Source organism: Trichosurus vulpecula, chromosome 6 (genome assembly GCF_011100635.1).
Source record: "Trichosurus vulpecula isolate mTriVul1 chromosome 6, mTriVul1.pri, whole genome shotgun sequence".
Classification (NCBI taxonomy): Eukaryota; Metazoa; Chordata; class Mammalia; order Diprotodontia; family Phalangeridae; genus Trichosurus; species Trichosurus vulpecula.
Genome location: NC_050578.1, coordinates 81,047,909 through 81,192,087, shown reverse-complemented (window position 1 = coordinate 81,192,087; position 144,179 = coordinate 81,047,909). Strand labels below are relative to the sequence as shown.

The 144,179-nt window shown below is 39.1% G+C and overlaps 2 protein-coding genes across 3 annotated transcripts; both read right to left on the bottom strand.

The window, feature by feature from the left end:
- Positions 1 to 8,242: 8,242 nt before the first annotated feature.
- LOC118853875 (cytochrome c oxidase assembly protein COX18, mitochondrial) lies at positions 8,243 to 21,106 on the bottom strand. 2 transcript variants are annotated; one of them, XM_036764111.1, is made up of 6 exons: positions 20,668 to 21,106; positions 17,533 to 17,633; positions 16,798 to 16,961; positions 13,375 to 13,499; positions 10,377 to 10,484; positions 8,243 to 8,848 (listed from the first exon to the last, which is right to left on the bottom strand). In XM_036764111.1, the coding sequence occupies exons 1-6, from the start codon at positions 21,016 to 21,018 to the stop codon at positions 8,675 to 8,677; spliced, it is 1,023 nt and encodes a 340-aa protein (XP_036620006.1). In that variant the 5' UTR covers positions 21,019 to 21,106; the 3' UTR covers positions 8,243 to 8,674. The 2 variants fall into 2 exon arrangements, with proteins under 2 accessions (XP_036620006.1, XP_036620007.1); XM_036764112.1 differs by having other exon boundaries at positions 17,533 to 17,637; positions 20,668 to 20,750.
- A 6,655-nt stretch (positions 21,107 to 27,761) lies between these two features.
- On the bottom strand, positions 27,762 to 139,723 carry ANKRD17 (ankyrin repeat domain 17). The gene is made up of 34 exons (XM_036764975.1): positions 139,670 to 139,723; positions 106,975 to 107,128; positions 105,984 to 106,140; positions 102,770 to 102,917; positions 102,423 to 102,570; positions 100,767 to 101,000; positions 97,822 to 97,916; positions 88,440 to 88,677; positions 86,996 to 87,187; positions 86,504 to 86,613; positions 82,580 to 82,667; positions 80,074 to 80,201; positions 79,194 to 79,337; positions 78,546 to 78,648; positions 75,855 to 76,613; positions 70,413 to 70,561; positions 68,743 to 68,854; positions 68,453 to 68,598; positions 59,011 to 59,153; positions 56,814 to 57,027; positions 56,344 to 56,519; positions 55,056 to 55,218; positions 52,145 to 52,240; positions 47,851 to 47,967; positions 45,009 to 45,180; positions 43,186 to 43,633; positions 42,070 to 42,225; positions 40,192 to 40,341; positions 34,164 to 35,815; positions 32,224 to 32,421; positions 30,661 to 30,909; positions 29,695 to 29,873; positions 29,144 to 29,308; positions 27,762 to 28,390 (listed from the first exon to the last, which is right to left on the bottom strand). The coding sequence occupies exons 1-34, from the start codon at positions 139,721 to 139,723 to the stop codon at positions 28,331 to 28,333; spliced, it is 7,497 nt and encodes a 2,498-aa protein (XP_036620870.1). The 3' UTR covers positions 27,762 to 28,330.
- Positions 139,724 to 144,179: the final 4,456 nt, after the last annotated feature.

Genomic DNA, 144,179 nt, shown 5'->3' with positions numbered 1-144,179 from the left:
ATTGAGAGCCATTGGAATTTGTTGAGGGAATGCCATGTTCATATCTGTATTTTAGGAAGATCATGTTGGGAGATAAGTGAAAAATAGACTGGAATCAGGAGACTTGAGACAAATTATAATAGTCCATGTATGAAATGATGAAGACCTATACCAAGGTGAGGCCGACAGAGGAGAGAAGGTAGAATATAGGAGAGATTATATGAAAATAAAACCAATATGACTTGGCAACCTACTGGATGTAGGGGATAAGGAGAAAATGAAGATGACACTGAGTCTGTAATCCTGGATGACGGAGAAGATGGTGGTATCCTTGGTAGTAACAGAAGTTCAGAAGAGGGTTTATAGGGGAAAATGAGTTCGGTTTTGGATAGATACCCATGGTACGTCAGTCTGAGATGTCCAGTAGGTGGTTGGAAATGGGCATCTGGAAGTTAGGAGAGAGGTTAGGGTTGGATACTTAACAATAATAACAATAATAGCATTTATATACCACTTTGTGCCTCACAAAGCACTTTACAAATACTATTTCATTTGAGCCTCACAATCTTGGGCGCTAGGTGCTTATTATTCTCCCCATTTTACAGATAAGGGGACTGAGACAAACAGAGGTGATTTGCTCAGGGTCACACAGCTAGTGTCAAAGGCGAGACATAAACTGAGGTCTTCCTGACTCCAGATCCTCACTTTATCCAGATCTCACTCACCCCCACAACCTAGCTGAAAATCATCAGCAGAGATAAAAATGGAAGCCATGGGAGCTAATAAGATCACCAAGTGAAAAAGTAAAGAAGGAGAAGAGGGTCGAGGACAGAGCCTGGTGGGACACCCACCATCAGCAAGTGTGACTTGGACTGAGAGTCAAAAAAGGAGATTGAGGAGTGGCCATATAGGTAGAAGGAGGGCCAGGATATAGTTTCACAGAAACCTAGAAAGAAAAGAGTATCAAGAATAGGGCAATGGACAACGTCAATAGCTGCAGAGAGATCAAGGAGGGGCAGGATTTAGAAAAGGCCATAAGATTTGGCAATTAAGAGATCACCAGTGACTTTGGAGAGAACTTTGAGATTCACCTCTAAGGATGGAAGAAAGAGTGGAGAAGGGAGTGGGAAGAAAGCAAGCAGGAGCATTGATTGTAGGCAGCCTTGCCAAGGAGTTTAGCCATAGAAGGGATGAGAAATGTGGGATGACAGCTAGCAAGGCCAGACGATGCAAGTGAGGGCTTTTTGAGGATGGAGGAGATGGCTGCATGTTTGTGAGCAGTAAGGAAGCAATCGGATCAGAAAAAAAATGGAGTTAAATGAGAAAGTTGGGACGATGGAGGGGACAATGGGCTGGACAAGGTGGGATGGAAGGGGGTCATTTGTGCCTGTAGAGGGCTGACCTCCACAAAGAGCAGGGGGAGACAGGTGAAGGAGGAGATGGTGACAGAAGGCATCTGAAAGATGTGAGGTGAGGAAGGGTGGAGGAGGAGCCTCAGACTTTAAACCAATTCCTACATATCCAAAAGGGTGTCATCGTTTTCTGATCGTCCTCTCACCTGCAAAGATACTTTGGTCTGTGTTCATGCACAGATGTTACAGTGAACTAACATAGCCTAAGCTATGGCTTTCCTCTTTTCCTCTGAGCAGACCACAATAGGCCAATGGATATAAATTATGGGGAAGCTAGGTGGCACAGTGGATAAAGGACTGGGGTTGGAATCAGGAAGATTCATCTTCCTGCGCTCCAACCCAGCTTCGGACACTTACTAGCTGTATGACCCTGGGCAAGTCCCTTTGACACTGTTTGCCAAAGTTCTTCATCTGTAAAATAAGCTGGAGAAGGAAATGACGAACTGCTTCAGTATCTTTGCCAAGAAAACCCCAAATGGGGTCACAAAGGATTGCAACATATGATCATAAATTTAGAGTTAAAAGTGTGTGGGTTGGATAATTGTGAAGACTTCACAGGGTATGTCTAATGGAGAGGTTTTGGGATTTGGCCTTGTAATTTTGGGAAGGCAAATGCCCTTCCCCCTCTCTCTCAGACATTAGAAGATAATGAACTTCCTGCAAGCTATTTGTTCTCTGCTCCAGGAAGGGTCTCTCCTTCCCCCATCCCATTTCTCCTCCTAGACTTTCAGACGCCACCCTGGCAGTTGAGTTCTGATAGGGAAAAACCTGAACGAACCGGATCAATCTTGGTCCTCTGTGTAGTTTTCGCTCCTAGATTGTAAGCCCACCCACCCCAGCCAATGGTGAGAAGGGATAGAGGTGGGTGGGAATCTTCTTCATTGAGAGTATAAATTAAGGCAGGTTCCCTTTCACCTTGCCTCCTCCCTTATGGAGGTGTGCCCAAGTCTTGCAAGGTTTGTATAATAAAATTTACTTTGTTTCTCTTAAAGATGTCTCTCCTATTATTTTAAAAGTTCTGTCCCATACAAAAGGATCTTAGAGCTCATCTACTACAAACCTCTATTTTTACATTCAAGGAAACTGAGGCCTACAAAGAGGAAATTATTTGTCTAGGGTCATACACTCAGTAAGCGGAAGTGTCGGGTCTCAAACCAAGATTTCTTAGCTATAAATCCAATGCTTCTTCGACTAGTCTGTGAATTAGCACTATCTTGTAGTCTCCATTTTCCTCTTTTTACTGTATTTATATAAATTCTCCAGACATGTCTGTATACAAGGCTGGAGATTTTATGTTGCTGTTTTAAGGTCTCATATTTGTTCCTCACTATAACATCTATTCTATTAAATAGTTAGGTAGTAGAGGTTTTATAATTCCTATTTGACAGAGACTGAAAAGTAAAGCTCAGAGGCTAATTAGCTTTTATATGATTATAAGGTAAGTGGGGGGAGGGAAAAGAGGGAATTTGTACCCCTTCCCCCAAGGGACTTACAGGTTTGATCACTTTTAAAGTTCCTAACACCCCTTTACATTTCCCTAGGTTATTGAAGTAAATCCAAGGAATGCCGAGATAATTAATTAGCAAACCTGTTCTCCCTGTTCTACTAGCTTATAAAAGCTTGTATGATAAAATGGCACAGGAAGCAGAGCCAAGAGAACTCAGGGCCTGCATTCCCTGTGGAATTCAGGTTATAATTGGGGAAACAAGCAGCAAGACTGTTGACTGCTTTATTCCTATTTCTCGTGATTTACCTTCTATTCTCTTTTAAAACGATGTCCTTTTTGTATTGCTAATGGATGAAGTGCTGGGCCTGGAATCCGGGAGACTTGAGTATAAATCTCACTTCTTACACTTAATCTGTGGCCATGGACAAGTGACAACCTTTTTGAAACTGCTTCCTCATCTGTGAAATCTTGGAATAATAATACCTGCTTCATAAGGGTGTTGAGTCTTAAATGGGATAATGTGTACAACGTGCTTTGCAAAATCCAAAGCACAATATGTGCTTTACATATACAATTTATAATTATTATAATTATTAATATTGTCTCATGGGGCCCCAAGGGACTAGGTCCCATGGCTGATAAAAAGTGAACCCAAACAGGTTTGACTTCCAGACGGAAATGCCAAGAGTAGTTTACAAAAACTGTCAACATGGCATAGTAGTCGTTTTTTGCGAACTTCTCCAACCTGAAAAACTTTTAAAAAATTATTATCCAACAAAAACAGAAAAGCTAAAACAGAATCCATAAGACAAGAAGACAGAAATACTGCAAAATCTCAGCAAAAAGTTCACAAAACACATCAGAGCCCTTAGAGCTCCCACTCAGTATTCCCACCCCACAGCTGCCTCTACATCTTGGGCAAGAACAGCATGGATCTAGAAGACTGTGACCGAAGAAGGTCATTATCAGTGAGCTGGACACTTACTGATGAATCCTTCAGCATGGCAAGACATGAAACAACTAATGGAGAACCTGCCAAAAGGCAGGCATGTCCTTTGAGAGTCAAGCTACCTCCAAATCAAAATGGGTCTTTGTAAGAAGCCATCCACTGTGCAGAAGCTTCCTCGAACCCTTAAGATGACTCTGCCCTGAGGTGATTGGTGAGTGAATCCTTGCTAGGATTACCATTTCTTGAGGAGTCCCAGACATGCTGCCCACTTCACTCCTAGCTCAAAGTACTCTCCGGATTGCTGCACCTCTCCACCAGCTGCTTGGCCCTCACATGGGTACCTTTCCTCCTCCCTCTGATTTCCAGCTTCCCTGAATATGTTATCTTCCTCTATTAGAATGTAAGCTCCTTCAGAATAGGGGCCATCTCGTTTTATGTTTATATCCCCAACACTTAGCACAGTGACTAACACTTAAGAAATTCTAATTTCATATTATACATATTTATATACACACAAAAATACATACATGTATGTCTATATATTAATATACAGATATGTGTATATACATACATAATACACACAGAAGTCCACTAACACCTGAATATAGTAGACAAATATGTGTATACACACACATATATACTCCTACACAAGCCTATATTATCATCTATTTAATATTTATAAAGCATTTGAAAGTGCCTGGCACATAGTAGGTGCTTAATACCTATTCTCTCCATTCCCTTTGTCCTATATTGTGTGTGTGCGCGCGCGTGCGTGTGTGTGTGGAGAGAGGAGAGAGAGGAGGGTGGGGAGAGGGGGAGAGGAGGAGAGGAAGAGAGAGAGTGCACACATGTGGTAAAGTCGCTTTCTGATTTTGCCTTTGTGTGGAACGAATGAAGACCTCTCATAAAAGAGGACAAATTAAATAAATAGAAATGAGTAGGATAGTGAGTTCCATTTCTCTACTTAGATATTTTCCTTTCTGTAAAGCCATTTCTCTACTTAGATGTTTTCTCCTCCATAAGCTAAGCTAGTGACCATAAGGCACCCGAGGTTAAGAACAGGACACAGGATGCTCGCATCCTGCGTATTTACCTAATGGCGAGAGGCCTGAAAGAAAGAAGGGTTGAGGTGAATAAGTCAGCAACCATAAAATCCTCTGAAAGTAAGGATAGGACACAGGATGCTCATCCCCTGTGTATTGACCCCAGGATACGGGACCCTCAGCTCAGCAGAAAAATGGATGAAAAGCCGGAAAGCCAGGTGCAATGTAGATGTGCAAGACCAGTTAGGTACGAATGATGAGAGACAAGGTGTAAGGGTGCCGGGGATATCCGTCACAGATGTAAGGGTGATGGGAAAGGCTAGTTTGCCACAGATGTGAAGATGAAGTAACCAACAACTGGCTTCTGCCTGTCACAGATAACCAAACCATTTGTTCATTGTTATTGTCATTAAGATAGATTTATCACTTCAGATTGATTGGAGAATGGGATAAGAATGGTGGGAAGGTCATGTCTGTCACCTGCTTGTCAAAAATAACCATACTGTTCGTTCCTTGCCATTGTCCCTGGGATAGATTTATCGCATCCAGATTGTACCCTCAAAGCTTACATCTGCAAGCTGAGAGGAAGGAGGTTGGGAGGGGGAATTACGGTTAGGGACTTATATAAACACCCCAATTTTCTGTGTCCAGCGCGCTCTGACACTGAGAGAACCCCGGTGCTCCTGGTGTCCGAGTTGCCCTTTCCCGCGGGATCGTAATAAATTTTCCTTTCTACTTTCACCTTGAGATGCCTGTTTTTAATTCTTGGATTTGTCAAATCCATCACAAACACCTTTTTCACATTGTAGGTGGCAATATTTGCAGAGAAGGACCAGGAATTCACCGAGTCATCAGCAGAAACAATGATCTTCCTAGGTTTGGAATACCTCCGTATATCTTTCTCTGTCCACTCATTTCCATGGACAAGTCGAAAAAATTCAGAAGTAAAAACTAGGGGACCCCTTAACTTCAGGGCTGTTTTGTAGGTTAATGGGAAAATGACCACTGTCTGGAGTATGATTTGGCCTAATGAAGTTAAGTAACATAATGGTTAATCACCATAAGCTAAAATCAGATATCTAACAAAAGGCAGCTAGCAACACCCCCAAACCCACCCCCACCTCCCATGCAAGGATGGATTTGCAGGAAAACAGAAAAGGCTAAGCCTGAGGGTAATAGCTTGCTAGTATTGCTATGCTATTTGTTCTAAAAGCCTTAGAAATTGGGCCTGGGAAGCCCCTACTCATGCTCAAGGAATACAAAATGAATGTACCTTCCACTAGTTCTAGAGTAAGCATTACGCTTTTTCTAAAAGAACTAGTTGAAATTACTAACGGTATTACAGTCAAGGATTTCATATATATGCCTAGAATGCCTGCAAGTATCTAGCAGAGCAATGGTGGACCCGTTCCTGTGGAGCAGTATCTATCAAAGGCCTTCAGAGCAGCATTAGGAAAAACAGTATCCGAGAGCACAAACTGGAGTAGCATCTGGAAGCATCCAAGATTTTGTTTAGGTCTGTGTCCTTTGATTGTGTTTAAATTGATTTTTTATTGTTTTGATGTATACAAGATGTGTTTACAATTTCCAATTTTTTATACATAATTTCTTTGTCTTAGCATATAATCTATTATTGTAAACATGCCATATGGTACTAGAAAATGTGCATATTCCTGAACGTTTCCACTAAGAAGAAACCATCACTTTTAGCCCCAAAATTTTCAAGTTTGTTCAGTTCAATATTTCCCCATTTATTTGTTCCTTCATCTAGATTTGTGAACGTTAAATTCTCCTACTACAGCCGTATTACTTTGTCACTTTATAAGTCAACTTTTTCTCTCTGAATTTAAATGTTCTATCAATTTTTGCTTATAGGTCTAATATTGATATTGGCTGTCTAGGGTTCAAGTATAATTTCCTTGGTTATCTCTATGGATGTAAATTTTTCTTTTTGCTTTGATTGCACAACTGTAATTCTTGTTTTTATATTCATCTGATGCATAGTAAATTGTGTTCCTGCCTCTCATTTTGATTCTGCATGTCTTTGCTTTTTAGACGAGTTTCTTGTAACAGACTGTGGGGTTGTACTTTAACCATTCTGCCACTCTCACTTCACTGAATCATTTAATCCATATACACTTAGTTACGTAAAAATTAACACTTAAATTTGTTTTCTTCCATTTTATTTCCTTAGTATTTTTTTTGAGAATTTTGTTGTTCTGTCGTATCTTCCTAATGCCATTTGGGGTTTTCTTGGCAAAGATACTGGAGTAGTTTGCCATTTCCTTCTCCAGCTCATTTTAAAGGTGAGGAAAATGAGGCAAATAGGGTTGAGTGACCTGCCCAGGGTCACACAGCTAGTGTCTGAAGCCACATTTGAATTCAGGTCTTCTTGACCTTTCTTCCATGGAGCTTACAAACCACTGGGAAGGGCCCAGGCAAAGTGCTATGAAATACCTGAGGTAATTCCTTTTATAGCAGGGAAAGGGAGTAAGAAAATGGGGGCAAACATTCTGAGAAGGGGCAACCATGTCAGGAATTGAAGAGCCAGATGGGAGGTAAGGAGTAAAGGCAAGGGGAATGTCAGAGCATGGGTTTAGATTTTATTTTGTGGACAATGGAGAGTCATGTTTTTTGTTTTTAAATGAGAGCAGTATCAGGTGCTGGGTTGGAAAGATAAATTGGGAAGCGATATGAAAAAACTGGGGATGGACTGGATTGGAAACAGGAAGGTTAGTGTAGAGCAATAAAACATCTCTCTCATCTTGTCTCTGTTAATTTAGCTGAGAATTTCTTTTGAGGCAAATTTTACCCTTCTGGACTTTTCTAGATCCCCTCCCCCCCAAACCTCTAATGTACTAGGGCAGAGGTGTCAAGCTCGGAGGAACCAGTTTAAAACAGAACTGGAATGTTAATAAAAATAAAATACAACATAATGTAAATTGGTGATTTTCAAAGTCAATATGCAGCCCTCAGGAATGCCTATTTGAATTTGATACCACTACACTCACATAAAAAGGCTATTACTATTCTATTTCTCCCTAGCCCCAACCTATGATGTCATGGGATGCAAAGCATATGGTACCAGTGGACTGATGTGAATACTAACTTCAAGCCTACCACTACAAGGTAAGCCATTTAACCTCTGGGCCTACTTGATCACTTATAGAATGGTGGTCAGAACTAGGGGGAGATAATTCTCTCAATTCTCTTGCTTGCTAACATTTTCTCAATTATTTACTCTTCTTGAAAACACCCAAGTTCTTCAGCCTTTCCTTAAAGGTGTAGAACCTCCAATAAAACTTGCTCCCCTCCTTTGCATCTTAGCAGAAGTCCAGATTTACTGAAGAATGAAGAAGATAACACCAACTGAATCATTTCAGGGAACACTCAAAGAGACATGATTCCATGGTGCTTTCTTACAATTTTTACATCTATTTTATTCACCCTAAATTAGTCTCTCTGCAATATCACCAGTTACTATTTCAATAGATGCTTTTCTTTCATAGAAGTCAGTTCTTCCATTTAGATGTGTAGGATTTACTGATACTTCCCTTTTGCAATTCAGGGTTTTAATTGTTTCCTGAAATCCCAGCAAATTCCACCCACTCATCCTTCAAATATAAAACAAATTTTCTTTCCACAATCCAACCACCAAAGCTTACTTGGCTAGATCTTCACTTGTCTAAAACACAAATGTCATATATTGCAGCAGCATTTTCAACCCTAGCTAACGGCACTGTAAATCACATAAGAGGGTGTCACATGAAGAACCGTCTCCAAGATCTTAACCTTCCATTTTTAAGTGACACGAGTGTCAAATTTCCAGTCACTGTGGAAGAGATCATTTTCTTAAAAAGAATTTGGCATAAAATGCAGCGAAGAGGTCCTTATAAGGAGTGTCTGACTGTGATCTTGTCTGCGGTATGCGGCAGAGCTGGCGAAATCCTGGGGAGCGCAACAGCAGGTTCTGCAAGAGGCCCAAGAAGCTGGAGAAGAACCAGTACAGTGCTAATGACTGGAAACAGAAAAACAGACAGGAACATCAGTGCCAAGGAAGCCCAGGAGAGCAAGGACAGGCACTGCCGCTCCTTTTTGGAGGATTGCTCGGCCAGCTACAAGGCCTTTCTCTAACGGCTGCAGAGCTGATGGTGCATTTAGCATCCGCCTCACAAATGCCTACATCCATCGAGTTGGATGACTGCTCAGCTGGGTGTGTGTATATTCCATCCGTCACCATACTTGTCCCTTCTACGGTATTCTCTGCAGGGAACCAGGACAAGGCCCCTTTCCTGCCCACGCCACCCCATCCATTCAGGAAGCTACATGGAGCAGCCACACACTGTCGTCCTGCACTGAGCCTTCACAGGCATTTCTTACTCTTTTCTGCACCTCTTCTCCAGGTGTTATTGGAGCTCCCTGGGAGGAGGGACTCTGGTTTCTCTCTATTTGTACTCCTAGTGCTTAGCACAGAGTAAAGGCTTAATAATGGCTTTTCATTCATTTATTTTGTCTGCTCTCTAATCTTGTATGAGGAATCACCACAATACAATGACACATGGAAATCAAGTATTTTTTACTGCAAAGAATTATTAAAAAATGACCACAGAACATTCTTTAAGTATGTTAGCCATCAATATCACCCAATTTATATTTTGACCAAATGTACAAACTAATCGATTAATCAGAAAGCCTTTACTGAATTCCTAATATCTGCTCAGCATTCTCCTGGGTACAGGGAGAGATACGGAAGTATCTGGTTCTTGTCAAAGAGCTTACCACCCAGTTGGAGAGACAAGATCAAAACTCAGGAAGAAATAGCAAATACTAGAACCATACAATGCACTATATATGCATTATATTAGTACTATATGGTGCACTATATATGCACTATGTTAGAACTATACAGTTCACTGTATACGCACTATGTTAGAACTATATGAGGCACTATATATGCATTTTGTTAGAACTATACAGTGTACTATATATGTACTATATGGTGAAATACTAAATTGCATTATGGCTTTATCATTGAAAGGTGGTGGTGCATCGTGTTTACAAAGATTTGGCCTCAGAGTCAGGAAGGTGGATTCTAGTCCCACCCTGGACAAGAGCACTGCCTGGGGCACTCACAGGGAACACTGGATTCAAGAGATGATGACCTGGCTCAGCAGACAGTTTTCTCACCAGGATCACCTTATACAGAGGAAATCACAATCCCCAAATTCTGTGGTTTAGATTCCAACTGATTTGGGACTTTGAACTAATCAAACTGAGTGTAATTGTGATGGGCAATCCAACAAACATTTATTAAGAAACTACCATGTGTAAGGTTTCACGTTAATTGCTGGGGATGGACACAAAGGGGGAGAAGTAGAGGTCCGTAGCAAATGAGGCAAAAAGCCACACAGACCGGCCAAGGAAGAAGTGACAAAAAGGTCAGACTTTACACAAAAGGTCAGACTTGGGTTGGGCCTTGTGGGAATTAATGAACACTATTTCACAGGAACATACAGTGAGTGCTCTTACCTTTCTAGATTACTTACTGAGGGTACAGATGCAGCAATGGGAATCATTAGCACAGAAACTCCACGAATAAAATGCGTGACATACTTTTGAAAACGGGACTTTTTAAGCTTTTGTGATGCAAAAATCTGAAGGGGAAGAAAACATACAGAGGAATAAAATGACAATCAAATTAGATAAATTTTGAGTAAAAACTGAACTTTGCACCTCTTAGGAAAGGTCAATAAATTTTTAAAGCTTGAACTCAATCCTTGGAGAAATCTTTCTGTCATTACAGAAAACACAGTCAATCAGATATCCCTCTACTTAAAAAAAAATTATTAAACAGCCATCTGTAATCTCTAAACACTATGCCACCTAAAAAGAAGCTCATGATTTTTAGAGAATGAAAAGGGCCTCTACCCCGCTGCAGGATCTTTGAGGACACAGAGTGGGGAGTTGGTAACAAATGTTTATGTAATCAAAAGATAAAATTATTTGCATGTATTTGCTTCAGTGACCCCCTAACCCTTCTCCTGCTCAGTCTTTTGCCCACCCATCTGTGCTTTCATCCATCCTCTTAAATAACGGCCGGTGCTCAGTAAAAGCCCATAACTGTCACTGCAGGCAAACAGCCCGTCCCGTGGCTGTGTCTGTCTCTGTTGAAAAGATGTAAGGGGGACAGGGATGTGCCTGAGTGGAAAAGCATACAGTAGTTATCTGTGAGTAGGGGCTGAGAGGCCAGGGAGGAACCAGGCCGGGGAAGCCCCGGAGGGATTTAATCTGTGGGAATGCTAACCTGTGAAGATCCTCCTTCCAGTCTGAAAGGAACCCTCTGGGAGGGTAATCTCTATCCATTTCTATCTAGTATTTGGAACTGCATAAACATTTAAGAGATTTAACATCGTTTCATTTAGTTGAAATAATGAATACAGGTTTAATTATTTTTATTCTCGAGTTGCTTTTCATTCAAATGTTATAACTGAGTGTTACCTGTTCCCTAAATGTACAAATATACACGTTACATATGTGGGTAAACACTTCACAGTCTGATTGTTATGTGTGTGCAGAAAAATGACAATTTGTCTGTTTAATCCATCTTTGTTAGGGTTGCAGTAATGGAACTGGCCTTCTAAAAAGAGGCTAAAGACGGAAAAGGGTCTCAACATCCACTAAAGCATCCAGTTTTCATTACCTGAAGATAAGAGCTGAAAATTTCTTATGCATAGATGTTTATGTAATTGGAAAAATATTTGCTTGTAGCATTTCACTTTCCTTTCTCCTGCCTAAAACAGATCTATATATGAAGATACAGATACAGATATATATTTTCCCCAAAACTGTTCTATAACACAATGCCAACCAAAAATGTGCACTTTTATATACACACACACATACACACACACAGATACACGCACATCTTTATCAGTGCAGCGTATGAATAAACAGCCTGAAGGTCCACAAACATGCTCAGATCTTTCCAATCATTTTTTTTTTAAAGATCTTTCTATCTTAAAACAAAAGTGTTCCCTGACCTTTTGGCTGTCTCAACTTCCTTACAACCCCCTGCCACCCTCCTCAATCCCTGAAATATGGTTTCTGCCTCCCTTATTCTACTAAAACCACTTTTTCTGAGGTCACCTGTAGAAGAATCCCTAAAGCCAGCAGCCACTTTTACTTCTCTGGGACTAAAGCTGTTGGCCACCGGCTCATCCCAATGTAGAAGTTTCTCTTCCTGGGATTCTCACAACCTTTGCAATGGGTCTACTATCTCTCACACTCTTACGTCCTTTTTCCTTTCCTAACTCTTTGATGTGGGTGTTTCTCTAGGTCTGCCCTTTACCTTCTCTCTTCACACTCTCTGCCTTTCAAATTTCAATTAACTCCAATGGCTTCAATTACTATCCCATGCACAGGTCCAGTCCAGAACTCTCTTGAGTGCCGACCTCTGGTCTCCAACAGCACACAGGACACATGGGATGAGAGACCTAGACCTAGGAGGGATCTTGAGGCCTCCTCGTCCAACCCCCTCACTTTCTAGGTGCAGAAACTAAAGCCCAAGGTTATATAAGTAATAATCATCAGAGGCAGGATTTGAACCCAAACTCTGGGACTCTAGAGCCAATACTCCACAATGTCACTCATACCCGCCTAGATGCCCAACCACTGCCTCAAACTGAGCTTGTGATCATCGGACCACAGACCTGAGTGCTTTCCACATCCAACCCCCTCATTTTACAGAAACGTTACAGGAAAGCAGAGGCAGAGTGAGGGGCCCTGACTAGCTCTGGTCACACAGGTAAAATCTGCACCTGCGTCTTCTTCCTGATTCAAGTTTCAATCCCCGACCCCAAGTCACTGTGTTTCGCTCTACACCCGTCCCCCACATCTGGCTGCATTGTCACAGCATCTTCCTGGGAGGACATCATTTCCCATTTTCAGTCTCCTGCTATTTTCTCTAGGATGTCATTGCCCTTCCACACAATCTACTTTACAGACAAACTAGCCTACTAGGCAGCCCTCAATCTGGTATTGGCTCTCTTTCCTTCACCTCCTCTTCTGCCTGGAACCCAGGTGAAGGTGCCTCTTCTCATCACTCGGTATTTATCTATCTGGAGGCATGCTGTATCCCCCTTTCCCTAGTACAAGGAAGGGCTTTGACGGCCAGCCCTATTTCATGCTGTCTCTGTATCCCCAGTGCTTATGTACCCTTCAGACAAGGAATTCAAAGCACCCTCCAAACTCTAAAGGACCACAGAAGTGTGAGCTATTGGTATTATCATGCATGTTATGAACATTCCTTTGACTGCTTAGTGACCTACTGACACACTCCATGTACATTAATAATTGTCTGCCATCATAACTTTAAATGGCCATGTTATCTGTAAACCAAGACTTCAAAGAAGCCTGTTATTTGGTCTAACAACTGCACACAAAACACACTTATAACACAAAGTTTTCAAGGACCGCTTTTCTAATGTTCAATTTGTACTCAATGTACATTTAACAAAAGTAAATCCCTCAATTTAAACAGTTTACCTCCACTATTAACAGATTGAGGATCCCAAGTGAGATTGGTAGAATCCATGTGGAATCAAACACGGTGAGGTCAGGAAACCACAGGACTCCACCTGTGGAAAACTGTTCCTGAATAGAAAAGTCTCCTGAAAAAGACATGTTATATTTTTACAAACTAAGAGATTGTAATTCTCATGGAAAGTAGAAATAGAAAACATATGAACTGAGGAGACTAATGACCACATGATTCCCTTAAAAAGGCTTGCAGATCTTTTTCCACTTGATATTCATTCTTCAACATTTAACAGGTCTTACAAACACTTAAAATAGGGTACATATTTAAAAGGATGTATCTGAGGAAGGGAGCACAAAAAACTGGAAGACATATTTATACTCTTAGAGGTTTTATTTCGGACTAAGATTATTATAACTCACAAGTTTTTTCTTCTTCTTTTACATTTTTTTTGCCTAATTTTTTCCCTAGGTTGTGGGACTATATGAACTTAAAGAGCTATTTTTTCTTACACTACTTTTTTCCCTCCTTGTATGTTAAAGATAGAAAGTAGAAATTTTTCTGGCCTGGTATAATTTTAATAAAAAAGATTTTTCCACTTAGGAATCAAAATTAAACAACTGATATATTAATCCTACAATGACTCAAACTACAAAAGAATCACAGAGTTGGAAGAGAGCTCAGAGGCTACTTAGTCCAAAATTTACTTAAACAGGACCCAACAATGATCAAAGGGGGCTTAGCCTGGAAATGAGAGCCAGAGTGATTTGAGTTTAAGGCATGGTCCTTAGGAATGAAATCTAGCCTTAAATCCCAAAATACGTAAAGCCCAAGAGCTCTTGGGAGGTTTTGGGGATTAAAAATTACACTTCTTGGCTCAGAGTAAATGTAAATAGCAATTATTTCTGTTTTGGCCAGGAACCCTAAGTTTTTCCTTTTGGATTGATTTTTTTCTCGACTAGGTTACAAAGGCCACTCTCTGCCTCATTTCTTACCTAGCCTTCATCACTGAACGGGCATTGCCTCAAACTGAGATCTAGGAAAGACCTTAGCTTGAAAAGGCCAAGTTCTCCCACTGCATCCGGGGCCACCTCCAGTCACCCTGATCTATATCTTGTCACTGGACCCAGATGGCTCCGGAGGAGAGAGAGGCTGATGCCTTTGCACAGCCCTACCTCACTTACATCCTATTAACCTGCAAGTCATGGCATCACTTGCCTGATGCCATGGTCCTCTTCCAGAACAAAGGACAAATGACATTCTGCATCCCTGACAAGTGGCCATCCATTCACTATGAGGCCACGTAGTATGTAAGAAACCCACTGCCCCTTGAAACAGTCCATTCTACTTGGGGAAGGTGTTGATTATACTTTCTCTAGCCTTTGGCCATTGCTACTTGTTCTGGCCTGAGTCCACACAGAGTAAGACTAGTTTTTCTTTCCCATGACAGCTCTTCAAATACTTGGAGTCATTTTTAAAGTTCAGTATCATACCCATATGGCCATCTTCATGCATACATCCCCTCGGCGTGTATACTCCAGTTTGTAAATTTTCTTCAGGAAACGTGCCACAGAATTAAGCATAACTCCAAATCTATTCTGCCCTGATCAGATCACAATGGAACTATGATGTCCCTTGTTCTGGACACAATTCTTCTTTCAAAGAAGCCTAGAAAATCATCCTTTCTTTGGCTGCCCCATCACTGCTGCCTCTTACTGGACTTGGAGTACCCTAAAACCTGCAGGTATTTTTCAGGTGGACTGCAATCTGGCCAAACTATGTACTAGGCAAAGTGCTTTACAAATATTCTGTTGCTGGATCCCAAGAGCAACCTTGTTAGCTACTCTTGTTATTCTTATTTTAGAGTGGAGGAAACCAAGGTAGACAGAAGTAAAGAGCCGTCCTCAGAGTCACATAGCTGGCAAATGTCTGAGGCCAGATTGAAACTCAGATCCTCCTGACTCCAGGCCCGCAGCTGTGTCCACCCTGTTACCTTAATGCCAAGTTCTAGGTGCCTGCAGGTAATATCAGGTGGAGGGTGAGATGAAATAAATGACTGAGGAAACAAAGAATCAAGCTTCTGAACCTATCAATTTATGAAGCAATGCACAGCAATGCAAAGCCACTGCCAAAACAAATCAGGACTAGGAGCCTTCCTCAACTTTGGAACTGGACCCCAAATAGAGAGGGAGACAGATTTTCATACATTAAAAACAAGTAATCAAATGGGACTAATTAACTAAATCAATTAACCAGGATACAAAATTACATAATCTGATTTCTAATTGGAGGAAAGATTAGAGACTTTTCAAGCTGGGAAAAAGAGAAGGAACAGGTATAATTCCCCGAATTCACAAGAAGAGATGTCCCACTCCCCCTGAGTATCTGCAAACAATCAAGGGAACATGAAAACAGTAACAGATTGGTCAGTATGAGGCCATTTTTCAAATAAGACACATGGGTTGCTTGAGATGTACACTATAAGAAAACTCCTTGCAACAATCTTCATGTGTGATGGGGTTTCTGGTCAGTACAACCTTGGCCTTAGTTAAGAGTCTCTAAACAGCAAGCAGAGGTGGTCCAGCTTCCCATCCATGCAGAGCTAGGTTCAAAAATGCAATAAGGTTTTCTCCCAATTCCCATAATTGAGTGACATTTTCTCACAAGACAGAAGTTGGACTAGACCCATAACTGAATTAAAAGGGGAGCAAGCTTGGTCCAGAAGTGAGTCACAAAATGGAGTCAGCGTAGTCATTCAGTTTCCACAATTAACCACCTGCTGACCTTCTCCCCTCAATTCCCTATGCAGAGGAAGGGGCCTGGTCCTGATATGTTAGGCACTCACTATGCACTGCTTAATAAATCGAAATGCTCAGAGGCTCACACCTTTGCTTCCCCAGGCATTTCATTTCTTACCTGCCACAATCACTTGTTACCTTGTATATTCCTAGGAACAAGAAGTGTTTTTCAGGCTTGCTAAATCTCTGAAGCTGTCACCACTTAGATAACATGCTTCGGGAAGAAAGCAGACCTTTGTTTATGCCATTTCAACAGGGGGATATTCTCCAGGATGGAGTCACGATCATATCCTTTATTAAATAAACCCTCCCCAGCTACTATGGCTCCTGAGATGCACATCACCATTCCTTGAATCACAAGAAAGAACTGTCTTTTGGCTTTATCTAGATATCTTTATACCACTGCTCCCCTCTAGCCACTGTAAAAACAGAAAAGCCCTGCTTACATGCTTTAGAAATTGAAAAGTATCTTATGTTACCAAAGGGATATGAGAATTAATATTAATTTATTATATTAATATTTATAAATCATACAATAAACAATAAAATTAAATAAAAACAAGAAAATAAATTTTTGGTAAAATCAAAGAGGAAAAAGTACTTTGAGGGAAACCATGTTTTTTAAATGATCACCTTCTGAATCCGATATCCCTAGACTGAAGTTCCGTAGGGCAACAGACATAAAGACCCACATTGGTATTTGAATCCATACCAGCAGAGTGGCTTTGAATGGATGACAATTATCCCGAACATACAGCTCTGAAACAATCCTTCTCATGTTGTTTAGGTAAACAAGCCTGAGTAAAGGAGAGAGAAGAGGAAGAAAAAGTCCCCCTCCCCACCAAAAAGTTATTTAAAATTAATTTTTAAAAAAATTTCTGTAATGAACAACACGGCAAGTTAGCATCTCATATCCAGAGCATAAACTAAGTTGATGCTATATAGTTTTCTAGTCTTCTTTTACCATAAGCTTCATCAGGGCCATCCAAACAAATGTTGACTAAGAAATTTCATTTTTAAATCTTTAATAATCCATTTAATTTACATCAAAGTTTATTAGCAGCCTGTTATAATCGATGTGAATAACGTTGCTGTTAAAATTCTTACTTCATTGCATGTGATTTAAATTATACTGAATTATAGATTATTTATAAATGAAAAGACACACTAATGAAGCTATTATTCTTCAAAATAACACTAAAATATGTGAAAGGCTGAACATTTTCCTGGCAAAAATGTGGAATGTCTAATGATAATTGCTAACATCATTCATACACTGTGTTCAAAATTTGTCTTTTATAGTCAGCATTTAGTTATTAAATTATATTAAATTAACATTTAGTGTCTCCCATGTGCAAATTATCTTACCTAGTTTGTCTTTTTGACCATCCCAACTGTTTTGCTCGAAGTGCAACATCACAATTAAGATTCTTGGCAATTATTTTTATTTCTGGTTGCAAATTTTCCACCTAGCTAAAAACAAAGGAGAATTTGTTATATACATTTTAAATTTTTATCTATAGTCACTTCTGCTTCTTTCTCCCTATATCCTGTTCTTATTTTCAAAAAAGTAAAACATAGTACATGCATAACCTTAGGCTCTGTTTCAACAATCCAGCTAGCAGCTGTTGTGGGGGTGAAAGACCAACAGAAGCCCAACAACAAGAACGCTACCAGCATGATGCAAAAATACAGGTTCTTTTGATCTGCTTAACTAAGGAAAGCTACATTAAGGGGTTGACAAGCTTACTTTAATTCAGCATACAAATATCATTCACTTAGTTCAGGGGAAAAGACCAGCACACTGAACTTCAGAGCAAATTACAAACAAGTTACAAACATCGACAGACAGACCAAATACAACTCATAGTTACCAACATCTAGGTTCAGCCTGGGAGCTCAGAACAAGGGCTGGCCCAGAGTCGGCGCCAAAGCTCCAACAAAGAGAAAGCCAACCCCTGGTTTTATATCTTTTTCAGCGTCAGCGGTGAGTCACACATGAGACTCACCCACATGACCTAAAATCATCACAAAGAGGGACTTAAACCCACGTGGTCTAAGAGCCTCTGATGTCCCAAACCTATCACTCAAACTCATGTGTAAACTAGGCCCTCCCTTAGTTAGCCCCACCTGGGGCCCCACTTTGGTTAACAAGTCACACCCACATAGGTTTTACACCTAATAGAGGTTTGGGCCTGGGGCTTAGCACCTAGTAAGGCTCAATGAAATACACTGAATTACTTAGAGGAAACAAAAGCCAACTAAGTGCTAAGAGCCCATTTTGCTTACCAACACAGGCCCCAGTTCCAGAAGGATGAATCTACTGAGATGATAAAAAAATCCAGACAACCAGACATAAAGAATAATAATTAATGAACTGATCTCAACACAGAGATTTCTATCAGAACATGGCAGGGTTCTGTCCTTGGCCTAATTCTGTAGACTGTTTTTAACAATGCTTTTTTTTTCTATTATGCCATCACTAAACATGAAGAGAACTGTACTATATGAAACCATGAACTTTCACCATGTTTTTAAAATCTGTATTAACTGCAACATGAGAGTACCCAAACTGTTCTGCTTATTATCTGTGTCCTCTTCCTAACTCTGGTCCGCAATCTTTGTATTTTTTCATGCTTGGTTGATGTTCTTCATTTGGAGGGCATTACTATTACCACCTACCTACACTCAAAATAAAATGAATGGGGGGAGCATTCATCACCCCCCACCCTGAAACAAATAAAAGCCCTACCTGCCCTGTAACAAACAAGTATTGCCCAACAAAACAAATTCACATATTGACCATGTCTGAAAATACTCCTACTATGTACTTGCCGGTTATCTCTTTGCCAAGAGGTGGGAAAACAATGCCTAACAATAACAGAGCTTTAGGCTTTGCAATTGTAACCATCTGAAAAAGGTTTATCCTCAGTCTGCTGGGGTCATAATTAGTTAACGGCATGGATAGAATTGTAAATTCTTTCCAGGTTATTGTCTTTTACATTTCTGTAGGGGCTGTCTGAAGGGCTCCTTGGTTCTGCTCACTTTCGGGCCTCAGTTCACATAATTCTTCTTGGGATTCCCTGACACCATCCCCCTTCAGAATTTCTTGCAGCACTAGCGTCTTTTATAATTTCTTCAGACACCGCTTTCAGGCTGGCGTGCAGCCACTCCCCATGCAGACCCTGATGTTTTACACAACTGGTCCCTTTCCGCTTTCTCTGGTCTTTTGAAAGTCTCTGCTTAGGAGAGGCGCTGCCAGCTCAGAAGGTGGCACAGTTTCTGCTTTCTGGACACGGTCCAGACGGCTTTCCAGGCTGGTCAGACAGCTGCGCAGCTCCACCACACGAATGCACCAGCTCTGCCCCTTCTCTTCCGACAATCGCTGTTTGCTGTTCCCGTAGTCTTCCCCGATCTAAGATGCACGAGGCGGGATCTCGGAGCCGCTTGAAGTTGCATGTGATTTGGGGCTCTGTCTAATATAGTTGTTGACGGCTGGACTTTCTTCCTTTGGAAACTAGGAGCACCGGAGCCCACAGGGAGCTGCTACGAAGCAGGAGCCATCAGACAATCTGACACTGGCTAAAAGGCTTGGGAGGTGAGCCCGTGAAACAGGCGGGGTAAGGAACACGCAGAGAGGAACGAGGACCCCCCCTCCACGTGACCACAGCTGCGCGCAAAGCCTGCAGAAATGGCCCGCGGCCATCCTCCGAAGTGACGTACCTGCACTTGCTCACAGTTACAGCACGAAACAAATGAGCGGAAAGTGGGAAAGAGGACAATTCAGGCGCAGGGGCAGGGGAGGCTCTGACTACACAAGGGAGGGGGAGGACCGCGAGAGAGAAAACCCACAATCGTGATGACATACGATTAAAAAGGTTTGGAACAAAGAAGTCCAATGCAACTAATACTGAACGGAAACAAGCGAGGGAAATCTCTGCAGCGAGCTTTTCTGATTATCTCATTTCCAAGAAATGAGAAACGGATTATAATCGATGAGAACAAGAGCCATTTTCCAGCTGATCAAAGATCTGAGCAGACCAGCTGTGAAGGGGTGAGACCCATGCTGCCAAATCACTGCTAGAGAAATTTCCAACTGAAGCCAAAGGGGCAACAAAGGAAAAGGAGGAGTATTGGGGACTTTGGCAAAGCAGGTTCACTTAGGCTGGCCCACCCGCTCTAGAAAGCAAGGGGGAACCACGCCCCTGAAGTGACTAGCTTGCGCTTGCCCTGGAACACACGCCTGTGTATGCGCGCGTCTACACAAGTCTAAGTGGACTGATACATGTGCATCCCTACTTGTGCAGAGCTCCAGTGCTTAGCCGGGACAGGGGGCGGGGCTCCAGCCTGCACACTAAGGCAGAAGCCGCAGGGGGCGGGGCACAAGTTGCGCACGAGGGCGGGCTTCGAGGGCGTGGCTAGAGCATCCGGTAAGGGGGCTCCTAGGGGGCGGAGTTTTCTGACTCCTCTCCCGCCCTCACCTGCCCGCGCATGCGCGCTCACCTTGGCCAGGATGTAGTGCTGATAAGCTGCTAGGGGCAGTGTGATAGCGCTCCTCAAGGCCGTGGTGGTGACGATAATGCTGGCCCACCACGGCAGCCCCGTGGCGTCCTGCGTTCCCAACAGCACCCCCTCCGCCCAGTGTGCCGGGGCTGACGAAGCCAGGCTCTCGTGCCAGCCCCCGGCCCCGGCCCCGGCCGACCCCGCGGCGACGCCGTAGGCACAGGCGGCCACAGGCAGGAGGGCGTTGGGGCTGCACGGCGAGGGCTCGCCTCGCCCTGGCGGACAGCGCCTGCTCCCCAGGAGGGCGGGCAGAAGCCGCCTCCGCAGCTGCTGCCGGGCACTACACAGCATGTTGGCCAGCAAGCAAAACCGTGCTTTCTTCCCAGCGGAAGGCGTCCTCCCTACTTCGTCCGGGGGCAGAGAGCAAGCGAGGAATTCCGGGCAGGCCGCCGCGAGGCGGAAGTCCCGCCCTCCGCTTACACGCGGGGGTCAGGTAGCGGCGTCACGCGTGCGCGGCGTAGGGGAAGGGGCCGGATTGGCCCAGACCCGGAATAGCCGAGCTTGCGGGTGGACACGTGGGGTGAAGTGGCTCCCTTCTCGGTTTTGGGAAGCTTCGGTTTCGACTGCGTGCGCAGGCTTCTGCAGTGGATGGGGGAGGGGAAAGGCTCTAAGTTTGGACGCTCTGAGCGTGGTGGAGAGTCCCCGGCCGGCGTCCCCGGGAATGCGGCCTTTATTCATTTATGAGGCGCTGGCTCTTGGCCCGAGGCTGGGGCGCAACTCTGCTGGTGGGGACTCGCCTTTAAAAAATAAAGAGCTTGTTTTGATCGTGCCTTCCGTCTCCTCGTTTTCACCTCCCTTTGTCCTGGACGCCCACGTCCTGCTGGAAGGGCCAAACCTGGGGTTGTACGTGCTTCCGACTCCGACTGCGTCAGCATCTCGGGGGTCCCCGGAAGCTGCGTCTGCTAAGCCGCCCGGTAGAGCAGCCTCGTGCCTCCTCCCGGCCCCCGAGGCCTCTGCGTTCCAGTGCCTGCCCTCCCTGCGGACGATCCCCGTTTTTCCTTGTTTGTGCGTCTCCCCCATTAGACAGTGGGTGCCCCAAGAGCTCTTTCTGCCTTGCTTTGAATCCCCAGCGCTTATCGCCTTCCGTCACGTACACAGTACGCGCCTAATAAGTGTTTCTGCACGCATGGATTTGGAAAGGGACCCCAACTGGCCCGGACCCAAAAGGACTGAGCACAGGGGGTGGGGCTGGGGGCGAACTCAACCCCACCGTGGATTTTTTCAACATTTATTTAAAATTCGGTTTCCAAAGGTGCGTAGGGGCGTTTTGTGGCAGATGGGGGGGGGGGGGCGTTCCTCGCTGGGTGATGACAGCAGCGTGGGGGCTGTGGACTGTGGTCCACCCGGACGGGCTTTCCTCCCTAATTCTGATTTGCGTTATAATAAAATGATGGTAGACACACCGGAAGCAGAGTGTCATTTTGAACGTCTTAAGACACAGTAGGTGCTTCATAAGTTTATTTTGTGGAATTCTTGGGATCACTTCGTTTCCTGCCAAACAATAAGCTCCTCAGTATGCTTTAGGTCTGCAGCAGTACAGCTGAAGGAATTTCTGGTTGACTGTGGGTCTAAAATGCCACAAAAAATGGTTCTGGACATAAAGCAAAGAATCTTTTCTCCTGGTCGTGGTAAGGACCCTTCGAAGGACTTCATTTGGATTTAAAACCACAGCCCCAGACATTAGCAGTCATTGCAATATATTTTCTAGAAGAAAACATTAATTTCTTTATGCTGTGTACAATTTTACATTTTCAAATTTGTTATACTGCTACTGAAAACTATACAAGCTCAATATTAGAATTTATCTTGTCATAGGTAAGTCAAAAATAGTAACTGGTATGAAATAAGAGTAAACGGACAGTAATTTTTAGAGCTGTACTGTCTACTATTATTTCCCCCTGCCATGATCAGGCTGCAATTTAAGATCCAAAATCACTGTACGAATGAGTCAATGGTGGTGGTCGTGATTGCTGAGAATCTACTGGTTATTACAGTTATTCTGATGTAGGCAAATTATGGAGCAGGGTTACAGGTGCAGATTATCTGCATTTGGCTATAGCTATAAACAAAAAGACCATCCACTTAGAGATAGGCTTCTGTCCAGCCTACTACACAACGAAACTATGTCAGCAATATTTTGAGTACAGGACAAGAACATAATATATATAAAAAAGAAAAAGTGGTATTCCAACTCATTTAAATGTTTGTAATTGAACCTAGAGGAAGGATTATAGTGGATAGGGAGCTGACCTCCAGATCAAGAGGACCTGGGTTCAAGTGTTGCCTCTGCCACACACCAGCTGTATGATCCCTGAGTCACTTAATATTTCCATACCCCAGGCCAAGCCTTTTTAAATTGTGGAAAGTCAGGTTCATCTTTACAGGTAGAGGGAATTTCTCAGTGGAGTTCCCTACACTTTTGAAATCACACGGCTAGTAAAAAAAAAAAAATTAACCACAGTCTTTTATTGATGTTGTATGTTACCACCTCCTATAAGTTTAACTGATGTTAACAGTTATAACAATGAGAATGCCAAAAGCCGTGAAGCAATCAACCTAACAATACATTCAGAAAAAATGGATGAAGAATCCTATCACCCAGAATATCGCATGAAAGTATCTGTCTTGGGCCAGAACAGCAAATGGCCAATTAGCTGGACCCAAAACTGAAGAGAAGGGAGAAGACAAGGTAGGTTGCATTTGGGAAACTGCATGTACTTGGCTTGTAACAATGATGAGCTGCTGCCTGAAACAAAACCCTCTTTTAATATTCTCTTCATGATGCCAGATGGCTGGAATCATGGACCACCACAATTTTCAAAGACAACTCAAAGGTGAAACACAGTGGACTTCAGTAGGCTGCAGAGATTATTACCAGAGATACTTTGCATTTATAAACTGAGTGAAAGATACCACACAGGAAATGGGAGTAGTAGAGATGAACAGCCCAAGTGCTGCATGGGTGCCCCTAGGACACTTAGATACCTGGATGATTCCCTCAACACAGATCCTCTATGGAAGACTCATGAATACATGGGCAAGAAGTGTAGAAGATGGGAAGGAGTTGTGATCTGCACTGGAGGATGGGGTGTTTTCTGCCTTCATACAATTCTCCCTTGCTGTGTCTCACCCCTAGAATTTTATTTTTCCTCTCCATTGCCTCCTGCCTTCAAGTCCCAGCAAAAAAGTCTCACCTGCAAGGAATCATTCCTCATCTTCCTTAATGTCAGCATTTCCCATTTGAGATTATCTCCATTAATTCTGTACATATCGTTTGCTTATGATAATGTATATGCTGTATGCTCCCTTACACAACAGCTCCTTGAAGGCAGTTTTTTCCTTTTTTTCTCCATTGTGCCAAACAGTGCTGGGCATGAGGCGGTCACTCACCACTTATTTCCTGGCACAAAAAGTCATCAATCAAGGTTGGGCCAATGGGTCAAATTTCTGCTTACTGAATCCAATAATCATCACAATGCTCAATTTTTATTATTGCTCCTAGACTGGCAGGTAAATTTTATTTATTCAATTTAATCCAGAAAATGGATAGGTATTTGCTGTGTGCAAGGCACACAGTTCATTTGCTTTGAAATGTGATGATCCAAAAATGGTTCAGTAGGTTAAGTCCCCTAAACAAATTTTCACAGGTAATTTCTCTAATTACTTCTTGGAGTAAACATGGTAAGTCATAAGAGGCATGCCATATTGTGCTCATCTTCTTTCTTATTTAAATAAAAAACATGGCTATGTTGACCTATTTTGTGCACTGTTCTTTAGGGATATACTGAGACTTAAGAGAATCTCCTTTGATAAATGATCCAGCTTTCTTAGATGTCCAAATAATCCCCCAATACTAAATTCACCGAATAGGCAAATAAGTTTAATTCTGTAAGAGCAAATTTAACCGACTATTTCTTAATACTGAATCCCTTTGACAAACTGATTTCTATTCATTTCCTTATACAAAAACTATGTTAAGTTATGGATAAAGCTCCTTAGGTTGCTGATGCCAAAAGGTGTTATAAACAAATGGAAATAGAGTAAAATTCCATTTTAAGTCAGATATTTCATAGATTCAATCATTCCCTGAATGCTTTCTTGAACTGAATATTATTTTAACCCTATGCTCAATTTGCCTCTAGGTACACTTACAATAGGAACAAAAACCATTTACCTTTTTAGTCCAGCTATAGGATTTATAGGAGTCTAAACAGCATAGACTATTTTATTATCTCAGCTGTTTAGCAGTCCCTGGCATCATAAGAAGTGCTTAGGGAAGGCTTTATTTGCACAATAACATCTACTTTCTTTCCAAAAAAAAAAAAAGTATTAAGGAGTCTATGATGAATAAAATGTATGTTAACAGAAAGCACTTGGCATAGCTGGAAAATTTTCCCATGAACCTCAGGCCATCAGCACACAGTTGAGTGGGCTTCAGTTTTCTCAGATGGATAATGGTGGGTTTGGACTAGATATTTGCCGAAGTTCTTTTTACTGCTAAAATTCTGTAAATACTGGTGATCTATCCCTATTGTTTTTGGAGATGGTCAACAGAAAATACCTACATTGTGTCCAGACTTTTCAAATTAAAGCTTAACAAAAAAGCTTATGGCAGTTTTGGGAGAACTTGTATTTTGAGAAAACAAAATTATAAGCTCCTAAAAGTAATAAAAGTTTTAAGTTTGGAATAAGAAAGGATTTTATGTTATGGTTTCCTTATATCACTCAAGATAAAATCTTTCTGAGGCTCTTGGCATTTGAATCCAATGTCCATTAACAATTTAATCCAGTGCAAACAATAAACTCAACTGGCTTTTGGCTTAATAAACTTATTTTTCCCTTTTCCTAAAAGTAGCCATGTTACTTAGCTCTGTGTGAATGAACCAATGGAATTTTGCATTTCCACATAAGAGTTAATTTCATGGCAAAACTAGGACAGAAAACAATTTTTGTGTAGAACAAAACTGAATTTAATTAGTGAGTTTTTCTAAGGAAAAAAATGTCCATGAAATAGATTATAGTAATTTAGGAACCAAAAAAAATTCAGCTCATTATATAAACTTTAACAATGCAAAACAAGGAAAATGCTTATTTAGATTAAGCACCAAAATCCAGTTTCTTGGATAGCTGATATTTAAAAAAAAAAAACATGAGAAGCTACTTATTTGAAAAGATAAATAAATAAAATTTGCTAAGTGGTTGGTATAAACAGATTACGTATTACTGAGATATTGACTATGTAGTTTAAGTTGTGAACTAACTCAAGGACAATGCATGAGTTAAGTCACTCCTTAAAGGATTATGGGAGAAATAAATCACGTAATAGTCTGCATATACACATACCAATTCTTGAAGCTCTCTTTAAAAAGGGGAACAAAAAAGACCTACATGGTCTCAAAAGGTTATGTTCCTTCTTTTATTTGTCAAATAAAAGGCATTACATTTAAAATATAAAAAATGTACCTGAAAAATGTTCCTAGTACAGACTAAAAATCATGGTATAATATTTAACAAGCCTGATCGACAAACTAAACATGGGGCATTCCAACTTACATCCCCCTTGTAAGAAGTTCTGACTTCAAGTTAAAAAAAAAATACAGATTTTTTTTTTTTGGTAAGAAATCACACATTCTCAGTAAGTCAGTTTTGTTGGACCCCAAAGTACAATTTCTGTAATAAATAAATATTGGGTTGTATCTATATCTTAGGATTATTTAACATAGAAAATAATCCTAGTTATAGTACAGGAAAGGCCATTAAGCGTAAAATTGTTAAGATAGTGGCAAAGGACACAAGAAACACTTCAAAATTGGCATTCGTTCCCCACTCACATTAAAGTGCTAAAATTTAAGTTAATTAATAGCTGTAGGGCATTTTGATTCATTTCTTCCTTAAATTTTTGATGTTATAATCACAAGACAGCTGGAAAAAAAATATGTGCTTTAAGGCAATAACTGAAATGCAGAAAAAGAGAAATTATTATTCATAAACTACTGGACACATTATAATAATTAAACGAATGAATGCTCCCATTTATAAAATCATCTTTCCCCCCGACTCCCTTCTTGCTCTGGCTACCACAGTAGATAAATCACTTTATTAACAGCAAGGAACTACATTAATTCATTTAAATTAGGATGATGTGTCAGATTTGGTTAGTCATTTTGTTCACCAGAGTGTAATTAATGGACAAATTGAGATATATATTATTTAACTTTGTTCCTCCCCATTTTGCCGTATTACTTTTCAGCAATAGAGACTGACAATGTACAACTTGAGTCCTTATTAGGTACAAGACTACACCTTGCTGTGTCAAATGGATGGAATTTAAACAGTATATAGTACATGTTTTAAACTAGAATCTGAGGATTTGTGTGCAACATTAGTTGGCTAAACCTCAAGTTCACAATGCCCTTTATACTTAGCATGAGCTGGCAGGTCCTACTGTCACAGAGTGTGCACTGGCAATCAGAACAAAGCATCTTTAATAGTGTTTAACACTTTCCACAAAATTGAAATTTTTAGGATAAACTTAGGATAGATGAGACTGAAAGTTAACTAAAATAAGCAGTGCATTAAACTATTTCTTACTACAAAACTTTCCATTATGATCTACCAAGTAAGAAAAACTTCCTTGGTAGTCTGTAGTGTCTTTTTCCACTCAGAAAATGTAAAACATTTTAAAATTGGAAGGAGCTAAATGTGATCTTTGAGGTAAGCCACTTTGTGGTACCAACTACAAGGATAGAAATCACTGCAGGAATGATTGACTAAAATCACACCAAGGGATCTTACTAGGACTGGTGGAGTCTAGGAGCATGGAGGAGGTTGTGGCAGAAGATTTAAGAAACATGGAAACTTTTGTAAGGTAAAAGTAATGAACTATTCTCTAGCCTGTGCCTTGCTACAAACCTCTCCCATTCCCAAAATAAAACAAGTTTAGCTTTTTTGGAAGCTCATGTGGGGAAACACGAACTGATAATGCCCATTCTCCCATTCTTTTATACTGTACTTAAATTACACAAGTAGAAATGTTATGCTTATTAATAGTTTAATGTATGAAGGAAACATCCAGATTTCTGAATATGAAGGTACATATCTCACATTAATTTAAGTCTACATAAAGTAGAGCCTCTATACTGACATATTGAAATTTACTTTCTGCTTAGCCATTTCTGTTATGTAAACAATTGTACATTTATTTGCCATTCTAAAACTTCAGGATCAAGTTTACATAATTTTGCTAAATTTCCGTGTTTGCTCAGAAGCAGTTTACAGTACTAAAACCAACCAGCCAAAGAACAGCTTCAACAGAAAGTTATGTCCAGGGGCAGGGCAGGGACAGGACTGGGGTGAAGGGAGAGAAGGAAAGAAAAAAAGAAAAGAAGAAAGAATGCTAACTAAGATGAAATGTAGGGTGGTGGGGAATGGGCGGTCACAAATGTTCACAGAAAAAAGGTCAGTTAGTAAGATCTTCTGCAAAAAGCCTACACACTTCAGTCAAGCACATCAGTAGAATGATTTGGGAACATAAAAATTATTTCGGCCACTTGTGATTTCCTCTGAATGAAAAGGAATCTGCAGGCTAACAAGTTGATCCCAATCAGCCAAGCTGGTTCATATGTACGCTGTTCAGATGAGGTGCCCAAGTTCCAGTCCACACCTGAGGGATTAAAGTATGTAACACGGAATTAGAAAATGCTAAAGTATTAAGTATTCTGAGCACCTTAGGAAACATCAACCTTGCCCCCACCCCCCAGTTCACCCCCTGCCACCATTCTACTGTCATTTTCAGCTGTTACTTCTCTACTTAATAACCTCCAGTGGTTCCCTATTGCCTTTAAGAAAACAAACTCCTGTCTGGTCCTTTACAACCCAACATCGATCAATCGATTTTCTTGGGCTCCTTGGATGTGGGATAACTATCTCACTCGGTGATGCTGCCAAAGGGGCCCCCTCTGTGCCTCATCCATAACCCTCCAGCTTCTAGCTCCAACCTTTGCACTGGCCACCCAAGGCTGGAATGTTCCTTCTCCTCATACACGTCACAAAATCTCTCTCTTGCTTCAAAATACAGCTTGTGCATTACCATCTCCATGAAGCCTTTCTTCATCCCCTCCAACTGCTAGTGGCTTTCCCCTACCGGGGACCTACACATGTTTTACAGAAAGAGCACACAATTCTCTTGTGCATATTGTGACCTAATACATATTTATTTTTATTCAATGGGGATACACATATTGTGACCTAATACATATTTATTTTTATTCAATGGGGATACATTGCTTTTAATGTACCAGACACTTTCCTCTTTCCCTATCTTCCTATCAAGTCCTACTTGCATACATGAAGATGTTGTCAAGAATATTCACATGGTTAATTAAGTTTGTTTCCTATTTTATCTTATCAACCTTACCGTTTGAGGGCCATTATTTTCTGTAGAGTTTGAAACCATCTTTATCAGTGAGTTCCAAGAGGGGTCAGCAGCATGAGGACCATTAAATATGGGCCCTCCAGCACTATCTGGGATAGGTGCTACTGGAGGGATCATTGCATTCCCATAGACAGAAAAGGGCATACCCTTGGGGGGGAAAAAAGGGAAAGCAAATTTAGACATGTTCATGGCCATAACAAATACTCAAGAGTCATGTTCAAATTGTGATATCAATTTGTTCTTCTCAATTTTATAAGTAAACTGGGTACTACGAATTTCACAGTCACATACTTTATCACCTCAGCACCAGATATATGTGACCATCACAAACTGTCACAATAAACTCAGAAGTTTATATATTACTTAGTAATATGAAGTGTCATGTCACCCAAAAGAATAAATTTTTTTTTTAGGCAATTGATATGGAAAAAAATTGTCCAATATGCATCACATAGAATCACTGTTAGAAGTGCTAAAAGGTTAAATTTAACAATTAAAAATTAAGTGGCTGCTCCCTCTTAAATGAAAATTACCCCAACTTTAGGAAAGTCCATGTATCCTGCAGGAACATGCTGATGGAATGTACCAGAAGGAGTTACAATTCCTGTACTATCTCGCTCCATTGCTTGATGCTGTGAAAACACTCCTGGATCAGACATTGGCCTATGAATCATATGGTTTCCCATTCCACTATGACACCAGTCTACTTTGTCTGAGAAAAAAAACAGAGAGCCAAAAAATAAATATTCTCATAACAATATAAAAAGAATCTCAATAAAAAGCTCAAATGTCTGATTTAAAAAACAAACTATGTGACACATTTAGTTTCATGATTTGCCACAGCCCAAGAAGTCATAACTCCCTTCTGGTGTTGAACACCTGAACTCTATGGAGAAGCAGCTTGAGGAAGAGATGTAGTCCACAGCTGAGACCGCCGCCAAACTTTCCAGTTTTGTAGAACACTCCAGTAGCAAAGCCTCAAGAGCCCCATGACATCATGAGGCAGGTGGGGTTTATTTAAATAATGAAAAATTTCTACGCAGCCCTTTTTCAATATTAAATTTTGACTTATCATGGTAAGAGCAGGACCCAGGTTTCATGTATGTGCATGTTCTAGGTAGCCATAGACAAGTAGTATGTATTAAATACATGTTGATCAGCAGTAGAAACAAGAGATAGCGAAAGCTTGCCTAAAAATCAAGAAGGCTTATATGTTAGTTAATATATGGAGGAAACTATTCATGTGCCTTCAGGATCTAATGGAATGAACATTTGGAATTCCTTAGTAGAACATGTTCTCTTTAGACATAGCTATTTAAACTACCATGTCAATTACAATGCTTAGAACAATTCTTTAAGTAGTGTCAAATAAGTAATAAAGTCAGAAAAAAAGTATATGATTTGTAAAAAACAGATTTTAGGAAAGGTAAAATACTACATGATTATACTCATGCAGAGACATTTCATTTCACAAAGCTAAGACAGACAAAGCCTCCTACCTTGATTGCCACCTATCCCTTCAAAGGACCAGATGCCACTATGGCCTACTGGGGTGGCCAAGTTACTCCCAATAACAGATGGAGTGGAAGTTCCAGTTTGTCTAATACGGGCAGAGCGCTCTGTCCCAATTGGAACAGGAACTTTTCTGTCCTGACAGACACTGCTGGCCTTCTCTGCCCCCAAAGATACTGCTGATGGGGCAGGAGATGGTGCTCTTACTCCAGAGGATACAGACTGAGCAGGAGAATCTGCAGAAAAGTTATTGAAAAAAATGAGGTGTTCTTTTCTCCTACTCATTTTAAAGCCATAAATTATACATGATAATACAAATAATGTTACAATGGACATAACCAATTGCTAATATTTACATGAAGTTTTCAAGTTTTTCTTCCTATTTTATAGCTGAGTAATTAGAGGCAAAGAGAGGAAAGCAGGGACTCCATACTAAGTGGCAAGGCCAAGGCAAGCTCAAGTCTTTCTTGTGACTATGAAGTCGAGTTTTCTTTTGTGTAATTTATTATGACACCATTAAATATCTGAAATTTTTTACACCTAAATGTCACTATCTAAAATACAGTTCAAATCTCCATGTCACTCTTTATGAGTATGAAAAAAAAAGAATAAGGACACACTCAAACACAGTACAGAACATGATAAAACTCAATGAATACTTTCATATTAGGAGGAAACTAAAATACCAACAAGCTAGGACTGACTCAGTGACAGGACCTGGACAGCCAGTAATTTTACTGCTACATGGAACACTCTTGGCCAATGAAGACAAGGCACCTTCAGAGAGAGGAGAGGAAGTGAGGCCTCAGGAGAATATGACAGAGGTGCAAGCCCCAAGTCCAGGACGCTGGGTTTCTGAAGATGGCCCTCTATCCTTCACACTGCCCTTCAAGATTTACTTATTGTATAGAAATTTAACAAGCTCAGTTTCTGGCACAGTTACTTTCTCTATCACAAAACAGCTGATTATACATACTAAAAGAATACTAGATTATACATCCTATAAGTAGTTTGGTTTTCTTAGAGAATTCAGATTACAAAAGTAATAAGTATGTCAGTTCTTAAACAGGAAAAATTATGATTGGCTAACTAGAAGTCCAACTGGTTGTTCTTGGAAATACACCCCAAATTGCAGTTATAACGAAAATAAATTATACAAGTAAAACAACTACACTGCAAAAAAAAAGAATCAACCAAAAATCTCAAATGAAAAGTGCCATAGTGGCATTTGGGGCTATAAAATACCCCAAGTTGTTTTTAGCATTTTTAACAAGTAGGGGACATTTTTTAGAATTTCTTCTAATTCCACAGTATTTCAGTACATACAACAAAGTAGTATTCTTGAAAATACTGCTGGCTTTATAGGGCTTTAGAAATAATATCTTAAAAATCTAGATTAAACTAATACTGGATGAAATTATGGCACCATTATAATACAAACATAATTAGACTTAAGAGACGTCCAAAGGAAACGTTTTCACAATTTCCTTTCTTATGGAATCCTATTGCTTTCGACTTCTCATCTATCTTCTAACGCACAAATAACTCACCATTTGATGCTGATGAACATGGAGTCAACAAACTAAGTGGGGAAAAATGTTGTCTGTTAAAGTTAGCAGCTGTAGGTGGTCCTCCAAGGGGTGCCCCAGGTGCATACATTTGCCCTCCAGAAAGGTTTGAGGCAAAGTTACTCAAATGCGTAGAGGAAGGTGTTACAGAAGCATAAGGGGAGTCTATATTGACAATACCTAAAGAAGACAATTACAAAATACCAAATCATTCTTGGATAACGTGTGCAGTTATGATTAGACAATCCTAAAGCTAAAAAGACTACAAAACAAATTGAGATGATGACTCCAGATCATTTAACAATTCCTTATTTTCTTTAACCTATCTTTGTCTCTTTTCCATTTATAGGGAAAAGGAAACAATCATTAATTTTCAAGAAAAAAAATTCTATACTTTATTTCGGTTGTACTGGATGTAAAATAAAATAGTTCAGTGTTCTAAAATATTTTTAAGATCACATTCTCCTGACTACCTCCTCTTCCCCCCCCAAAAGAGAAAAGAATTAATTTAGTTTTCTAAAATTAAATGGCCAAGTTACTTCCACAGGGCAATACATAAAAATTGAAGGCAGAAGTTAAGACTATCAGGTAAAATCAAGCAAAGGTTTCAGAGGAACAAAACAAATTGCAAAAATCAGATGAAAATGTCAAAATAACCATCTTGAAAGTGAAATCACTACAGATGCTTCCAAAGTACTAAAAATTAAAACACTGAATTTTTAGATAACTTTGGATTTTATTAGATTTTCCCTTATGTTTTCCTTCACCTTTTGGCCTGCATTTACAGTATAAATGTAATCTCTATTTATTATGATAGTCTACCACTGATACTTTACATGCAGCTTTGTGGGAACACCTTCCTACTATAACTGTTGTCTCTTCTCACAATCCTCCCCTTCCCTCAACATATAAAGAAGCACAGTTCTCTTTCAAGACTTGCTCCTTCCACCAAATTTCAATCTATTATCTTTAAATTACTGTCCCAATTGTTCACCCTTTTTTATTAAAGCTGAACTCATAAAGTTGCAGAAAATTATAGTTATTTTAAAACTGAATTAAAAAAAATTCCTATTATCATATGGGCAAAAGATAATTTTTTAAAAATCTAGCTATCATGTCAGAATTTACTAATAACAACATCTGAACTTAAGATTTACCAGCTACATTTTCACATCTTTTAAAAGATATTTTCATTCACTTCATAAGTAAAAATATGTGTCCTCACTCAATGCATTTTGCTTAAGCTTTGAAGAAAACTACTCTCCCTCTCCAAAGTCCCACCACTGTGCTAAGTGGGGAGAAAGGCAAAGAAAATTTCATCCAAAATGCATACATGCATTGGTGCTCAATGTCATCCACACGATCAGCTTTGGTTGCTTCCAGCACCCATGTTCAAGAGTAATGCCTGACAACCAGATAGATCCTCTACGTCCCACCAGTTATTGGAACACAGTTTTTGAGAACAAAAATCCATCAATCAGGAATAAATTAGTTTTTGTGAGAAGCAAACTATAATGGAAAAAACCTTCGTTAATTCTTTTGAATGAAAATAAAAGCAGCATTTGGAGCCATTAACTTATTAACCGCCACTAACAATTTTCTCCTTTGTTTGAAGAAAGGGTGGATAAAAGCCTGGCAAAGAAAATCAACTGACATGTACATTAGGAGAAATTGTAGCTGGAGCATTAAGAAATGCAAGAGAGCTCTAAACAATGACCAAAAAATATATGACTGCCAAAGACATATAAAGGGGGTAAAATGCCACAGCAACATACAACATACACTAATTCCAATGAATATAAAACCTCAATCCAAAAAGTTGTAAGCAACTATGAAATCAAAGGTTTCCCAAGAGCTAAGGAACATTACCAACATAAAGCAAGAGCAGCTGTCACATCATGGGAATGCCACACCAAACTCACCTGAGGGACTTGGAGCAGGCCTTTGCAATGGTGGTCGGAAGCCTGGTGCTTTGGAAGTGTCAGACTGATGTAAGGGATCTGAATTTGGCAAATAGGAAGATTTTCCTGATAGCATGGATTCCGGTGTTGACTGAGATGAAACCACAGAACCTCCCCAGAAGGCATGGGCAGAAGTGGGACTGTTTTCAAACAATGTGCTAAAGGGCCCAAATGGTAAGGGTGCACTAAAATTGGGGGCCATGGATTTATTTGCTGGATGTGCTGAATTCTGAGAAGCACTTTGTGTACTTAAGGTCGAAGGTAGCTGGACAGAAGAGGGGACACTGTGGGGTCTCTTAATATGATTGACACTGAGGACTGCAACAGATGAATTCTGCAATGGTACTGGATTTTTGTGAGTTGGAGCTGTGGCATGAGGTGGAGGCCTGATGGCAGGCAGTTCCATCTTGGGAGCAGGCTGTGAAGACCCCATCTGTGCCTGAGGAATGGGGTAGGTCCCTGGGGCAGTCGGTGGCAATACCACTGGGGCAGAACTCGTCGTTACTAATGGGGGTGCAGTCATTCTCACTTCGGGTGGAGGAACCTGAGACGGCGGTGGCGGTGGTGGCAGAGGCGGTCGTGGTTCTGGAGCAGCAGCCCCAGGAGGCGGCTGTGGAACAGAATGCCCAGCAGAACTCCCCACAGAACTAGCGCCATTTGGTTGTCGACTGCCAGTCGCTTCTACCACTGGTGGACTGCCAGCTTCCTGGTCACAGGAAGGGATCCCTTTGTTTGGAGAGGATGCTACACAATCAGAAGGGCTACTCCTAGAAATGCCTCCCGGCTGAGCCGGGGGTGACGGGGAGGACGGGGAGGACAGGGGGTAGTGTTCTTTGGCAGTAGGTAGAGGACAGGTGGCGTTGGTGGGTGCGGTGCTGCTGTTGCTGGCTGTGGTTGTGACTGTGGTTGTGGTGGCATTGGAGGTCTTCACCACGGTGACAAAGAGCTGCCTTCTGACTGAAGGTGAGCTTGGGCTGCCATTTGTGGAGGTGCCGGGCCCCGTCGACGTGGGTGCACTGGTGGTCACTGCGGCAGCAGACGTGAAAGAACCTGCGGGGTTCACCTGAGAACCGCTGCTGTGCTGCTGACTGCTGTGGCGAGGCACCGCGTGAGGCTTGGGCGAGTTAGGAGCTCGGGCTGGGCTCAGAGGCCTGACAGGAAAGGGACCCCAAGTGGACTGCGCTGGTGGGAAAGTCCCTCCAAAGTGGGTCATGGGCAGCCTAGGTGGGCGGATTTGCTGGAAAGTCTGAGCTGCAAGCAGGGCGTGTGCAAACTGGGGTGGGGGGTAGGCAATGGGCAGCGAGACAGGGAAGCCCGGTCTCACATTGCTGACAGGGTTCTTAATGGTTTTGTGAGCGGAGGCAGAGGAGAGCGCGGGCACGGCCAGGGCAGGTGCGGTCTGCGAGGCGGATGACAGGGCCACTGTGGTCATTTTAATGCCCATCAAGGAGCTGTTAGCAGCAGTCGTGGCAGGGGCCGAAGACCCAGTTTTGGAATTCACAGAGGAGCTTTTCAAACGATTCTTTGGAATAAGCTCATCAATTTCTTTGTCTGGATCCTTGATCAGAGCATTGATCAACTGTGTTGCTTGCCTTGTTGATTCTGTGCCACCCCTATTACAAGGAAGTAGAGAGGCAAAATTAGGTCCCATGTTTCTGATTAGCTTCATCTCTACAGATAGAAAGTGAAGGGTCTAACACTGTTCTATCAAGCCACCAAAAAGTAACCAACAAAAAGGTAATTCTATCACTGAAATGTTCTACAAATAAACGAATCTGTAGTGGTGTGGTGTGCAGTATTACTACAGAATTATCAATGGATAGTATTCTGCAAAGTTCAGTTTTTAAGTGGGATTAGTCTTGGAATGTATCTTCCCATGGAAACATTTTTATAAATACTGGGTAGATTCCCAATGAGGGCTACACAGTCCATTAAGGCTGCTGGAATAGGAGGAAAGACAAAAAAACCTGAAAACAAGCATGTAACAATGCATTAACAACAACAAAAACTACAATGAAAGTGAATGAAATTGTTTCCCACCCTAATCCATACACTACTTATTACTTGTTAACCATGACCAGAAATATTTTTGGTTCACAAATAGAAGGAAAAGAGAACGGTGGTTTTGCAAGAGACTGTCCAGGGATTAACTGGACAGGAGTTTGCTAAGAGAATGGGGAAGACTGATGTCCACCTGAGAAAAACAGGCTGAAGTAACATTAACTGTGAGCACTAGAGAAGAACTAACAGAAATAGGCTTAGACAGTTCCCTACAATGCTGGTCGAATCTGGTGAAGTCCACAGTGAGGAAGGATGATAAAACCAGGAGGGGGGCAGTATGTCCCTACACAAATAGCTTTAACCAAGTCAAGTTTTTCTATGACTCAGGAAGTGACTCGTGCTCAACCTGATTACATAAGCACAATCATTTGCTTGAAAGAAATAATTCTTCTTTACATTAAGTGACCAGATCAATCATCTCTTAATGTTGATGACTATTTGCTGGGTTTCAAATCTGAAAAGTTTCCACTTGCTACATATCTGAGGCCTCTACAAAGGAGCTTAGAAGGTATATTTCTGGTTTGGGTTTAACTCAAGCATGGGAAAGGTGGCGGGGAGAATGATAGGAACCCTTCTGAAGGTATCCAGCAGAAAGTAGGTTCTCCTCATTTCAAATCCCACTGACACCTAATTCAAATGAAAAAGTGAACCTTCTCCTTGACATAGCAAACCCTTCTACGTGCATCTTAGATTCCTGCCCTTCCCATCTGGTCTGGCAGATTCACCCCAACCTTCTCTGATCTTCAGTTTCTCTTTCCCTGCTGCCCAGGTCTCCTTATTCAAGAAAGCCTCTGCGGCCCTACCACTCCTGCTCACTACTGTCCTCTATTCTCCTCAATCTGTTCTAAACTCTCTGATATCATTCAGTTGAAACTTTTCTCTCTAAAAGCACCAATGATCTCTTAGTGGCCAAATCTAATGGCCCTTTTCTCCCCCAATCATAATTACTCTTGATCAATCTGCACCAAGTACCACTGTTGAGCAACTTCTCACTTTGGACACCGTCCTCTGGGTTTTCAGGATACTGCTCTATCTGGGATCTCCTTTTACCTATCTTAACGGATCATTCTCATGCTCCTTTGTTAGCACTTTATCCATGTAAATAAATGCAGGTGTTACCTCAACCTTGTTCTCTTTTTTCTCAATACCATCTCGCTTGATATCATAGTTCCTAAGCATTCAATTATCTTTACAAAAATGATCCCTGACACCCACACACAACCCTCCCTGGTCTATCTTCATGAGCAACTGTCCCTTGGACATTTCAAACTGTATATCCTGCAGGCATCTCAAATTCAACCAGTCAAAAAAGAATGTATTATGTTTCCCCCCCAAACACACCACTTTTCTGAATTTCTCTGTCACTACTAAGGACACCGACATACTTCCAGCTACCTACACTCCCAACTTCAGTGTTATCCTTGATACCTCATTCTCATTGACCCTACATATCCAATCAGTTGCTAAACTTTGTCCTTTCAACCTTCATAGTATGCACCCCCTTCTTTCTACTCACTACCACAGGGTAAACTCTTTCCATCTCTCCCATGGCCTACTGAAATAGCATTTTATTTCAACTATCTCCCTCAGGTCTCTCCCCACACTGAACCACCCTTCACACAGCTTACAAAGTGATTTTTCTGCCTCTTAGGATCTTTGGCATCCCTCAAGGCTATGCAAAAAATATCACCTTTATGAAGGAAGCCTTTTTCCCAATAGTCCCAGAAAATAGAGACTTTATGAGGTTACCTTCTAATAATTCTGCATATACCATGTTATCTCCTTTCCTAAGTGAATGTAAATTCCAGTAGGGCAGGGAGCATGATTCTGCTTTACTTTGCATTCTCGTGCTTAAAAAAGTGCCCAGCACATAGTAGGAACTTAATCAAGGCTTGTTAATCAATGGATTGAATTCAGAAGTTTTGCAGCACTACAGAAAAAATTCTATTAATCAAGAGGATACATCAATGATGAATCTATTCACTGAGACAGAGATGGGAACTGGCTAAGAGGTCTGCTCTAAATTGGATGATGCAGAATGAATATATAAAAACATTAAATACCAATGAAAGCATGTGGTAATAAAATTGGTAAGAATCAAAGAAATGTAAATTAAAACAACTCTGAGGTATGACCTTTTACTTATCAAATTAGCAAAATGTTTAAAAGATGTGCTTATATACTTTGACACAGCAATTCTACCACTAGGTTTATATCCTAAGCAGATCACTGCAGAAAAATGTATATTATAAATGAAATAAATTATAAATGAAATAAATTATTTATGTACAAATGTAAAAATAACCTGAAAAAAGTATGTTTTCCTCTACATTTTGAATGAAATATTTGGATAAGAGAAAAAGAGAACATTCTTAAAGGTGTATTTTTTATTTTTAGGTGGGTTTGTTGTTTCGTTGTTGTTTTACAGGGTGGGGTAGTAACAGTGGTAGGAGGGGAGAAGCAGGTATGGAAAAGTGCAGAAGGTATAGACTAGCCTGTTTCAAGCAAAAGCATAATGTCTTTGAAACAGAATAGAATTGGAGAACCAAAAGGAATCCATAATTTTACAGATAAGGAAGAGAGGCTGTGACCTTCCAAAGGCCCCACTTCTGGTTGTGGCATAGCTAATGTTGGTTATCCTCTAATCTGGTGATCTCTTCACCAAACCATTTTGCCCTGTTTGGCACTTAGTGGTGTTGGAAAAGTCACCGACTCCTTGGGTCACAGCTTCCTTCCTCAGCTGCAAAATTAGGGATTGGGCATAAAGAAACTTTACAACCCCTTTCTAGGCCTACAATTTCAATATTCTACTTCAGAGACACAACCCCTTCTGAATATTTCATCTGTTTCTGCCTTGGCTGAGTGGACTGCAGTTCACCCTCCCCAGGCAGCCTGAATGCCTTCTTCCTTATGTCTACTTAAATCTACCTTTTCTTTTTCAGATTGGATGGCTGGTGTTCAATAAATGCCTACCAAACTGAAAAAAATTCAAAACATCTTAGCAAACATTTCTTTCAAAAGGGAACATATGATTGTCAAAATAATGTGGAAGCATCTAAAAGTTTTAAGTAAATGCTTCCTGGCATTCACTTGTTTCCCAGAATATGATTCCCACTTTAAAGGACACACAGGCAGGGTTAAACATTTTCTCATGTTAAACTTTTGAATTACTGAATATGATTAAATCTCATAGCATAAAAATGTTCAGATCCGAATGACAGGAAACTCTTGGCAAAAAGAATTTCAAATACTAACATCTGAGGAAGTCTTCCCTAAAAGACTCAAGACTATTCTAGGCCATGGGCTCTAAACTGTTTTGTGTCGTGGAACCTCTGGACATTGTCTGGTGAATCCTATGGACTCCTTCTCAGAATCATGTTTTTAAATATATAACATAAAATAAAGAGAAGCCTATTTGGAAAGGAAGACAATGATATTCAAATAGAGATACTAAAATAAAAATACCAGTTTATGGTCTCCAGATTAAGAATACCCTATCTAGACAATTCTATCATCACAAAGTTAGGAAAGGTAAAGGACAAATAATTTCTACCTTTTAACACAATTATACAACATCCTCTAATTCTGAAGAAATGGGTGATGCCTTTCATAATTCTCTAAAATACTTTTCAGTGGCAAAGTAGAACTTGGGGGCATTTTATCCTAAATTTTAATTTTAGTGACAAGACTTCTTTCTAAGTATATATGAAGCATTTCTTCAGCCTCCACCAGAAAAATAAAATGATGAAAAAAATGTTAAATCCTAAAGGAAAAAGAATTTTTTGCAAAATTAAGAGATTAATCAGAATGAATAAGGAGAGACTGCTAATAAATTTCAAGTTCAACTAGAAATACAAATAATCCTGACATTAAATTACAATACTATAAAAGAGGGAGGGAAAAAGAACAAAAGAAAAGTCTATTTTGCCTTATTGTTATTATCCGGTCCCCTGTCTTGTCTTTCTGTTTATCGATATCTATATGTGCTCCAGTGAACTCCCGAATAGCATTGATATTACAGCCGCCCCTTCCAATCACTCTGGAAATAACTGTTGATGGAACGGAAACTTTCTTTGATCTATTTTCAAAAAAAGAGAGAGAAAGAAAAATTGCTTGTTAAATAATAGTAAAATATTGAAAAAAATTACTAAATATTTCTATGCTATTGCTAAACAGAATTGAATGTTATTCCTTATATGGCTAAATTTTAAGCCATTTCATCTTCAATCCCTTATCTTCCAATACATGAATGGAGAAAAGATAACCAAGTGAGTATCAGGGAGAGATGAACATCTCCTGTCCCGAATACCTTTTCTTATTGTCACATTTCTTTCCTCTTCCTGTGGGCATTTGTTTTGGGTTAAAATTCGTCTTCCTTTATTCTATAACACCTGAAAGTGTTATAGTGTGTTCTGTAAATCCACACAACCTATAGACATAAAAGTATAATAGAACTTCATCTGTTTCCATTAACTGGCAATAGAGAGAAATCTGAGTTGATGACAACCTTGAATTAAGCGTTAAGAAAGATTCATCATGTTCTCATATTGAAGGAGAGGCGTGTGTGCGTGTGCGCGTGCACATGTATACATGTATATATGTGAATATGTATATATGTGTGTTATATACATGGAGAGAAACTGAGAGACTTTTAATACACAATATTCATTTGAAATAGATATTTACACAAACTTACTCATGAAGTCTTTAACATTTTTATTTTCTTACTGAGATTAAATATGGGCATTGTAACATTAATTAAGCTACAAATTGCTTAGCAACCATTTCTTCATAAATATTCTGAGTGTTAAACTGTCTACAGAATTATGTTTTCATTGTTTTTAGGCACAGGCCTTGTTTTCTTTCCAGGGATTATTTCTCAACACTAGGTATATAATTGTAATAAAAAGAGAGACTCAAGTGAAACACTTGTTTTGGTTTTAATTACAACTGGAAGATCCTTTGATATTCTCATTCTAAGTTAATGGCTTCAGAAAGAAGCAAATTTCAAACTGCTATGAACTTGAACATTATGAATTAAATGAAAAGAAAACCGAAGCTTAGGATCTGGGGCTTATTAATTATCTAGTTTTTGGCATAGTTTTTTGTTGTTCTTGTTTTTTGTTCATCCGTTGTTTCAAGTTCCTATAATATTTTTCGAAATGTGACGTGGTTACAGAAAGCTCAAAGATATACAGGGAGCCAAAACGAATGGGAATATACAAGGATGTATACTAGGAAATTAAAAAGTTAGACCAATCATTTCAATACTTTTTGGATCACTGACATTTTATTATCATTTGATTTTGGGGAAAATGTTCTCCACTCCACTCTGACATATACTTAATTTTGATTTCAAATTTGGAGGGAGAAAATTTTCTAAAAGTCCTTGACAGAAATGGAGATATCATTTGGATGTCACAAAATCTGAATACTATAACACAAAAATAAAACTAGAATATCAAGGAAGAACGTTTTACCTGGAAAGACATGATGAAAAGATGCAGTGTGAGGTGAGCAAAACCGAGAGAACAATTTAAACAACAATACTGAAAAGACCAACACTTTGAGAAACTTAGGACCTCTGGTCAACACACTGGTTACCTACATTTCCAGAGGACTCATGATGAAACATGCTATCCTGCCCTCCAGATAGCAGTAACGGACAGACTGAAGCATATGGCTAATATGGGAATTTATTATTTTTTTCAATAATAGAGGAGCAGTTTGAGATAGGAGGAAGGGAGAGAATTCAGAGCTGAAAATAAAATAAAAATGAATTTTAAGAAAAGAACATTTTACTGACCTTCTCACAACTTCCTTCCAGCCGTCTTCCCTCTTTTGCCCACGTTTAGGACTAGCTACTGTCAACTTTCCATTTGGTGAAGAAAGTGGAGAAGGAGCAGATTTTGTGCAGGTGGACAACGAATTCCCAGATACCTCACTGATAGTTTCAGACAGTCTTAAAGAGGAAAGGGGAAAAAAATCTATTAAATGTATTTAAAGGCTGAAAAAATCTAAACAAAACGTAGAGTCAAAGTGCTGGAGAAGTAACTTTATCTACCATCCCACATGTTTTATCAATGAGGTGAAAAAGCAGCAAGTGTGTAGCACTTACTACAAATGGAAGGGCTAATAAGCTCTAATATTCATTTGTCAGTGTACTATCTGAAAATATGCCAATGATGACTTTCCACTTTCCTAGGAAAGCAGTAATTTCAAATTTATCTAAAATACTTGAAATGTGTCGATTGTAATAGCACAGAAGTCTACATCTTTAACTTTAAAAAAGCACATAATGACAAAATTATCTTCATTTAACCAAAACATCAAGTTTTCTAACTTCTAGATGGTCTAATTTCAAAATAGGTCAAAAATCATAAAACTAGAGCTGGAAAGGAGCTTTTTTACAGATGAGCAACCTGGGCCCCTGGGCAATGAAAACAAGGCTGAACCACAAGAGTGGCTCCGCCAAAGTGGAAGTGACTGGTGGTTCAGCCTTGTTTCCATTGCAGCCAGAAGGAAATGGAAAGACCACAGAGCACAAAATAAAGAAAAGGACAATAAAAAGAACACTTGACCAGAAGTCAGAAAAGCTGGGTTCAAGACTTTGCTATATCATTTACAAGATGTGTGATCTCGGGCCAGTCAAATAATACGAATCTTAGTCTACTTATAAAATGGTGATAGAACTATTGTTCTATTTACTTTGAAGGGTTTTTTTTTTTGAGCCAAACCTTTGTATATTATAAATTTTTATATAAATGTGAGCTACTATTATCTATTGACTTATCAACTCTACTTGAAAAAAAGTCACTTAGGAAAGAAAAAATACCCAAACAACATTTAACAAGTTCAGCATTAAGAGGTAACTCAATCAGACTTACGAGCAGGGTTAAATAGAAATTTAAATGGAACTGACTTGACAGAAGTCTTGGCAGAAACAGCTTTCCTCTCCTCCTTGGGAAAGGTGACAAGCACGGAAGGCTGCTTCTTACTGCTCGGAGCAGGCGGTGGGGCAGTCGAGGACTGACTGTCACTCTTGCGGCTGCTGTTGCTGTTGCTACTTTCGTCACTGCAGCTGGAAATCCTCATGTTGTCGCTGTCACCACTTTCACTTGTACTACTACTCTTTGACTCTCCATTCACTTTTTCTGGTTGGTTATATGAGATAGGCAGCTGGTCATCAAATATAATCTGAACATTTTCTGGAGTGATTTTATTTTTTCTGTTTTTCCTTTTTGAACTGGTTGTGGTCATGGTATTGTTTCTTTTACCATGGGAACCTGCCAAAGTCGTCCAGGTTGCAGATATACCTATGGTAGTGGTGGTTGTGGCACTGGGAGGCTCCATTGGAACTTCAGGCTCATCTGGTGGGATGGAAAAGATCATCCAAATTACAAGGGAAGTAGATCAAATACGAATAGATCATAAGGCTTAAACAACATGTGAAACTGTGACCTACTGTTCCTACAAGAAACTGTTAAAGAACTTCAAACTAAAAAATAAACATAATTATAATAACGCTACAGTTTCTGCATTTATAGACAAAGAAAATGTTCCTTACATGCTGATTATATTTACTGTTTCTAGTACAAAAAAGACAAAACTAATCTTTCAATGACTGATTTCTGAGATAATAATTCCTATTTTCTAAATGTTTCTAAATTTTTAAATGTTCACAATATCATAAACTAAGAGCTGGAAGGGGCCTTATTTTATAGATAAGAAAACTGAGACCCAGAAAGCAGAGCTTACTAGTCTAAGATGACCCAAGTAGTAAAGGGGAACAACGGGGGATTCAATCCTCAGTCCTGTGACTGGGTTCAGTTATATTTCCGCTGCATCACAAGACTGTTCTAACAGTCTTCCCTAACCTTGTCCCTAAGAAATGGTGAACAAAGGTTAAATGTAAAACACTACATGGTACTGGCGACTGTTCAGGAGTCAGCAAGGAAATGCTCATTTCATTCTTCCTCCCAACTCCCCAAATACCATTAACTCTTCTCTCCTTATCTGTTTCACACATAATTTCCCAGGGCTAGAATAAATGCATGCAAAGGGAAAGGGAGAAGGGAAAACAGGTTAGATTGAATGGGGAGAAAGGCAAGTTAAGTGCCACCAGCTTAAGAGGAGACAATAAGGCAGAATTAACTTCTTGATCCTTCTTCCTCTAGGACAGGGCTGTGCAAAATGGCTTGCAGCCCACCTACAAGCATAGAAATTTACATAAATGCTTTAGTAAAGGAAGCCAAGCTACTGCAGAGCTCTCACTAAAATGGCAAATCAAAATATATTGTCTATTGTTTCAATTAAAACCTAAGGTTGGACAGCCCTGCCCTAGAATAAACAGATTCTAAATGTAAATGCTGCATTCCATTATATTAAAAGGCATCCTCCTTTTCATTCTAAGAAAAGAAGAAATGTTACTGGGCTTAAATTACTGTTAACATTGTTACCCTGTAACTGGGTCAAAGTTATTTATTTAAAGGAAATGAAAACAAACAAGAATTAAGTGTGCAGGTTAGTAGTGGTAGAGGATATAGGTACTCACACGATTATTAATCTGTGACATCAACTTAAGGGTAAGAATATAATTAAAAGTAAATATTAAAAAATGTCTAAAAGCTTTCGTACAGTTCCAATGATACAAAGGAATGAATGAAATATGACTTTTGATAGAAATGTATTGCATAGATAAGGAAATGAAGAAAGGATACTTTACTATGTGTATTTCAAGAATACCTTCAACTTTAAGCTTTTCTTTCTCTTGAGCAGCTTGTAGTTCAAAGTTTTCTTTATTTTTTGCTTCAATTTCTTCTAGTTTCCTTCTTTGTTCTTCTTTTTTCTTTCTTCTCTTTTCCTTTCTCTTTTCTCTTTTGGCAGCCAGAGCCAACCTCCTACTTTCTTCCCTTAACTATTGAGGGGAATAAAAAAAAAAATTTAACTGAATTCTAAGAAAAAAATTCTCATTTCATACTAGAAATTGTAACTTGTGAACTCAAAGTGTAAAATTCTGAAACAAATTTGATTCTTTTAAAAATCCAAAACATTACTTTCTTTGTGGGTAAGCCCACACTGAAATCATCCAAAATTACAAGAGAATGTATCTGAACTTGAAAGACACTCAGGAAACATTCAGTTAAGTAATCAATGTACTGAGGGAAGAGAAGTAGGCCTCTGAGAACCCTTAGCTAGTAAATTCAATGGTTTTCTATTATTAAATAATATCATCTGTTAATGTCTCATCTCTTGATCTATAACTTCTTTTACAACTTCTAGCTCCAAATTTTCAACTATCAACAAGATATTTATACTTATATATCAGAGAATCACAGAATTTCAGAGCTGGAAAGGACCCTAAGGTACATCTTATGTGACCCCCAATCTACAAAAGAATCCCATCTATCATTCAAGTGTGCCAAAATAAAATTTATGATCTTCACTACCCAGATGATAGATTATTGTTCCACTCCTTCCCAGTTTTTAAAAGAAATTATCATTCTCCAACTCAACTAGCGTCAAAACTTTCAAGTTCTCTTTGAAGCCTCCTTCTCCTCCAAATTCTATTATTTCCTCTTTCACAATTTCAGACTTAGAATCCTCTATTTCAACAATCCCAAACCACAACTCATTTCCTCCTCCAATCCATCTTACATGCTTCATCTACATTCATCATGTTTGCCTTCTCCTCAAGACTCCACAAAACCTCTACACTGCCTTTCCAAACAAATCCAAGGACCTGTCCTCAAATGTAAAACTTTCATAATCTTGTTCTACTTTATTCATCTACCACTGATTCCCATGACTTGACTATACATACGTTCTATCCTTAACAACACAAGACAAAATATTTACGAGGTTTTGCCTTTTTCCAAACAACAACATTTTCTAGAACATGGGTTCACATATATCCTAAGCCAACCAAGGTCCCCAGCAAACAATTAGAAAGCTAGTCTTCCGTATCTGAAGATGTGTCATTTTTGGTTGAAAATAGCTGCCCTTCCCCAAAGGGTTTCTGGGGAAAGGGAAGCACCAAGAAAGAGTCATTTGCAAAATTGGCTCATAGAGCAACATCAAAATTAGAGGATGATGCCATCTGTATATTCTCCACCTGGTGAGAACATGCAGGAAAAGGAAAATAATTAACAACCTCTTGGAGCAGGCACACTCCAAGACATCAAAAAATTGTCTTCCCATGCATTCCAGAAATTTAAGATGTGTTTGTGTTAACAAGTTCCTTCTTGAGGGAAAAAATACTTCGAGAAGGAGAAGACTTTCTGCAATTTTTGATGTATGTCACCCTTAAATGAGACATCACAATTAGCTGATATCCTTTGGTGAAGGGGAGTTATAGTTTAAGAACAATATGCAAGAAAGGCTTTGGCTAGGGAAGAAGAGCATCAAGGAGACAGGAAAGGAGGATCAAGAAGGAGACAGGAAAGAACTATGCCTTGGCCTCGGTGGTGTTTGGTGTACAACTACAATATACTAGTGCTTTATAATGGCAGCATGTTGCCAATTGCCATATTTGTTCTAGAAAATTCCAGACCCTCAGGACCAACCCAATTCTCTAGCACAGCTGCTCCAATTCATTCACCATTCATCACCCTCTAATCTTGCTCTTGGTTTGACCTTCCTAGGAAAGAGGGAGGAGCTATGCAATAGCTGTCTGACCTAAGAGAAAGAGGTCATACTTTTTCTTCCTGTGACTCTCCAAGCCTTTCCTGTAACTGAAACCTCTGAATTGATGTGTCTATGCAATTCCTGTCTGTAGTCACAGGCTGATGGAACAATGGCATGTCTCCAAATAACACATAGCATAATATAGAATGCTGTGTCATAAAATGGCTTTAGAATTCATCTTGGTTCTCCCTGGAATCATAATAGATTGCTTATGCTGAGGGTGAAACCATGCTTACCCCTGGCACCAGTGGGGAATGAAATTCCACTGTATTCAATAAAGAATAGGTTCTTAAATGATCAGACACAGAGTTGTAGAAGGACATTTCATCTGTAAGAAGAAATCACTCTATCTGGACTTTAAAAATAGCACTGGTACAATCAAGGACAGTCTCTCTGTAGGCCCATAATATTTGGAGGCAACATCAAATAACTTTACCACAACTATGTTAATAATTAGATTAGAACTGACAAGAATACATAATCACAGTAGACACAGATTTAATTTAGAAGCTGTATTGCTTATATCACCCTCTATGATGACTATGTTAATTATGTCTTGCCTTAAGACATTTTTTTATTCTTATGATCCATTTTTCCATATCTGTTTTGTGTACATGTGTATACATACGGTCAGTCACAGTTACATGTGTGTGTCATCTCCCCTTATTGAAAGCTAAGTGCCTCAAGACAAGATATTATTTATGGAATTTTTCTGTCCTCTCCCCAGGGCCTGGCACTTAGTAGTCACTAAATAAATGCTGGCTGAACGACTGAGTATGTACAGCATCCTCTGATTTTTGGGACTGTTTTGCATCTAAATGGTAAATTAACACTTACATGACTCCAGAAAATTAGCTAATCCTAATGAACAGCCTTGACTGCTATTAAAGTAGGTGATTACCTTTTCCAAGTCTAATTCCTCCAAAAGGATGCTTGCATTTTTGTTTGCTTCAGCAGCCTGTCTATCTTTGGCTTGTACTATTGACTCCATACACAGGTGGCACTTTTTCAGCATCTCCTAAAACGAAAAAGGAAATAAATTTTCAATCTAAAAGAGAACTGCTATGTGACGAAATTAATGGCATAAATCCCTAAAATATAGTTTTCATCCTATACTGGAAAGAAGACTTAGCCTCAGAGTCAGGAAGACGAGCTCCAGGCCCACAACACCCATGGACTGGCCTTGTGACCCTGGCCGAGTCTCTTCCCTTTTCCCTGTCTCAGGCAACTCCAAGACTGTCAGTGCAGAGATGGAGCCGACATGCACTTCCACTGATGAAACCACAGGTCCAGTCAGTCTTTCTCACTTAGACGCCACCTTCCCAAATCACAAGAAACCGGGAAGCTGACAGTTTGAATGTTGGCTTAAATAAGCAACACATACGCGCGCGCGCGCACACACACACACACACACACACACACACACACACACACACACAGCTCTAGCTGTCAAAGAAATAAGGTGTTTCATGAAGACTCCTCTGAAAGAGCCATTTAATTGACCTGGGGTACTGGAGATGTTTCAAAGAAAAATGAATTGCTTATAATTTCAGCTATAACACCCTACTCATGAAGGCAGATGAAACAGCTAAGGGCTCTGTTCAATTTGATACAAATCAATAAACATTTATTAAGCACTAACTATGTGCCAGGCATTGTGCTAAGCAGTAAGGATATGAAGAAAATGCAAAGGACAGTGCCTGCCCATCAGGAGTTCCCAGTCATAATGGAGGAGACAGCATGCAAACAAGATACAGAAAGGATAAATTGAGGGTGATCTCAGAGGGAAGTTAATAAGGCCAAAGGCCTAGAAAAGGCTTTCTTGCAGAAGGTGCAGCTTTTGCTGAGACTTGAACGAAGCCAGGAAAGCCAGGAGACAGAGATGAGGAGAGCCAGTGAAATGTTTTCTGGAAGGAACAGAAAAGAAGTCAGTCTCACAGGACCACAAAATACAGAGAAGTGTAAGAAGACTGTAAAGATAGGAAGGGCCTTGAAAGTCAGATGATTTTATATTTGATCCTGGAGGTAACAGGGAACCACTGGAGTTAAGGGAATGGAGGCGTGATATGGTCTGGCCTGTGCTTTAGGAACACTACTAACAGGTAAATGAAGGACAGATTGGAGTGGGGACTAACTTGAGAGAGGGAAACAGGCTCTTGTAATCTTAGAGGCATGTGGTGATAGGGTCTCTGTATCAGGCCACTTGCAGTGTTAGAGGAGACATGTTACTAAGGTAAAAATTACAGAACTTGACAACTGACTGGACATGGAGGTTGAGAGTGATTTTAGTTAACAGATGCAGGAGAAGAGCCTTCACAAAGCACATGCATGGAACGGATGCATTCAGGGTTAATATAATAAAATGCATCTCTCAAAAACCCAAAGCTACCATTGTTTGAAATGGGAAAACAGAAACTTTCCCAAATAAATACGAGACTAAACATGCTCTTTTCCCACTATTATTTGATATAACTGTGGAAATGCCAACAAAAAGCAGAAGAAAATAATTAAAAAGCAAGCTATTATGTACCCCAAAGAGGCCAATGATAAGAAGGAAGCTTCATATACATCAAAACATTTAAAGCATCACTTTTTGTGACAGCAAAGAACTGAAAACAAAGTAGATGCCCAGAAATTGGGTACATAGCTAAATAAACTACAGTGTGCATGTGAGAGAGAGAGAGAGAGAGAGGGAGAGAGAGAGAGAGAGAGAGAGATGGAATATTATCACACTGTAAGAAACAATGCATGTGATAAATACAGAAAAGGCTGGCACATTCTAGTGGAGGAATCCCACATATAAATAGGTAAAATATAATATAATTGGAGGAAGAGGAGAAAAAAGCAGAAGAATAAGGCAAGACTTACCCAGGGGAGGTATGCCTGAGATAAGTCCTGAAAAATGCTAACGATTCAGAGGCCAAGATGAGAAAGGACTGTATAACAGGGACAGGTTTGTCTTGCCCATGCCAAGGCCAAGAAGAGATGAACACTGAGTTTGGGGAATTAGGAAGCAGGCCATATGAAGGAAAAAGATAGGTCATGAAAGGCTTGAAATTCTAAGCTGAGCAGTTTTGATTTTCTCCTAGAGGATAAAGGGAGCCACTGAAAATTATTGAAAAACAGATAGATACCAACAAAGTGGTGCTTTAACAGAACGAATTCAGGAAGGAAGAGCCTGACAATGACAACTTAAAAAGCTCTTGAAAAAGTCCAAGTGATAAAGAAGATGATGAAGGCCACTCTGTGGCAATGGCAGGGGAGACAAAAAGGATTGGGAGAGATTCAGTAGAAGCAGAGTTGTTTTGCATGCATTCATCAGTGGTCAGATCCTTCAACTTCTTTGTGCTTTACACTGCCCTTTGAAAGACCAGAAGTTCTGATTCTTCACAGATGATAGTATTCTATGACTCACTGCCATGTAAGAACAAGAATGAAAACAGGAAAAAAGCCTGGACCTAGGATTTCATAGATTTATCAGTGTAGTTGAGCAATTTCTCTGCCCCTTACTCTTAAACAATGGTCTAAGGAAATAGAAGTCTCGTGTAGCATCTCAGAGCACATCTATGTCAGTAGTAGGACACTGGACCCAGTTCTTCCTGGGTTTGAGGTTATCTACTACACAACAGCACTGAACAAAGTGAACAAATAAGTGAATCCAGGACATTTCCCAAACACAGCCCAGCATAGCTTCTGCTTCTAATCAGATTTTAAGCCCAGTTTACCATGTGCTCAAAAGATTATCTATTTATGGGCAAGCCTATGGCTCATCTGACTGCAAATTCCATCTGAATGATAGTTCTTGTCTAGCCACTTGTTTTTGTCCTATGCAGGTAACAAGGTTTACCTCTTTTTGAGCAGCTATGGATCTCACTGAGAAGTTTTATTGTTATACTAGAACTCAAAAGCTTTTGCTTGACATGAATGATTGGAGGTTGACTAAGCAAACTTTCTCTGCCATTGTATCTATTAAGCAATCTAATATGATCTTGGAACATATTAGAACTCTAGAAGACCCAAGTTTGACTCTCACCCGATAGGCACATGAGCTGCACAATCTGGGGCAAATCACTTAGCCTCCCTGTGCCTTAGTTTCCTCTTCTGTGACACAGGGATAATAAAGCACCTACCTCACAGGTTGTCTATGGTGATCATCAAGGAAGTTAACATATGTAAAGTGCTTTGAAAACCTTAAAGCACTATAGAAATGCTGTTATATGCACAAGAAACACCTTGTTGGAGGAGACCTTTTAAGGCTGAGCTGTGCTCTAGAAGGTCAAAGCTTTTCTTCATAGCTAAGAATCAGGAAGCACACAGTAGGACTTTTCCCTGTGTGCTCAGCCACAAACCTTTATCATCTTGATGGCTGTAAAGATCCAGTCTGTTGGAAGATACCATTTGGGAAAGCCTCCTGCTACTTCCTTTCCAGATTTTTGCCAAGTATACACCTTTTATTTGTATAAATAATCCTAAAAAATTTTGTAGAGATGAGAAAGTAGCATGCTAATAAGGCTATGATTTTCTGCCAACATTTAGGTCTTTCCCTCTCTCATGTGTTATGAAAACAGTTCATTCCCCTCCTCTTCAAATCATGCTGCCTCTAGCTCAGGTTTGTTCTCCATCTGTGTGGGGCAGGCCCAGGACCTCTTCTCATCTTTTTTATACTCATGTCATTTTTACTACCTATGCAGCACATCAGAGACTGTGATGTCAGGATCTAAAGTGCAGTTCCACTGACACTGATGGACAAAAGAGTTTATTGCAGATTATCAACCAGAATAAGATCTTTCCTCTTTTTCTTTAATAGTCAGTCCAGTTACATCTTTAAATGCTTTGCAGAAGATGAAACTTTTTTGTGAGGGAATTATGCTTAAAAGAATAAACTTCAGCCATTTAGAAAGTTCAGCCAGTTTGGAACACCTCACTGGCTGATGATGGCAGATAAATTAACTATTACTGTAATACTGAATTGTGATGTTCACATGAAAAAATGATTACCAGTAACATTAGGGTAATTGATATGTACAAAGATATAGCTATATGAAAATATCCTATATTTAGGAGTTTGACAAATAGAGATCATCTATTTAGCACTGTCATGTTTACAAAGTATCTAAAAAGATCTGTGAATCTCAGAGAACTATTTTAGCCACATGGTACCGGCAGCATACAGCTGATGCAGAAGAGTAACTTACCTTATCTGTGATGGTTGCTATATATCTCATGCACTCAGAATCGGAGGGAAACTGATTAACTTCTTTCACCAAGTAACGCACCACTTTCACATGACCCTGAAAATAAATTTCAATTTTACTTGGGGAATGTTACAGAAATATCATTTAAAATGCAGTCAGATATTCTGCCTTAACTGAAGTAGTTTATCACTCACATGCAGGTAAAATTGATGATCTGGTTACAAAGAATTCCATAACGAAGAATTCCTCAGGAAATGAGCTTTTTCTCAGATACTTGTCAGTGTTTTGCTCCATAAAGAAATAACATGGCTGACTGATATTTAGATTATTAGTAAAGAGAAGAGTATTCAGGAATTTTTTTCTCTAGCATCAGGCAACCTTATATCCACCTACATCTCAACAACTATAGGTAAATACAATAAAAAATCCAAAGCTCTAGAGACAACAAATTCTTTAACAGGTGAAAAAGGATTAGAAAAGTAGGAATGATTTAAGAATCAAAGACCTTTTCAGTTCTAATTCAGATAAGTCTTGATAATGTTTCTATTTTTTTTAAAGTCCTGAATACTACAAATGTGTTCCAACCATCAAAAACTTATAAATAGCTTTGTTCACCATACCAGGATACTGTGAGGGATAGTAATGATCTTGAAATGCCTAAATAATGTACGAATACTCTGAAACTGATGAGTGTTCCTTACTATTTATCACATGAATTTCATGTTCCAGATGCTGGTGTTCAAGGAGGTCTACAATCTGGTGCCAAACTAATTTGACTATTTTACAGCATAAATTCTACGCATTAGCCAACCTCAACTACATAATAATACGCCACACACAAATAACCTTCAGTACCTCAAAATTCTTGTTCCCACATTTCACTCTGTCTGTAATTTCTTCCCCCTTACATTTTCATCAATTAATATCCTACCCATTACAAAAAGTTCAGCTAAAATGCCAATGCTCCATGACGCTTTCCCTGGCGATCACGAGTGGCACTAATCAATTCCACTTTTAGAATACACAGATCTCACCACTAATAGGGCATTCATACATAATACTTCCTAGATGGTTTTATTATCTCCTAATTTTTGTACAATTTTGTTTCTTGAACAGCATTTTAAAAGAAACTATAATAGGCACTAGGAGGAAACACTCAATTCCTACTTTCAAAGTCTATTGAGCATCTAAGACAAATCAATGTGACACGTGTAGATAATACCACAAGACAGCACAAGACCAGAGGTCAAAATGCACAATAAATACTTGAAGAATTCAAGGAGACCTACATGGACTGGAATGAGAGAAGGCAAGATTGGAGGTAGGAAGAAAAGCTTGACCCTAAAGGATGGTTAAGATTTAGGAGAGGGGAAGAACACTATGGAAAGGTGGAGATAATGAGCACAAAATGTTTGGGGAAACAGAAAAAAAAATAAAGCTTAGACAAAAGATTTGTATTTAGGAGTACTGAGCGAAAACTAAGTGAAAAGGGGGAAAGGGTCAGAGCTGATAAGTAATAGAAGGCAAAGAAATTGCATAATAAAAGAAGTGTGGTATTTAAGAAAAATTAGAGACATGCAGGCTAGATTTTTAGAAGCAAGATTACTAGAAGAAAGGAGACCAGTTAAGTCAATGTGAAGGGAAGAAGCATCCAATTGAGGGTGGGAACAGCAGGGTAAGTAGAAAAGGGAAGAGGAAGGAGTCAGTGAGGGACATGGAAAGTGAGTAGAGATGGAAGATCAGCACCAATGGTTTAACAATTTATTTTCTATTTAAAATATTTCATTACTACAAAAAAAATTTGCTGTGTATAAAATAGAATTTTACTTGTAAATATTCAGGAATATTATTTTCTCCCTCCAATTACAAACATATACATTATTTAAGATTTCAGTTGTGGCAGGCAGTGCAGTATTTAGAATTCTAACAGAAAGGGCTTTAGATTCCTGGGTCTGCTATTTAAGGAGGTGATCATGAGTGAGGCTCTTCTTCATCTATAAAATGAGGATGATGATGACCATATAATTTTATCATTTTGAGGAAAACATGTTATAAACTGTCAAGAGCTACATAAATGTGAGTCATTATTTCAATGTGATACTGTCACTACAAACCATAGATTATTTGCAAGAAGTGTTATGGTAAGCATTCTACAGAGCAAGGGAAATTGCTACCACAGGATCACAGACTTTAAGATGAAGGAAACACAGGAGGCCATTTAATTCAATACTTTTATTTCAAGCATGAAAAAATTAATTCCCCAAAAGGTGGAATATCTTGCCCAAATTCAGAAAGGCAGTAAGTAGCTGATCTGCAATTCAAACCCTAACCAACCTTAAGAAACCTCTTGTTCCACATCCCACGCTATTCTTCCCATAAAACTTCATTTCTAACATTAGATATAACTTCCAATGACTGACTAGAATCTATTCCGTTTGTAGATGTCTAAAAGGGCTAGCTATACATTTCACCTCTTCTTTTCTCTGTTAATATTTGAATTCTCTGGCAAAGAAATGAGATAATGCTAATAATTAAGATAACAGAGATAATTAAACCTACATTACCCTCTAACCTGCAAACTCATGTTGGCTCATTGAAAACTCTTGATGGACAGAGTCAGTGATGCCAGAAAGTTTGGGGATAGGGGGGTCCTCTCTCCTTGCTACTGGAAATGTGAGCTCCCTCCTGCAACACCACATGTTGTGGTCCTACTTCTGGTGCTCTCATGATTCAAATCCAGGTCCTCCATGAGTAAGAAATGAATGATTCTCATTTTATCTGAGAGACTGTCTCAGAATTTGTTTACTTATTATCAACTGCTAAATCATAAAAGTCTTTTAACGTGTAAATAGTACTTTAAGAAGAATCAACTGTTTCCACCCCAAAGAAAGCTACAAGACTTGCATATTACCTTTCTAAATGCTGCCATAAGGGGAGTTATCTTTCGATTATCAGCTGCATCCACATCTGCCCCTGCTTGTACCAGTAACTGGACAACATCAAGATGCCCACCATTGGCAGCTAGCCACAAGGGAGTATTCCCCTTCTTATTACGAACATCAATATGAGCTCCCCTAGAAAAATAAATATATTATATATTAAGTGAAAATAAAATAATTTCTATGAAATTAAAAAATTAGTAGTCACTGAAAATATTACTGCAAGAAAGACATATTTTAAATCTATCCAGGAAAAGAAATACACTCTTCTAAATGTCATTTTGTTTTTAATCAAGTCTTAAGAAAAAAAATCCAAAGATATAGAAATCTCAGGAGTTAAAGTCCTAACTTTTCTATATAATCCCCACAAAGACTTAAGGAAATGATATATAGAAAATTATGCTTGAGTGAAAATTAGGAATATTTTACTATTTTACTATCTAATATTGTACAAACATGCTAGATACTCAGGTGAAAAAAAAAGGTGACTTTAGTCTTCAAATTTCAATTTACACATAGGAATTTTTAACTGTACTTGAGTCTCGCCATAGGTGAAAAACATGAAATTAGTGACTATTTGTTACTGAATTCTACTCCATAGGAAGGACAATATCCAATGTTTGACCAAAAATAGGGTAAAAACCTAAATGCAATTTCACGTCTGACCTTTAGGAGACATAATACACAGAATTAAATTCCAGATACAATCTCATGAATCTACTAATGAGCACTTCCTAAGCACCCACTATGAACCAGGCATTCTAAAAATAGAATATTGTCTCCAAGATGACTGAGGCCAATGACCCATTTCTGACACTTTTAACAGTACCATCACCTCTGCTGTAGGCTCAACTTAACATTCAATGACAAAACAGGATCACCAATGAGATCTTACATTTTAGCTGATCCAAAAGAATTAAACTGATGATTACTGAAATACAGCTACAGGACAGGAGAGACATGAAGATAAGCACTGCATTTGAGGAATCAGTTTTTGTCTAGTGATCTAATGGGAGTGGGCATCATCTACAACAGTCCTGAAGAGACACATTTATCAAATAGTTAAAAAATAGAAACTACAGAGGATGTACCAATGCTACTACACAACAACATCAAAAAACAATGACAGAAAAAAGGACTAACTTGATTCATGCCCAATGTGCTGCTAACGACCCGTATTTCAGGTACTCTTGTGCTCATACAAACAAGTAACACCACCAGTGGTTTCATTCTCGAATCTGAAGACCAGTCCTACCTTACCTGCTAATGAGCAGTTCACAGAACTTGTAATGCCCTTTATCTGCTGCTATGGTTAAAGCTGTATCTCTTGAGGAGGGCACCGGAGGAGCATTAACATCAGCACCTTTATCTAGAAGGACTCTGCCTACCTCCGCATAGCCACCAGAAGCAGCTTCCATTAGTGGTGTTAGGCCCGTCTAGAAATAAAGGAAAATTGGAACATGTAAAGGCATAACTTATTTTAGAAATAACCACAAACAAGGTAGTAAATATTGTCTGACTGGCTCCATTATTACATTATTTCCTATTAAAGTCAGTTATCAAAACAGGCACAGAACTCTGACATTTGGCAAATATTTTTGGATAAGAACTGAAAAAAAATAAAAATGAAAATACCAATTTTAGCCACAAAGTACAGCATTGTCATGTGAGGTATAAAAATGAATCGTCTAAAGACAACTCTAAAAAACCACATGCACTATTTTTCTCACCTTTGCTCTATGTTCAACATTGGCTTTTCTGTCAAGGAGAAGACTGACCACTTCAGTTCTTCCTTGGAAGCATGCTAAGGTAAGGGCTGTATTACGGTTAGTCTCTATTTGAGCATTAATGTCAGAACCCATGTCCAAAAGAAGTTTAACAGCAGCTGTATGGCCATTCATTGCTGCCAACATCAAAGGAGAAATGCCCAATTTGCTACCAGTTCTGAAATGGGAAAAATACATATTTTAAACACAAGACTGGACCAAATATGTTAATATTTCTTATTTATGCAATATTTGCTTATTAACATAAAGAGGTTAGGCTAGCTAGACTCTTAAAGAGTGTCACTCAATCTGTGAACAAATTTATTAAAGTACCAACTGTGTGTATGACGCTGTGTGCTGGGGAAACCAAGAAAGGCAAAAGACAATCCCTGATTTCAGGAAGCCATAGTCTAATCAAGGAGACAAGCATACAAACAACATGGAGAAACAAAAGAGTAGGTCTAGAGGCTACATCAAAGCATGGAGGATCTATTTTGGATCTAGAATTCTTTGGTGTCCGACTTCTTTTGGCTATATGAATACAGATAGTCACTGAGGCATTTATTAAGCATCTATCACGTGCTAAGCACTGCTTTCAGAGCCATGATCTAATTGAAGTGACAACATGCAAACAACCACGTACAACAAGGATAGATACAGGATAAGCTGGAGAAAACCAAAAGAAGAATAGGATCAAGAAATGCTTCTTGGGGAAGGGATGACTTTAGGTGTCACCTGAAGGAAGCTAGGAAAGGAAGACAACAAAGATGAGGAAGGAGAGAATTCCAGGCATGGGGGAAAGCTAGAGGAAATGCTGAGTCAGGGGATGGACTGAGTATCTTCTGTGAGAATTATCAAAGCTGACAAGTGTCACTGGATTATGGATTATTGGGAGAGGTAAGAGAGAAAGGTGTAAAAAGATTGGAAAGACAGGCAGAAGGGGCCAGGTCTGAAGGCATTTGAATGTCAAACAGAAGATTTTAGGTTTCCTCCAGGAGGCGATGGGGAACCACTGGAGGTGACTGAGCATGTAGGTGGCACAGTCAGACCTACACTTTGGAAGAGCACTTTGAGAGCCAAGTGGAAGATGAGTTGGTAGGGGGAAGAGAAGTGAAGCTCAGAGACTACCCAGAACCCTCTCTGCCTGAGGTGATGAGGGCCTGCACCAGGGTAATCACAGTGTCAAAGGACAGAACAGGGCATATTCAACAGATGTCACAAAGGTAAAAATCAACAGGACATGGCAACGGACTGGAAATGAAGGGTAAAAGAGAGAGGAATTGGGATGACACCTTGCTTCTGAACTTGGGCAACTGACTGGGAGGGTAAGGGAATCCACAAATACAGTAGGAAAAGGTAGAAGGACAGGGGTGGAGGGTGGAAATGTGTTCTATGTTGATGACCTAACCAGTTCAAGATGTCCAAGAGGCAGCTGGAGATATGAGAATAGAGGTCAGCAAACTGGTCAGACTTGGATAAATAGATTTCAGAACTCTCAGAAAAAAGGGGAAAAGGTAGAATGGCATAGAGGCCAACGGGGCTAGGCTGAGTTTGTACAAGGCTTCAAAAGCTAACAAGAGTTTATATAACGTATTAGAGAGGCCAAAGGGAGCTACTGGAGTTTGCTGAGTAGGGTCAAGACATGGACAGACACATTTTTAGTCCATCAACTTGGCAACTATGTGGAGGAAGGACTGTAGTGGGGAGAGGCTTGAGACAGGGAGCCCAGTAGTCTAGGAAAGAGGTGAGAAGTCAGCGACTTAAATTTACTTTGGAGGGACCAAGTGTTGAGGCAGAATCTAAATCCAACTTTTCAATTTCTTGAGCGTACATTTTCTTGATTTTAACATGACAAAAAAAATTACTCTGCTTTATTTCTATCAAAATTTAACATTTCATCCCCATAAAACCATGGATGGCCAGTACTATTATTGTTAGTTCCATTTTATAAACAAGGAAACTAGAGACAGAGAGCTCCTTAAGGGTCTGAGGACAGATTCAAACTCAAGTCTTCCCGGCTCCAGTTTAGGCAGCATTCTGACCACTAGGCCACAGAACTGCTTTCTTGTATACTTTCTGTTCCAAACTTGGTAAGTTCTGGGAATTAAGTACTTTGAAAAGATGTCACAGGAATAAGGAAAAAAAAAAGAATAAAGCTTACCGGGAATTAATCTCTGCTCCTGCATTTAATAATATTTTGATGATGTTCACGTAACCCCCAGAAGCAGCTAGGCTCAGAGGCGTGTAGTCAGAAACATTCCTGTGTTCTTTATTTGCCCCTCGAGCTAAAAGCAGCTCTACCACCTAGAATCACAAGAAAAATGTTTTTTTTTCTTTTTAATACATTTTGATATGTTCATTTCTGTTCTAAATAGAGCATAAACAGACATAAAATAGTTGTGACACTTAATACCTTAGAATTATATGAATGCAATGGAATATTACTGGGCTCCCAAAATGAAATGAAGAATTGAGAGAGACATGGAAAGAATGCCATTAATGAATATGAAGAGAAGAAAGCAGAACCAAAAAAGCAATACACATAATGACTAAAAAACAATTTTAAAAAATAGCACATTAAAAAGCTACAAATTTCAGGTTAATATATATAATAACCGATTTGGGTTCCAGTTGACTGAGGTTAACACACTTAAGAAATGGTAAACTAGGAACGGAGCCAAGATAGCCAAGTACAGGCCTGGACCCGGCTGAAATCTTCCTACATTCCCTCCCCCAAAACAAGTTTAAAATAACACCTAAAATCTAATTTTGAACTGGTAGGGCCAACAAAAGGAAGAGGGAGATATTTTTCCAGCCTAAGACAATTTAGGAGGTCCACAGGAAAGGTCCAAAACACAGGGTGGGTATAGACCTGGAGAGCAGCAGGAGCACCAGTGCTGGACTTTGGAGACAGCAGCAGCAACAGCAACAGCAGCAACAGCTTCGGGAGCTCTCTGCCCAAAGACAGTAAGGGGATCATAAAACTGGTCAGAAAGAAATTAGTGGACCCTCTGCTGGCACTGAGTAAGACTGGCAATGAGTATGGCTTGCACTGATCAGTTCCAGGATGGAGAGAAACACCTGTAAGTAGTCACAAGGGACTGCTAACACCTGCAACTGCAGGGGAGCAGGAGTCCTTCCTGGGTAAGGACCAGGGCTCAGATCAGGAGAGCAGTGACCACATCTCTTCAGGACCACATTACCTCGGAAGCGCCAAAAACTTGCAGATGCCCAGAAGTAGCTCTGAAAACAGCAGCAAAAAAAAGCCTAAAGCTTAGCACAGTGCCTCCCCACCCCCAGGTGAGCAGAGCCCGACTTCAGTAAGTTAAGTAATGAGGCTAGAACAATGAGCAAACAAAAAAGGACTTGACCATTAAAATCTGCTCCTGTGGCAGAGACATAAGGTCAGAAGAAGATAATAATATGAAAACAACTGCAAACAAATCTTCATAGAAAAATGCTAATTGGACTCAAGCTGAACAAGAATTTCCGGAAGAGTAGGAAAAAATGGGAAAAGAAATGAGAGGGATACTGGCTTCCACGTAAAAGGAACACAGGGTTTAGAATATGATATTCCAGAGGGCAAAGGAGCTAGGATCACAACCAAGAATAACCTACCCAGCAAAACTAATTATAAATATTTCAGACAGAAAAATGGACACTTAATGAAATAGAGAACTTCCAAGCATTCCTCATGAAATACAAGAAATGAATAGAAAATCTGACATTCAAACAGAAGACTCAAGAGAAACATAGAAAGGTAAACATGGAAGAGTAAACATAAGGGACTCAAAAGAGTTAAACTGTTTACATTCTGATATGCAAAGATGATACGCAAAACTCTTAAGAATTTTGTTGTTAGTAGGGCAGTTAGAGGGGCATAACTGTGAGGAGGGGTAAGAAGGATGCAGTAGAAGGGGGTGAGGAAAGGCAGAACAGGAAAGATTTTCTTATGCAAAGGAGGCATGAATGGAAGAGCTTTTACAATGGAGGTAAAAATGGAAGATTGAGGGGGTGTCAGGCAATGCTTGAATGCCACTCTCACTGGAATTGGTTCAAAGAGGGAAGAACACACACATGCACATATAGAAATCCATCTTACTCAATAGGGAGATAGGAAGAGAAGTGGATAAGAAAAGGGAGTGAGGGGGAATCAGGCTGGCATAAAGATGAGCGTGTATTGGGGGAGGCAGTGGTCAGAAGAAAGACTTCTGAGAAGGAAGAGAGAGAGGGAAATGGTAGAAAGAAACAAGATAATGGGATAGAGAGAAATATAGTTAGTGACCATTAGGATGAGCTAACCATAGAAGAGAAGTGGATAGCAGAATGGACTGGAAACTAGAATCTAGCAATACATCATATTCAAGAGGCACACTTGAAACAGAAAGACAAACTTAGAGCTGAAATGAAGGGCTGGGACAGAGTCTATTATGCTTCAGCTGAAGTGAAGAGGGCACGGGTGGACATCATGATCTCAGACAAAGCAAAAATACACCTAATTCAAAGAAATAACCAGAAAAACTACATTGTGCTAAAAATTTTTACAAGTTTCTCTAATAAAGGCCTCATTTCTCAAATATATAGAAAGCTGACTCAAATCTATAAAAGTAAGAGCCATTTCTCAAGTGATAGTCAAAGGATATGAAGAGGCACTTTTCAGAAGAAGAACTCAATGCCATCTATAATCATATGAAAAAATGTTCTAGATCCCTAATGAAGGAAAATTAAAACAACTCTGAATTATCACCTCACACCTATCAGAAATAACAAATGCTAGAGTGAAAAGGGGAAAATAGTTGATGAACTGGTCCAACAATTCTGGGGAAAAATCTGGAACTATGCCCAAAGGGCTATAAAACTGTGCACACCCTTTGACCCAGTAATACCACTACTAGGTCAGTACCCCAAAGACATCAAAGAAAAAGTAAAAGGACCTTTATGGACAAAATATTTATAAGCAGATTTTTCTGTGGTAGCAAAGAAGTGGAAATCAAGGTGGATGCTCATCAATGGGGGAATGGCAGGACAAGTTTGTACCATGTGACTGTGATTGTGATATGATTGTGCTGTAAGAAATGTATGAGCAATGGTTTCAGAAAAAAACATGCCAAGACCTATAATAACTGATGCAAAGGGAAGTAAGAAGAACCAAAAGATGATGGTGCACAATAACAGCAATGTTGTAATGATGATCAATTGTGAAAGCTGTGAAAGAAAAATTTTATCAATATAGCAATCCAAGATAATTCCAAAGGAATCATGACGAAAAATGCTATCTCCAGAGAAAGAACTGATGAAATCTAAGTACAAATTGAAGTATAATTTTCTCATTTTATTCTTTATTTTTGCTTCCTTTTTGTCCACTGTCAGAGATGGAACTAATGAATTCTGAATGCAACTAAAGTATAATTTTCTTATTTTTATTTTTTTTTGGCAATATAGCGAATATGAAAATGCTTTGCTTGATTTCACACATAAACTGTTTGCTTTCTCAGGGGGTGCCAGGGGTAGGATGGAGGGAGAAAATCTGGAACTCAAAATTTAAAAAGAAAAGAATATTAGAAGTAAATAAATAATTTTTAACAATTTTAAATAAAAATGGTAAACTAAAATAGTGTATGGTTACATACAGTCCACCACAACTGCTATATATTACATGGTTTCATCTAATTTTTTTTTAATCAGAAAGTGCTCTGGGGACTATTATTTGTAAATAATTGATATGTTGAAATAATTCATCATACAATTGTTTTTTCTTTCTTTTGGGGAGGAGGGAGTAGGGGTGGATTACTGACAATGAACCTGAAATCCTATCTGTCTCTTCTATCACCACCCAGATCACGTCAGGCTGCCATTAATTCAGTTTAGCCACTATGTCCATAAAATCCTCCTCAAAAATTATCTTGACCTTGCATTATTTAAAAAAAAACAAAAAAAAAAACAACACCTTACATGTGTACCCATTGGGTTCTCCAAAGGACTGTAACCCTGAGGACAAGGACTATTTCTCATTTGTTTGTGAACTTCCAGTGTGCTTAACTATCTATCTGCCCCTTGCTTACATTTTTTTGCAACATCACATTAAAATCTATGTTCTGAGATAAATTTCTTAAGAATCCACAAAAATTTCTTTAGGAAAAAGGAAAACAAAAATAAAACCTTTTATTTGTAATCAGAATCTTTTCTAGTTGTATCTTAAGAATTTCATTCATGAGAACTTTAGGTGCCTCTTGGACTGACATCCCTTGCATTGCCTCCTTCCCTTCTGACAGAAAGGAAAACCAAAAAAATGATAAGCTGCTCTGCTTTTTGCAAAGAAATTCTAACAAGTGACTAAATACCTTGTCTCTCATCACTACCTGATTATGCCTTTGTGCTAGGCTGTATTCTGCTTTTTATACTTCTTTCCTGGCCTCAGAGAAGACTTCAATGTCATACTGATGGTCTCTCAAATACCTTATTGCCCAGGTCCTCAATGTACTCATTTCCCACATCTCATTCCTCTACATCCATTTCCACATTAATAAACCATCAAATTCCTTTACCTCCTCCTCATCTGTTGTTATTCCATGTTTCACTCTGCTCCTGACAAACTCTAACCCTGTTCTTTATCCTGTGACCTGTAATGCATTCCCAGGTCATTCCTTCTACACTGGCCACACTCGCCATCACTTGCCTATCTTGGTGAACCAGCTGAACTCTACAATACTCTCTTCTCTTGAGTCCTTTACTCAATTCCACTGCTCATCTTGCCCTGCCAAGCTCAATCTTGGATTACTTCCACCAACTGCTGCCCTCATTCCTATTCATGTGTTGCTGAATGAAGACAAAGAAAAATCAGAAGTGTGCTGAATGAGTCCTCTACAAATGTATTACATACTCTCATCTGGACGCTGAAGGTAGCAAGACAATCTTTTTACACTTGACTAATCAAACTACAATCTCACTTAACACAACCACATTTGGAAACTTTCATACATCCTCAAACTTCCACAGGCTCCCTTAATGCTTAGAACCCTGTGGGCAGAAGGAAGGAAGGGAGGGAGGGAGGGAGGGAAAACAGGAAAGATGGCAAGGAGGATGGGAAGGAGGAAGGAAAGAAGGCCATTTGCCAAGAATCCCCTCTTCCTCATCTTATATCACTCAAAGGCTTTGGGCAATTATTTCCTCCTTCATCCCTGTCCCACACAAAAAGGTGGCCTGTTTCCCTGCAGGGAGGAATCCCTTTCCAGCCCATCTTCTTTAGAAGATTTCTCCAACTGTCATCTCAATTCTCTATCTGCTTCCTTACTTCCTATAAATATGCTCATGTTGCCCCATCCTCAAAAAACCTTCAGTTGAAATCAGTCTATTCCTCCTTCTGTGGATAAACTCCTTAAGAAGACTGTCTACAAGGTGCCTAGACTTCCTTTCCTCTCACTCTCTTCTCAATTCTCTGCGCCCTGATTTTAAACTTCACCTTTCAACTGATACTGCTCTCTCCAAAGTTACATGTGGTATCTTCATTGCCACATCTAATGGCCTTTCCTCAATACTTAACTTTTGACACTGATCATCCCCCTCTTCTCTTTGATACTCTCTTCTCTCTAGGTTTTCAGGTCACTGCTGGTTACCCTCCGCCATGACTGATCAGTGCTGCTAAATCCTGCAAAGATACCACCACAAAAAGCAGACCCTCAACAGTTCATGCCTGGACCACTGCAAGAGCCAATTGGTCTCCCTGCCTCAAGTCTCTCCACCCTATCCATCCTCCACTTAGCGGTAAAAGTGATCTTCCTAAAGATGCATGTCATCCTCCCTTTTTTAAATAAATACTAATAGTTCCCTAATGCCCCCAGGATCAAATATAAAGTCCTCTGTTGAGATTTAAAAGCCCTCACAACCTGGCCCATTACTATGTCTTCTTTACTACCTATCCCACATACTGCACTATACAGTGACACTGGCCTCTTTGCTGTTCCTCACCAAATGCATCCATTGCCTGACTCTGGACATTTGTAATAGCACTATCCCAGGCCTGGAATGTTCTCCCTTCCTTCTTCCTACAAATTCCAAGCTACCTTTCTTGGTTCCCCTTAACCCAATGCGTTCTCTATCCCATGACCTTTGAGCTCTCCTGCACATACCTTTTTTGTACATGGTTGTTTACATGTTTTCACCTTCTATTAGATTATGAACTTGTTATAGGCAAGGACTATTTTTTGCCCTTTTTTGCATCCCAGGACTTAGGACATAAAGTAAACTCTTAAAAATGCTTGTTAACTTCCTTTCTGTCCAAGTGGTTCTGTAGTATTCTGTAATGACAACGTTGACACTATTGTAGTTTCCTTTCATCTTTACCAAAATGGCTCCTGGTCTCCCTTACAACACTACTACCTAGTCACAGCCCACCACACCTTCATGCCCTTATATATCCTATTCCTTTGGAATAAGGACTACCTTCCTATTCCCACCCTGTCTCAAGGATAAATGCATGGCCTTGAAATCAGGATTTCTGCTTTACCTTACTTATTGCCCACATGGGGCAATCTTATATTCATGGACAGATAGCGGAGTCTATAGACAACAGTGCCGACTCTGTTCTTGGACCTTTGGATGTCTCTACTGCTATCCTTTATATTTCATCGCTATTCTCAATGGTATCGGTATCCAGTTTCAAAAACGTATGTATGTCTTTCGTCCCCTTCCTCTTCTATTTAAAGCCCTTTTGATTATATCATCAAAACTCAAGAAAAACATCTTTTATGGGCTGCTTTTAATTCAACCTCTGACACACCCTGGCTGTGCCAACAAGGTTCAATCCCTTAACCCCGGTGCTAATGAACCTTGCAGAGAAGGCAACCCCTGTATGTGGGGCAAGTTCTCTATACCAATGCACTCCCTGGTCTCTTGACAATCCATCCTTTCAAAAATAACCACCATCATACTCCTTTCCTACACCATGATTCAATAGTCTGTAGGCCAATCTCAAAGGCGGCAGCAATTATGTATCTCTGGTACTCTGAGTGTCTGAAGTGTCTCAACACCATACTTCCTTATCCTTAACAATGCCTTCTAGATGTTGGCCACAATTACCTTTTGTAACCAATGAATTCTCCTCAAGAAACAGTACTCATCACACTGGAGTAGGCTTGGGAGTTTCAGGTTTTAAATGACTACATAATTAAGCATTTAAAATTAATTTAAAGGTGATAGTGCATTTGAGTAGTTCTGTCTCATTTCAGTGGGATGCTCTTTTCCAAAAACAAAGAGCATGCTTAGACAGACAGACAGACAGACAGACAGACAGACAGACACACACACACACACACACACACACACACACACACACACACCCTACACACCCCCTCTGCTTGTAAGGACTCAAGAATAAAAAAGGGGAAAAGATAAACATTTTAACTGACTAAAATATCAAGAACTTAAGGTTACCCATTTATCTACACAACACATTTACATGAATGGCTATAATTTTGAATAGTCTCTTTCAAAATGTAAGTTTTTTTTCTACTGACTCTTTTATAAAGACTAAGGTCTCCAAAACTGCTTTTAAAGGAAGGAAATTAACTCTAATTACCGTTTGCTTTAATACTTAAAAATGGCTATTTCCCACAATAAACGTCATTGCAATAAAGACAAAAAGTTGTAAATTTTAGTAAGACATATAGTTAATTTTGCACACAACATTATGCTGTGGGGTTCATCTACAACAATGTTTATAATTTCACTGCCTATTTCTTCAGGTGCATCAGAAGAGATTCATTATACTAATAACTTTATTTTAAGATATAATAACTGAATTACAAATCATTATTTTTATTAGCAACTGCCAAAATACTAAATCACTTCCTGCAATGTAGTAATAAAGCACCTTCCTTTGACTGAATTCTAAGGGTTTTACATACAGGATGCCTTAAAGGATGTAATAAGAAGGAGCTCAACAGCAGGAAAACAGTCAACTTTTTTTTCCTCTCCACAGAGAAACTTTAGTAATTGCATCTTGGAAACATCTAGACACAGGCAGCACTTCACTATGCTGTTTCTAATGTTAGAATAAGCATGTAAAAGACAAGCTAGAGAAGCATATGAAGCAAATCCTGATCAGATCTTACTAGGTTTTATTTCTTCTTCTAAGGTATTAAAATATTTTTAAAATGCTGGTCATTTTTCCCTTTTAGTTGCAGTTCTGATCATGTAAGAAGATCTGTATAGACTATTCAAACTAACAAAAGAAATGGATAATTAACACAACTCAATTTCAGAAAGTGCATGAAGACAAGCCATAACTGAAAGAACAAAAAGGCTCATCCAACTGGGATTTGTCTAGCAATTTCTGTCAAAGGGAATTTCATGGGATCCCAGGATCCCAGATCAAGATCCCCCAATGGACATCAAGGCCACCATGGAAGTGTCAGAGGTGGGATTTGAATCTAAATCCTCAGGCTCCAGGGTCATTGTGTTTTCCATGGTACTAGGCTCAAAGTGAATCAACGGCATCAGAGAGGGATGTCCTCTTAGGATGCAGTAAAAGAAACAGGGCATGCCAAAGGGTCCTTTCTCAACAGCGGATGTATCTGGTGGTGCATCTCACATAGTGGGATCAGTTTTGAAGTGGAAGTGAAAGTAACTGTTAATCTGGAACCGCTCAACATAGTGGTAATCATTCACTTGGAAAGGCCTGAAGAAGGACACACTTTTCACTTCTAAGACTGCATGGCTGTGTTGTGCCTGTTGGTTATAAACCAAGAGAAACATAGCAGGCTGGGTGGGATAGCTACCAAGCAGCTGGACTAGCAGTAATGGTAAGATATGCTCCTGGGCCAATATGGCCTTTGTGCTGCTCCTCCAGCTCAGGACTCAATTACCCACTTTGCTCCTTTTGCACAGACACTGTCCTCATTCCCCTTTCACCTTGGTTTCTAATCATCCCTAACTTGCTTCAAAAGTCAGTTCCTTTTACAGCTCCAACTGAATTTTCCTAACTTTTAGTATGCATTTATGTGTTTGTATGTTATATCTTTAGAAAGCCTAGGTAAGAGTCCCTTGAATTTGGTCCTTCACTTTCCTCAACTATAAAATGGGGATATGATTATTATATTACTTATGATATAGGTTTGTTGTGGAAAAGAAACTTTGTAAACTAGTGCTTACAACAAAATACAAAAAAATATTATACATGGAAATAATTTATATTCTTAATTCTTTTAGTCTGCCTTTTCCCAGAGCTTACTTGAAATATCCCGAAAAAACTCACAAAAATAAGTGGGAGAGAACTCACAGAAAGAGGAAAAGACTTATAAAAAAACCAATGCTCAGGTAAACTAGAGTGACAAAAGAAAACCAGCTCTTCTAATTCCTATTCTGATGGAGCAACGGTACATGAGGCAGCTAGGCCTTCCTATTTTCCTGAAGATGGGGCTTCATAATCATGGATAGCACTCTGATGAAGTTTTTGTTTTGTTTTGTTTTGTTTTGCCTGGCTAACATGGTAGAAACATTCTGTCCACTTCAAACTCTGTTAAGATGGACAAAACTTTCAAAGTTCTACAAAGTACACTCCTCCAAAAAAATTGGAAGGGAAAAAATTCAGGAGAATGAAGCCTTACCTCCTGCCTTCCACCAGAACAAGCCAATGATAATGGTGTGTCCTTGGTTCTCTCAGACTGGGCTTCAATGTCTGCACCATTGTCCAGCAATATTTCAACAACACCAACATGTCCAGCTGTAGCAGCTAAGATGAGCGGAGTAAAGCCTGGAAAACATTTACTGTCAGAACATTGTAGGCAGAATTAAACCCATATTTGATATTCCTAGGCACTAAGATTTTAAGGTATATGAGACACTGAGTACTCTTCCTTATTAAACACAATCTCCAAACAACAAAAATAGTTCCTACCTTTTTTGTCCCGGTGTTCAATACTAGCTCCTCTCTCAAGCAGTGTCTGTACCAGTTCCTCATGCCCACCAGCACAAGCCAGTGTAAGTGCTGTATCATGATTGCTTTCAGTCTGTTTAAAAAAATTAAAAGAAAATTGTTTGGGGGGGGTCCACATTTGTCATAAAAAGAACTTTTAGGTTTTTGTCTGTCTTTTGGTTTAGTTTCTAAATTAGAAACATACATATTTATACTCACTCTTTTGTCTTCTCAGATCTTGGATTAGGATCACAGGCTTAGAACTGAAAGGGGCCTTTAGAAATCACCTCATATAACCCCTAATTTTACAGTTGAGGAAACTGAGGCTTTGAATTTAGGTCTTCTAATTCTACTCCATGCTCTTTCCACTGAAACCCACTGTTTCCCACCAATACTAAATAAACATTTATAGGTTTCATTTAAATGGTCAAAAAGCTAAGTGGCTTTCGTGAAATTCCATAGCTAGCTGTTGAAGCAAACTTGAAGAAAAAAAGATTGCCACTAAGAATTATGCATGTGTGTATGTGTATGCCAAAAATACTATGTTCACCAAAAAGTCTAAAACGATATAATAATGTGGGAACTTGACAGATGGAACAAAAGGGAATTCTCAATACAATTTATTAAAGTACTTTTGTACATAAAACTGCTAAATTTTAGCTTCTACTCCTCACAGTAGAGGATGGGCACACAATGAACAAACCTATTCCAGCATAGATCTATACAAATCCATCATCCAGTAGCTACTGAAAGCCAAGAAGTTTTCCTTTTCTTTATATCCCCAGCACCTAGCACAGTACCTGGCCTTTACTGTTAAAATGAACTGTAATCAAAATAATCTAAAATAGCCAAACCCCTCAAATCAAAGAGCAACAAAAATAACAAAGTAGGGTTAGAGACAAATAATTTACAGAAAGACAAAGAGATGCTTGGACTGGAGATAATTATGGAGGAGATCCAGAGAAAGAAAAAGAAATGCCAACATAAATGAGAGATGAGAGTAAATCACAACAAATGGCTGGAACTTAAGTAGCTGTGGACATTAGAAGCCAATCCACAACCTCACGCACAAACGAGAGCAGAGAATAAAGGAGAAACTGAAGCACAGAAACATCACCATAGCCCAAGGACACTAAGTGCAAGGACATGTTTAGTTCAATAAAACTCTCAAACACCTAAGATACTACTTGAACCAAGCTAAGAAAGCAGCAAGTTGTGGCTTATAGAAAGGTAGGTATGCATGTACGTATGTATGTAGGCATGTGTAGTCCTGCAGAATGACAGAAGCAGTTTTACAGCACGAGGACTCCAAACTTCCTCCACATAACAAAGAGGAGAAATGCAGGGACACTATGATAATGCTGAAAATAATACATCAAGATCTGTAAAAAGCTTGGAAAGAGTTATAGGACTGGATATATCATCATCTGTGACTTGTGAAAATATATTAACAACAACAGTGCCATAAACATTTAGGCTTTTTGCTAGCTTTAATTAATTTCTAAGTGTACAGTAAGAATTATCTAACCTGTGATATGCTTACAAAAAAGAACAACACTGAATTTTTCTAAATTAACTAATGAAAGGTAAGGACTATTTTAACATCATTTAGTTGATTCTGTTGATTCCCGCTATGACTTGGAGTGCCTCACCTGTGCATCAATATCAATGGCAGGGTAGATAGGCAGCATGGCCGAAGGAGAGATGATCGGGCTTGGAGTTGGCGTCTGAGGTTGGGAAATAGAAGCTGAGATACTGTGGGTAGGAGTGTTGGACATTGCAGATGCTCTTCCACTCACTGCTGTTGAACAAAATAACATCACTTAGTAATGGTAAATGTTGTCATTACATTGTAGGTAAAAATTAGCAGAAAACCTAGACTAATTTTAAGAAAAATTTACATGTATATTCAGTTCTCATTTATTATTTCCTAGACTCTGGGAAGCAACTTAAAATTATGAAGTGTCCATCTATGGAATTGCCTCTTGTCTTACACTACCTAAAGCAGACCCAGGACTGACTTAGCCTAGCATTTGGTGACATGAAAAGTATAGCAGAGTATATGAACTTGGTTAAAAATTCAAACTGTCTGAATTCCTCTGAAACTGAAATTGTGACACATGAAGACAGAAATGTCTTATTATCAAAGAACGGCAAAGTCTTTCATTATGTCTTTTTAGTGTTTTCAAGTCAAACTGCGAAGAGTAAAAAAGCAAAACATTTGGATTCTGTTAATATTTCCATTGTAGGACTACCAATATTTTGCCAGAATAAATTCTGCTCAGGAGAAGTCCTCTATAGTCAAGCGATCTTTAAGCCATTGATTCCCTCATAAAATGAGATCTTCCCCTTAGATAAAGACTGGTAATGGGGATAGTTCACATTATGGTATTCAGTATCTGTTTATAATCTAAGAGAAATATTGGTCTTTGAGACAGGTTTGTGGTTTCTCATATGAGAGATAATTTAGAACATTTTCCTATAATTTCAGAAATTCCGATGATGTATAAGATGACTAATACAGAAAATAATTATATAGCTAACAAATTTGAATTATACCCAGTATATTTTGGTTCTGATATATCCATGCCCCTTTCTTCATATCCTACTTGGGAAATTCAGTACTTAGCTAGGAACATTCCAAGGGAGGTACAGAGCAGACTCTGGATGATCGTGGACTATTACTCTCATCAATTCACTATTGGACCTGGTGTGTGAAGATCAGTTCCAGATCTTCCCTCCCTTCATATGCCCCACCTCCTCCAATTAAAAATTCCACTATATTAAAGTATGGCAACTAACTTTCACTGCTAAAAAGCATTAAGGATGATCCTCAGAAAAGTAACAATCACCTGCATTCCAAGAGACAATATTATTTCAATGAGAATTACCACTGGTTCTCCTACTTCAAAACTAGCTTTATGACTAATAAAAGGAATTAGGTAAAAAGTCAAATTCATTTTTAAGACTACCAAGATATCTGGTGCTCAACATATACAAATTGTACACCATAATGTTGATATTTTAAACATTTTTATTTTTCTGAATAAAATGAGGAATTCAACATCACCACCACCATTAAAAATAACATGACCACAGATGATAAAACTATAGGATTTTAAATTTGAAAAGTACTTTAGAAATCATCTTGTCTAACCTTATTTTTAACAGACGAAACAACTTAAGCCCACTAAAGGGGCTACAACTTTGGCCAAACTCACAATGCTAATTAGTAGAAGAGCAAGAACTAAAACCTAAGTTCAAAATGAACTTTATAAGTAAACACACTTTAATTTGTCATTTTATTTTAAAAATCCGTGACTATATAATGTTTAATGAATAGCCAATTTATTTCTTCTAACAAAAATTAAAATATTTCCTTTAAAAATGGATCTGAAACCAAAGGGAAAAATTTTTGACCCTGTCAAGTACCAAGAATAAAAACTGATCTCATTAAAAGATCTTGTTTACATAAAAATCTCAGCCTGTTCAAATACCTAGGACCATATAAGTACCAATACACATTATGTAAATATACAGTTTTAAGCCTACTTAAAGGACGATGGAAAAATTATCTGAAAAAGAATAAACAGATTCTCAGGGATCCAAATGAGCTGACATGGGAACATGGAGAGAAAAAATTTCATGTCCACTTTGACATTTTTATTTCTAGGTCGGAAAAATGTGATCATCTAATATTAAAAAAAAACATGGTAAATAAGATTTAGACTAATAATGCACTTTCCCAAACAAGTTTCAAAACAAAAAGCATGCCTCCACACTAATAAAGTATTTAGTACTACTTCTAGCAATGAACAATGATGGAATACAATAAGCAACTCAAATAGATCAAATACAATTTTATTCAGTGATATAAGCATCCTAAGAAAGGTAAGTGAATAATTCAACATCTAAATTTCAATTTTTTAAAGGAAACTACTAAAAAAAATCAGTTATTTTTATATTTTTGCTAAATAAAGCTTTTGCATTATTTAAGTAGGAGCAGGAGATCTCTGACCTGTAGGCCAAGTCTCTAAAACTAATGCTGCCTGGTCTATTTTATGAAATGAGGCTTCTAAATTGAGTGTCCATTGGCCACCTTCATCCCCCACAGTTAACAGCAACAAGTACAACCAAGGCAGGCTACAGGAGAAGGGTAGCATGCGCGCGCAAGTGCACACACACACACACACACACACATCCATCCATGGTCTGTGCCACACAGGCAGAACTGTAAAGGACTTGGATAAAATAAATAGTAGGTGGACTATGCAAAGATAAATTTCATCAATAGGGGAGACAAACAGGTAGAATGGAGGGTGGAAGGAGAGATGAGTTAGAAGGTGTTGTGGGGATGCCAGGTATTAACAATCATAAGTTGGATGGGAGGTTTTGGCTAGCGAGGAATTAGCAGTGGGATGGAACCTCCCCAGCCAGAAGTAGGGGCTAAGTGTAGAGATGCATCTGATGGTGAAGGACAGAGGACAGGCAGGAACCTTTTATTCAAACTCTTACTAAAAAAGTACCAAGTTAAAAGTGTACATGAGGCTGGAAAAATCTTATTCTGTCTTTACATAGCTTTCCTTCCATTCCTATGCTTCATTCCCTTTTTTTTAAGTGGACACAGTGAGAAATTTGAGTGTACTTGTTATGCGACTAACTTAGGGGAGAATATTATATGGCCAGTTTTAAAATTCAAAGGCAGATAAAATGCTCTCTCTCACACAGAAAAAACCCAAAACTTGTAAAGTTCATCTTAAGTTCCTTTCCAAATTTATGTCTCTCATTTATTTTTATTTTTGGAGTAAATAAGTGGCCTTGTATAGAAAGAGTCATCCCAATTTTACTGTAAAGGCTCTCTGTTTCTGCTATGATTCTGTCCAGAATTTAAAATGCACAAATGCCAGGCCATTTGTTTGCATCTGTAAACTTAATGGGCAACTTATGATTATGTGAAAAAAAATCAAATCTAATTTTTTAAATCATCCATAGTTCTAGCTAATCTACAGCTCTGTCCTTCATTAACCTGGGTAAGTGAAAGCTAATTACAATTACTTTGGACAGGTCTCTTTAGGCTCTAATACAAATCACACCAAAAGTAACAGGGGAGAGTTATGTGGATAAAGGGCCACTTAGCCTTTTTTGTTTTTTTGAGTATAATTAGCATCCCTTAGATGAACTTTTAAAGAATCTGAATTATAATTTTAAAAACTAAATTCCATGATAAAATGACATATATCTATATATATACTTTTTAAAAATAGAACTCCCCTCTTGTCCAGGTTGAAAGAACAGGAGTGCTTTGTGGCCTGAAGCCACTCTTTAAGCAATCTGGTGGTCCCCCTGGTCCTGGGGGCTCCCCATGTTAACGTAGAGCTCCATGGAGCTCATGACATCAGTCAGACAGCAAAGCTCACGTTCCCAGCACTGGGGACAACAGGTGTGCACCACCACATCTGGTTAAATTCCCCGTTCAGTTTAACTTTAAAAATGGTGGGACATCACTCCAATTTCTAATACACATTAATATGTGAGTGTAGCTACAAGTTACTATGTCATTCTCATGACTACATAATACTTCTTTTTTATAACATTATAGAATATAGGTTTATTGCAACCTATAATAAGCAAAAGAATTAAAAGATTTATACTCTATACATTACCAATTGAACTGAGGGGGTGAAATACCAAAGTAACTTAAGATTATGTCACTTTTTGAATTTTTTGTCCAAAACTACCAACATAGTCAAACTACTTGGTATTTTAAATCCTGACATTCATAATTCAGAGTGACTCTGGAGGTAATACAGGTATATACTGACATTGAATCATATTCCTTTTTTTTTTTAAATTGGACAGGAAACAAATCCTTACTAGAGATCATATTTTAAGAATAATTTATTCTGTGGACTCTGACTAAAAAGCTGTGTGTATATTTCTGCTATAAATTTATAAGCCTAGTTAAATGATGTTTTATTAACAATAAATTATTTTGGCAAGACATGTCGGTTTAGCCATACAAGCTTGTATACATTTTACCTTAAGGAAAAAAAAAACATGTGAAAGTGTTTCTAAAAACTATTCAATTATTTTCTCCCTTAAATGGTGTTTTATTTTTATAATTATTCCTAAAAAGCTTAATTATTCTTCTAAGAAGGATAGAACTTGACTTCTTTATGTCCCCACTACTCAAGAATACAATTTTCCTTCCTGATATTGAATTTTTTGGAAATTTAAGTCTTCAGCAGCAAGCTAGCAAAGGTATCGTGCTTTAAGGTTTGCAAAGTGCTTTACGCATGTTAACTCATTTAAAACTTAGGAGAATTGACACAAGCCTCTGAAAATGTTTTATTTACAAATGTTATGTATTCCAGGAGTGACTAAAATACAAGAGTATACTTTAAAATGTCACTATGAAAAACAGCAAAAGTCCATTATTGATGCTGTAGGGACACAAATGTCTGTGTTGTGGTGAGAGAGGTACACTATAATTATATACTCAGGGTGTGTGTGTGCGTGTGTGTGTGTGTACACACACACGCACACACACGCACACACAGGATGTGTATATACTTTGAAATATAGCAAGGTAAAAGGTTTTTCTTTTCTGAATCCTAGAACTCTACACCACAATATTCCTGCTCACAAATAAGTTAAGTCTACATAGCACTCAACCAGTTGGGAAGGTATACTTGGAATATCTTAAAGATTTCCTAGTTTGTTGATGCAAATGGAAATGTAAAAGACAACACCTTGTCTCTCTAATAATTAAGAAAAGAGCACTTAAAACAACAATCAAAAAAACAAAAACAAAAACCCCCGGCTGCCCACCCAGTCAAGCAAACAAGCAGGAGTCCTTTGTATTCCAAGGTACGAGCTAAAGCAGCGATGGGCCTGTGCTATGATTTGGCCTATTACCACCTGAGTTTCTTTCTGTGGACTTCTGATACAGTGCCACTACGTGTACTGCTGTACAAGGGTCAAAAGTCCAAAGATAGCCTTCAAGTTTGGTAATTGGAACAATTCTGGCATACCCTTACTTTGTGCTTTACGCAAACCATACTGTATACCTGCTGATAACAATATAAACCCACCTGCCATGATGTCATCCAGCGTGTCATTGAGGGTCTGGGCAGGGCTGGCTACCATTAACCCTTGTTGGGTTTCTGTCAGAATTCCTTGCCCCAGCCCTGCCAACTGTGCTTGGCCCAGTACGGGCTGTCCAACTATGACTCCTTGCAGTTCAGTAAGATTTGTGATGGACCCTGGAGGTAGGGAACCTGTTGCCAGAGGCAAAGCTTGGGGCATCGCCAAAGGTTGGATTGGTGTAAAGCCCATCTGAGCAGCGCTCTGCTGGGGGTCATCTTTAAGCAAGATGGGATCCACTGGTTGTAATCGGGCATAGTCTCCCTCTGAAAGTTGTTCTCCAACTCCCACCGGAGTCAGGAGGCCCAGGTGTTGACAAGATTGCTGCTGCTGCTGCTGTTGTTGGAGTTGAATTCTTTGAGCTTTCACCTCCAGATACTGCTTTTTTAGCTGCTGTTGTGTTTTCAGTTGTAACTCTCGTTCTACTTTCTGCAGCTCCTCCAAAATCTTTTGTTTCTTCTGAATTTGCTCCTCTCTTGTCTTGTTCAGCTCCTCGATCTTCTCCTTGGTGAGTTGGTCAGCATGAGCCAGCTCCAAGGACTGCAGCTGTGCATTCTTTTCTATGGCTTCTTTGATCCGCTGTTCCAGTTCTGTTAACTTGCCCTGAGCCTCTTCTACAATGCTCTCAGGAGACTGATTGGTGATGTGACCCTGTACATCCTGGCTGTTAGCTGGCAAATGGCTGCTGGACTTTTGTTTAGAAGCAGCTGTGTGAAAAAGAAACCCCCTCAGAAGTGCACATGAATGGCATCCTCATTACAGAGTTACTGTTGGGAGGCTTAGTGCCAACAGTTATGCACCAAGTTATCAAATCCATACTTCAAGGATCCATGATTTCATTGGTGTGGGTACACCCTCCACCGATGCAGATCACAACCCTCTCTACCTCTTAGAAGACTGTTTCATGAGTTGCTGTGGCCAAAAAAATCCATCACCTCATGGCCAACTATCTGGTGATGAGTCTTTCCAAACCTAACTAGGCTGGTCCTCGGGTAACAGATAAACCATCTATCCCCAGACCATCTCTGAAGGCTTTCCAGCTTGGTAAGACCTGACAGAGCTTGTGCTCCACTGGCACAGCCTTTGAGAGCCCGGGGTGACCTTGATGCCACAAGGAGGCATCAGGGAGGACTTTAGTGGCGGATCAAACCCACAGAAGGTGGAAATGTACTGTATGTGATTATAAGCAAATAACACCTTCTACTGTATCATCAATTCAAGAGACGTATGAATTATATGCATACTTTAGAAATTCACTTCAAGATTACTGAAGGATTAGCTAAGTGAAAACCAAGAGTACCTGTATCTAGCTTTGTGGTAACTAACTGGTGCAAACCAAGCTACAATTTGAAAGCGTGTAGATCATATGATCATAGGACTGTGAACTGCAAGGGCCTTTAGGAATCATCTAGTTCAACCCCCCTCATTTTAGAGAAGAGGAAATAGGCCCAGAGAAGCTACTGCATCTGGTAATACAGGAAAGTAAAATTCCACTGCAAACAGGAAAATGCTGCTAAAGAGTACAGGAAAAAAATTACTTTTGAAATTATCATTATAAGGATACTTAATTTAAGGTGTTGTTTCCCCCACTCCCATTTAAGAATCTGGTTCTTTTTCAACACAAAACAGTTCCAGAATCACTAAAAAGTCATGGGAAATTAAATGCAACTGAAACGTCTTTGTTGGAGTTTCAGGACTGATAAAATCAGGACATAAATTTAAATTTGTTCACACCAGTACAGAATAGGATGTGGCCACCCTAGAAGAAACAATGATGGATGGCTTATGTCACCTACCCGTCCGCTGCCAGGCCAATAAAGTGACCTGGCCATAGGTGTGGCATCAATGGCCTCCAACACCCACCCACAGAAAAAAGTGCTGTAGAATAGGAGTCAGGACTGAAAATATCAGGTGGAAGGAATATGTAATAGTCATATTGGTAAGAGAAAAAAAAGAACACAACCATCCTCACACTTAAAAAAAAAACCACACAACACCTTTTTAGGTAAAACTTTTAAAAAATAAAAGCAATTTCAAACTGATAGCTGAAATATTGGGGGGAGGAGAGGAGAACAGGACTTAGAAACATATGTACAAGATCCTAACTTTAAGTCAGATAATGGATCTAAGGAAAAATTCTAGTGAATACAAGTGAATCTGAAATAACTCATCCAAATATGAAATTTGCATCAAAAACAGCATTTTGAAATTTTCTATCTAATGCAGTACTTTAAATCTAATACCTTGCAGAGTTTGAAGAGACTCTGCTTTAAGCAAATTTTACGCAGCCTAGCACCTTACAGATAACTACAAATGACTAATTACTAGGGGGAAATTGTGGTTAATTAAAAATATGAAGGATGAGCTATTCCATAAGTACTGAGCAACCAAATCCTCAAGCTGGAATTTTAGCACAAATTCACTTTTTAAAAAATTTCTCTCTCCCTCACGCTTTCTTTTGGCCTTCAAAAGGCATATGTCTTGTTTTAAAAAAAAAAAAAAATCTCCCAAATCACCTTAGTTTTTCCAACAGCAATTTGGCATAAAAAACCATTTTAAAAAATAAGCATCCTATTTTTTTATTTCTGCAGTTTCAACCTACAAAGCATTTTAGAAGAGTTGACAGAAAAAGAACTGACCTTTGCTCCTGATAGGAAGCGTAGCAGCCACAGTGGCAGGGGGTTTATCAGGCTCCTGCGGTGGGACCACCATGGGCAGCGCTTGCACAGGGACACGAGGAGCCTACAATGGTATACGTCAATTAAGCATACGCCCTTTATTCTTATAGTTGTATCTAAACAACATGAAAAATGTTGTGACAACAAACTCTCTAAAACATTTGCCAAGTAGTATGGTAGAGTATCAGATGAGATGACACATTTAATAGCCAACAAACTTACAAAGCATTTTAAGGTGTACAAGTGCTATATATACATTAGCTCACTGAGAGATAATGAGCTACCCAAGGTTTCATGGCTTATAAGTCTAGGGTTGAAGCTCAAAGCCAAGTCTTTATGACTCCAAGTTGAGCAAAAACACACTACAACATCTCTGTGCTTTTCAAAAATTTTATGGGCTACAAATTCATTAGAATTATTTTGACGATAGCAGAACTAAAAAAGAGCAAAATGTAACAATTACTAAATTGTAAATGTTAATCAAAAAGCATATGGAAAATTAGTCTGGAGAAAGAATCTACGTGAATAAAAGCTAAACCAATTTAGTTTAAAATAGCCATCAATTGTAGAATATCAAATAATACATAACGCATTAGCTCTGACTCTTACCCGATTTAAATCATGGGAAGGGGGGGTCAACTGGGTGACATCAGGTGGAGGAGCAGAGAGCAAATTATTGGGATAATCCAAAAGATAGCAAACAACACTTGTATGGCCACCTTTAGCTGCTTCAATCAACATTGTTGAGCCATCCTAAAAGGGGAGAAGAATGGACAGTGGAGGAAAAGGAATTATGTCAAATGTTACTTTGCAAGCAAATCATCAGATGTGGGACATCACAGAAAATCTCATTTTGAAGAGGACAAATTGAGACACAGTTCCATCTCATCTAAAATGTTTTGTAAAAAAAAGACGCATTGCTTTGAGACACTGCAAATTTAAATATTAACAACCCATACATTTTATTATATTCATTTTTTTAATTGCATTCATTTTTATGAGTTGTCAACAACTAAACTGAATTTTATTTTCTCTCTATTAAAATGTGCCTTCTCGCAATCTCATATTTAAAAATGAAGTAAAACCGCAAGAAAATAGCAGCAATGCTTTTGATTTCAATGTATTCAAGATACATTTACATTAATTGTACTTACAAACCTATATACTAAAACCCACTAACTCTAATTACTGACTTGTTATATAGCTGTTACTAGTTTCAAAAGTAACAAAAAATCAAGGAAGAATATTCATCTCTCTACCAACATTAAAGAATTTTAAACCTGGAGGTCTTAAAAATACATATATTTTGATAACTGTATTTCAAAAATAATTAGTTGAAATCCTTTGTATTTTATGCCTTTAAAAACATTCTCCTGGTAAGGAGTAAAAAGGTTTCTGAAGGGGGTTGATTCACAAAACCAAGAAGATGCCGTTTCATTAAAAACAACATAGGATCTTAAACACTCTGTTCAACACCTAAGTTACATACTTTGAGTCTGTGAGTGGGATCAGCCCCATGAGCCAGGAGTAATTCCACCACCGCCAAGTGGCCACCTGCACAAGCCAGGGACAACACCGTATGATCATTGTTCGCTGTGGTCCTGTTCACATTGGCTCCTGAGAGACACAAGTTTGAAAAAGTCATTCAGGTAAGTACGGGTTTTGTTCCCAGTTAATGTCCAAAATCTTTGCTGGCAAATGAAGCTTGATTTATGCTCAGAATGCTTCATTAGAAGACTGCACAGTAACTGACATTACATAGACCTGTGAGGCAGGCAAAGCACTTCACAGATGCGACCTCATTTGATTCTTACAGTCAAACTATGAGAAAGGTGTCACAAGTGTTACTGGGCTCAGTGAGGTTAGGGGAATTGCCCATACTCCCAGCTATTCAGCCACAGCAGCTGGATTTGAATCGAGGTATTTCCTGATTCCAAGTCCAGAATTGGGGAAGTATAACTAATAAATAAAAAGGATATTCAGCTAAAGATTAAAAATCAAAGGAATTTGAATTTAAAAAGTGAATACAGGAGATCAAGGAGTCAGAAATGAGAGAAAGGGGTTCCAAAATTCAATTAGAACAAGAAATTAACAAAAAATAAGGAAACTGAAATCCAAACAACTGGCATATCCAGGAGCACACAGCAAGATCATTTGAATGCCAAAAGTAGATCAAAGGCTCTGCTCCCTAACTCTCAATTCCATGTTTACCCCTATATAATAGATAGGCAATTTAACGGTAGCACCAATAGCATAGGCGAGAATATGGGATCCTAAGATAATACCAATAAAGAGCTGAAAAGGAAGCTCAGAGAACATATGATCCAGTCCCCTCATCATACAAAGAGGGAAATTGATTGTGAGATGGAAGTAACTTGTCACCAAGTACATGAGGAGTGTCAGGGGTTCACTAAACAATTTTAAAAAGAATTTGTGATTTCGGTGATAATTTCCAGTGTATAAACACTTTTCTCTTATGGATCACAACCAGTTTTGGGGTTTGTAGCAAATTCTCAGTCACCAAGGCCTTAATCAAGTGAATTACTCAAGGACACAGATGGCCAAGTGCATGGCTCACTGACTCCAGGCCCAGGACATGCTTTTTAATTATTCTAAAATGTCTTAATTTTTAGACCCAGGCATCCCTTCGCATTAATCCAACACTTATTACCTGCCATTGCAATGGGTACTTAAATATTAAAACTCTTGACATAAGCATTAACCCCTTTGGGACCCAATTTTCTCAACTGTTAAAAGGATGAAACTGTAACAGATAATTTCTACATCTGTGTTCAGCTATAAAACTGCAAGATCATATGGGATAAACTGATAAAAATAACAGGTATTTTTAAAATAATGCTATTATTACAATTATTGATTAGGAAGAGATCATGGACATGTACCAACTATGATAGTAAAGGTTCATCAGTAACTATAAAGTGATAAATACAAGCAGTCTCCAACTTAAAAACCAAGAGATAAGTATTTATGTATCTAACTTCACCAACATAATTTCTCCTAATAGGAATCGTGGGAAAAGGAGACGCACCCTTTCATACTTGCCAGGCCCTAGTGACTGCAACACGAATTCAAAAGGGAGAAATTGGGGCAGGAAAAAAGTTATCTTAAAAAAGAAAGTCCTCCCTGAGGAGACCATGGAGGCCCTTCTCACCCCTGGGCTTCCTCCTGGCTCACTCCCTTTTCCATTCTAGGGGTCTGGAGGACCCACCACTAGCCACTTAATCCTGGCTATTATGCCAACAACCTTACCTTCTTGTTCTTCTCTTTAGAGGCAATGTTATCTTGGGAACTGAAGCACCACATACATGTGCTTCAAAAGAAAAACAAACTACCCTGAAAACTGTGCTTTCTCCTGGAGAGTTTAAGGGAAAGGAGAGAGTAGCAAGGGTAAAGCATCCCAGTGGGGAAAGAAACAGGTACATCCTGACAGAGTAAGATGGGGAAAAAAAGGAGAAAAGGCTAACACTTGTGTTAGGCCAGAGTCAGCCACAGGGTGGGTCAACAGGGAGATGCCGGAGAGGAGGGAGTACTGAGGAAGGGATTCCCAGGAACCTCTAGGGGGTATCAGGGCTGTAGGGCTCATTTATGTCATCAGGCCCTCACCACAACCCGCTGATATGGATCCGTTTGTCAGCCCCGTTAACTGACAAGGAGCTAGGAAGAGGCCAAGGCAGGATTTTCACTCAGATATCCCAAATCTGAACCAGCACTCCCTCCACTCTGCCACATAGCTACCTAGATGCAAGTCATGGGTTTAATTTGGTGACTGCTCAGAACCACCAGTAGGAACAGACACTACTGCAGGGGAGTTCAAAAGCCAGGAACTGAATATACATTTATATAAGCTCCTTACTGGGGTTTAATTTAAATAACCATCACAGCCCATCTACTATCTCCACTGAAGATGGAGGCACATGTGTCCCTTGCATTTAAATAGATTAATTAAAGAGATTTCCACCAGCACCAAAACCCACCTTTGCTAATCAAAAACTGAACAGTACACACATGACCAGCTCTTGCAGCTTTCATTAACGGAGTTCTTCCACCTTCAGATTCGTGTTCCTGTTTTAAATAGTAAGAAAATATCAAATGCACCTAATTGCCTGTGATAACACATTCATTATTAATAAAAATCACAACCAAAATAAGAAAGCACAGGATTATTCCTACACATTTAATATTAAATTCAAGATTTAATATAAAGTGTAAGGCACTGAACAATGCTGTAACCAAAAATCTTTCCCAATTTTCTCCTATCCATCTTCTTGGGCTCAAAAATGTGACGCCATTTTCCAACTCGAGTTTCTGTTCCAAAGGGATCTTCCAGCTCGTGGTGGGAAGGCGATCATTCCATTTACATGATTGGCCTTTCATTCTGTGCACCAGGTCTCTCTTCTGTCTCTCATCTTGGTTCTCCTTATCTCTTTCCCCTTTGCTTCATTTCAACTTTCCCCATTGTGGTGCCCTCAACTTCAGATGGGCAGAAGAGAGCCCAAGTAATAAGAAATCTCACAAGTTCTAAAATAAAAAAATACTAAAAAGGTATTACAACAGCTTTCCCTATTGCCAAAAACTTGAAAAATAAATCTGAATTTTGTTCTTAAATGGGATTGGGGGAGAAGAGATGAAAAGAAAAGAGAAAGAAGGAATTATGGGTACAATCTTCTTACTGCTTAGTCCTATAAAATTTTCTTTTTTATTTGTAACTTCTTCCTTAATTCTGTGTTTCTCATTTCCTAGTTTCCCCTCACCAGAGTTAAATCCTCTCCCTGCCAAGTCCATTCATTCATTCAGCAAGCACTTACACTGTACTGGCCCCTTGTAATACAAAGAAAAATTGTCCTCATCTAGGAGTTTACATTCTTGGGTAAGAAAATGCATCAAGCATACAGACAAAGACAAAATATTCATTCAACAAGTATTTATCGAACTGGGTGGCTGGGAAATAAAATAAAAATTTTCCAAGTCCCTACTAGCAAAGAGCTTATTTATAGCAGGGAAACAATATGTGCAGGGAAGAGGATAGCAATAGGCAAAGTAACACTTAAGTTGAATTCTGAAGGAAAACAAGAGATTCTGAAACTCATGTGAGGAGGGAATGTATTTCTAGGAATAACCTGCAAAAAGACACACAGGGATATGAAAGTGATTGTCATGTATGCCACTGTGGCTGAAAGACAGAGTAAATGAGGTGAAATAGGAAATGTTTGGGAATATAGGTTGAAACCTGATTGTGTAAGGCTCTCCCTAAGTGCCTAAACAAGGAGTTTGCATTTTACCTGAAAAGCAACAGAAAATCAAATCTGCAAGAGCAAAGAAGTGATACGTGCTTTTAAAACACCAATTTCACAGATATATGGAAGCTGTACTGAAAAGGAGAAACAGGAGAGACTAATTCGAAGGCAATACCCAAAGAAAAAGTAAGTGATAATCTAGTGAACAATGATGATGAGGCCATCTGAGCAGAGAGAGAAGGTGGCTGAAAAAGTGAAGTGATAAGATGAACCTGGAAGAATGGTGGTATACTCAGCAGAATCAGAAATAAGTGAGAAAGGTGTGTTTCGGGAAAATGGTAAGGATTAGAGAAAGAGTAGAGACATGAGTTCCATTTTGGACATGCTGAATACACATGGCTACAGAACAATCAATTTCAGATGTTAAATAGGTAGTTGCTGGTATCAGATGTGAGCCCAGGAGAGAAGACAGAGCTGCATATGAAGATCTAAGACTAAGGAGCAATGAGATGAAAACTAAAACTGGAGATTTTGAGTTAATTCCTAAAAAAGTACTAGGAGGTAAGTATGCATTCATAAAGACCATACAAGCCTAATCTCATGGGCCAAGAGATCAGATTACAGGCCAGGACTCACAACAATCCCCTCCAAAAAACTTCAAAAGAATAACTCTAATCAAAGTTTGGAGCAAGAGAACCAACAAAAGCTCAAAGGTAGACATTTTTCCAGCCTAAGACAATTTAGAAGGTCCACAGGAAAGATCTGCACTACCAGTACTGAGCCTCAGAGGCAGCCACAACAGCAGCACCATCTTGGGGAGCTGTCAGCCCAGAAACAGTAAGGAGGTCAGATAAACTGGTCAGAAAGAGATTACAAAGGACTCTTTACCGCACTGAGCGTACCTAGCATGGAGTGGCAACTCTACTGCCCATAGTCAGTTCTGGGCTGCAGTTCCAGGGCAGAGAGGAGTGCTTGTGATCAGTCACAAAGGACCAGAGGCCCTGGTAACAATTTAAGGGTCAAGAGGAGCGCTAGCACCAGTGGCTGTAGGGGAGCAAGGGCCCCTACCTAGGTAAGGACCAGAGCTTAGAGAAGAAGGGCAATGATGACCACACCCATCTCAGGATCACATAACCTTGGAACCCCAAAAACTTGCAGACCTCAGAACTATTTCTGAAAACAGTAACACAAAAAAGCCTAAAATCTGGCGCAATGCCTCCCCAACCCCACCTGAGCAGAACCCAACTTTTACATAAAGGGCAAAGTCAAGAAATAGGCTGGAAAAATGAGCAAACGACCAAAAATAATATGACCATAAAAATCTACCTTGGTGGCAAAGAAGATCAAGACATAAATAAGCTCGAAAGAAGACAATATGAAAACAGCTAAAACAAAGCCTTATTAAAGAAAAATGCTAACTGAACGCAAGCCCTCCAAAAATCCCAGGAAGCATTAAAGAAGGAGGCAAGAGTGGTAGAGGAAAAATTGGGAAAAGAAGTGAGAGTAATGCAAGAAAATTATAAATAGAATTAACAGCCTGATAAAAGAACAAAAAATACTGAAGAAAATAACATCTTAAAAAATGGAATTGGCCTAATAGTAAAAAGAGGTTCAAAAGTTCACTGAAGAAGAGAACTCCTCTAAAAGCAGAAAAGGCCAAATGGGAAAGTACAAACATTCAGTGAAGAGATGCAAGATTAGGGGGGTGGGGGGGAGGGGAGAGATAATGGGATGGAGGGAAATGCACAGCTAGTGACCACAACTGTCAGCGTGAATAAGACGAGCTAACCTGTGGAAGTGAAGGGGAAAGCAGAATGCACTGGAAACTAGAATCCAGCAATATGCTGTGGTCAAGTGGCACACTTGAAAAAGAAAGACAAACAGAACTGAAATGAAGGGCTGGGACAGAGTCTATTATGCTTCAGCTGAAGTGAAGAGCACAGGGGTGGACATCATGATCTCAGACAAAGCAAAAGCAAAAATACTCATAAATGAAAGATAATCAGAAAGACTGCATTTTCCTAATTTTGTTTTCACAAGTTTCTCTAATAACAGCCTCATTTGTCAAATACATAAAAAGCTGAGTCAAATTTTAAGGGGAGGAGGAGAGGGAAAGAGGGGGAGAGAGAGGGAGGAAGGGAGGGAGGGAGAGAGAGGGGAAGGGAGGTCAGTCCATTCTAGAGAACAGTTTGGAACTATGCCCAAAGGACTATAAAACTGTGGATACTCTTTAAACCAGCCATTCCCCAATTGATGAGCATCACCTCAATATTCAATTCTTTGTCACTACAAAAAGAGCTGCTATAAAGATTTTTGTACAAATAAGCCCCTTTCCCTTTTTTGTGGGTCTCTTTGTTATACAGACCTAGAAATAGTATTGCTAAGACTGGCTGAGCACTTGTCAAGGATGCAGTGGAAAGGATTATTGTTGGGAGTATTGTTTGCACTAAAGGTATGTTCTCTTCCCCCATCAAAAGCTAAGCTCCTGGAGGTCAATGTCTTGTCTGCTTGCTTGCGTTTGTAACGCTGGGGCTCAGCTCAGTGCACAGCACGTGATAATTATAAACACTTGTTCATTGATTTGGGTGACTTAAATCCATCTTTTAATTAGCTTTTTTTTTTCTCTTTCTCAAATCAAGATTGAAAGAAGGCAAGAGAGCTTACCAAATCTGCTCCTGCCTGAAGTAACACATCTGCTACATCTGTGTGTCCATTCTCACAAGCGTATGTCAACGCTGTGTCTCCTGTTGCCGTTGTTGCATGTACATTCGCCCCTGAAGCAACAATAAACAATATTTTACTTTCATATAAAATACAGTAAATATATAAAATACAGTCAAATTTTCTAGGGACAAGCCCCATCCTCTTAGATGAAATAACAAATAATTTGATTATTTGAAACATTTTTACAGATTCCTTTTTCTGAAAAGGAAGCTTACTAAAAGCACTATTATTGTTTTATGATTTCTGATACTACGGTAGAGTCACCACTTAATCTATAATATGCAGAAAATAATTTATGTAACATATACTTCATATAACAAAGAGGTCGTAAAATTCTCAGTAAGATAATCCATTACAAGATTTTTCCTGAAATAAAGCATATACATATATACATACATATGTAAAATACTGTAATTCTTTTTAAATGCCTACCTGCTGCTAGTAAGTATTTGACTAATTCCAAATGGCCCTCTTGAGCAGCTTCCATCAAAGGGGTAGAACAGCCCAATTCGATGTCAGCTCCTGCCTTAATGAGAAAATCTGCCACTTCAAGGAAACCTCCACAGCAAGCTAACGTCAAGGCAGTTTCTTGGGTTTCTTCTGTCTGTGCGTTGATATTAGCTCCTTTAGTAAACAGACACAGTATCCCAATTAATTAAAAACTGTATTTGTTCAAGAGATTCATAAAATGACTTTTCCTTTAAAAAAACCCACTTAATAACTGATTTAAATACTGTAAAATATTAAGCTAAATATAGTGAGTATATAATTATCGAAGAATACTATTAAAATATTCTATATAGACAAAACAATCCTACGTATTGCATCTTATGTGAATGCTCTGTGTAACCACTGGAAATATAAATTAGGATGGCCAAGGGCTAAAAAAATAAGTAGAAAAAAAATTAGAAAACATAAGAAAAATGGCTCATGACCAAGTATTTTTTAAAACAGTAAGAATATCATTAAACAGCCCTATATAAACCAATACAAAAAATGACACGGGAATGTTTTGTACAACTAATTTTCCCCAAAATAACAATTGCAATCATATAAGCATTTCATTTATCCATCCAAACCCACAACGAAAGATTATATTTTGAATAGATTAAACTGGAGCATTCAAAATTTCAATTCTGAAATCAGATAAAATTCATGCAGATAGAAGCCATAAATCAAATTCAACAGACTTTATCCAATAACACATTTCTGTTTCCCAAAAAAATTAAATGGAGGTAATATTTAAAATTGGGCAAGAATGAAAAACATTTTTTTCTTATACTTTAAAAAGACAATGAAAATTTCTCACACATCCTTTATTTCAAGAGTGGACTTCAAAGAAGTGTACATTTAACCATGTGACAAAAGAAAACTGTATCAGCATGGAAGTAAAGATTGAAAAAATATTTACTTCTTTCTATTGTGAAAATGAAGCATTATCAAAAATATCAATAATGAAAGGGGGAAGGGAGGAAATGACAACAGGAATGTCTCAAACTTTTACTACAACAAGATTGAATTGAACTACATTGGATCATAGGACAGGAGGATCTTAGATTTAGGGTTAGGAAGGACCAGAGAAATCACCTAGTTTAGCCTCTCAATGAAGCAAGATTAACTGATTTTTCCAAGGTGAGACAGAAAGTCAACGGCAGTCAGGACTTGAGCTTGGATCTTCTGATTCCAAATCCAAGGCTCTTCCCACCTGCATTAAGCTCACTTTCAGCAAGTTTCTTAAGTATGTTGTAAACTATTTACTGAGTTAACTCCTATAGAAAAAGTAATGGAAATCTGCTATATTCACAGCCTTAAAATATCCCATTAACTTCTAGTTTATATCTTTTCACAACTTGTGTGTTTATGAACTGATAGTTACCTTGACCCAGAAGTAAGGCCACCATCTCTTCATGCCCTTCTCTAGCTGCTTCCATGAGTGGTGTATAACCTTCATCATTGACCTCTTCCAAGTTGGCTCCTCGCTCGATGAGCAGTGCTGCTAGCTCCACGTGCCCCCCACAGGCAGCTAAAGTGAGTGGGGACTCAAATGAATCAGCAGGCATATTCACTTGTGCACCACTGTCAAGAAGTAACCTGGCCACTTCAACATGGCCATCCTGGGCACAAAAGAAGGGAGGAAGTTACAAAAGAGCATTAGATATAGTTAACATGAAGACTAAAAAACTATATGGCTTGAAGAAGAGGGAAAGGAGGCAGTGGACCAAAGAAATAGAAGATATGGTTTATCGCTAATGAAGAGTACAATGTGACTGTGCAGACAACAGTGAAATAAGAAACAATCAAACATGAGGTGGTATATTACCAAATGCAAAAATCTGTGATTGAATGCTATACGAATTTTTAAAATGAACTTTAAAGTCGTTGTGTTACAGAGAGCCCCTTTCTTCTTTTGAAATACAGCTCTACCTGCTAAAGCAATCCCTCTCAAACTATCTTGTATTTAACTTTAAATATTAGCTTCATATTTATGCCAGGCTTATTTTTATATGTACTTGTCTGCCCCATTAGACTAAGTTCACCGCAAGCAAGGATTGTTTTCAGCCTCTCTTCGTATGTCCAGTGTTCTACATAGTATATAATTTAACTGACTGATACTAGTAGGAAAATCCTAGGATAAAAATGGAAGCAGTGGTTACAAAAAGTGTGCCTTCATCAAGAACAAGCTATGCCATACTAACCTGATTTCCCTTCCTGAATTGGCAAATGAAGGGGGATAATGTCCACAGTCTACATTTTTTAAAAAGCTATTCTTAAGGAGAAGATGATGAAGTACAGTTCAGGCTTAGCAGCAGTATCCAAGGATTTGTGCTTGGCTCTGTGCTGTTTAACATTTTTAGCACTGACATGGATAAAGACATGCATAGATGAAATGCTCATCAGATTTGCAAGTGACATAAGAAAGCTGAAAGACATAGCTAACAAACTGGATGTGAGAGTTAGGATCCAAAAAGATCTTGACAGGTAGAAGCATTGGGCAGAATTAAATAAAATGAAATTCAATGAGGAAAAATGAAAAGTTTTATTTACACTTGAGTTTAAAATCAACTTCCTACGTACAAGATGGAGAAGGCACAGTTTCATAACGTTTGACTGAAAAAGACTGAGGGGTTTTAACAGACTGCAGTCTCACTGTGATGTGACATCTAGGAAGTGATGGTGCCTTGGTACTCTGCCCTTCTCAGGCTTTACCTGGAATAGGGAGCTGAATTCCAGACACCCCAGTTTGAGAAGGATGCCCCTCAACTGAAAAACCTCCAGAGAAGAATCAGTATGGTATAGGGCCTTGAGTTCATGTCACACTGAGCACGTTTAGCCAGAGGAAAAGACTTGGAGAACATGAGAACTTTTTTAAATAGCCAAGGAGCTATCACATGGAAGCAGAATTGGACTTGTTCTGCTTTTCATCAGTGCGTGCAAGCAATAGGTAGAAACTGTGTAGACGCAAATTCGGATTTAATGTAAGGAAAAACTTCTACCTACAGCTATCCCAAAGTTCATGGGGCTGCTTTGACACCTGGTGAAAATGTACACAGCAGACCTGGCAGACGGTATCCAGGGATCTGTGCTGTTTAGCATTTATAGCAATGACATGGATAAAGGCACAGATGAAATGCTTATTAAATTTGGATATGATATAAAACTAGAAGAAATAAGTAACAAACTGGAGGATAAATTTAGGACCAAGGATCGCCCTTTCCTAAAGGTTTAAGAGGACTTGTCAGCTATTCCTTTCAGGTAAGGGTTGGATTAGATAACCACAGACGTCCTTCCCAACTCTCAAAATCTAGTGATTTGGGATGAACACTAAAGGTTCAGAAGGATCAGGATAAGTGAAGACGATGAAGAACACTCCAAGTAAAGGGGGTAAGCATAAAAAGACAGCAGCACCAAAGGAAGTAAACAGAATGAGAACATAAAGAAGACTCATAGAGTAGTAGCAGAAAATTCATTTTCTGAAATACTAAGAGATGTAGTTTGAAATGCTAGAAGGCCTTGAATACCAGACTAAACAGTCTAAGCGTTTGTAGGTTCTTAAGGAAAGAAAGGAAGTGTCTCAAGAAAATTATACTTGATTAAAATTAAAAATATCTATGGTAGAATTTTCAAAGACAGCATCTATTGAAAGATAAGAAACTCAGTCAAGAGAAGAATTCCGGTCTCACTTTCTGAAATTCCAATCCAAATCTATCTTTCCCCACTGGGGTATCGCAAGCAAAGCACTCTGTCGAGGGTTTTGGCTAAATAAATCTTTTTGTTAATTGTTGAATGATCTCTGGGTATCTCATTACCTGCCTGAGTCAGGCCCAGTTCAAAACAACTGAGTCATGCAGAATTGGAAAACAACGATCATGCTGAAGCAGGGGACTGCAGTGCAGAGGAAGGTGAGCTTGGATTAGCCTCTAGGCTTCAGGATGAGTTTTAAGTGATGCTTCTAAGGAGAGTGGTTCACTCTGCCCCCTTCCCCAAGGAAATTAGGGAGTAAACTGTGGCCATTCAACAAGAAGAAATGAATATACTAAGTCTTTAAGAACAGAGGTATTTTGTTTGTTTGTTCAGTCATTTCAATAGTGTACTACTCTTCATGACCCCTTTTTAGGAATTTTCTTGGCAGAGATACTGAAGTGCTGTGCCCTTTCCTTCTCCAGCTCATTTTACAGATGAAGGTACTGAGGCAAAAAGGATTAAGTGACTTAGCCAGGGCTACACAGCTAGTAAATATCTAAGGCTGGATTTGAACTTAGGAAGATGTGTCTTCATGACTTCAGGCTCAGCACTCTATGCACTAGAGTGCCACCTAGAAGTCCCTAAGAACAGAATCTGCAGGAAAATTGTCTTTTAGGCCCACAAGCTGAGCTATCCCTGGCTGGCCTAGCCCCACAAATTAAGGCACCTTCAAGTTTTATTGGGGAGGTTTGTCACAGAACTCAATTATCTTCGAATCAGCCAGAAAGGTTCTTTGAAAGCATTTTTCTCCCCAATAAAAAAGGACAAACGTTAGCTGGGGAACCAGATGCCTCTGTATTCTTCATGGCCATCACCTAATTACCTCAAGTGTGATCCATCAAAAGAAGAACCTGCTCATCTTGAAGGGAGTCATTTATATCTGAATGGAGAAAAAACTGTTTGGTTTTAAATGGCTTTTTGGACATAATGATGGAGTTAAACCAACAGTCCCCAGTCTTGTATATATTTGGCAGGTGTCAAGAGGGACTGTCTAACACTAAAAGAAAGCAAATCAAGGGAGACGGATTCATGGTAATTTAAGACTGTTAACTGTGCTGAAAAAACCATTTTGGTGGGTTTTTTTTGTTTTGTCTTGTCTTGTTTTTTTTTTTTTCATTTGGAATGAGAGGACAACCAGAATTGTGCCAGATGGTTTGGTGCAAGCAGTAAAGGAAGGTTTGGTGCAAGCAGTAAAGGAAGGCACTTGAAAGGCCAATGCTTAAAGCTCCCCAGGAGCTCAGAGACCTTTGCAGAATTAGAGCTATGGAGAATGGATCAATCAATACCCCAGCTGATTTCCTGAGAACAGGGGTGCCGAATGCAAGCTTGCTCAATAACTATAAGCAATTCTCTCAGACTCCCAAAAACGAGCCCTCGGAAAGTCTGGGCCCCACCCACCAAGCTGGCTTCCCCCACTCTAGCAGAAATGACAATTACTTGCAAATACACAGGCCTCCAAGCCTGGCTGTCCTGCTTTTGATTTTGTTCTGTGCTTTTCTCAGAGTAAAGGTGGATACTTCTAAATTAGACATTCCTAGTCTCAGCAGTAACTATTTGCATTGACATTGTAGAGCACTTAGAAGGGCAACTCCTCACTCAAACACTAGGTGGAGGGATGTTCTCCAAAGAAAGAGAAGGCAAAGGGCACAGGGGGCCAAGGCAGGTCCCAAAATAGGCACAGCAGGGCCAGGCCCGATGCAGCCCCTTATTCAAGATAATTTGGCCCCTCCAAAATACTTCTAGTACAACACTTCTCCAGGAAAGTTTTGGAAGACAAAGGGATAGAACTGTTGGGAGATAGCTGGTTTTCTGGCAGCACCAGGAACATGAATGCATCTACACAGTCCTGCCACAGAAGGAGGGGCAGTCCCTCAGAGGACTTTAACAAGAGCAATGTTTTGGTATTTCCTTGCTGAGTACCCTTCTCCTGCTACTCAGTCAGTTATTAAGTGCCTACTGTATATTCCAGGAGCTGTGCTAAACACCACGGTACGAAAAGGCCAAAAGACAGTATCTACTCTCAAGGAGCTTACATCTAATGGGGAGACAAGAAGCAAACAAATACACACAAACTACATACAAAATAATTAGGAAATAATTAACAAAAGGAAGGCTCTAGAATTAAGAGGGTTTGGGGAAGGCTTCCCATAGAAGGTGGAATTTTAGTTAGGACAAAGGGATTTTGTATTGATCCTAGAGATGAATGGGAGCTAATGGAGGTTACTGAGTGAAGGAGGATGGTGTGATGGAGTGTGTGTGTGTGCATGTGTGTCATATTCGCACACACACGGTCTGATCTATTTTTTAGGAAAATCACTTTGATGGCTGAATGGAGAATAGAATGGATCTGGGAGGAATCTTGAAGCAGGCCAACCTATTGCTATGGTTACCTGTTGGACAGCCTATGAATGACTCATTTCATTCTAATATTGAACATAAATTACCAGAGGATTGCCTTGAGTCAGGCAGAGGTCAGAAGAGAGAGCCAACATATAAAAAAGAGGCCACAAAGCCAATACAGATTACCACTGGAGAAGATAAGCCAAACAAAATATCAATGGTACCTTCTGATGACCCGATCTCAATTTATAGATATACTCCTAATCCAGTGCTTTGGGAGTTTGGACAGATCTAAGAAAAGAGGTGAGAGCTCGCCCACCTCCCCCCTTCTTTATAGATGTCAAAATTGAACTGTTTTGTTTTTTTCTTCAAACTCTTTTGTATGCATTGTTATAAAAAAAAATTTGGAGTGGGGAAGGAATATTTTGAGATATGATAACAATAAAAGATATCAAAAGATTTCTAAAAATTATACTGGGGAGCCAGTTAAATTGGGGAGCTAGTGCAACAGAATAGTAAATTTTAATGTGATCATAATATACAGGTTGTCAAAAACTTTCAAGTGCAATTTTAAACTCTAGAGCAGAGAAGAGCACAAGACTGTGGTATTTCACACAGAGAAGGAAGGAGTGGAGAAGAGGGCTATGTCCACATGGGCTTGGAAGCTGGCTTAGTGATAGGATAACATGAAAAACAGAAAGCACTCTAGGGATTGTCAGGTACCAGGAAAAGTTTTTCAAAAAAATTCTATATATTATCTGGAAAAGGGGAAGTATCCAGTGAATCTTCAAGTACAGATGGCATGAAGCTGTTCTTCCAGGTATTGATAAGGCCAAAGAAAACAGATGGCCTCTAAGAAACTCTTAAGATGATCTTTGTGAATGGACAGAAGCCTATGGGATAAATTCTGACAAATATTCAAACTATTCATACTTAAAAGGGACTCCATGCTTGATGGTACTTTGTCAGTAGAACTGAAAATTGATTCAACTGTACTGGAAAGTAATTTCAAATTTTGCCAAGAAAGTGACTAAAATGTCATCCTTTTACTGAGATCTCACTGCTAGACACGTAACCCAAGGAAGGCAATACCCCCGCCCGCCCCCCCCAAAAAACCCCTTACACATCAAAATATTTAAACTATCACTTTTAGCAACTAGTAACAAACAAATCCTTGATGATTAGGAAACACCTAAGAAAGTCTGTGGAACATGAATGTAAGAAATAATGAATATGATAAATACAGAGAAAAATGGGAAGACTTATATTAACTGATGCACAGCAAACAACAGAAAAAATATTACACAATAACAATGTAAATGAAAAGAAAAAATAAAAATTGAATACTGCAGGAGAAAAACTAAATACTGTTAAATTATAACGAATCTCTTAAATAACTTCAGAGAAAGCACTTCCTCAACTTCTTTACAGAGACAAGGAACACTGCATACAATCTATACTGTTTAGTTTTGCTTATCAGTTCATGAGGTTTTTTTATTCTTTGTTTTAAGAGATAGCTCTCTGGAAAAAGGGGTAGGGGTGGTCATACCGGAAAATATAAAGGATGCAAAAACAAAAGATATCAAAAACATTTTTCCGAGTTAAAAAAAAGTCCCTGAACATAGCTGGAGGGTCCTTAGAGAAATTCCCAGTCCAGTTTCCTCATTTTACTCATAAGCAAAATGACACCCAGAAAGGATAACTAATTTGACCAGGGTCAAACAGCAGGTGTCATAAATGGGCTGGGTCTCCTGATTTCAAATCCAATTCTCTTCACACTGTATCTGTCTGAATGACCAAGTGCAACTTTGGTTGCTTGAACTTGCAAAAATGAGACCAGAGAAGAGCTAAAGTGGAGAACACTAAAATGATCACAAGGACTGTCTAGTTTTATCAGAAAAAGCACTGAATATAAGACTTCTCCATTCAGAAAAAGGGAGAGGGTGGGGAAGAGGAAACAGGATAAAAAATTTTAAAATCATGAAAGGCCTAAGACACATATTAAGGTATTTACAAAATCTTGAAACAACAGGCTCAAAGAACATTTCAATAAAATTTCCCTGCTACCTACACGCAGGCTCATGCCTCCTACAAACTGAAAATAGATCTTCTCTTGAATCTTCCATCCCCATTCAAATTATCACCCTATTTTTCTCCTCTCCAAGACGGTGGTGGTGCTGGTGATGATGATGATGACTACAGTAGTGGTAGCAGCAGTAGCTAACAGTTATGCAGCACTCACTGTGTGAAGGACACTGAGCAACCATCCTCTCATGTGATCCTCACTGTCTCCAGTGCCTCCACTATGGCCCATTCCCATCTCCAACCTTCCTGTCACCAACGATCTCTTCACTGCAAAATTCAAGAGCCTCTTCTAATTTTCAGGCTTTATTCTTCGTCTTTCTGCTGCTTTGATATCTTTAATTTCCACTCCCTCCTTCCTCGATACTCTACTTTGCTTGCTCCTATGACAATAGACTCTTCGGTTCTCCTCTCTTCTAACTGCTCCACTTAGTCTCCTTGGCTAGCTTAATATGCATCTTTTTTACCTTAAGCATTACCATTATTCCTCAAGGTTTAATACTGAAACCTGTTTACTTCTTATTCTACACTCTCCAAAAGATTTCATTAGTTCCTTCTGGATTCAATTGATATCTCTATATAAATGATCCCCAAATCTTTAAGTCTAGCCCTAAGCTCTCTTCTGAACTCAAGTCTTCAAAGAACAACTTCCTGCTGGACCGTCATAGACTCAACATGTTCAATGTTGAAATCAACATTCCTTCAAAATTCACCTCCTATTAGGCATTAATGCCAACCTCCTCATTACCCTAACTTATAACCTCAAGAGTCATACTTGAATCTTTTCTCTTTTTAATTCCTCGCATTCAATCAAGTCATGAGACCTTGATTTTATCTCTACAATTTTTCAATCAATAATCAATAAGCACTTATGAAGCACCTACTATGTACCAGGCATTGCACTGAGGATAGAAACAGAGGCAAAAGACAGTCCCTGCCCTTGAGGAGCTTACAACATGCAAACAAATATATACACAAAGCAAGCTATAGGCAGGATAAATTGGAAATAAAGAATTGGATGAATTTATATATGTTAGTGTACAAAAAAACATAATCAAATTACATTGAACATTTCCAAAGACGAATAAACCATGTGCTACTCCAATCAAGCCATAGGCTTGTCCAAGAAGTGATGATGAAAACTAAAACTCTCAATTCCCCCCAAATGAGGCATGTTTGCTACATGGAAAAGATCCAGTGGGACTGATATGTTCCACCTACAACACATACATATTGACAATGTTCCCTTGTTTGTGGTATACAAAGAAATGGAAGTATCCTCCTAGAAACTGACTATGAATTAAGTCTATGCAGACGCCCCTACTATCTACAGAATGCCATACTGAGTTCTGGAAGACAATGAAAATTAGAAAAGAATTCCTGCACTCATGCACCTTATATTCTAACATAAGAGCAAACAACCATAACACACAATGTAAGGCATTTGAGTGGTTAAAAACAAAGCGGGATGCTGAGGTCTATGTTGGGAGGTCGTTAACAAAATAATGGATCTGAAGTGGCTATATAGAAGAGGTGGCATTTTGGAGATCTTTCACGAAACTGGTGCGCGTTCGACAAGACAAAGAGCAGAATAAAAGCTATTCCAGGCATGCAGAATAAGGCTGGGCGATCAGTTCAAGATGTGTCTAGGGACAGTGAGCAGCCATCTGGCTAGGATATAAAGCATACCATAAGATAAGGCTGGAAAGACAGGGTGGTACTAATTTGTAGAGGACATGGAATGAATATCTTGCAACTCAGCCCAAGGTCCCCAGAACTGTGGATGTAGGTCTTGCCAAGGGGCAACTGTCATAATGTGTCATAGATGCTGTGCCTCCTGTGAGACCCTAGAAGGAGGGAGTCCTTTCTCTGGCCCCTCACAATTTTTATGTGCAAATAGTGTGCAGGAGGGACTTAAGACCTGAGCCAGTGCTAGCTGACCTACCAGCCAGTTGGTGGACGAATAAAAAATGGACAACGAGCTATTCTGCTCATGGATTCTTGTTCAAAATACAATATTCTAAAGCTCTGCCCCCACCAATAGAGGAGTTGGCCTGCAGTGAAAAACCAGGAATCACACCTCTATACACATAAGCTTCTACGCAGAAAAAAGAGAGGAAAGAAAGCCAACATGAAAGGAAAAACATGAACATCATACTCACCCCTGACCAATGAAAACAAAAAGGCACCATTACGTTTTTTCCTTCCACGGCCCACAAGTTGTCTAACTAAATGTATTCTTTTTCATAGCTGCATCTAATTTTGATTTTTGTGATTTAAAATGGTTAAGAAAGATTCTTGTGGTAGTTCCATAGAAGAGTTTGATATCATAGCCCAATTTAGACTATGCTTTCCAAAACTTTCCTAGTTTCAAATCTATTATGAACAAGCCAAGCTAAAGAGAACAGAACATACAGGGTTCATTGGCTAGGAGCAAACTGTATTTAGATCATAATGAAAATCTTTGGACTATCTGGACTAGCCCTAAGGAATGAGAAAACTAATAATAGTTTGATGGGATTCTTGATGACTAGACACATTTCACCCTAACTCATCAAAACCAATGTTTATCATATATGGTTCACCAGTCTTACCATGCAGGCTTCCATTAAGGCAGTGTGCATTTCATCTGTTTTATGCTCTTGATCCGCACCAGCTTCAAGCAGAAACCTCACCATTTCTAAGTGACCTAAACCAAAAGTAGATCAAATTACTTAAAAAATAATTCTCCATCACTCATAAGTAGAACAAATAAAGTAAAAAGAACAGTTGCCATTAAATTTATTTCAGAGGTTGAGTTTAATTTAAATGCAGAATTTAATTACAAGGGCAGCAAAGTCAGCTAGCAGCAAGTAATTTATGAAAGACCCAAATTTCTTCTCTCTACCAACACATTATTTATTCGGCTGCCACTGAAGTTCAAACCAGAGCAGATTTTTCCTTCTGATACTGTTCCCTCTCCTAGCTGCCTTTCGGTAGCAATGCTGGAAATACTATAATTTCAACTAAACATGAGAGGATTAAGAGGCTTTTGTGAGATAGTCTGGGGGCCTAACATTGTTTAATACTATTTCTCTGCAGAAATTAATTTCAAATCCCAATTAACCAATATATAAATGAGTTTTTGAAGCACACTCCATTTGCAAGTTGAATAACAAATTACTTTGAAACAATATTTATCAATTTCTAGAACAAAGGCCTCAAATAACCCCATTCAAGTATTACTAAATATATTTATCATGGGGAACAATAATTAAATGTGTAAAAAGGTAAATAAAGTTAATTTCTCATTCATTTGACTTAAGGACTACAGGTCTAGATGAGTCAATTTTCCAGATCACTTAACAAACAGAGCACTGTAGCACAGTGTCTGGCACATAGTAGGTGCTTAATAAATACTCATTGATATTTTTACAATGAAATCACACACATTGATAATTATACTGTATTGTGGAAGTTGTGGATACAGACGACTTATTATAGCAAAAACATACTAACCACAAGGGATATCCTTTGCTGTTTTTAAAAAGTCCCTTGTCAAGCTTGCTTTTTTAGCCACTTAGCTCATTCTCATAAAGGTGGAATGCAAAACATGCAGTTTTATTACCTACAATGCAGCATAAAATGGTAATTTTCTATAAAATTACTAAATCAAAAGTAATCTCTTCTCCCAAGTTCATGTCTTAACCCTCCAAAAACTGTTTGCCTTGTCTTGCAAGATCCAGATTATCATTACCGCATAAGCAACACAATGAGCCACTGATACCCCTAGGTCAGTTTCAAATTATTCATACTCATGATTATTCCGCTCCATCTAAAAACAAGGCACAGCCTAACCACAACTCATTCTTTAGTACATGGTATAGCAGAAGTTGGCAAGCATTAGCAAAAACAGATCGATCTCATCATCATTGTTGTAGGCAGAAACGACACAATGAAATGAGTTTTCTAAGAAAGTCACAAAATTATTCAACAACTAATTTTGACCAGCTACAGCTAGTCTTAAAACAATCCAGCTTCATTAGTCTGAAATGCCAGTTCCATTGTCTCATTAGGAAACCTATGTAACTGGGTTCTACTACATTTGGCCCTAAAAATCTTTTGTATTTTGCATATACAAATCTTTTTTCCTTAAGATCAGTTACTTTTGTTTCTACCCTTTCTCTTGAGGAAATTTTGGTATGGATTCTATACTAAGCCTAACCCCATTTTGCTATTTTTTCCCCCAATAATATCAGCAAATATTTATTGAATTCTATTCTAGCTTGCTTCTATTGCACAGTGAATGATAACTGTCATCTTCTCACACCTGGTTTACTAAGCCCAATGTTGTTTTGGGAGTGGTTTGGGGAGGGTTTGCCAAAGAAAATGAAGATCTGATATCTATCACAACAAAACATGCTGCCTAGACATTGGAGCTACTGAGGATTGTTTATTGCAACGCTGTATATGGGCTCATCTCAAATATTTGTTTGTCCTACGATGCCATGTGGGGTATTTAGTGGGCTTCTGGGCCAAATGATATCCTTGGGGAAGGACGCAGTGCTACTTGGACCCCTCAAAGCTGTCCAGTATTGACAGTGCCAATCACAGAACAGGCCAGTTGTAGAATTAGAGCATTTAGAGCTACTTTAAAGGGGCTTTAACCATCATCAACATCGGGTCTAACCTGAAACACAGAGGTGAAGTGACCCCTGGTCACACAAGTGACTGGTCAGGTCCACAGGCAGGGCTAGAACACTTGCTCATTTGGCTCCCAGCTCTGGGCTTTTACTATATTATCACAGCTGTCTCCAAGACACCCTTGAGTGCCAATGAAGTTCGTAGACACTGCAGAGTTTTGCCCATTTTTTCGGGGTCAAAGGGTCCGATACATGCCAAAGTCACTATCTGTCTCTGATTTTGCAGTCAAATGACTTTTTCCTTCCACCTTTTCTTTTCTTATCTCTTTTGTTTCCTTTCCCTGTTGATTCTTATTTTTCCCATAGAGCAACTCAGTTTTTGCAACTATCATGAATCAATGAGCACATTCACAGAACCACAAAACTAACTAATACTGGGTGTCAATAACCTGTGGATCTCCAGCTTTTAGTGGATAGTCTTAAAAAAAAAGAACCCAAAAACTTCTGGGTTAAATGCCATTTATATGCCCACAATTGTCAAAAGGCTACTCTGAGTTATTACCTAAACTTCTAAGACTTTTGTCAAATTAAGGCAGTATATTATTAACATGCATGGCCATTTTATGCCATGGGCTACAATGATCAGAATTAAAAACACTCAGTATTTTTTTGTCATCCAAAGATTAGCTCCATTACGTTTTACTTGCCTTGGTCAAGAGAAAGTAAAATAAATTCTGTACCTGAAGCCATACTTCAAGCAATGTTTATTCACTGAGAACCAATTCAAACATTTTATTTACAAAGTAACTCTATACTATAGGATGTATTTTATTTTATTCTTTACTAAAAATAAAGTGATAACATAAAAGTCAAAAGTAAATTTTCATTTTTTCTAAAATAAAGATTGTATATCCTACCTTTGTAACAAGCTAATGTAAGCGCGCTCTCCTTAAATTCATTGGAATGCGTATTGATACCGGCCCCATTTTCCAGCAGCAACCTGGCTACTTCCACGTGACCAGCACTTCCTGCTTCCATAAGGGGAGTGTGACCATTTTCATTATGGTCCTCAATACTAGCACCAGATTCCAAGAGCACCTTTACAACGTCTACATAGCCTCCAGCACAGGCATATGTGAGTGCTGTATTTCCTAGTTTAGTGGGGGAAAAAAGGGTAAAGTTACTAATAAAAGAAAAAAATTTAACAAGAAACAAGGCACCAGAAATGATAGGGAGTATTTGTGTGGTGTGTGTGTGGTGTGGTGTGGGTGTTTTGTGTATCTGTAATGTTACAGTTAACACAGTCTTAAATCCTGACTACACTGGATTTTATTTCCTTAAGATATACTACCTAAATCCTTCTCTGCTTAAAATTAAGTCAGATATACCTGGAAAACTGGAGTATGTTCTCAGGATCCGTGAATAAAACTCTGTGAGCTTCAGAAAAGGCAAAAACAGCTGGTCTTTTTTCTAACAAAAGTCCCATAGATTAGTCTTTCATCAAGATTTTATTGTTTTAATTAGAAAGTTCTTCATCTAGTACAAAATGACTAGATTCTGTAGACTTTAACCAACACAACAATTCATACCATTCTTCCAAGACACTGCCACTTTATGGAAGATTAGTGACTGATAACCTCAGGCTAGTCAAAGTTTACATGAACTGAAAATCTCACAATGCATCAAAATGATATTTTTCTTTTGAAATAAAATAAGTGTTCGAAACTGTATTTACCAATTCGTATCTCAGCTTGTGAATCTTTTACGTATTTTTTTAATGCTTAAAAAAACACAAGCACAGGGAAAATAATTCTCAAAAGAAATACAAGAGAGGCAGCTAGGTGGCACAGTCAGTAGAACACCGGCCCTGGAGTCAGGAGAACCTGAGTTCAAATCCGGCTTCAGACACTTGACACATGTACTAAGCTGTGTGACCTTGGGCAAGTCACTTAATCCCAATTGCCCTGCCCCTCCCCCCAAAAAAGGCAAAAAAAAGCAAAAAAAAAAAATACAAGAAATGAACAAACAAAAATATTCTCTGGAAAAATTAATCGCATTTCTTGGGCCTTAAAAAGTATATAATCTGGCCAAAAAGAATGGCTTAAGAGCAAGAAGTCTCAGAAACATTTATCACAGCATTAGGGGACACAGTTTAATAATGGTAGGGAATTAGGCATCTTTCTTCCTTCAAAATCTTTTCAAAACCATAGGATTTTAGAGGAGAAATGTGCTAAGGTGCCTTGGGAATGTATGTCAGTCAAGAACAGATGACCTGATAATAGATGAAACAAGTTCTCAACACATTACCAAGTCAAGTCCAAACAAACAGGTTCTCCATCACAGGCAAATCAATTTTTAATATATAAATGAATGGGCAGTTATATTCAAAAATATGTTTTGAAAGCAATTTGTATTAATATCTAGAACAATTTAATGTAAATGTCAAATATGTGGAAAATTTAAGAAACAAACTGAGTGAAGGTAACACTTAATAATGGGGGTTTCAACCTGTCAGATTCATACTACAGTAGGCTGTTACCTTTCTGGAAGGCTGAGCAAGAGATAACCATTACCTGTTGAAGACTGTGCATTGACGTCGGCCCCATGAGCCAGCAGCAACTTCACGATTTTGACATGGCCTCCATTAGCAGCAGCCATTAAAGGTGTGATGTCGCCTTTAATGCCCCTGTCTTCTACATTAGCATGCATTGCCAACAAAACCTTGGAGGGAAAAGAGCATTACAAGGTTATGCTGGCAATAGTAAGTGTCCAAGTGCTTGACTTGGAATTCTTGAGCATTTAATTAAACCAGGGCAAAATTTAGGTAAACGTTTAATTATTTGAGAAAATAAATAATTGAAAAAGGGAAGTGTTCATAGTTACTTAATAAACAAAAGCTATTATCTTTCAAAGTACCAACCTGTGCAAGCTCATAATACCCAGCTGAGCAGGCTAAACAAAGAAGGCTTTCCCCTTCTTCAGTATGTTCGTTCACACTTCGCCCTTCAATTAGCAATTTTCGCACAGCATTTACATCTCCTTCTGAACAGGCTTCTGCCAAACTGCGACTATTAAAGGAAGAAATTTCAGAACTTCACTACGTACAAAGCATACTGATAATTTCTGACCAGAAATATATTACTTTCCCAAGTCAAACTAGATAGTCCACGAAATGACAAAGATCCCAATTAGTTTGAGGATGCCTACACATTCTGCCATGACCTGGCTCTTTCTTTAAAAAACACTAGGTCAGTATTTCCTAGACATGTCACATTTCGCCATATCTGCAACTATATCTTCTCTTCAGGGTCTCTAATCAATTTTAATGTGTGGCAACTACATGTGAAATAAAATCCCTATATGCAAGGCTTACTCTAATGTAACAAATTAGTAATACATAGACTCAAGCAAATGGTTAAATTTCTAAAAATCTGTAAATAAAAGGCTGGCATTCAAAAGGCATTTTAAATCAGTACAAACATTAAGCTGAATAAATTCCATAACATTTAATATTTGGAATATTTTGTTAAACAAAAATTGGGGGCGGGGGGTGCAATTTATGTCATTTTTAATACTCATAAAATCTTGATATTGTGTTCCACCTATTTGAATCAGCACTATAATATACCCTATAAAAGACTCTGATTTTTCCCTTCAGTCTTGTCAAGCCCAGCAGGCACTATATTCAAGGATTCTCAGGGTTATGCCATTACTATGGCAGGGCAGTAACCTCTAAATGCCAAACTAGGAATGAGAAATGATGCTAAAAGGAGGAAGGCAAAAGTACCCAGGAGCAGGAAAATAGGATAATTAAACAAAAAGGATGGTGATAAAGATGTCAAGAGGAAAAGTTCCATCTGCAACAGGTAAACTACTCAAAATGGATTATATTTATAAGGTGGTAAACAATTCTATAATCCTTTTTATACTTGTATTGGAGTTGCAAAAGAAAGATTCTGATACACAGTGGAAAAAATGATCCAAGTGCTGAAGAAAAACTATTAATACTGTACTCTCTTTTAGGCACAAGACGAATAATTTTTAAAAATTTAATACTATTCTAATATCCAAACCATTTCTGGCTTAGATGTTCAAATTGGCATAGTTACCCAATGACCACTGATATTTCTCTCTAACCCAACAGGATATGAGGTTAACAGGAATCTTGAACAAGGAAAAGATTACAACATTAAAACATAGTTTTAGAGTTAACATTCCAAAACCAGTCACAACTCAGTGCCTGGCCACACCCCTAAGGCTCAGTTTGGAGGCCACTCCTTCCCAAGATTCAATTATCATACCTATGCACAGCATTTTCAGATCAGTTTATCCAGACCTAATCTCTCTCCAGAGCTCCAGTCACTCCCTATTGCCAATCAATGGGGTGCAATCCCACCACAAAAGGAAAGCTAGCTGCTTATTGGACTTCCCGTAATAAGAGGTTCAAGTTTGATGCATTCACCTACTTGGCCAATCAAGTTGTTAGTGTGGTTGGAAGGTCTTCTCAGAGGAAAGGACAGGCTTGCCAGCCCAGACACTGCACTGTCCCATCTGTCTTTTCTCCCTCCATACTACCATGCTGGCACAATAGCTCATCACTTCACGTCTACACTACTGCAGTAGCATGCTGGTTGGCCTCCCTCCAGCTAAACAGCCATGTCCCACTCCCCATCCCAACCTCCCAATTCAATGAACTCCAGTGGCTCATTACCTCCAGGATTGAATACAAAATCCTCTGTTTAGCTTTTGAGTTGCTGGTCAGTCGTTTTTTCAGTCATGCCCAACTCTCTGTGACCCCATTTGGGATTTTCTTAACAAAGACAGTGGAACGGTTTGTCATTCCTTCTCCAGCTCATTTTACAGATAGAAGAAACTGAGGCAAACAGGGTTAAGTGACCTGCCCAAAGTCACAGAGCTAATAAGTACCTGATGCCAGATTTGAACTCATGAACCTAAGTCTTCCAGATTTCAAGCCCAGTGTTCTCTCCAAGGTACCGCTTTAGCTTTTAAAGCCCCCTTCATAACCTCGCCCCCTTCTATCTTTCCAGTCTTCATAGACTTTACTCCCCTCCGTACTACACTCCATGATGTAGTGATACTGGCCACCTTGCAGAACTTTAAGAAACTCTCCTAAGTCAGTATTTTCATTGACTGACTCTCAGGCCTGGAGTGCTCTCCTCCTTCCTTTATCTCCATCTCTTGGCTACACAGGATTCTTTCAAGCCTCAGCTAAACCCCCCCCTTTTTTCAAGAAGTCATTCACGATTTTGCTTGATGTTAGTGCCTTATCCCATGCTATTACCTCCAATTTACCTTATATCTTGTTTGTATGTATTTGTTTCCATGCTATTTCCTCAGAATGTATGCTCCTTTGAGGGAAGGGACTGTAGTGTAAGGTATGGTAAGGAACCTAGCCTCTTAATAAAATGAACAGATAATTCAGTTCTTTCCTGGACCACACCCCTCCAGGAAAGTAAAGGGTTTTTCCCCCACTCCACCCCATCCAGGAATCATTATCAACATTTTGGAAGAGTAAGGTGGGGCAAGGTATTGCATATTGCATCCTAAAGTCCAAGAACTCTTATCTAAATTTTGGTTACCACTCCTAAATCCATTTCCCTAAAATAGGCCTTTTGTGTTCCACCCAAGCCATCTTCAGCCAGGGAAGGGTGTTTTTAGAGTAGAGAAATATCAGTCCTCAAAATTGCTTCAGAAACTAAAAAGGAGGTTTTTAATGTGCTTCCTTCCTTCTATACAGGCTATTTTTACTTACTCTCAAAACACTCTACCATTTTTCCTACATTTTTAAGGTTATTATTAGAAAATACAACTTAACATTTACAGATGATTGTTCCTTAAGAGAAATATTTAGTTAACAAACTAAGAGGAATAAAAGTGGAGCCTTCTGGTGTCAGGAGTTATGTAAAAGAAAAAAGGTACCAACCATATTTTCTCTACACCCTAATGTTCAAAAATCCACTGTTCCATACAACTTCTACATATACTGAAGATGGTGATGCTTTAAGTCAGGATGCATTTGAATGTTTTACAAAAATAATCACCCATGTGTATTGAGTTAAGGCTACATCTAACAGGGGATACACAAGGGAACCACCAGCCCCCTATTCACTCACTTGTCTGTGGGGCCAGCACTAGCAGTGCTCTCAGCTCTCATGCGGGTAAGGGCAGCAGCTGCTTCATCCAAGGCACAGCTAACAGAGGATGTCAGCCTTCGGAGCACTTCCGGATCTGCAAAGGCTTTACCATCAGCAGTAGATAATTTGCCAATTCCTTCGTGGTAATTTACCAGGCAGATCAGGACACATCAAAAGCAAAAACAAGTGAAATTCGAGTTACTTAAATCCAAACAAAACTGGTCAAAAATCAGAGTGGCTCTCCAAAGAGAAAGGTTAGAGACAAGACAGGCTGAAGTTTAACGGGATAATCTACAAAAAGAGGGGCAGTCTGGCAGAGGCTTTCTAAGGCTATAAAATGCAGAGTTGAAGAGATTCTTCATTGGGAGTGGAAGTTTCCTCTAGAAAAGGTTCCTTTAGGTAAAGAAATCAAGAGCCTCCCCCCTCAAAAAACCAACAAAATTGTAACTGCTGTTTTGAAGTTTAATAGAACAATATTGGGTAATGCTTAGAAAAGTGGTCACTAGAGGCTAGCATTCAGGTCAGTCATCTTTCATAATAACACAGCTATATGCCATTAAGTAGTTTGAATTGCTTTACTCAAATTGCTCAAATATCTCCTCATTTCAATTTTCTTTAGATATTTAGCTAGGATTTCCTCCTACCAAAAATGTTTACTTAACACTTAATGTTTGTTTAATAAAAGATTTGACATCCTATGCTTTTACTTTCTGTGAAGCAAATTTTTAAAAGCACCAATTCAAAAAAATCAAAGTACATTTCAATCTCCACAAGCATAACAACAGCATTAATATTTAGCATACTGATTTCGGAACTTACAATGCTGATGACTGAAGATGTTTATGGAAAAGGAATAGAAAATTTAAAAGTATGATTTGGAAAGGGGAAAGAAATTGTTCAAGAAACACTCAGTTCTTAATTATCGCAAATATGCAAGAGTTAATTCAGGACTTAAGATTCAAACACATACCTGCAGCCTCAAGTAAAGCTTCCAATCTAGCCTGTGTTTCAGGATCTACAGTTCTGAGGTCTGTACCATCAGCTGTACCAGACAAAAGTAACTTGGAAGCAGTTTCCAGCATTGGATTTTCCAAATCATCCTGATCTAAAATGAATGACTCCACCTGAAAAAAAAAATTCACATAAATAAAATTCCTAATTACAAAGTCACCTGAAAAAATCCACATTAATAAAACTCCTAATTACAAAGAGGATGAATATGTAAATAAACTCAAACTCATGAGGCATATTCTCAGTTATATAACTTGTCTAGGAGAGATTTCACTTATCAACAGATGTATCACAAAATTTTGCTCATCTGTACAACTTGACACTTTGCTTAGTATTTATGAATTCCTGATTTTTAAAAAATACTATTTTGTATAATCTTTTGTTGTTGTTGTTCAGTTGTTTCAGTGATTTTCAGCTCTTCATGACTGTCTAAGGCCTGAACTCAGAAAGATGAGTTGTCCTGACTCTAGGCCTGGCAATCTATCCACTGAAGACGAGCTGCCCTAATAATCAGCACAAGGTACGTAAATGAAAAAACTCAACCCAATTAGCATTTATTAAGTACCTATTATATACAAGATGAAATGAAGAAAGGAAAACAGAACAGGTCTCAGAGCAAGGAGAAAATGGACTCAAATCCATATTCTGACAGGGACTGGCTTGTGATTGCTGGGGCAAGTTAACTTCTGAAGGCCTGAGTTTCCTCAACCACCTGCAGCTGCATCCAAGCAAATCATGCTTCTAGGGAAAAAAATCCCAGCATCGGGAAACTTCCTAGCCCAGAGATTATAAGCTTTAGGGACTGGCCTCGCCAGCACCCCCTAGAATGGAAAGCTGAAGGGCAGAACCCCTTCCAAAGCCTCCAGCAGCTGTGCTGCTAGGATGTGACTCTGCTCTGGTCAAGCCCCACTGGCCAAGGCACCTTTACTTTTTTTGCCCTGCCTTTCCCCTTTTTCAGCTTCATTGTTTGTGTTGTCTGCCCCCACTAGATGGTAAGCTCCTTGAAAGAAGGGACTGTCTTTTGCCTCTTTTTGTATCCCCAGCACTTAACACATTCTTGTCTTATAGTAGGAACTTAATCAATATTTATTTAATTTATAATAGAATCTATAAACTGAGGGGGTGGAAGTAGATGGTCTCTCTAAGATGGCTTTCTAGGATCTAACTTCTCAATGTTCTAGGATAACAGAAGAGTTGGGCAACAACAATTAGTAGAGGACATTTCCTCACCAGGTGTTCTCTACTTCCATGAAATCACAGGGCTGGACCTTTAAAAAAATAAAAATAAAAAAGACTGGTATATGTACTAGGCAAAAAACAGTTTGGACCTTCAAGAACCTTACCCTACCATTAGATGAAGAGAAACAGATAATTGTGTATGGGCACATAAGAGGATCAAACAAGCATCCTACTAAGTGCCTACTACTTGCAAAACCTTGGGGATACAAAAAAAGAAGCTCTCTTTAAGAAGCTTACATTATAATGGGCAAACCAATATATACTAAGCAAGCTGGATACAGGATAAATGGAGGGAAGGTATCGGAATTAAGGCAGGATTTTAGTTGGGACTTAAAGGCATAAGAAGACTGGAAAGGTAGGAGGGGGCTGAGGGGGCTGACTGGTTTATGAAAGTTTTTGAATGGGTTTTGTATTTGATCCTGAAAGCTACGGGGAGTCAATGGCCTTTCAATAAAGGGGATGTCATGGTTGAACCTATGCATGGAAAATGGACGGGAGAGGTGACAGTGTCAGAAGACACAAGGGGGCGTATTGAGAAATGCTGTAAAGGTGCAAACAGGCCTTGGCAAGAACTTAGACACTAGGACATTGGGGGGGGGGGGGGGGGGGTGAGGAATGAGAAAGAGACAGTGAAGAATCCAGGCTGACTCCTAGGTTGTGAGCCTGAGGGACTAGGAAGATGATGTTGCTCTGTAGAGTAACAGGGAAGGCAGAAGAGGGAGACTGGAAGGATGGTGGGGGAAGGGGGGCAGCAAAGTCTAATTCGGCATTTCTAAAAGGCAGTTAGAGGTCAGAGAAGACCTTGGGGGAAGGATGGATAGCTTTGACAATTATTAGCATAGAAATGGTAATGAGATCCTTGGGCTGATTAGATCACCAAGTGGTGTAGTGTGGAGGGAAAAAAGGATTCTGGGCGGAACCATGAGGGGACACCAACAGAAAGAAGGTTTGATAAGAATGAAAATCTATCTAAGGAGACTGCAGGGAGGAGGGAGCCAAGGGAGCAGTACATAATAACCAAAAGAGAGCAGTGTCCTGAAAACCTAGAGAGAAGACTACGTCTAGGAAGAGAGAGTGATCGATATGGTCAAACACTGAAGAGAAGTCAAGGTGAGTGAGGATTGAGAAAAGGCCCCTGGATTTGGCAAAAGATCTCTGGTATCTTCAGAGAGGGAAGTTTCAGTAGAATGATAAGGTTAGGAGCTGAACTATAAGGGGTTAAGAAAGATTAAGAGGGGAGGAAAGTGTAGGCATCTACTGCAGATACCTACAAAGGGCAGAAATAGGACAATTCTGAGGGATGAAAGAAGCAAGTGAGAGTTTTGTCAGGATGACCATTAAAACACAGGAAGGAAATAAGCAATTATAAAGTGCCTAATATGTGCCAGGTGTTAGTAAGTAGTTATTATCCCCATTTTACAGTTGAGGAAACTGAGGCAAAGAGAGGTTAAGTGACTTGCCTAGTAAGTTTTTCTAAGGTCTGAACTCGGGTCTTCTGGACTGCAAGTCCAGTGCTCCATCCACTGCACCCCCAGGCTGACAATAGAGTGCCCAAGGAAGGGAAGGTTTCCCATAGGAAGTGGGAATTTGAAGGAAACTGGACATTCTAGGAGAAAGTGAAGAAATACTACCTTCCAGGCATGGGAAGCAGGACAGTTTGGCTGGACAAAAAAGGTCTTCAAAGAATAATGGGATAATTAGCTTTCTTTTGTATCAGCAAAGCTTAGCACAGTGCCTGGCATAAAATAAGCACTTCTGATGAGGGCCCAGTCTCCAGGAACCCCCTTGAATCTGGAATGCAGTCTCTGGGAGCCCCCTTGAACTGTCCTTGAATCTTCCAACTGGATCTGGCCTTCCCTTAAGGCCACAAGCCTCACATTATCATTAGGCCCAAATCTCTACCTAGCCTTGCCCTTTGTTGTTCAGCTACTTCCCACCCTTAATCCCATTACCTCACCTTGCCCTCCTTGGACTTCCCCTCAAGACCCTCCCTAAACCCCTCCTCTAGTCACCCCAGACCACCCCTAAATCCCTCCTACAGTCTTTGTGTATATAATCCCCATCTTGCCTCCATGAAGGGGCTCAGATTCAATCTAATTCAGTAGGTTGAATCTGGCCAGCTTGTGGAAACAGGCGTCACAAAGGGGGGGATTTCATAAGACAGCCCATTGTGGTGAATCCCTAATAAACTTTGTCTTTTCCCTTGGCTGAGAAGGCTTGAGTCGAATTCTTTCGGCAGGACCCGGTGCGTCAATATTTTGGGGTGTCGAGCACCTCTCAACCTCTTACCTCTTCATTTATGGTGCATGGGCCGGGAACGACTGCTAATCTCAAGTTTTTCTCCAGCCAAGACTGGAAGGTAAGCCTCTCCCTAACCCAAACCCTTTCTCGCTCTCCAAGCATTTTGGAAGTGCTTTTCGGGCCTGACTTCCCAGGTCCCAGTAGGTCAGACAGCTGCTTGCTGTCTTGGACTCAGCCTGACGCTCTCAGTTCGGTCCAGTGGTTTATGTTCAAGGCCATGGACCTGGGCACACCTTCTGAAGCATAGAAGACAAGGACAGACGCCCTATCCGGAAGTGCGCCCCCGATTTTCCCAATTCTCTCAGTGCTAGGGAATGGGAAAATCTCAGGTACCTTTTTGTGTTTAATTTTTCCTGTCTTGCTTTGTTCCTTTTTGAGGCTTACTCCCAGATCCTCCTTGCAGAGGAAGGGACTTCCAGCCCCCTGGGCTCACAATGGGTCAAACCTCCTCAATTCCCAAAAATTCACCCTTAGGCTGTCTTTTACAAAATTGGAAAGTTTAAGTTCTCTAAAGAACTTAAAAAAAGAAAAAAAGCTAATATACCTTTGCAATACCGCTTAGCCACAATATCGCCTAGAAGACCACGAAGAGTGGCCTTATTTTGGGACTTTACAATATAATACTCTTTTACAGTTAAATTTATATTGTCAGCGAGAAGGAAAATGGACAGAAATTCCTTACATAATGACCTTCATGGAGCTCTCTCGGAACCCTGTTCTCAGAAAAGATTGTAAAATGCTCATAGCTAGAGGAGCACCCCCACAAAGGGGCAATGGGGGTCAACAGGACATTTTGGATAACCCCTTCCTTATGGCCCCTAGGGCTTCAGCCCCAGCCCCTCCTCCTGTTTCCCAACCTCCTCGGAGCACCTATGTTTCCTGTGCTCCCCCTTCCGTGGCCATCCCCTCTTTCTCTTGGTTTCCTGTAGTGCAATCCTCTTATCCTGCCTCCTTCATGGTCCAAGTCTCCTGCCCTGCGTCTCCTCCCATGGCCCCAACCCCCTTGGCGACCCCTGCTCCGGTCCCAGCCAAGGGTCTTGTTGAGGTGCCTCCCTCTGTGGCCCCTTCCACTGAAGGGACCCCTACTCAGGTTCTGGCCTCACGGCCTGCCCCTATTTCAGGCCCTGCAGTATCTACCACCATGGGCCCTACCCCCAAGGCAACCCCTACTCAGGTTCCAGCCTTGGGCCCTGCCCGCATGGCAGTACCTCCTCTCCTGGCCCCTCTCTCTGAGGTGGCTCCTACTCAGGTCTCTTTGGTACCTCCCTCTCTGACTCCTACCCCTCCTCAGGTACTAGCTGATCTTCTCCGTTGCCAGCCAGAGATGCCCTGGACTTGCAGTCTAATCTGCCTCAGCCCCAAGCTCCAGGTCCCACAGCGCCTTCAAGGCTTTTTCCCCTGAGGGAAATGCCTGCTTCCCCTGCTGGGACAAGGAGAGTGCATGTTCCATTCTCCATTTCAGATCTCCTTCAAATTAAAGAAAAACTGGGGAGATACTCAGAAGATCCCACTAAGTTTACTGAGGGTTTTAGGGATCTGTGCCTACAATTTGAACTTTCTTGGTGTGATTTGCATATCCTTTTCTCTACCTGTTGTACCACTGAGGAGAAGAGGAGAATCTGGGAACATGCCCAAAAATTTGGGGATCGTTTGGCTAGCAATAACCCCATAAAATATCCCCCAGGTACAGCTGCTGTTCCCACTAGTGACCCAGGATGGAATTATCAAAGGAGTGAGGATAGAGAAAAGAGAGACCATATGGTAGGATCTGACCCCCTGTCAGAATCTAAAACAATTAGATTCTCTGGCTGCTACAGCCACTCTAATTGAGGAAGCCTCTAAACTTACACTTGGCCAGCCCCTGGAAGTTCTGACTCCATATCAAGTTCAGAGCATCCTAGAAGCAGATGGCCACCAGTGGCTGGCTAACCACAGGCTCACCACATTATCAAACCTTGCTCTTAGATACCCCCTACCTAATTTGGATATGCTACACACTCGTGAACCCCGAAGTAGTGTGGTACACAGAACAAGTGATTAGGGGAGCTAGGTATGAAATAGTCACATTTAATTCCCACCAGGGATATTGTCCTTTCTCTGTACTCCTGTACTGTCTGTTTTGTTGTTTGCTTAACCTCCCTGCCAAGTTTGTGTCCTCCAGGCTCCAAGCCATCAACTTCCAAATGACCGCTAAGACCTTGTACCCCCTGAACTGGACCCATGGAGCCGGGAACAGATCTACACCCCTTGCCAGCAGGAAGCAGTTTCAGAAGCTGAGATTTTCATCCCTGACCCCAAAAGAATTTGGGTCCTATTTGTTTGAGGGGGGAATGATGAGGGCCCAGTCTCCGGGAACCCCCTTGAATCTGGAATGCAGTCTCTGGGAGCCCCCTTGAACTGTCCTTGAATCTTCCAACTGGATCTGGCCTTTCCCTAAGGCCACAAGCCTCACATTATCATTAGGCCCAAATCTCTACCTAGCCTTGCCCTTTGTTGTTCAGCTACTTCCCACCCTTAATCCCATTACCTCACCTTGCCCTCCTTGGACTTCCCCTCAAGACCCTCCCTAAACCCCTCCTCTAGTCACCCCAGACCACTCCTCAATCCCTCCTACAGTCTTTGTGTATATAATCTCCATCTTGCCTCTATGAAGGGGCTCAAATTCAATCTAATCCAGTAGGTTGAATCTGGCCTGCTTGTGGAAACAGGCTTCACAATGGGGGAGGGGAGATTTCTTAAGACAGCCCATTATGGTGAATCTCTAATAAACTTTGTCTTTTCCCTTGGCTGAGAAGGCATGAGTCGAATTCTTTCGGCAGGACCTGGCGTGTAGGTATTTTGGGGCCATGGCAGACACCCCTAGAAACATATGGTTCCCTTCCCTACAAACAACCTCTTCATTTTAATATTTTAAATAACAAATAACAGATTAAACATCAGAAAGCACAGACTTGCTCTGGGTTTTAGGGGCACTTGTAGCTCAAAATCTACATAGGAGCTTACGATTGACTGGTGGGGGCCAAGTAATGCACTAAGTACTATCAATGTATGTTATTTTATTATATTAGAAGGAATTTTAAGGCACTATAAATACTGAGAGTTTCTAAAGCACAGATGATTGTCCCTTTCATGTTAATTTGATAATACTTTTTTTTTTTTTTGAGGAAGGCAGGGCAATTGGGGTTAAGTGACTTGTCCAAGCTCACACAGCCATGGTGTGGATTTGAACTCAGGTGCTCCTGACTCCAGGGCCGGTGCTTTACTCACTGCGCCACCTAGCTGCCCCTTGACAATACTTTTCAATATATGTCACTCCCAACTGAGGAGGAGAATCACAAAATAGACCTCTGTGCCAAGATCAACCTCCCCCACCCACCCTCGCCCCTGCCCCCAATCTCTCCACACCAGGTTTTATGAATGAGGAAAAAACAGGCCTAAAGAGAATAAAGTCATATAAAATGTAAGGTACAGATTGAGAACCAGAATCCCACAACTTCCTACTAAATGAATGCTTTCTGAGGGTTTATTAAATATACTGTTTCATTATTTACAATCATTAGTGAAAAGTCATCTCAAAAATTCAATATATTGCTATTAATAAAATAAATGCAACAGAAATAGACTGAATGCACTGATCAGGAAATACTGTATAACTAGCCGGGTCATATCAGGGACAGAAGGGAGAAAAACTAAAATACTCAAAAAAAAAAAATAAAACCAACCCTAAAAGACTCAAATGTAACTGTCCGAATAGTGCTATAAACTCTGACCTTCCAAAGCAAATGAGAAAGTATTTGCATCTTGGCTTCATAAATATTATTTAGAAAATTTTACTAAAAACGTTATAGTTCACAGTTCAGCCACCTGGGGGGGGGGGGCATTGGAGGTGGGGCAGCTATACAACTACAGCTGCAGTTGCTTCTGGCCCCAGGCCCACCTGGTGGGAGGAATTAAGTGGTGCATCAGTGCAGGAGTGAAGAGCCTGCTGAAGATCTAAGTCCAGTCCAGGTTGGGGGTTCTTGGGGAAGGAGTGCTGGTGTGGCAGAGCTGGCGCATCCCCCCAAGCTTGGAACATAGTTCTCTTAACTCTACAAGCAGTCATAACACACTGAAAAACTCAAGGGTCACGTTAGTTGGCTGGGAACATGGCCAGACAGCGAAAACGCACCCAGATTCAGTCTCAGACTCTGCAATCTTTCTTCAGTGACAAAGACCAAAACATACAGCCAGAAGTCGTCAACAAAGTCAAAGAGCCTACAACAAAAGCCTCCAAGAAAAACATGAACTGGTCTCAGGCCATGGAAGAGCTCAAAAAGGATTTGGAAAGGCAAGTAAGAACAGTAGAGGAAAAATTGGGAAGAGAAATGAGAAAGATGCAAGAAAACCATGAAAAACGAGTCAATGACTTGCTAAAGGACACCCCAAAAATACTGAAAACAACACCTTAAAAAATTGACTAACGCAAATGGCAAAAGAGCTCCAAAAAGCCAATGAGGAGAAGAATGCCTTGAAAGGCAGAATTAGCCAAATGGAAAAGGAGGTCCAAAAGGCCAGTGAAGACAATACTACCTTAAAAACTGGATTGGAGCAAGTGGAAGCTAGTGACTTGATGAGAAATCAGATATTATAAAACAGAAGGAATGAAAAAAAGGAAGACAATGTCAAATATCTCATTGGAAAAATCACTGACCTGGAAAATAGATCCAGGAGAGATAATTTAAAAATTATTGGACTACCTGAAAGCCATGATCAAAAAAAGGGCCTAGATATCATCTTTCAAGAAATTATCAAGGAGAACAGCCCTGATATTCTAGAGCCACGGGGCAAAATAGAAATTGAAAGAATCCATCAATCACCTCCTCAAATAGATCCCAAAAAGAAATCTCCTAGGAATATTGTAACCAAATTCCAGAGCTCCCAGATCAAGGAGAAAATACTGCAAGCAGCCAGAAAGAAACAATTTGAGTATTGTGGAAACACAATCAGAATAACCTAAGATCTGGCAGCTTCTACATTAAGAGATTGAAGGGCTTGGAATACGCTACTCCGGAGGTCAACGGAACTAGGACTAAAACCAAGAATCACCTACCCAGCAAAACTGAGTATCATGCTCCAAGGCAAAATATAGACTTTCAATAAAATAGAGGACTTTCAAACTTTTCTCAGTGAAAAGACCAGAGCTGAATAGAAAATTTGACTTTCAAACACAAGAATCAAGAGAAGCATGAAAAGGTAATCAAGAAAAAGAACAAGAAAAAGAAATTGCAAGGGACTTACTAAAGTTGAACTGTTTTGTTTACATTTCTACATGGAAAGATGATATGTATGATTCATGAGACCTCAGTATTAGGGTAGCTGAAGGGAATATGCATATATATATATATATATATGTGTACAGAGAGGGAGAGAGAGAGAGAGAGAGGGCACAGAGTGAGTGGAAGATGAAGGAAAGATATCTAAAAGAAATAAAATAAAATTAAGGGATGAGAGAGGGAGATAAGGAGACATAGAATGGGGTAAATTATCTCGCATAAAAGTGGCAAGAAAAAGCAGTTCTGTAGGAAGAGAAGAGAAGTCAGGTGAAGGGGAATGAGTGAATCTTGCTCTCATCAGATTGGATCTGAGGAGGGAATACCATACATACTCAATTGGGTATCTTACCCCACAGGAAAAAAGGAGGAAGATGATAAAAAAAAAAGGGGGGGGATGATAGAAGGGAGGACAGATGGGGGTAGAGGTAATCAAAAACAAACACTTTCAAAAGGGGACAGGGTCAAGGGAGAAAATTCAATAAAGGCAGATAGGTTAGGAAGGAGCAAAATATAGTGAGTCTTTCACAACATAAGTATTGTGGAAGGGGTTATACATAATGATACGCATGTGGCCTATGTTGAATTGCTTGACTTCTTAGGGAGGGTGGGTGGGGAGGGGAGAGAATTTGGAACTCAAAGTTTTAAAAACAGATGTTCAAAAACAAAAAAAAAGTTTTTGCACGCAACTAGAAAATAAGATACACAGGCAATGGGGCGCAAAAATTTATCTTGCCCTACAAGAAAGGAAGGGAAACGGGGATGGGAGGGGAGGGGGGTGACAGAAGGGAGGGCTGACTGGGGAACAGGGCAACCAGAATATACGCCATCTTGGAGTGAGGGGGGAGGGTAGAAATGGGGAGAAAATTTGTAATTCAAACTCTTGTGAAAATGCTGAAAACTAAATATATTAAATAAAAAAAATCACCTATCAAAAAAAATAAAATAAAAATAAATGAAAAAAAAGAAAATTTTACTAAAAAGTTTAGAGACATCCCTCCCCCCATGTACCAATGAATTAAAAATTTTCCTAACATAATACATGTGTTTTGAAGTTTACAAAGTGCTTTACAAATATTATCTTCATTTGATATGATTTCATTTCATATGATCTTCACTACTGTGCTAGGAGGTAGGTGTTATTCTTTGGTATTTTCCAGTTGAGTAATCAAAGGCAAGACAGATTTAAGTGACTTGCTAAGAGTCACAGAACAATTTGACATAAAATATAGATTATTTTGAGTTTTACAATCTACTGTAATAGAAACTATTACACTATCTAGAATCCAAACAGATAAAAATGTAAGCTCCTTGGGAGCAGGGGCTTACTTAATACAGCGATCACTTAAATGACTGATCAACTGAAGCTTTCACTGAAAACTCCAAAGATTAAATAATATTATCTGTATTTTAATTGTATTTTGCAGTCAAAGTTATTTACAAAGATGGCAAAGAAAGTATGGTAAAATGACAGTTATTACTATGTCACTAGACTAAGATTCTGAAGACATGAATTTTCCATAGCCAAGCATGATACAGAATATTAAAAAGTTAATTTTCAGAATTCAGAAACTGTCTTGGGGCAGCTAGGTGGCACAGTGAATAGAGCACCAGCCATGGAGTCAGGATAACCTGAGTTCAAATCTGGCCTCAGACACTTGACACTTAATAGCTGTGTGACCTTGGGCAAGTCACTCAACCCCAACTGCCTTGCCTTCTCCAAAAAAACAAACAAACAAAAAAAAAACGAAAAAGAGAAAGAATGTATTAGGTGGAAAGGACCCTAAAGTACGCTTGCCATCTTAACTACTCAACATATCCACACTGAATGCCTTCTACACAATCTCTAAGAGATTACTCAGTCTTTGCAAGGAAGAGATGATCCTAGGCCACCCAAGCAATTTCTCTGTGTCAGTCTCTCTCCCCCTTCAGGGACTTAAATAGGATTGTAAGGGATTTACATTTAAGGATCCTGTTTAGAGTTTGCTGGGTTCCTAGAGCTCCTGCTGTATACATTAATTATTTTATAATGACCAAACTAAATGGCCAGTCAGTATCTAAGCTGCTATCTGAACTCAGGTCCTCCAACTTCCAAATTCCTGACTCTACTAGTAATATATTTTATAAGAAATCTTTTTTCTTTTTTTGGAAATTTCAATATGTAAAGATAAACAGAAATAGAAATGTCAGTTACTGAACTAAGCTATAGTCTACCTGTCTCCAAAAAATTGTCCAAGGTGATTTATTACTTTTTTTTCTGGGGGGGGGGGGGGTGTAATTTTTTTTCACTAGAAAATATTAGGGAAGAAGAAAAGAGGCAGAAAATGAACATCGAATGCAGGTAGTAAGAAACAAAAAGACGAATTTGTAAATAATATTAAATAACAGTTCAGGACAACACAAAAGATGGCCACAAGGCCACGTGATCAATTGGCAATTCAGAGGCATAAAAGTTCAGAGGGTGATGAAAAAACTTGGTCAAGTGGTGATGGAGAAAGATTTTATGAAACAGGCAAACGTGACCAAGTCTCACAGAAGGAACATGATCTGATCAGAAAGAAATGGTATACGGACTAGAGAGAGGGAATAAAAATAGCCTATTGTCTCGAAGGGGGGAACAATGAGTTGAGTGATTCCACATCACCAAACTGTTGGAGCAAAAGCTAGCTAGATGACATAACCATTTGCTGAGTGTATGATAAAACTTGAGGTATGTGCTGCATTTGACCTATCACAAGTCACAATCTCTGAGACTTCAGGATCCTCATGTATAAAATGAGGGGATCAGAGGAGGTGACCTCTAAAGGTTTCTTTTCCACTCTAAAACGGATCCAGAAAAATCAAAACAAAGGTTAAGTACCTACTAGAGGGCAGGGACTTTATTGAGACAGTCACAATTCTCAAGGAGTTTTTGATCTCTGGGGATGATAAAGCACATTCACAAACAAGTGAATATGGTCTACATACCACACAAAAATACCAGGAAGGGGCTGTAACAGCTAAGGAGAACCATAAAGGTCTTCTGAAGGGAATGGCATTTTGAGCTTGAATGGCAACGGAGCCCTTATTAATCAACCTATAAAGACTACGTGAAGGAAGACGGGGGAAGGCTTTTTAAAAGCAGCTAACAGTTAATTTGAAATACTAGACTTGGAATTGGGGAAGACTTCAAATCTGGTCTGTGTTCTATCACTTAAATCTGTTTTGCCTTTGTTTACTCAACTGTAAAATACCATAGTGAAGATCATACAAAATGAAATAAAATCAAACGAAGATAATATTTGTAAAGCACTTTGTAAACTTCAAAACACTGTATAAATTCTAGCAGTTATTGCTATTATTGTTACTACGAACAGAACAAGAATCACAGAATGTTCTAGATCAAGGGGAAGGACTCTGTCAAACCCAACCTTTAGGACTATCACTTTGGCCACTGTAGAGGAAAGAAACTAGATACTGCAAGACCAATTGAGAGGCTATGAGAGTAGTCCAGGGGAGAAGTGATTAAGGCTTGAAAAGGACAGATGTGACAAGTGTTAATAAAGTGAAAAACCAAACTACAAGTCCTTGTGAAGAATGGCAATTTATTAGATAAGGTGGGGGAGGGAAGAGAGTGAAAAGAGAATAAGGAGGATGACTAGTAGGTTGCAATCCTAGATTACTAGAAGAATAGAATTTCCTCAACGGAAATAAGGAAGTCAGCCAGAGGGCGGGGCAGCTGGGTGGCCCAGTGAATAGAGTGCTTGGGCTGAGAGTCTGGAAGACTCATCTTCGGGAGTTCAAATGTGGCCTCAGACACTTACTGTGTGACCCTGGGCAAGTCACTCAACCCTGTTTGCCTCAGTTTCCTCACCTGTAAAAGGACCTGGGGAAGGAATTTGCAAACCATTCCAGTATCTTTGCCCCGCTCCCCCTCCCCCCAAAAAACCCAAAACCTGAGGAGTTTCGTTTAACACCAACAGTTATAGTTAGAGATGATTTGAGAAAAAGATAATGAGTTCCATTCTGGACATGTTAGTTTAAGATTTCTAAGGAAAATCCAAGAAGAGATATCCAGCAGTCAGTAGGAAAAGTGGGACTGGAGCTCAGGAGAGAATTGAGCTCAATATGTAGTATAGGAAGGGGAGTGATCATGTTCTTCTTGCAAATAAGCTTCTTTGGAAGTCCTCAGCTTGAAAGCTATGGAAGATGAGAAACGGGAGTCAGTCTTTCATCATCTTTAAACAACACTTTCTGGAGCACCACTGACTAACTTCTGTGGTTCTTCTGTCAATGAAATGAAGATCAAGAAGGATCAGCACAGTAAGAAGGAAAAGGAATCAGAACAGAGGAAGGTCATGAGACTTCAGGAAGATAAAAGAATCTAGAAAGGGAGGGGCTGGGAAATAAGGAGACCATGTAGTTGGAAGTTCCTTTTATGGAACTCTTCCAAGGTGCTCTTGGAAAACCAGCACACTTCATATTGGAGTGGAGGGAAGAGACACTGACCTGTCATTGCAGGCACGAGATGATACGAAGAATTATTTTAGGGGCTAAAGCAGGACAGACGATGGTGATGGAGTCAAATGTGACTGAGTAGCTTAGAAAGTCACTGGTCAAGGAGAGGAACTCGGGGCCTTTTAAGAAGAAAATTACAGAGCACTGGAGCACCTTGTACCTTGTGTAAGAGGTATTAATTCACACAGAAAGTAGTGTCTTGAATTCAATCTACAGGAAAAAGATTTCTTCTGACAACCCAGGAGTGTTATGAGCCTACAGAACCAGTAGGTGGAACATAGGTTGTCTATTTTTATATTGACACATAATGGACTTTTAACTGGACCCTCTCCCCACCCTGCCCCACAACTGCTAGTGCTCTTATTCTCTTTGCCTTACTTAATCTGCTCATACTAATTTTGTATTTATTCTTCTATATATTATGTGCACATATTGTTTCTCCTGATAAGCTCTGTGAAAATAGGGATTATTTCATTTTGTGTGCATGCCTACATTTATAGTACCTAGCACAATGCTTAGCACATTGGAGACATTGAACAAATGTTTGCTGATTGAATGACTGTACCCAATCAGACAGGTACAGGTAGGATTTGAATGAACCATGTTTATCTCCATCACCAGGAGCCCATTATAGGGTTCTGGCTAGGGGGTGGAGCCCAGATGGCGGCTGGAAAACAGGGACTCGCTTAAGTTCTCCCCCAAATCCCTCTATAAGGTTCTGGCTCTGCAGGACTAGACAAGGGAGGTAAAATCTTGATTTTCAAAAAAGGAAAGAAAGTCTCTTTATATAATATACTTAAGGCTAATTAATTAGTAGCCATGTAGAAAAGGGAGATCATGAAAACAGGTTATGCCAGACTCATTACCTTTTCTGACGAGGTTAGGCTACTAGCTCTGAGAGCTCCAGATATAGTTTACCTTGATTTGAACAAAGTATCTGACAGTCTTTCATGTGATTCATTTGTTTGATGGAAAGAGGAAGCTATGCTGTAGCATAGGTAGGTGAACTTCGAAATAACTGAACAGCCACATTGAAATGATTTTGAATGTCAATTTGGAAGATATGGTGTAGTGTATCACAAGTGCTTGGTCCTATACATTTTTTCCAAGGCCTTTTTAGTCACAGTATATATGTCATATTTATCAAATTTGCAGATGACACAAAGGTAACAGGGAAAATTAGTTACAAAGAGATTGGTTTCAAAAAGATCTTTTCAGGCAAGGATTTTGGATTAAATCTAGTAAAGTAAAAATAATAGAAACAGTCTAACATTTGGGTTAAAAAAAAATTGGTTTCTCAAGAACAAGATGGCAGGTGTTACATGAGGTAACAGTTCTCCAAAAGAACTAAGGAAGTTTAGTAGAATGCAAATTGGGTCCATAATGTGACTGGGCAGTGAAGCATGGTCAGAGTGTATTCTGTTTTAGGTTACAGCCTCCATGAATGAGCCCCTGGTTAGATACCATCTGGAATACTGTATTGAGTGCTGGGCATGCTTTAGAAAGGATCAGTTAAAGGAACTGAGGCTATCTAGTCTGGAGGAGATTTAGTCTTCAAGTATTTCAGGAGATGTCAAGGAAAGAATTGCTTGGCCTGCAAGGACCTAATAAAGGGGATGGTAGCCACAAAATATTACGGCTCAACAGAGTTGGAGTCATCCCCAGATTTCTGTCTTGGCTGGCAACTTAATAGAAAGGTTTCAGAGAGGATTCTTAGGGAGACTACAGTTTCTAAATGGCCTCTAAGGAAGAAAGACCCTTTCAATTCTGAAATTCTCAAGGGATGGGATCCAACACCAAGGTAATATCTGAAATTTAACATAAATATAACCTGTATTTGGTTTTTGCGAATTTGATTTCTGTATTTGACACATTGATAAAAACTTTCATACAAGTATATAAAAAACTAAAATCAATAAAAGCTATAGTAGATATATTCAAAGTTGCCTAGGTAGGACTTTTAGAAGGCAACATCCTCCGTAAGCAATCATCTTTTATTTCCGAGGTACATTTCAAAAATACCCACCAATACATTACTAACCCATTATGGTACTGAGTAACACAACCTTTCACAGACACGAACTCAAATTTATTATGAAAGTTTATTCTGATTAGATTTACTAAATAAGCAATATTCAGCCAGTCTTTATTAAATGCTTACTATATGGCAGGTTCACTGAAAAGACTAAGAGGCTTGATCTCTGCCCTCAAGGAGCTTACATTCTTGAAGCTTCTCATCTAGGAGAAGAATGAAGACATGCATTTTCTGGGCCATACCAGCTACTCTTATATTATCTTCTTATCTATCATTAAACAAATAATCATTTTATTTGGCTACATTGACACTGACTTTCACGTATATATCACTTCAGGTTCCCTTCTTAAACATATCCATGTTGGTTGGAGAGAACAGCAGAGTTAGAAAAATCCAAGTCCTGCCCAGAAACATTCTAGGTGTGTAGAAAAGTCACTTAAGTACCCCAAGGCACCATAAGCTGTAAAGCTGTAAAGCTCCCTCTACAATGATTAAAATCAAAGATTTTGTCTACCGTGTTCTTTCTGAAGAAGCTGAAGCTTTTTAGTTCTTTGAATTGTAGGCATTTATGCAAAAAACTTCATTTTTCCTAAAGGACTCAGGTAAGACTAGAAATGCCAATGGAAATCAGTGAAAAGCTTATACAAATGTTAATAGAAATCCTGGCATGTTTTGTACAAAGAGTATTGTGCAAAGCACTGGGAAGATAATATGAAGCCTAAAGAAAAATACAAGGCACAATACTTTAGTGAAATAAACTATATGCATCCACATATTGGGGGCGGGGGGGGAGGGGGAGGAATGCTTCAAACTTCAGAAATTGATATTTGTCCCCAAATAGACTTGGGTGGTACGAATTCGACAATTTTATCAAAAATGTTTATCTCCATTTAAAAAGTAAAGAACTGCATGTGAAACTGCTCATTTTCATTACACACAATCCATCCGGAATATTAGATATGTAATAATGTCCCGCTGGTCTGTGTTTGCTTCTAAAGCACCTCGTGTCTTCTTCTATGCATTCTTTTCCATTTTCTTTTTTGCATCACTCTCCCCCACTCCCTTGTCAAGTCCTCCATGAGTTTCATTCTTCACCTTGCATGAATCATCATTGATGGTTGGTCCTCTAAGATTTCTCTGAAATCAGAATTCATATGGCATCCCCCACATGATAGGCACCCCTCGATTGACAATTCTTCACTACAACAAAACATGTCGTTAGAAATCTAAAGATTGGGAACTGGATAAAAAAACAAACTAGTGTTTAAAACTAATGGGTAAGGTTGCACAAAAAAATCAATAATAAATATGAATAAAAAGCATTATTAGATTTGTATGAGATGATCATAGGAACTTGGGATCATACATGAAAGACCATGTAATCCTTAAAAGCAACTGGGGCTGCCCAGAGTTTAACGTTAAAGGTCACAAAAGTAACAAGCTTCTGCACTCAGGCCATCTAGACCCTCCTGTCTAAAGCTACCAATACACCCATATCACCCTAATTATTACAGCCCCCAACACAAGCTGCTGTACAGCAGCCACTACAACCACTACAAATTTATGTTACATAATCTCAAATAGGTGCTCACTGCTCATCCCTCCTCAAACCTCCCCTTATCAGCCCATGTTTGTAGAGAAAAAGAAACACACAAGAAACATAGCAAAAAAAAAAAAAAAGATCCTGCAGATCAGGATGAGTTTAGAGGTAAATGTTAAGGGAATAGAGAATGAGTTCACAATTGCCTTGACCTTAGCAAAGGTCATCTGATGAAAATGAAAGGGATGTTAGGGCCTTCAGAAGTAACAGGAATCTCCAAAATGGCAAACATGACTGTCATGAGGAGATTAGGAACTGAGTTGACGTTAGCATAAATTTCTAATGGTTCCCAGTCAGCATAATTTCATAATTTTCTCCAGAAGCAGAACATGAACATACGAATTACATGGGAAGTGGGGGGAGAGAGACATGTGCCTGGCACAATAAAGTCATAAAGCAAACATAAAGCCAACTTTGTTGTCAGAAACTTCTGTAGAGAGAGAACTTCTGTAGAAATATTTATACCTGTGAAAAGTTATTTAACTTGAGTCTTCAAGATGAAAATAAGATTACCTTCAAGGAGTTGCCACAAGACACTGTTTTGTAAAAAGTGAATTGAACATCTAAATTAGCAGCTCCCCCCCTCCAGTTTTGATTCACCCACTTCTTCATTCTCTTTTCGCCTGCAAGTGTTGACCAACAATCCCTTCTGCCTTCAAGGTAACACTCCCACTTTCTCCAGCAGTCTTTCCCATTCCCTTTATAAGGGGGGGGGGGGGGTGTTAGGTTTTCTCAGTAATTCTGTTACTGCAATAGGGGTGGAGTAGGAGCTATGTCTGGAATTAGCCACATGCCAGGAAATGGGTGGGAGAGGGAATCATTTGCCAATCTGTGCTTCATCAGACACTCAAATCCATGTTGACATTTTCAATGCTTTTGGTGCTCCTTAAAGTATACTAATAAAAATTGTCAGTCCTAGTAACTGATGAGAAAGCTTTAAAACCCAAAGATCACATTAGATGCTGCTAAACTGGCTGAACACACTGTTTCCACAGCAGCTGCAGGGGACACCTGCATTACCACTGCAGTATCACCATGTACAGTTACATGGAACACCAGAAGCAAACAATGAGTTAAAGAAATTACAAAATAGGTGAAGAGGGACAAAAAAGAATGTTTAATTACCTACTAGAAAATGCTTACTGTAGGTTAATCACCACTACTAATTAAACTTTCCTAAACAGACCTGGAGCCACAGGAATCCCAATTCTCCATGAACTGGTGGGGGTGGGGGTGGGGGAAAGGACACACAGGGTGGCAGTGATGTATTTTTTAAAGGGCTAAAATAATCCTCATTATACTTACTCAGAGTAGAAATGGTATCAAAGGGAAAAGCCAGAAAAGAAACTTTTGCCATAAAACCTAGGCAATTTCAGTGAAACTTGTAACAGTTGTATGAACTACAGGGAGTATTTCCTAACAACACCGTATAGTATGTCCCACCTCTTATTATTGTAATAGTTAACCAGTTTGTATCAAGATCTGCGCAACCTGCCTCCTTACCAACGGGTGGTGGATAGAAGATGTGGAACTTTTGCACTTTTATAGGTGTGTTGGCAATCAAAACTGGCTCTTAGCAGTTAGTTCAACCAAGTGCCCTTGAAGAGTTTGGCCTTTATTTCCTTGATTAAATTAGGAGTCCGTGAAGACCTCCGTGCCTTACGGGAAAGCATAGTTTACATGAGTTTGAGTGACATGTTTGTGACACCACAGGCTTTTAGACCACATGGGTTTAAGTCGAATATTTGTGTGGATTTTAGGTCACGTGGGCGAGTTGCATGTATGACTCACCCTTGACCCTGAAAAAGATATAAAACCAGGGTTTGGCTTTCTCTTTTTCGGAGCTCTGACCCCCAGCCATGGTGGCGCATGTGACTCTGGGCCAGCCCTTGCTATGAGCTCCCAGGTTGAACTTAGATGTTGGTAACTATGAATTGTATTTGGCCTGTTTGTCGATGTTTGTGATTTGTTTGTATTTGCTCAGAAGTTCAGGGTGCTGGCTTTTTCCCCTGAACTAAGTGAATGGTATTTGTATGCTGAATTGAAGTAAGTTTGTTAACCCTTTAACCTTGCTTTCCTTAGTAAAGCAGAGCAAAAGAACCTGGGCTTTTGAAGCATTCTGTGAGCTGGTTGTTGTTGATTTTACACCCCCCACAGCAGCCAGATTGTTGAAACAATAGAGAGGGCTGACTAGATCCCAATTATGGGAATTCTGACTAGTTCAACTGTAATTACAGCTCAGAGGCATACAGCATGTAGTATATGACCATAACAGCATTTCACAAATGAGGCCAGAGAGATCGAGTGACCTAGCCACGGTCATATAGGTAGTAGAGAGCAGAGCCAATTAAATATCAGGTCCTACATTCTTTCTACTTAACTGTGCTCATCCCTCTTCACACATGTGAAGCCAGCCTTACTACTGATTTAAGAAATATATCTCAGACTCAGACCCCTGAAAAAAATCCATAAAGCTTTAACTGCTTGAGAAATATTCTTGACATGTATCTGAAAGGACACTTAAGTTTTGTCAAGGCCATACACATACACACATCTCCAAGGTAGTGTTGATTACTGAAAGTAAATGGATATATTCAATATATCTAGTACATGCAATGCTGATAGGCTGGCCCAAAACATTTTTTTTAATTAAAACGAAGGCCTTTTAAAAATGACAAAATACCACACTATAGACCTCCCCAGACCAGAGATGGGATGGTTAATCCACAGGGTCTTTATATCCATAGCCCTTGTACGCTGTGCCCAATGCTAGGAAATATGCCTAGTAGTTAACCAGAATAAGCCGAGATAGGCAAAAATGGCCATGTTGCAGCCTCATCACTAAAAAGTATGACTAAAGACACATAAAAGTGCATGTGAAAGTATTTGTATGTGTGTTAAGAATAGAGATCTCTCAAAAGGTACAGGATCACTCTCCTGAGTGAATCTGGAAAAGGCGTTTCCTGTTGCCCAGGTACAACGTGAATGCAATGTGGGTCTCTTGAATTCATGATAACTCCAACAAATAAGGAAGAAGATATAGCTCAACAATCAAATCTCTCATCTCACACCCAGTGCTCATAACATCAAGCATTCAGGCAGCAACAGGGTGGAAAACACCAGGGTCTGGACTGCAGAATGGCTAGGGCTCCATAGCTTCTAACATTCTAAGGCTCAAGCAGGAGCACCTAGCCAGTCTGCTCAGAGGCAAAAGCCTAAGATACTATTAATAGCTTGAATATTTACTAAATGTCATTTGATTATTTAACAAAAAAAGGGCTACAAGGCATTGGAGTAACAAGTTAAAGATCAGAAAAATATATTAAAAAATCTATATAAGTACCCTTTAAGAGGAATTATTAACACTCCTTGATAATAGGAAACATACTTGATTTAAGGAAATAATAAATCCTATACATTTCAGAGAATTATTTAAATTTGATTCTCTTGTTCCAAGTCCCATCACTTTTTCAAAGCATCCATCTAATTCTTTAGCTTAATGTAAAATTTTTCTGCGTAAAAATCAGATTGTGAATACCCCAACACCAGTGACAGATGAGAAGATACGAGCAACTAGTCATTAGGTAGGCTTTGATAAATACTAACATGTTCCCCCAACTCAGTGAATGTTCCTGATCACTGTTCCTTAAATATGTCTCAGATATCAATCTTAGCTATTAATCTCAGCCATCTCAAAAGTGCTGATGTCCTAAACAGAGAGGATTCAGGTAGCCCTCTGTAGGCTTATATTTAACAAATCCTGTTTGTATTGTTAGCTACTTGTCTATCTCCTCTACTCTTTTACAACAGAATTTATCATTTTTAGATATTTTTATCTCCACCCTGAGTTTCCTAAACAAGGGAGGTGCTCAATAAATGTTTGCCAAAGGAATGAATGCCAAGTCATTATCATTCTATGATAACACTGTTCTATGGGAAAAGAGGATCTCCTTTTCGAAGATAAATTTTTAATCACACACAGCAAGAACATACTGTAAGGAAAATCAAGGGCAGCCTTGCTTTTTTCAGGGGAAAAAAGTGAAACTTCAATCATTTAGGTTTGTTTTGCCAACAACAGGAGCACAAGAGTTCGAAACGAATAGCTAACATTAAAAGTGAACAAGTTCAAGTTGTCCAACACTGGAAGAAACTGAGGGGATTCCTCCCCATTGACTGGAGGAAAAATTGGAATTCTAAGATCTTGTGTTGACTCACAGTTTCCTAAATACATTTCTTTGGAGAGTCAGGGGACTATGGCTGTGGGGGGAGAGGGAGAGAGGGGGGGAGGGGGAGAGAGAGAGAGAGAGAGAGAGAGAGAGAGAGAGAGAGAGAGAGAGAGAGAGAGAGAGTGTGTGTGTGTGTGTGTGTGTGGAAACAGGAAGAAACACTGGAAAGTCTAATTTGGATTTGAGTCTAAAGTCATCTACTTTAAAATGTCCCAAACAGCTCAGAGGATATGAACAGGTCGTTCTCAAAAATAAGTAATGCAAGTTTGATAACTTGCATTTGTTTGCACAACAAAATGTATAAGTTATTTAACCACAAATAAGAGAAATGCAAATCGAAATAACCTGAACTCTTAAACACACCAGACTGGCAAAGACAGCAAAAAAAAAAAAAAAAAAAAAACCCGACAATTGCTGGAGAGACTATGAAAAAATAGGCACTGCTGTCCAAAGTCTGAAAAGCAATTTAGAAGTATCTCTCAAAAGATACGCAGTAATAAAATCACACACAAAAATTAGAACAGTACTTTTTGCTTTTACTTTTTTTTTTTTGCACTTTACAAATTTACACAAATGCAATGAAATATACATCTCTAGAAAGCATTGGTGACTTTAAAAAAAAGCAGAAATAACTTCAGCAGTCAATGGCTACAATATTGGTTGCCATTTTTAACACACAGTCTTAGTGTAGTTTTAGGCTTTTAGGTTCAGTCAAGTCTTCTGACTTAGACTGGGGCTTTCCCTCCCCTTAAAAAAAAAGGTCATAGTCATTCATTTTCTCCCCTCACAATACCTACTTCTTAATCTGTCATCAATTGTCTTTGCAAAGACAATTTCTAGGCTGGGTATCACAGTGAATTCAGTAACTACTATTAAGCTATTTTATTTATTATTAAGCTATTCACACATAGTAATACATAATATATTTTAAACACATCTACAGAGCCTTCTACTGGATGTGAAAATGGACTATCACAATAATGCTGATCCATGAACAGGCAATTCCCTTGAACGTGCCTTTTTTGAGAAATTGGGGGGGGGGGGGGTTTAAAAATAATTTCCAGAATGGCACAAGACCACGGAAATAAAGTCATGTGAGACTCTAAGGATTTTCTTTATGACAAAAGAGAGGCTACATGGATAAAGCACTGGACCTGGAATGGGCTCGAATCTCATCTCTGACACTAGCTGTGAAAGTCACCTAACCTCAAGTCTTAACACCCTCCCCCTCTTTGAAATGGGGTATTAATTCTGACTCTAAGAAAACAAATGAAATAAAATATGAATACCACTGCTACTCTTAGTTTTCCCATCTTCTGGAAAATTCAGATAGAAACAGTCCTAAGAAATGTCACTTTTATACCAAGGAAACTGTTTTATTAATAACATTGTTAGTTTTTGTTTCTCCAGTTTTTAGAGTGCTCTGAAAGTGTACAATAGACCATTATTAACAACAATAGTTAACATGTACAATTATTACCTCATTTGATCAACACCCCAGAGAGGTATGTTATCCACATTTTTATATATAATACATATTTATAAGGCAGATAGAGGGTAAATGACTTGTCCAGGGTCACACACTTGGTAAATTTTGAACTCAGGTTTTCCTGACTCCAATGCTCCCTCCAGTACACTACTAAAAAGTAGTTTGTTTTTTTTCCAAAAAAGTACTTTGAAAAGGGAGGGGCAGGCCACACTAGCACTGAACAGGAAAGGCTTCTTGCAGGTAACCCGTGTCTTAGAGAAAGCTCAGGAATCAGGTCAGTCTACTCCAGGCAAGTGGGATAGCTAGCATAAAAACACAGAATGGGGTTGTTGTATCAAAAAGAAAATGGTTTTTCTAGATTGCAGAATGCAGGAGGGGTTATAAAGGTTTTAAAGCACTTTAAAAAGCTAAATAGCAGAATTTGGATTTTATCCTAGAAGCAGATAGAAGATAGAAAGCCACACCAAAAACTCAAAAATGTCAGCATAAAAAAAGAGGTACTTTTCACAGACAGAGACAAATCCTTGAAATCCACCATATGAAAAGAATGAGCTAAAAGAAATGCAAATCAAAAAAACTTTTAAGTTTCAGTTCATGTTGTAAGGGTTATGAGCAAACCACTGATTTATTAGTGGAACTGATCAGACTGTTCTGGAAAGGAAATCTGGAATTATGCAAATTAAGTGACTATACTCTGTCCCACTTAGTAGGTTATAAAACTATATATTCATACCTCTATATATAGATATAGCTAACAAAAGCTAATAATGTGGATATCTATGGATAGAAATTTGCATTAACAAAAAACAGCCATTTTCTCCCTTCAAAATATCAATGTCATTCTTAACCTGCCTTCAAAAACTCCTAATTTATCTTCCTGCTCCTTCACTCCAATGAAAGACATTTTTGGTAGTGTATTATCTTATATGGCAAATGGCTAGGGTAAGTGCCCATCAACTGGGAAATGGCTAAACAAAGATGTGGTACATGAATGTAACAGAATTTTGTAGGAAACAAAGAACATGAATGATATAATGATATAAATAATAAAAAATTATATAAAACAAAGCTAACAGAAACAGGAAAATAATACACATAGTAATTACAACAATAATGGGAAGTTTCTGTAACAACAAAATAATCAAAACCAAATGAACAAACTTGGTCCCAAAAAAAGAAAATTTCCCCCATTCCTTGAAGGGATAACAGATGTGGAACACTAGATTATCATGTCAGAATTTTTTGATGTGTCAGTTTAAGTTTTTTGTCAGGGAAGAGAGAGGAATATGGTAAACCTTTGTTATTATTATTACACAGGTAATAGATTTAAACATGGTTTTCCCATTCAGCTTTGATTTCATGATGTATATCTTTGCATTCTTTAATGATACTAAATGACAAGGAAAGAGGAACAAGCTATTTAATGTGTTTTTTCAACAATGGCACGTAGCTTAATGTAGTCTGTATATATCAAATAAGATGTTTTGGTTTCACTGCCTATTTTATTTAGAAGCTGTTAGGATATCGAATTTTAAAGCTAGGCAGAATCATAATGGGCTTAAACTGGCTTCCTGAAATATGCATGCCATGTTTAAATCAATTTTTCTTAACATTGTAGTGTTGCTGGCATGTTTTAAATTGAGAATAGCTTTCTATTCCAACATACCAAATATTCCATATTCCAAAATGCCCTAGTGTTTCCAGTACAGTTTGGTTTATTTTAGATTTTATGCAAAAATGCAGAACTGAATCAAAGCCTCTTACTATTACAGTCCATTCAGCTGATTACCTAATCCATCACAAACCATCCTTTATACCCATACCCCCCAGTTTTCCTAAGTTTTGCACTGTGTGAATTTGTATGCAGCAGACTCCCAGAGAAGATACATACATACATATACATATATATATATATATATATATGCGCACACATGCACATCTATCCAAGGCTCTCCCAATCATGATCTGACTATTAGAAGGTTCAAAAACTTGAACTAAACACATACAAAACAACTCCAACCCACACCTCATCATCCCAACTTTGCTTTTAATATCAAGAACAGGAACCTCCTTCTAATCACTACTTAGGTCCACAATCAGGGTCATCAAACCTTTGACTTCTCAGACATCAACAGATATTCAGTTAATTACTAGAAACTCTCATTTTTTTAATCTCCATAATCTCCTATTCAAACTGTTACTACCATCCAGGGTGACTGCACTCATCACCTCTCACGTGGACTACTGCAACTGCCTCCCTGTCTAAAGCCTCTCCCCATTCCAATCTGTTCTTCACAGAACCACTGACCTGATTTTATCTTCTAAAGGACAGGTGTGACCATGTCTGTACTGTCTCTGTCTCTGTCTGTCTCTCTCTCAAAACTCCAGTGCTCCCTATCACCTCTAAAATAAAATTAAACTCTTCTATTCAGCATTTGAAAGAAAAATCTTTACTACCTAGCCCCTTACTTCTTATGATTCCAGACTTTGGGACACAATACTCTCCTCCAAACACACCACATGAATCTACCTCCTGTTTCACAAATGCTGTTCCACCTCCAGTCTCCATGCATTTACTCTGGCTGTTCTGCCCTTCCACCCCCACACTCCAGTGCCTGGGATGCAATGCTCACCTCTGTCTTGGAATCCCAGGTTTCCTTTAAGACTCAACTTGAGTACCACCTTCTGAAAAAAGTCTTTCTTGATCCCCTACTAGTGCCCTCCTTCCCAAAAATACCTATTTATTTTGTGATTGGTCTCTCTATATATACATGCTGTTCCCCTAATTAGAATAAGGTCAGGAGCAATTTTATATTAAGTTATAAAGTAAACATTCATAAAAAGGTTGTTTACATCAAAATGGGGAAAAATAAAACTGGTCACTAATGTTCTCATCTTTGGAAAACAGGTTGGATGCCTCCCATTAAGGCAGATTCTAAAAGGAGTAAACTTCTAGTCATTCATATGAAATGAGTTTGAGCCAAACAGATCTTATCGGCTCTACAGATTTCCAGTCCCCTCCTTTGCTTTCTCTTTCTCCTTTGATCTAACTTACACTATATCATTGTGCTCAACTTCTGGGTACTATACAGATCGAAAGAAATTTTTCACATTCACTTTCAAGGGATTCTTACTTCTCAAGCCAGTTTATTTTATTCTTTGACTCCTTGTATCACCTTGATCTTTTTCACTGTTATTTTCAATTGCTAAATAAGAAAATCTTTATTCCTTTCCACATTTTTTTTTATCTTTGTTCAAGTTTTCAGCCGTTTATGTACTGGATAAATGTTGATATAATCTTCCAATGCATCATCCCCCAAAACCATCACCACCACCACAATCATCATTAATGCTAGGCATGAGAAACTCAACAGTTAAGAACAGCCAAACCACCCTATCTTATGGCTACCAAAACACTTTACTAGAACAGTGGTGTCAAACTCAAATAGAAACAGATCCCGCTGCCTACACGTTAACTTTCGGGGCATTTTTATTTATTTGTTGGTTAAACATTTCCTGAATTACATTTTAATCAAGATGGGCAAGCTGCAAGTTTGACATTTCTGTACTAAATTACTTGTACAGGAGATTTTTACCAGTTAACAAAAATACAGAATTGTATGAAGGAAAAAATTTTTGAAGTCTATCATCCCCTGGAGAACAATGAGGGCAAAGGGGGCTGCCCACTATTTAGTGAAGTTAACTACCAGCATTGTTCTTCTTTCTGTTTTAAGTGAAGAAGCTTTGAAAACTAGGCCCATCTGGGAGCATGACTTTGTGGTCAGCCATACACAATCGGGGACCTGAGAGAATGGACTCCAAAGTGGCTATGCTGTATTCAGAATGAACTTGGTAGGCAAATGTCATGTGAAAACCATGTTCAGTTTGAGCCCACTATCCTCAGAAACTGGGCTTAGAGCTGGGAGGGACAGAGAGTGCTTGTATTTCTATTATTATTCTAACTTCAAAGTAAAGGCTCCTGGTTTAGAAACTATAAAAAATGATGGGGTAGTATGAGGAGACACAGATAGGCCCTCATATTATAGATGGAGACCCAGAGAGGCTAAAGGGTTCAAAGAGGTCCACACCAAGGCCTTCTGACTCCAAACACAGTGCACCTCCTACCTGTTACCAATAGAGAACAATAACATTCTCTCTCTCTCTGTCTCAGCTTCACCCAACCAGGTCAAACAGAAAGAGAGCTGCTAATATTTAATTTAGTGCCATGAGAATGATAGAATGTTGGAATTAGGATATTATATTATCACTAACTTGTACTTCCATCAAGGTACAATGCAGGAACACAAGTAGCACCAAGGGTCTTCATGGTCTCTTCTTACGCATGCAAAAATTCAAAACTAATAAGATACATATCCCTGAAAGGGAACACTAGAATAATTTAAGGCTTTTTCAAATTTAAAACACCATATAAAATAAAGGAAAACATTTGTAGGTCTTAGTAATAAGAAATTTGAATATTTACAATACAGTCACTTCTCAGGAAAGGCCTAGAAAATTCTGAAATATGTTTGTTGAAAAGACATTAAGAACTTTATCAATCAACAATCACATATTAAAGACCTACTATGTGCCAGGCACTGGGAATACAAACACAAATGAAACACTACACAAAAGAAGCTTCTATACTATGAGGGAATATACAGACTAAATACAAAATAAACACAAAGTAGTTTGGGAGAGAGGGCACTAGCAATTGGGAGGAAATCAGTAAAGTAGAAGGTGGTGCTTGAGCTAAGGGTGGAAACAAGAGAGGAATTCTACGAGGTAAAGACAAAGGAATGCATAGCAGACATGGGGGGGGTCAGCATAAAGTCATAAAGATTGGGAGGGTAAGGCCTTTCAAAGCTTAGGAGTTCATATTCAGTCTAGAAGCAATAAGGAGCCAATACTGTTTAGCAAGTAAGAGAGGGACATGGTCAGATATGCACTTAAGGGAAATCAACAGTTCAGCAGTGTGCAGGACACCCTGGAATCAGGAGACTTTAAGCATGGAGATAACTGCAGTAGCCCAGGCACGAGATGATTGAGGGCCTGAACTAAGGTGTTGATCGTGTGAGTAAATAGAAGGGGATGGGTGTGAGAAGTATTTCGGAAGTAAAAATCAGCAAGATACAGAAGCCAACTGGCTATGCAGGGTGAGGGCCAGTAAGGAGTTTAGAACCTAAAAGACTAGAAAAGGATGATGTTTCAACAGAAACATCAAGCTTCTGTTTTGAACTGGCAGAGTTTTAAATGCTTCTGGGACATCCAGTTTGAAATGTTGGATACTAGGCCCACTATACACAGATGTGATAAATAAACCCACAAGAGCTTATAAGCTAACTGGTCATAATGAGAGAGAGTATGGAGTAAGTCACAGGAATGCTGGACATGGATGATGGGCCAGCAAAAATGCCTGATAAGTAGTCAGACAGGTAGGAGAGCCAAGAGAGAATATTGTATCTCATATAGTTTTATATTCAAATTACTGATTTTACATGTTAGCTATCTGAATCTTTATTCCCTCTTCCCGCTGTCTTGACAACTTCCCATGTTAGTACTAGCATCCAAGAAAACAGGAAATAGGGAATCATAGGCAACTCATTTTTCTACTTATTAACTAAGATTTTAGAGAATAAAATTACATATAGTATTATTTATGCACTGCAGATAACTGTGTAATTTACTGGACTGGCAAAAATGGAAAAAAGCACTGAACTTAGAGTCACAGATGGGTTTGAATCCTTCCACTGCTACTTACTTTGCATGACCTTGGCCAAATCCCAATCCCTAAGGACTTCCTTCACTACTTCACTATGGAACTAGACTAAATGATCTCTAAGGCACCTTTTAGGTCTACATCTATGAGCCTATGACCACAAAGAACTAAGTGCTAGTAAAAGTCAAATAAACATTTATACAGTACTTATACAGGTATTCATGAGTGGTGTATCAGTGGTGATTAGAGATGAGGAAACTGAGGCTAAAAAAGAAGAAAAATAAAGGAGTATCACTGAAGCTTTTTTTTAAGGCAGATAAAGAACAAAAGCTTTACAATTTGTAGAATTAATACTTTTCAAAAAGTTGTACATAACAGAGCAGCTTCATGTACAATCCTCATTTTCTTATTCTAATTTTTAAATGCTATTTCTCATTTGATTTGGAGGGGAAGAAATTGTTATAAGCAAATTGATAAATAACCCTAAAGGAAAAAAAACTCAAGGAATATCAAAGTGACTTAGCTCTCCAAATCTTCTGCCTTTACATCTAGTGTTCTTTCAACTATTCCAAAGAGTTCTACTATAAGGCTGTCAAATACATATTGTCTAAAAGTTTCTTGTATATGTTAAAGGTACAATGCAAGGCTTTTAAAATAATAAGCAAGTACACTATTGGTGGAGTTCTGAACTGGTCCAGTCATTCTGGAAAGCAATTTGGATCTCTGCCCCAAAAACTATTAAACTGCATATGCCCAGCGATACCAATACTAGGTCTATACCCCAAAGAGATCAAAGAAAGAAGAAAGGGACCCATATATACAAAAATATTTATAGCAGCTCTTTGTGGTGGTAAAGAATGGAAACTGAGGGGATGCTCATCAACTATGGAGTGGTTGAGCAAGTTAAGGCATATGAATGTGATGGTGCTTTAAGAAATAGTTTCAGAAAAAAGGTGGGGAAGACTTGTATGAAGTGGTGCAAAGCTAAGTTAGGAGAACAATTTGTACAGCAACAATAATTACGAAAATTATAAAAAGTTATAAAATATCACTAACTCTCACCAATACAATGAATGGTGACTGCCTACAATTCCAAAGACCTCATAATAAAACATGCTGTCCAGCTCCAGAGAAACAAGAGATGAACTGAGTGCAGATCACAGCATATTCTTTTCCTTTAATTTTTTTTGAACATGGTTGATGTGGGAATTTGGGTTGTGCATATTTGTAATGGGTTTTGTTTTTCTCATCTTCTCAATGGATGGCAGAGAAGAATAGGATAATTTGGAACTGAAAATAAAATTTTTTTAAAAAGCCAAATGCTGTTTTAAAATGTAAATTGTATTATAACTAGTTCCAAGAATATTCATTAAATATTTATATACAGCTTTTAAATTGTCTAGAATGCTTTAACAAAAACAAAAACTGTCACTAAAATCAACCTTTAATCACCTCTCTCACCCTCTTTCAAGATGTAGGGGACTCTAGGTATAGGGTAAGGCTTACAATGTCAGACTTTTTTGATAGACGTGTAGTTTTACAGAACTTCTTTTTTCTTTTTTCTCATTTTATTATACAGTGGGCCTGCCAAAGGATTTTGGGCAGCCCTCGAAATTGTAGAGGAAATCCTTTGGTGTGCTGTAAGCAGCCTGTGGGTCACCCAGGTTGGGCAGATCTATTATAAGGGACAGCTGTCCAGGATGGATGGAGGAAAAGTAGAGTGGGAAATCTTATCTGAAAAATAAAATTAATCTTCAAAAAATAAAAAGTTATCTTTGGGAAGAATAATTTTTCTATGAAATTCCATAAATAAAATTAGAACAACTTTATATAGGCAGTTATCAAGGCAATATTAACCACATGTTAAGTGAATTTTTAAAAGCATACTATAACAAAAAATATCAAATTAAAAAGTCAAAAACTGGTGAAGACAAATGTTAGGATATCTCCTTCACCCTCATTCCCCAAACTAAAAAGAGACTTCCCTGGTAACGAATGTTTCACTGTTCACTAGACAATTAGGTGGTACAATAATAGAGGACTGGACCTGGTGTCAGGAAGACCTGGGTTCCCACACAAGGTTGTTGTGGGGATCAAATAAACTAATGCCTGTTGAGCACTTTACTAACTTCAAGACACAATATAAAATGCTAGCCATTATTATTATGTATTATTGAAGACTTATGTCAAGAAAAAAATTTCAGCTCTTAATGTCTTAAGAGCTAATATTCAAATTTGTTTACTTATTGTATGAGATACACTTTTAACTAACTAGTACTCTGGCCCAAAAAAAGGTCTAGATAATGATTGGCTTGTTCTCTTTGCACTGTGAACTACCATAATTATTTACAGATTTTAGAAAAAAAAATAAACTTCCTAACTTTTACAGAAATTTTACATTCAGTATCTCAACCATGAAACATTCAATTAAATGAGAGACAATTATGAAACAAATAGTTAAGTAGAGTAATAAGAAATTACTTAAAATTCTTTGATACAAAGATATATATAGACATATACAGATATACACATATATGAAGGAAATCCATTAATTGAAACAGAAAAATTAAGATAATCACTAATGTCTGATAGTACCCAATTGAATTACAAGTAATTATCACATGAATGTTTAAAATTTTAATGAAAAAAATGACTAAACGACAGTTAAGAATAACTCAAAAATCTGTACTTCAAATGCACAAGACTAACAATACTGAAAAATAAACTTGGGAAAATAATAAGCAATGTAGTTCAATGAAATTAACATACTAAAACTTTAAACTATTAATTATAAAAAACTGATAAAAATGTTGATAGTAACTTCAAAAGTATGCCCTTAAAAACTTCTTAAATACATTCATGTGTGCTACTAGATTTTTATAATGAATTGTATTTTCTAAACTCTGCCACTGAAATTTGCTCAGTGAACACGCCCAATGGGGATCTTTTCACCTATCTGTAAGCAGAGAGTTTAACTATTCCCCTTTCTAAAGAAATTCAGTAAGAGTGGATGAGGAAAGCAGAGTCAGAAAGAAACAGAGAATAAGAGAAAATCAAATTCTATTAGAAACAAACAACAGCTTTATGGAGATGAGGGGAGGGTGCTGGGAAATGTCTGTAAGGAGATAAGTAATACAATGGAATCAGTTTTCATTCTGCAGAGCAACCATAAGGATCTTACTGCAATGTCAGCTCCAAGCACTTACTGAGGGACTCCAGAAAATGCTCATTGATCATGCAGCCCTTGATAATGCGCATCCTCTTTTTTCTCCCCCATCAATCCAGCCTGCCTTCCTTCCTTTTGTAACCTTCCACCCCCAAAGAAATAAATTTATCTCAGGGCAGCAGAATGGTAATCACAAAAATTAGTTTAATACTAGCTATGAAGAAAAATAAACATCACCAGTCTTTTTTTCTTTAAGGGACAATATAAAGAAAAGAATTTCACTGCAGATAAAAATGGGATTTAAACACATAGAATAACTTGATCATGTAAACTATGCAGAAAGCCTAACCCCATTCACAATTTCATAGATGAAAAATGTAAAATAGGTTCTCAAAAGGAGAGGAGAGGGGAAGAAAAGATGATTTTGATAAAATATTCTGGTGACTAAACAGGATAGTACAACTTACAACTAACTGTTCAAGAGAGGCCCCCCCCCCCCAAAAAAAGATTTCAAAATGTTTCTTGATGAATTTAAATCATTTAAAAGCTTTAAACTGACTAGGATCGGCTTCAAAAACGTATTTTCTTATTTTTAGACAAAGGTGTACTGGCTAACTTAAGTAACTGGAATGAAATAGCAGCTTATTTTATCAATCATAAATAGCTAGCTGTTTTTAATATTTAACTATAAAACAACTTTAGGTCTAGATAAATTTTGCAACATATATGATACTATACACACTGCTGCTTTGTAGACGCACTTCTGTAGGTTAGTAAGTTAACCTAAAGGTCAACAGTATATGAAAATATGAAATTTTTTTATTAAGAGTTCCCCTCCCCTTTTGCAACACCCCAAACTCACACAAAACACTTAACATTCACTGCACATTCACTCAGTGATCTGAGAAATCAGCAATGGTACATTTTACAGATAACAAGACCTGACTCTTGCTTTATGCCTAAGTTCTCTTTCTTCTTGCTCTAAGCTGGTCAATCTGGTTTTTTAAAGTCCATCTTCTAAGCTCTCTTTGTTACGGCTTTGCCTTCATCTCAATTCGCCAGCCTAGCCCTACCTCCAGAATGTCTTCTAGAACATATGCTTCCATTTCAGCCGCTGTCTCCACCATGTTTTATCAAACTGCCATGTTTCTTACTGCACTATGATTAGATCACTGCCAGCAGGAACACTCCTGTGTCAGCAGCCAGGGAACAGGAAATGGAATGTTCCATTCGGCGGGGCAGCGCCGGCGGTGGCAGCTCGGGCCTCCGGCATCTACCAAGAGAGCGGGGGACGCGGGGCGGGCTCTTCTTTTAAACACACAGCGCTCTATTCAGAAAGAACTTCAGTTAAGTCAACTCCGGGGACAAAAGAGCTTCTTTTATTCGGCTCCGGCCGAGATCAGTGAGTTCTCTTCTTTCTCAAAATGCTCTAGACTCTACCGAGCCGGGGCTGAACCAAAGGGCTGGCAGCCCTTGCAGAGCCCCGGGCACCACCGGCTCCGCCGAGGAAGCGAGTGCGGACACCAGGAGGGTCCTAGGAAAGCGGCAGCGTGCGGGCGACACGTTGCGGCCCTGGCTCAAACACCAGGGCCGGGTATGCACATGATGGGGGCACGGCTACAAGTGAACACGAACACACACACGGTACTCCTTTTAGAGCGCTTTTTAGGTAGAAAAATAAAGTGCCTGACAGGCTTCCATTTACCCTGACTCCCAATTTGTCAGTTAATAAACACTGATTGAATGCCTACTATGTGCCCGGCGCAGTGCTAAGCCCTGGGGATTGGGGAGACGGCAACCACAGCCCCTGCCCTCAGAGAGCTCCCCGTCTAAACAGGAGGGAGAAGGAGAAGCCAGTGCTGGGTAATAGGAAAGGAGAGGGGGCGCCTGCCCTACAATCTGCCCTCCTCAACTCTATGTGGAAAGAGCCCATCGCTAAATTTCACCTTACAATTTATGGAAACGTATTAACGTATTTTTGAAATGAAACCTGGAGCGATGTTCACAGAGTAATTCCACAGTGCAGGCTCACCGATTTTGGAAACACCCGATTTGGCCACTGGTTGTTTGGCCGTGAACCCCTGTGAGAAGAAGGGAGGATGGGGAGGAGAGCAAGAAACGCTGGCCAAAAGGACGCCGGCCTGCAAAAGTCTAGGGACAGCCCAGCCAGAAGCAGAATTCCACCTACTTCGGAAAATGACAGGAGACTCTGAACAAAGGCTTGTCTCCATTTGCCCGTCCATCTGCCATCAGAGGCAACACCATGCAAGTGTTCTCTGTCCTGGAAAGCTGAAAATGCAGCATGACTCCTCAACATGAGAGGAAACCACATAAATGAGGGTTTAGAAGTAATCAAAATAAATCCTAAAGGAAATTTTAAAATTTAATAAAAATTTCTTACCCCATCTCAAAGTACTTCTTCCTAAAAATTCCCTATCACCTTTTGCTGACCTTATCCTTTGCATTTGTATCTCCTTCCTCTGAATTTGGACAATCCAACTTCCAGCCAAAATGGTGGTCTGAACGGTGGCCCACCAAGCAGTTTATCCAAATCTAATTCAACAAAAACCTAAAATTCACCAAACCAGACCAAGTAATGATGAAGAAATGCAAAACCTTTTTCCCCCACAAAGAACTGGACAAAAAGTCAGGTCACAGGCAAATCCAGCACCACCAGAGGCAACCTATATATAGCCTCTCAACCCAATGAGAGAAAAATCAGACTGTCACTGCCTGGCCTGGAGTCAGAAAGACCTGTGTTCAAATACAGTGTCTGAGATTTACAAACTTTGAATCCCTAGGGTAAGTCACTTAGCCTGTTTTCTTCAGCTTCTTTAGAACCCACACTGAAGGGTTGTTAGGAGTGTCAAATGAGATAATATAACACACAAAAACAGTATTTAAAAAACTTATTCCATTCCCTCCCCTCCTCTAGCCAGAGGCAACAATAGTGGGAGGGTCCCCCAAAGAAAGGCCCAGGGTACCTGGAAATGCACAGTGGCATGGGATGGGTTTTCAGTCTTTAGGGAGCTGTACCGACTTCCAAATCCACAGTATTCTGTCTTGAGATAGCACGGAGAGCTCTGAAGATCCAAGGCTGTGATCCTCAAAGCTATAGGGGACCTTAACCTAGGGTCAAGAAGGATTGACCACTCTCCAAAACCACAGCAAGAGGTGGAACCTACCCCAGGCACAAAGCTCTGAACCAAAAACTAAGGCTGGAGATATGAGAGCGAATCAAAGAAAACACCAACAATATGTCAAATCTAAAATCCATAACATTTATATCAAAGAAAAAACACTGAAAGCATTTAGAAAAAGTTCAAGTACCAAGGCCTGGAAGGTTCTACTAAAATACAGAAATCTTGGAACATGATATTTCAAATAAGCTCACAACTAAAATAAGCAGAGGTGTATATAATCCCTTCAGATAGAAAAATGGATTTTTAATTGATTAGAGAACTTTCAAGTACTTCTAATGGATAAAATCTGAGTAAAAACTTTGAAAGCAAATTCAAGTCAAAAGAAACCTTGAAAAAGTAAAACTTGGATTACAAGGAGCTATATGAAGATGCACTAACATTCTAACAGGTGAAACATACCTATATACAAACACACATGCCCAAAGAGTATAGTGTAAAAATACATTAAAATCAACAAAGAAATGATCAGGGACAGGAGGAAGCCAGTGAAATGAGAAGAGAATACTGGAGAGGGAATAGCTGCAACCAAAATTAATTTCCTGATCCTTAAGGGCAGACTGGGTGGGGGGTGGGGCAGGGGAGGTGCGGTGGTAACTAGAAATGTCAAAACCAAGACAATTTCAGAGAATCCAGCATATTGTAAACTTCTGAAGAACAAGGACAGCAACAGTGTAAAGAAAAACAACTTTGAATTCTGATCAATGCAATGACCAACCAGTTATGTCTCCAAAGAACCTATGATGAAGAGTGCTACCCATCTCCTAATAGACATGCAATGAATACGAGGGGCAGAGACATCATTTTTGGACATGGCTCTGTGTCGATTTGTTTTGCTTGACTTGGCGTTTTACAAATCGTTTTTCCTCTCTCCTGTTTTACTTCGGGTTTGCGTATTACAAATTTTTTTTTCCCTTGTTTCTGTTTTATTTAGGTAGCAAAGTTTTAGGGAAAGGAGCCAGGGCTAGCAATTATGATGCCGTACCACCCCCCACCCCCCCCCAGAGAACATTATAGTAACATTTTATACACAGAACAGGAAGTAGAAAAGGAAACATGGAGAAGCAGACCAGTTTTGAAAGTATTAACTACAATTAACTCTATACTATATAATTATAGTTATATATGTATATATAAATACATACTTTTTAAAAAACAAGCAGTACAAAACAGAGATTCATCATTTAGAATCATCTTTTCATATTTTACTATGTTAATGGAAAAACTCTTGAGGGGCATTAACTTTAGAATTCTAACACAACCACTCCCTCAAAAACAAACAAAAGAGCTAATAGAAACATTCAAACAATCAAGGCTTGAGGGAATGAGGAACAAGAAGAAGAAACTCCATGTCTTACTGACCCAGATTGTATGAGAGAAATTTGATAGCTGATATAGAAAGAAGGAAAAAAGCTAAGGTTCTTTGGAAGTCCTCAGCTTGAAAGCTAAGGAAGATGAGAAATCTGAATCAGTCTTTCATGATCTCTTCATTTTAAACAACACTTTTGGGAGCATCATTAACTTCTGTGGGTTTTCTGTCAATTATTTGCTCAAACTACCTCATTTTCCCTTAAAGTATATGTGACTAAACAAGTAAACTATGTATGCAAAGATTTTCCTATATAAAGATGCTAATGTGGAATAAATTTGCACTGATTTTTCAAATTCAATTACATTAAAAGAACCAAAGTACCTTTTTGGATTTTGCATCCTGTACATGAGTCTGGGATATTCATGTTATCTTACTGTTTGTTTATGGAAGTTCTTTGTTAAATTTACAACAGAGTTGACCCAAGCTAACAAAATAAACTAAAAATCCACATTTTACACACAATGCCATGACAGATGTGTAATGACTGCAGAAAGAAGTAAATTATCACATCAATTTTATCTAAGTACTGAGGTCCGTTTTAGGGTCTTCCAAATGGTACTGCTTTAAAGGTATGTATCCACAGTTATTTTCTAGGACTTCATCAGGATTTTCATTGAATAAACTTGCTGCCAAAATGTAAAAGTAGTCCATAGAAAAGAAAGCAATTCATTATTTTCAGATTTCTAATAAATGTTAATACAAATGAATGACTAACATGTATATAGTAGTTTAGGTTTGCAAAGTGCGTTACATATATTAGTCTTTTTTTTTTTTTTTGGCAGCAAGGCAATTGGGGTTAAGTGACTTGCCCAAGGTCACATAGCTAGTAAGTGTATCAAGTGTCTGAGGTCGGATTTCAACTCAGGTCCTCCTGACTCCAGGGCCGGTGCTTTACTTACTGCACCACCTAGCTGCCCCTGTATATTAGTCTTTTTGACGAAGCAATGTTTAACAAATAAACACTATTTTTCAAAGCAGATACAAGCTCCTCCATTGCAAACTGATGCAGCT

What these genes read in the sequence shown, in the direction of transcription:
- ANKRD17 (XM_036764975.1), bottom strand. Translation starts at nt 139,723, where the DNA reads ATGGTGGAGACAGCGGCTGAAATGGAAGCATATGTTCTAGAAGACATT. An exon ending in TCAGTTTTTGATTAGCAAAG is followed by an intron (nt 80,202 to 82,579) that starts GTGGGTTTTGGT and finishes TGTGTCTCTCAG; the next exon opens with GAGCCAATGTGAACAGGACC. An exon ending in TGGAAGGAAGTTGTGAGAAG is followed by an intron (nt 40,342 to 42,069) that starts GTCAGTAAAATG and finishes TTTTGAAAATAG; the next exon opens with ATCAAAGAAAGTTTCCGTTC.
- LOC118853875 (XM_036764111.1), bottom strand. Translation starts at nt 21,018, where the DNA reads ATGCTGTGTAGTGCCCGGCAGCAGCTGCGGAGGCGGCTTCTGCCCGCC. An exon ending in AGGGATATCGGATTCAGAAG is followed by an intron (nt 13,500 to 16,797) that starts GTGATCATTTAA and finishes TGTCTTTTTCAG; the next exon opens with GAGACTTTTCTATTCAGGAA. An exon ending in TCAATCTGTTAATAGTGGAG is followed by an intron (nt 10,485 to 13,374) that starts GTAAACTGTTTA and finishes CTTCCCCTTCAG; the next exon opens with ATTTTTGCATCACAAAAGCT.